Source organism: Motacilla alba, chromosome 2 (genome assembly GCF_015832195.1).
Source record: "Motacilla alba alba isolate MOTALB_02 chromosome 2, Motacilla_alba_V1.0_pri, whole genome shotgun sequence".
Classification (NCBI taxonomy): domain Eukaryota; kingdom Metazoa; phylum Chordata; class Aves; order Passeriformes; family Motacillidae; genus Motacilla; species Motacilla alba.
Window position 1 is genome coordinate 4045019 of NC_052017.1, and position 126584 is coordinate 4171602.

The 126584-nt window shown below is 43.6% G+C and overlaps 1 protein-coding gene and 1 long non-coding RNA gene across 6 annotated transcripts; one reads left to right on the top strand and one right to left on the bottom strand.

Moving 5' to 3' along the window:
- Positions 1-18551: 18551 nt before the first annotated feature.
- Positions 18552-23731, bottom strand: LOC119698273. Its single transcript, XR_005256100.1, has 4 exons — positions 23408-23731; positions 20410-20515; positions 19947-20118; positions 18552-19295 (listed from the first exon to the last, which is right to left on the bottom strand). It is a non-coding gene; the product is annotated as an uncharacterized LOC119698273 (long non-coding RNA).
- Positions 23732-23935: 204 nt separating this feature from the next.
- CTDSPL (CTD small phosphatase like) lies at positions 23936-105376 on the top strand. 5 transcript variants are annotated; one of them, XM_038130002.1, is made up of 9 exons: positions 23936-24338; positions 69745-69899; positions 76997-77029; positions 80597-80650; positions 83759-83860; positions 88733-88789; positions 97093-97185; positions 97323-97348; positions 98815-98964. In XM_038130002.1, the coding sequence occupies exons 1-9, from the start codon at positions 24263-24265 to the stop codon at positions 98828-98830; spliced, it is 612 nt and encodes a 203-aa protein (XP_037985930.1). In that variant the 5' UTR covers positions 23936-24262; the 3' UTR covers positions 98831-98964. The 5 variants fall into 5 exon arrangements, with proteins under 5 accessions (XP_037985930.1, XP_037985927.1, XP_037985931.1 ...); XM_038129999.1 differs by lacking the exon at positions 97323-97348 and adding an exon at positions 101287-105376 and having other exon boundaries at positions 23941-24338; positions 98815-99000; XM_038130003.1 differs by lacking the exon at positions 80597-80650 and having other exon boundaries at positions 23941-24338.
- The last annotated feature ends 21208 nt before the right edge of the window (positions 105377-126584 follow it).

Sequence of the window (126584 nt, forward strand, 5' to 3'; positions counted from 1 at the left end):
GAGTGACCTTGAAGAAGTCAATTAATTTCTGTGTCATTTTCCAGACAGGTAAAAATGAGGAAATAATTCTTCCCTAGTTCACTGGGGGATTTTGAGTGTTAATTGTTTGCAGGGCACTTTTTTCTCCCCAGATGAGATGCAGGAAGGCTGAAGGTTGGCAGGTAGACCATGAACACTTCAGGACCACAGTGCGGTGCTCAGAGGGCACATCTGTCTTTGCTGCAAGGAGGGGCAGCTGCTTGACCCTACATCCCATGCCCTGTGCACCTGGATAGAAACCTTCCAGCACTGCACCTGGGGTCCAGCTCTCCCCACAGCTGCCCTGCCACAGCCTCTCAGCAGCTCTGGAGGCTGATGTCTCCTTGCAGTCATTTTAAGGAGGCAGAGGCAGTGAGAAGGAACCAGCTGTCTCCATCCAGAGCCTCTCACACATGTCCATCTCTCATCCCCCCAGGCTCCCAGCCTTGGCACGTTTGCTGATCCTCACCAATAACATGCTGATACCTCACCAACGGGGATGCATCACCAGCTGGCAGGCTCTCAGCAACCAACCACAGTTATGAATTCCCATCTGGGCTATCAGCTGCTTTGTAGACCCTACCAAAAAATCCTTTGAGGACTTGGCTTTGTTCTAAAATTGAATATTTTCACATCTAGAATGAGGTGATCCTTTTTTCTGGGGTGCACTGTTGAGGCCAGAGGAGCTGTGTCAGGCCACACCAGCCTGCCCTGGGGTGGAATGACTCCTGTAGGGGAGGATCTCTGAGTTCATAAATGTGGAAGTTTATTTTTGCCTTGAAGGGAGGCTTGTCACTGCCCTGTCTGCAGAGCTGATCACTGCACAGGTTTCCCCAGGCAGGAGAGAGGACAGGGAGCTGCCACCCGGGAACCCCATCCAAATTAACCTACTTACCAGGCTGCTCTGCTGGCTGCTCCAGGAGAGGGCTGTTTGTTTGCTTTAGGCCATTTCTGTGCAAGCAGTAACCAGAGATGAGCGAAATTCAGAAAATTTCCACTCCCATGGGAAATTTCAGCCTTTCAGAGGTGGTTTGCATCCCAAATCAGGCCACTTCAGCAAAATGAAATTCTGGTTCAACTCACTTGGAGCAGTCAGATTCTCCCTGGTGAAAAAGTGCAATCTGGAGAAAGAAGGGAGGGCAGAAATGGGGGAGATTTTCTTTTACTTACAGGAAACTTCCCTTTATGAAAGATTGTATTTTTTCACTTCCAGTCCCAAACTGCTCCAGAACTAATGCCAGGAATTCCCTCATCTATTTATACTGTTTTGCTGTCTGGGTCTTATTGTACCTGGCATTTGCTGTGACATATGACTGTGCTGCAAATAATACCAGGAACATTTACCTTGTGGAAGCATCATGGAGGGAAGGCATCCAAGGGCCCTTTGTCAGCCTGCTGTCAAAATCCTGCAGGGATCACCCCAGGCCCCCCAGCCCTGCCAGCAAGGGTCCAAAGCCCTGTGGATTTTAGAGCACTGCAGCAGCAACTGTGTGGGCGTGTTTTGGGTGGGATAAATGCTTTTTCTGGTGAAAGAAAGCAGCAACACTGTGAATTTCTGTCAGTTTTGCCAAGTGAATTCATTTAGAGTTAAAAAACATAAGTTGCTTGAGATGGATTTCACTATGAAATGTGTCTTTGTTCAGAGATTCCTTTCGCTCTGTTTTTCTTCTTAACGTGAAAAATCCTTAAAGAGTGAACTGAAATGTTTTCTCTGGGATGGAGTGAACTGAAATGTTTTCCCTGGGATGGAGTGAAACTTTTTTATTAGATCAGGAACAATATAGACATGTGCAATTATCTTTCAGCATCGCCAGCAAACCAAAACATCTCTTACTCACCTCCTTGTAATTGAAAGCATCGTGGGACACCCTGTTAAAGCTGAAGCCGCTCGCAATTGGCTTGAATCCAAACAAATAACTCTTAACTGAAACTCTTGCTTTTACAAAAGGAGCCATGCAAACATTACCATAATGAAGATCTGCCAGAGCTTACTTTGGGGGACAACTGCCAAGTGGCAGTTCTGTACCTAATCTCATCAACACTGCTGTAATTACAAGCAAAATCAGGCCCGTGGATTGCTGTTTTCTTGGTATTAAGTTAATGTCAGTGTGAGAACAGACCAGATCTGGGATGGAGTTTGGCTGATTGCATGTAAATGTCTAAATTTGAGTTCCCTTCACAGTCACAGAAGTCTAGTTATGACAGCCTGTGGTGTTTAGGGAACAACTCACTGAAGTAGGTGTCTAAAACAGTTTGGCTAAACCCCACCTTGAAAGAACGTATGTCGCTGCTGCAAAAGCAGCCCAGCTCTGATGGAGACAGAGGGTGAAGATGTGCAGGAAGGAAGACAGGTGCCTAAACACAGGCATTTCAAACCCTTTGGGATGCCCTGGTGTATCTCACCTGGCTTCTGGTTGCTTCTAGAAGGACACAGGTGTCACACAGGCGACACGGCCTCGTGTCCCTGCTAACATGAGGCATCCAAAGCAGCACTTGGTCACTGATTTAATTCCCCTCAAGCTGCATGAGGTGAAAATCATTCCCAAAGTGCCCGGGTCAGCAGGACCTGGAAATACCCCGTTTGGAAGCTCTCCTGATGGGCCTCTATTTCCAAAGATGGATCATGTAGCAGCAGCCTGCAGCCCAGAATTTCGGGAGGCTGCCCTGCTGAGCAAGTCAGTCTCTTGTTACCTTACATAAGACACACGGCCAGAGGAGGAATTGCTGTGGAGACTGCTTGGGGCTTTCTTGGAAAGTTCTGCATTCACTTCCAACCTTTTGTCACCTCCTGCAGAATCGCTTCCATGATTTTCCTGCTGACAAGTCACACCTCTTGCTTTGTGGGGGGCAGGGCCATGCCAAACTGCCCCCAGTCTTTGCAGAGGCAGAGTTTGTTTGCATCAGCTAGGAAGCAGGAGATTTACACCAGTGGGATTGCACAATCACCCCAGATAAGGGGAATGTAACATGTCAGCAGTGTCCATGTCTTTATCTCTGTAGGAAAGACATACAGGAACACTCAGATCTCTGTGGCATTGATGGAAAAAATATCCTTCCCCTGCATTTCATCTGAACACGAGCACTGAAGAGTGAGCAGCACTGTTTGACCAACAGCCCCAGTGCTGCTTATCTGCTGCTAAACCAGAGCTGGCACTGCTTTAAATCATGTGTTTCCCTTTCCCTGTCATTTTTAATCAATGGAGATAGTTTATGTTTGTGCAGTTTCTTTCATCCCAAGGATCCCTCAGTGTGTTATGGGGCACGATCCAGATGCTGCCCTCCTATTCTGCAAGTACATTCACTCATGAGGACATCCCAGAATCATGAAAAGATTTGACATGGAAGGGACCTTAAAGATGATCTCATTCCAACCCCCTGCCTCATGTAGGGACACTTCCACAATCTCAGGTTGCTCAGAGCCCCATCCAACCTGGCTTTGGACACTTCCAGGGATGGGACACCCACAGCTTTCTCTGGGCACGCTGTGCCAGGACCTCCCCACACTCACAGGGAAGAATTTCTTCCTGATACCTCATCTAAACTTGACCTCTGCCCATTTAGGCTTATCCCCTCTTGTCCTAACACTACATGCCCTGGTCAAAAGTCCCTCTCACAGGGTACCTTTAGGGACTGTGGGAGGTTTGGGCTTTCTGCCCTGGTGGCTTCTTTGTTCATGGATGTACTGGTCAGTGGTGGTGTCCCAAGCAATGATGGAAAGAAGGACAACCATCCCATTTATATTCTGCTGTTAAAATACAACCTAGAGGATGGTTGGAAAGACAGGTATGCCCCAGTGCAAGAAACCTGTGGAAGCATGACTTCTGTAAAGAGCCATATGTGTAGATTTTAGGGACTGAGTTCACATCACATCTTCAAAAGAGGGCAAATCCATCTCCAAAGGTGACTTACTGAAGGGAAAAAAGACTGAACAAAGGTTTGTTTTAAAATCTGAGACCCACTAAAAAGTAGGCTCTGAACCTGAGGCTCTCCAATCAAATGTGAGTATCTCAGCTAAAGATGTCTGTCCCTGAGCTTATTTGATAGACCCCACTAGAGTCCAGGGAGACAACCAGGGGTTTTTAGTGCATAACCCAATAGTGCAAGTGTTGAAAATGTCTGCTTCAGGATGAGGTACATTGCTGGACTGCAAAGGGAGTCCAGGATGACTATTCAGAAGTAAATGTCCATGCTGTAGATGTCTGAAGTTAGGAGACATGAATCTTACCACGTAGCAGCACCTGTGAGCCCAAAACTAAACAAGGGATCTAACCAGAAAACAAGAGTCCTTCTTCCATCTTGGCCAACACCTCTGTGTTCTCTGCCTTACACCTTTCAGAGAAATGGAGAAGAGGTGGCAAACAGCACTGGGCTCTTTGTTGTTTTGGGTCCAGGTGAAAAGGCAGTGAAACAGGCCTTACCAGAAAATCCTCTAAAAGTAGCCAAAAGCTTGCTTGGTTTCATTACCAAGGCCAGAAGAGGGTAAAGAAATCAGCGAGGGCAGAACCAGGATTTCACACCCAGAAATAACAACCTTGATATTTAGTCCACTGAAATAAACAGAGTGTGCTGGAGAGGGGATGAGAAACAACAATCTTTGAAACACAACCCATTTTACTGTTTCTTTGGAGATCATAATGAGAACTGTGGAATTACAGGAGGAGATGAAAGTTTCCTATTTAGCAAATTAAAGAGAGGTTTTGAGGCTTTCCAAGAGCTTCACCCAGCTTCAAAACAGAGTGGACCTAAACTAAGCATCACCCAGACTAACCACAGCTCTGGTCAGAAGAACAGATCCAAGAATATTCTCTCTGAGCACCTGAGTCACTGCTGATTGGAGTATTCCCACTGACTTCCCTGGGTTTTGGACACATGTGGAGTTTTTTCCCCTCAGACAGATGATCTTAGGCCCCTGCCTAAAGCTGCTAACAGAGGCAGTGTTTGCCTGTCTGCATTCCAGAGCTAATGCACATTCCAGCCCCTGCAGAGGACTTTGCCTCACCTCGGACGCACAAGGTCACCTCACCTTTGATCCTCTGCCTTGGTGTCAGGCTACCCGAGGAGGGCTGGGGAATGACTCAGCAGCTCACAGCCCGCTCTGCTTCTCCCTTTAACCGGATTTTTTGCTCCAGTGGAGCTGTTCCCAGCCTGGCTGGAGCTCACATGCCCGATCTTGAAGCGAGCGAGAGCGCAATTACGCAGCAGGTGCACAGGCAGCGCAGCACCATGAGCTGGCAAATCCTGCCACGGGGAGAAGAGCATCAGGTAACAACAAACTGTCACATGTCACCTTCACCTGCCCCACCGCAGCAGGAGGAAGGGACAGTGAGCTGGGAATGCTGGGGATCTTTGGGACAAGTTGGATGAGTCCTATTTGTGTTGCTGAATGCCAGCAGTGACTGGTTGTCCTGAGCTCACGGAACATGTAGCAGAAATTTAAGATGAGACACAAGATAAGTGACCAATGGAATGACAGATTGAAGGTAGGGCTTGAGAAGTAGCACATAGACCAGGTTTGTCAACTGCTTCCCCTTGTGGGAAGGGGTCTAGACATCTGTTTTAGAATCAGAGAATGATTTGGGCTAGAAGGGATCTTAAAGACCATCTAATTCCAACATCCCTGCCATGTGCAGGGACAGCTTCCATTAAGCCAGATTGCTCAAAGCCCCGTCCAACCTGGCCTAAAACACTTCCTGGGATGGGGAATTCACAACTTCTCCATGCCAGTACCTCACCACCCTCACAGTGAAGAATTTCTTCCTAACATCTTACTTAAATCTCTCCTGTTCCAATTTAAAACAGGTATGGGCCAACACACAACGTGACAGCCCTAGGTGGTCCATGATAGCGACTTCAGTAGGAATCTTGCCTGGACTCCTGCCTAGTTTTGCTCCACTCCATATCACTGGCCTCCCATAACCATGACTCATGAAGTCCCACAGGTCACTGGCCCACATCCCACCACACCACACAGCTCAATTTAAAGCCCTTCAGGACCTGGCTCTGAAGACACCACAAGTACCCCCAACACACCTGCTGCTGAAATTCTCCCTGAATTTCAGCCATCATTTATGTACACTAATTAGTACTGGTTGGAGCCCTTGAGAAAAGCATGGATAAATACTAAGAAACTACTTAATGCCCCAAAGCCTGAAACATCTCAGGTTTAGCTAGTTTATGCTGTATCATAGTATCCAACTTGCAGCACAGGGCACAAAAATAGCTTCCAATGATATTATCACTTTGTTCTAATGGGCTAAATTCAGCCCTGAGGGGCTGTAAAAATTAACAGGGTTTGGCCCAACATGTAGTTAATGAGGATGGTCTATTTCAAACCCATAAGGTACCACATTCTGCCACTACAGATTGGCTGGGAATAACTCACCTCTTTAGAGACACTGTATTCACTTGCAGCCCTGGCTATGTTTGCTCTAAATAGAGGCAGCAAAAATAGACATCAAAAACAAAAACATTTCTTTCAGCCTCCAAATGCCTCTGGCTCTGATTTTGATCTCGCATGCAGTAGAAGCTCAAGTGAGTGGAGAGGTTTATTTCTCATTTGTGTCAGTAAAAATGAAATGGGCCCACTATGTTTAACACTGCTTTAGGATGCAGAACATTTAAGACAGTATCTAACAACTGAGAAATTGTTCATCTTGGTTCAACAAGGCTAACCTGTACTTCTTCCAATCTCTTCCTATGCATAATCTTTTGGCATCTTTTGATTTCTGTACCCACTTAGTTTCCAGCTTCCCCTGCCCATACAGTCAGATTCTCCTTGGCCAGAAGTCTCTTCTCAGGAGCTTCAGAACCAACTCATCCAGCATCAGATTTCTAGTTCTGCACAACCCTCTCTTCATCTCTACAGAGCTTGTTCATCTAGCCAGACAGCTAGACGTGTTTAGCTGTTAGAAAAGGTGTATAAGCATGTTTTCTTGGAGTCTGCCCTGCTGTCTGCCTTCCCTCCTTTTGCATCTCAGTCTTAGCCCCAGCTTGAAGTTGACCTTTAAGCCTTTGCTGCTGTTTGTTTGTTTTGAAACAGGGCACAACCACAGAGGCTCAAAATTCACCCTCAATTCCTGTATCCCAACTCCCCATCATGCCTTGTATTTTCCACAAACACTCTTAAAAAAAGCAGAATGCTCCAGAAAGTACTAAATTTCAAATCAAGTGGTGTCAGGTCTTTCAAAAAGTTTTGTCATTTTTAATGTGGATGATTTGTGTAAAAAATCTCTCACCTTCCCTCTCCCTCTTACATCTTATCCCAGCTGTTCTTAGCTGGAGAGGAAGCTGAGGAAGGATCTCCCCTGAATGTCTGTTTTGGCTTCTTGGAATGGATTAAATTTGACCAGGGGACATTTTATGGTCCAACTGCCACAGTCCAGCTGTGTCAGAGTCCTCCAGCCTCCAGAAAAGGGTGGCTGCATCCAGACTGCCTATGGGGAAATATCCCTCAACCATGTGAACTTCCAAACACCGGCTGGAGACTGTTTGGGACAGGTCTAGGTGGTCTGGGCCAAAAATTGTGCCAGGGATAATTCTAACAATAGAAAGCAAATTCTAGGGATCAAAACTATTTCACTATTGTAGATGTATACTTTAAAATCTTCCCATCAGTATATAATGGAAAACCATGCTAGATCTCTTTTCCTGGATTACTTACTTTTATCTTAAGTGTTTTCTCCTTTTCCCAGAAAGAAAGAGAAGTGTTTACTGCCAATGCAGGCTGTACTGAAGAGGAGCACATCCACCTCTTTCCTTTGGGATAAGCTTCTGATTTCATTCTTGTTGCTCATAAACTGAACTCCCCAAACTTGCTGACTTTCAGCAAGACAGATGAGGGTGGGACTTGAGACTGTGAGTGTGGGCTCACAGAGACTACAGCCTTGGAGATGAGGGCTTTCCAAGCAGGAGAAAGAGCTCAGTGCCCACCTCCCTCCCAACTCAAAGGTTCTTCCCTGATACAGACAGCACCTCCCAACACCACTCCACGTTCCAGCAAAGATGAATGGGCTGATAACCAGTTTATTATATTTGATCTTTTACCACATCCAAACACAGTCCATAAATTACTTGGATCACAGAAAATAAAGAGCTGATTTGAGATTCTCTTCTGCTTAGTCATTTGTTAACTTCTGATAAAACTGAGCTTTGTCTTCTTATCTCTCTTTGCCAAACAAAGAGGCCAAGGCCAGCAAGTGAACCTCATCTTTCACACTACCCTCCTGATTCAATCAGTCACATATTGTAGTTGATCATTAAATTTTTTAGATAACTACTTGCCCTCTATTCTAGGATGTGAGAAACGTTTGGTGCACTAGCCAGCTAATAGGAAGGAGAAGGAAATGCAAAGCTCCACTGATATCACATCTTTGTTATCAATTTATTTGGTGTAAAACTGGCAGTAATTTCACAATTTATTTGGTCCCTAACCAGATGGAATAGCTTATCTGTCTGGAATGAAAAGAGTCTTTATCCTCAATATACATCCATCATACCTCATTCCCCAGGGATCATTCTAATACAAGTTTCTCAGCAAACAAATGTCACCATCTTATCTTTTATCATTATAAAAAAACCTAGTCTTTCTTCAGGGAGTTGTGACACCACTTACTACATCTCACAGCCCTGTGAATATCCAAACTTTCTCTCAAATAGAAGCATCATCAGGTCCATTCTTCTGGCTAATGCATCTGTTCACATCTTTCAGGCCTCTCATTTGAAGGATATTGAGACTTTCTTGGGAACAAGATGACATCTCTAGCCTACACTCTTTGAAGCCACATTCCTAATTTGTCACCACATCTAAGGGAAAATGAAAACCTTGAAAATTTTGAAAATCAACTTTAGAAACTTCACCATCAATTCTGAAAATCTCAGTGTTGGGCTGATGCCCTAATGGTGTAAAGACCTAACTTCATTTGGTGGCAGTTGATAAAATTTTGCTCTCATTTTGAACAGCATATTTTTGCAGCAGATTTAATTATTCCCTGCAAACGGTTCCTTTGGCTAAGGATAGATTTGCATGTGTGTAACAGATCATGACCTTTCTCCCACCCACCCCAAAGCTCTGGCACCACGTGTGTTTATGGCAGTGGCATCGTGCACACATCACCCTGCAAGACGGGAAGGCAACTCTGGAGAGTTGTTGCCAGCAGCAAAGAAGTGGTTGGTTAAAAGGGTGGTTAATGTTCTGACATACTGAGTGGTTAACAACACATCAAGTGGCTGTGGAGAGAACGCTCATATTTACTCAGAGGTCAATTATTCACTCATAAATTTATTGGTTTAATTTCCTTGTAGTCTATTTCCTCTATTACATATTCATAATCATCTTCTCATAAGTTCTCCTCCTACAGCTACTAATTATTCTCTATGTTCACCACACACCCTTTTGTGCCATATAGATGGGGAATATTAATTTCTGTAGAGCAGAGATTTTTTTCTTAATTAAAGCAACGTTCTTTGGAAATAAATGCAACAACCATCAATTAAATTCAACAAATAAGGAAAAGTCATTACACAAAAATGCCAATCAAGATGCTGAGCTGAAATTCAAATGACATCAATCACACTTCTGTCGTTCCAAAACGCTGATTTAATCGATGCAAAGTCCACAGGGCTTCAGTAAGGGAACCATTCTCACACATTACTTTTTATTTCTCTGGAAGATGCAGTTACAGCTCTGTACCTGGAGCAATCAAACATCATCTCAGCTACTCTGGGAAAAGGTGTGCAGAAGGTCTGCTCTATGCTCTGGGTGTCTGAAATCAACACAGGACACAGACTCTGCATGGTATCGTCACTTCTCCACATGAACAAGAGCAAATAAGTGAAATATTTGAAATTGTTCACTGAAAATAAGGGCTCACATCCTCTAGGGACTCAGAACTATTTACTTCTATGGCAGACAATTAGGTGTCACTCCTTTTTCAATGAGGATCTTCCAACATGCTTGAGGCTTCTAAGGTCTGCAAGGGAGTCTTTCTGCATCAACATTTCTCTGTTGTATTTAACCAAACCAGTAAAGAGGGAAGAACATGATCACCAAGAAACTAGGACTAGATTAAGAAAAGTAGTCTGGTGGGTCTTAAAAAATAGGGGAACAGGGTAAGAAACTTGCCACTCTGTAACTGGTGATCACTGAGTATTTATTTCATACAGCCACGTTACATAGGATGGAGCAGTTTCACACAGTCATTCATGCTGTAGTTACACAGAACAACAAAAAAAACCCCATAATATGCATCTTGCCAATTGTATTTGGCCCTGAGCTAGAAAAACTTCTGCAACAGAGGAGCCTCTTGGTCCAGAGGCTGGATTGTGTCCTGGAGCTATCCCATAGATCTGTTTTCCAGAGTGGCGGCCAGACGCACACAACTCCCATTAAAGAAATTGATTGCTCTGTGAGCTTAATACTTCAATATCCCGGGATCCATAGATTACAGCACGACGCGCTGTGTCGTGATATATGGCAAATTGCACTGGAGTCAGCTGGCACTGGCTAAGCAAAGACCAAAGAGAAGATGGATATCAGAGTCCAGGAAGAGGCACGAGGGATATGTTAGAAGCCAGTAGCCAGCTGTGCAGAGTTTAACCTGTCTACAATATTTCTGTGAGGGCTGCACGCCGAAAATCCCATCCCATTATCTCCAGAGAGGGAAGAGGGATCATGAAGAGAGAAGGGTGAATTATTAAAGGATAGGCCGAGTATGACTGAGAGCTTATTAAAAAGGGAGGAGGATGGGTAAGTGGAGAAACAGCTTGCTTGGCTGGTTCTATTAAAATCTAAGGCCAGATCCTCTGTGTAAATTAGCATAGCCCCATTGACTCGGGTCGACTGGTTGACTTCTCTGGCTTTATGGCAGTTTACCAGCTGACATTTTAGCCATTAAGTTGAAGCATTGCATGTTTTCCTGGGAGCTAGGTCTTTGTTCTGTCCCCCACTCTTTTTTTTTTTTTTTTTCTGCCAGAACTGACAAAATTCTTCAGCTGAAACATCTGAGGAACGACATCTCATCAAAGATGGACGTTTCCATGGAAATATGTTTCGGATGAAAATTTTTGAGTCTTTCACAGATAAAATATAAATAACTGGTTGGACAAGTTTTCAATAAATCAAAATAGAAACTTTGCTGGAGAAACTGAAATGTTGTTTGGGTTGCATTTTTCCTCTGTTTTCTTAAATAAAGAACATACAATGCCTGAAGAAAAGAAATGGCCAAAATGAAAATTTGCTGAAAAACTTCCAAGAGGAGAGGAAACCCTGTATTGGTTATTCCCCCACAGATGCCTACATTTATACCCCTGAGGGCAGAAAGAGGTGATGAAGAGCTGATGGCAGTGAATGCAAGGAGGAGGAGGGAGAGGGAGAGATAAGCACTCCTGGTTTTTCTCTGGATTAGAGCCTTTTCTTTTTTCTCCCTCTTCTCCCTGCTCCTTCTCTTCCCACTCCTTGCAGCTAGTGCATCAAAATGTGATCTGGTGGAAAAAAAAAAACAAACCCAGAGCAAGCTCTGCCTTCCCTGAACCAGACATTGCTGATAGAGAGATCCCCTGACATGGATCCAGAGGGTTTTTTCTTTCTCATTTTGAACCCTGATTCACCCACACAAAGGGACAACATTTAATCATATGGGGAAATACATTCCAGGGGTGAAACTGCTGGGGCTGTTTCCCAAAATATGATCCTCAGGAAGAACTGGTTATGGAAGATTATGCCCTGAAAACTATTTCAAAAATGAATATGTAAAATAAAATAAAGAGCTCTGTTCAAACACATAGAGGAGTCTGACCACAATGGAAGTTGGTAACTACAACCTGAGGGTCTCATGGGGACTTTCATCCCAAGAATATTAGAAGAGTAGGAATGCATTGAGGATCCTGAACATATTATTACACCTCCACATGTGCTGGTAGTCCCATACCCTAAAACAGCACTGGGGAACCACTCCTGGGGGCCTTAACCTGATAAGTTTAGTGACAGCCAAGGCTGTGATTTGCAATGCTAAGAGATTATCAGAGATACGAGACTCAGTTAAATATTTCCATGGCTTTGCCTTACATCAGCTGCCCAGAAAGATCTCCATTAATGAAATCATAGAGTTATGGAACCATAGAATGGTTTGGGTGGGAAGGGATCTTAAAGATCATCTCATTCCAATCTCCTGCCTTGGGTAGGGACACTTTCCACAAGACCAGTCCAACCTGGACTCAAATGCTTCCTGTGATGGGAATCCACAGCTTCTCTGGGGTATCTGTGCCAAGGCCTCACCATCCTCACAGGGACGAATTTCTTCCTAATATTTTATCTAAACTTGCTCTCCTTGAGTTTAAAATCACTTCCCCTTGCCCCATCACTATCTGCCCATATAAATAATATTCCAGCTTAATCAATCCCTGGTTCTGGAAATGAAGTACCAGCTTCCTTGACACAGCTCAGAATACCAAAAAAATTAAGATGCCTCCTACGACTGGGGAAGAGAGTTTGAGCTACCAGCTGCTTTGAACATTTGTAGAGGAATACTTGGGGATTGGGTTGCAAATACACTGCTATATTCCACTTTCCAGCAGCCTGAAGTGTGTTTGGCAATATACAAGAGAGAGCTGCTGTTAATGTGAAACACCAACCAGAACAGGGCCTAATCCTACACATGGGTGAATATGGCCATGCCATTTTACTGCTGTGCATGAGGTCCCATAAAGAATATGTCGCTCGACTTACTTTCCCCACATAAAGAATAAAAGATATGTTTAAGTCAGTGCTTAGCTTTAGGCAGCGCTTAGCTGCTGACCAGCACGGAAATCCCATCTGGAAAAGACATGCAGATTCATCATCACTGCCAAAGTGGTTTTCTACAGCAAGTGCTAATGCAAAATGAGACAAGAACCACTTACTTTGGTGCAGGCAAACTTCAGCTTTTTCTGTGAGCCTGTTGGGTGAGGTCAACCACATTAAAAAAAAAAAAAAAAAGTTTGCTAAACTATAAATACAATTAAATCCAAAGAGGGTAAGAGGGTGCATATTCAGAGTGTTTGAGGGGGTGCCAGATTCTGGCTCTGAATAGTTTTGATTAACAAACCTAGGTCTGAATTGCTGGAGAACTGTTCATTTCGTTAAGCCATTATTCATGGCCTGTGACTGGTCATAAGTAATGTTCTGCATCCTGATGAGAGGATTGAAGCTTACGCTGGCATGATGAATGCCTGACAGCAGATAATGAATAGTGTACTTCCCTCACAATTCACAAGTGCTCCGGGGTTTCTGAATTGTAAACTACCAGGCCAACTCACTGAACAAGTACATTGAAATAACATTCCCAAAAGCAGCAGGATTTCAGCTCTTTCTCTATGGGGCAGAGTTTAATTTCCTAAAATCAAAGCAGTACTGGTCAAGCAGGTGTCCTAAGAGCTGCTTGTTGGTTTTGTCTCAGGCCCAGGCACCCTGCAAATAAAACCCAAGCCCTGAGCCACAAATCCCTCCTCAGGGAGAGAGCTCGAGGTCCCCACCAGGTCAAAACCCAACTCTCCCAAAAAGTACCACCCCTCCATGACTCTACCAGACCCACTTGTAGCTGGAACTGTTTAAATACTTGCAAACCACACAGTCACATAAAGAGCAGCCAACGGAAGCCCAAGTAATTAATTTATCAGTATATTGGCCAGCGGACTGTCTTAATTATTTAACTATTCTGGTAAAAGCTAATGCATAAAGAACCTAAACAGTGTGTGGATCTTGCACAGGGCCTTCAGCCAAGGGGAAAATTCAGGCTGTTCAAAGCCTCCCCTGCATGCAAATGGGTTGGAGAATGTTCCTGCTGCGTGGAGCTGTGGGATGGCTGGCCAGGGGCAAAGCCTTGCAAGGGATGCTTGGACCAACACACTGCCATGCTGTTTTCCAGCTTTATCAGTCTCTAAATCCAGTTTGACTTGTCCCCAAATATATCCCCAACTGAACATAACACAAGTATGCAAGGAAAATATTTCATTTGCTGACCCAAGGGGAAGTGAAATGTAGGACAGCTGTCCTGTGAAGCCTGGAGAGAATCACCTGTGAACATCAAAATGCAGTTACTGCAGCTGAACACTTGACAGACATCCATGGGTAGAACACTTTACCCACAGCAGACAAGGAAAAAATTGTTTGGCTTGAGATATTTGTACTTCACAGGCTGATCTCTCAACCACGCTGAAGAAGCAATTAATTGAATTAACAGGGCATATCAGTCTCTGGAGCACTCAGCACTCTGTGGCTGTGACAGGCCTGCCCACACATCTTCATCAGAGAGTGCTGCACCTCTTTGCTTCCACTCCAGCCACGTCTTTGCTGTGCATCACAGCCCTGGCACTCATTAAGTAGGTGGCTTGGGACAGGCTTTAGGTTGGGAATGGCTTCTGTGAGAATCCCAGTTCAGCGGGATCCTGCTGGCATGGCAAATCCAAAAATAAACAAGTGGAGGCTTCCCACTGACCCACTGACCCAGCATGGGTTACGTTTTCACACTTGGCACCTTCCTAACAAACGATTGCTCTGGGGCTGCATGAGGCCATCGTGCACGCTCCGTGAGCCCTTTGTGTCTGCTCACAGCGCCGAGCTCCCGCATCCCGCTGATCCACACCGGGCTTCTCTTCCTCATGGCTGGGGGACAGCACCAGGAATTATGGACACTGCCTGTCTTCCAGGAGGGGTGCACACCTTATCACACCACAGCCCTTCCTGTGCCTTTACCAGGTTGGTTTTCAAGCTCTTCAGGGGTAGCTTGAGCCTCAGACAGGAGAGGGAGCAGACTGGTTAGTCCCAACCCTGCCAGAAATTCCCAGTGTAATTGCAGTCCAATTACTCTTTCTATGCTTCAGTTTTCCACAGGAAATTATATTTCCTTTGACACTTAAAACTGTAGATCTTTATGCTATGGGTCACTTCCTACTACTTTTTGTGCAGAACCAAGCACAATGAGACTAGTTTTGACAGGATTACTGAACTATCTTGATCTCACAATCAAATATTTTTATTAAGCTCAATTTCATCCTGGTCGTCCTACATAAGTGCTTCTTCCTGAGGCTTAGACACTTCTGTTATTTGTAGATATTTATCAGGGAACATTTTTCATGGCCTTTTTACTGGAACACAGATTTTACAGTAAAAAGTGGAGGATATTGCTCCAAACTATTGGTGGGTGGCCAATGCCTCTGGCTTGGGGAATCTCCAGAAACCAGTCAAGCAGCAGCACCCGTGTTGCTTTACATATTCAGGAAAGCAAAGTTATATGGAGCCCTTGGTGCCTTCAGAACTGGATTCCTTTCTTCTACACAGGCAGCAAAAGAAACAATTGGAGAAGACAAAAATACTATTTCCAAGGACATCCACAGAACTCCTTTAAATCATGTCTGCTTTTCCAATATCTAAAGTGCCTTTTCCCAACAAAGGTCACCAGGTTCCTCTGCAGCTCTCCAGTAACTGGGTGCTGAAGACCACTCTACATTTGAAGTTCTGAGGGGAAAGATACTAGGATTGAAATGTCAAGATTCCTTAGGAGTTTTTATTCAAGGATTTCCTATTTCCTCCTCTTTCAGTAGTCCATTTTCCTTTCCTCTGCCTTACCATTTCCTCCATCTACACTTTCCCCTCATAGCTCGTGTACAGAATTCACAGACGCCTTTCATAAATCTGTCCTCTTTCCTTCACTCAAACCTCCCCACTTTCACTCTGATTTCTCTACTTCCAGCCACACAGACCACACCACAGCATGAAAAATGCTCTTTCACATTCCTGACACTCTCAGGTTCCACTAGCAGCCACGTGAATGAAATCTCAATTAGACGAATGGTGCGAGTGGAAGCGTCACAGCTCCAAAGGCTTCAAAGAGTGCCTGTGGTTTCCATGCCAGCATTTTTTGTGGTAGTCACTCACGGCTAGTAGGGTCTAGTATCAGCCTTAACCAACCAAGCCACTTCACTTTCCACAGCCAGCCCATAATTTTAAAAGGCCAATGGACTCTCGATGATGGTGCAATGATGTGTTCTCAGATGCTTCTCTAGGCATGAGGCCAAAAACTAAGTTACCATTTATGCAATTTGAAATGAAAGGCACAGAATTAGGCAGTGACTAGAATTTCTCATTGCAATTCTTAATCGTTTTGACTTTATTTTTCCAACAGTCAGCAGGTTTTTCCTGTGAGGAGTCCTTTAAGAAATAAATTAGATGGCTACTTACCATGACTATCAGTTGACTCAGATGACAGGACATTGCACTTACAAGACTTTTCGTGTTCCTCACTCCTCCTTTTCTGTTTCTCAATTAGGCCAGATTCTACTGCCTTTATTCATACTATTGCTTTATTCCATAGCTCACACTAATGATTTCAGCAGCGACTCCTGGAATAAATTACTGCTCCCATGTTCCAAGATGACCTGAAGTCCTTGCCGAGGGCTGTTTCGGGCCCTTGTCATGACTTTCTTATCCCATTTCATCCTCCACAAAGCCAGGACTTTCTCACAGCTCATCAGCTGGTTCCCCTAGAATTGGTACACAAATACCTTCCCATGTTTGCTGTGCCTCATGGGAAACCACAACTGTGTCACTAACGTGGCATGTATCAACCATTGCTCTCATTAACTCAGCAACCCCACCATGGACCTATCAGTAAGAAGGCGTTTGTTGTCCTGTTTTATAAGTGACAATGGTCAATGCCTCACTGAATCAGGTATTATATGAAAATTTCCCACATTTGGGGGACAAAACACACGCTTTTAAAAATGGGTACCAGCAGCTGGAATGAGAATGCTGAACATTTAGAAGCATTTAAAAATATTAACCTCTAAGACTTACCAAAGCATCATGGACCCACCCTATTTCCCTCCAGTGAAAGTCTAGTCAATCCCTTTTAAGTGCTGTGAAATCCTCACTGGAGCTGGTGCACAAGGTACAGCCTAATTATGGAGCCTCCTTTAAATCATTTGGAATCTTTGTAAGCATAAATCATAGAGCAAAATCAATTGTTTCTGAATCATGTCTCAGAAAGAATTACCAAGAGCATGCATGAAGTCAAATCCCCAAAAGATAGGGAATGCCAGAGTTAAGATGATCATGACCTAGTCTGGAAAGGACAAGCTGCTACACTTGATGCTACATAGCCTCAGGGGAATGTGCAGTAACTGGTTACCCCAGTGCCTTATAAAATCCACTCTCAGGCTTTCCACAGTTGCTATTAATAGGAGTTATAAACAGCCACGGAACCATAACATGAGATTAGCTGTTGTTATATCTGTTTCACAGATAAACTCTCTGACAAGCAGTGAAACTGAAATGGAAACCAAGTCTCTACAGCAGTATTGGCAGGAATGCTGCAGCAGGATACTGGAGAACAGAGTGCTCACAATGGGTAACCAGATAAGGGCAAAGCCACCTTTCATCCTGACCCACTCTTGTGCTCAAGTGAAACAGCAGAACCATCAAAAGTGAAGCCCTGCTACTGTTGACATGTTCCAACTCTCATCTCTCACCAACATCAAACATTTGTAGAATCATGGAATGGTTTGGGCTGGAAAAGACCTTTAAAAGTCACCTATTCCAACTCCCCTGCCATAGGCAGGGGCATCTTCCACCAGATCAGGTTGCTCAGAGCCCCATCCAACCTGACCTTGAATGATTCCAGGGATGGGGCAGCCACCACCTCTCTGTAGCATTAATATGGTCTAAGGCTGCAGATAAAATAAGTAGTTGCACTGCTCAAAGTTGCTGTTGCCTCCTAAATTGCTGGGTTTTGGCCCTGTGCTACTGCTTCCGGAGTTTGAAAGATTCAGAGTCATCTCTGATCTGGTCTAGCACAAATTATTTGGGCTAAAGAACTCAGCCTTCAGTCACCTGGGTTTGACTGAGAGAGAGCTTTGTTACTAATGTTTCTGCCAGCTGAATCCTGGCAGCAGCTCCCCTCCAGCTCCAAAAGGTTGAGGAGCACCTTAGGGCAGCAGGAGACAGTTTAAGCTTGACCAGATGAACTAGTAGATGCAATGAGCACATGAATGGGACTTTTCACCAGCCTTTGACAAGGCTGGAAGATGATTTGGTTGCTTGCCAAAAAAAAGAAAAAAAAAAAAAAAAAAAGAGCAGGCTGCCTTGCAAAGGTGCATTTGCAGTTGGTAGAACTGGATATGTCACTTGTAGGTCACCTGGTGATGAGACCTCAGAGCCTTCCAGCTGTGGGTCACCAGCTGAATTCAACCCACAACCAAAATTACAGCCAGGCATTTTAATTATATGTTTGCTTCCCTCTGGGTAGAACACTTTTCAGGCATCGTTTCTCCTGGGGGTGTCTGACATCTGGCACAATCAGGCTTTATTTTAGTTGGATTCCTTAATCAAAGCTTGTGGATTAGGAGTCTACAGAAATTTGGGATTAAACATAAATTGTTAATGTTAGTAAAAAAACCGTTCACCTTGCCTTCAGCATTAATTTAGCCCAAGGTAAGGAACTACTTTTTCTATCATGTGCACAGTAAAAATCCCAGGAGAATAAAAAAGTCACAAGAACTCATAATTTCCAATGTTATTTTTTTCCTTAAAAACCTTTATTAGGGAGAAAGAAGAGAGAGAATTTCTGTTACAGTGTTTGAAAGCCAGTTTCCTGACTCTTTCTCAGATTGACAGTAATACTGATTCCACCCAAACAACTCAGCCTGAAACAGACAACTCATAATGTTAAAGTTCAGGACAGTTACAGTTGACTGCAAAAGGGACTCAGAATGGAAATTGTTGTACAACTGCTACGTTATGACTTGCTGCCAGATCTGGAGATAAAACTAAAAGCAGCCATTTCTTCTGATTGATTTGGTTCTCTCTTATCCTTCTGTGGAATGACAATAGTAACATCTAAATGACAGCGCTGCTTGGAGTTTTCTCATTTTTTTCCACAGGAATAAATGCATTGTATTCAAAGGCACAAAATCCTCAGAATTCATAGCACTCAGTGAAACCAAAAGTGATCAAACAAGCACTAGTTTAATAAATTCTGATATGCACATATATTCCAACAGGGAATATGCTATGTTTTACTTGGGTAAAAGCAGAGTCCCAGCACACTTAAAACTCAACTGTTTTCTCATCAGAATCTCTTCTGTCATAGCAAATAGGTCACTGTGTGGAAATCACAGCCACATTTTGAGTAGATTGAGTTAACTTTATGAATGCATCATAAAATGGGAACTTCATAACTTCCTATTGACACTGTTTTACTGTTGCAATTTACCATTCTAATGGCACTGTTTAGGAAACAATGGCTGAGCTGCAATGAGATAATTAAGGAATAATGTCCATTACTTCAAAGTATACAAAGCAGTAAACAGCTGCCAAAAGTGATTAATAGCTGAGGTGAAGTTAAGACATTTAATCAATCTAATAAACCATTTATTGCAAGAATATAGCCGCTTACACTAAGTATGAGACATTTATCTTATTGATACAAACGGCAGTATTTTCCTTTCTTTAGGATGTAATATCACGAGACCTTGATTGTTCTCCCATTAAAGTCAAGGATAAAACTCCCATTGTGGGTCCAGGGTCAAGACTTCACAGAACTGATACCAATGAAAATAAATGCTTCCTTTTAATGTAGAACAGTTCTGCTAAAAACATCCCCCCTCCCCCCCCCATTATAAAACATCCTGTGGCATTGAGAGAGGGACACATTTTAGTAGCAAGGACAAATGTCAGAAGTCATGATGAAAACCTGGATCTCCTATTAGCTGGTGCTGCAATTCCCTGCTAAGTATTGCTTTGTCTGTACCTCCACCTCTGATCTGTGACAGGGAGATGAAACCATTCCCTCGTTCGATGGGATTATTTAGGATTTAGCTCATGTAGCACACAAAGAAACATAGATAGAAGACACTGTACACACTTCAGAGTGTTCCTAAAGTAAAACCAGAAAGGATACAACGTGGATTGCTCTTGATTCTGTAACATCTATCTCATAAGTGGCACAGGAATGGGAGTGCTGGGGGTGGGAGAGGCTGCTCCCACTGCCAGGGGAAGGGACCTGTTTCCGAGGTTACAGCCGGGGCAAGAACAGCTGCGTTTCCTCAGCTTCCATTCTGCTTCTCGCTGCCCTGCAAGAGGATGGACTTTCTACAGCTCCTTGTGTGCTGCCAGTATCCTGCTTTTTTTGCTTTCCACCTTAGGCTGGAGGGGTGGGGAGTTTCATGGCATCAGCAAAGGGACAAGCATGGGAGAGACAGCCCCTCCTGGCACATCCTCTCACCCTACTTCCCCCTTTTATATCACCACAAACAGCAGTTCCCCCTCTAAATTGAAGCAAAGACCAAATTCCTGACAAAGATGAACACACAGGGAGCTATTGGACTGGAGTTTTAGCACATGAGTTGCAGAAACAATCTTACCAGCATTAAAATCACGCAGACCACATTGGCTTGAGGTGAACAGTGTATTTGTCAAACCTTGCAAAACGTGCTTTTCATCAGACAAGATGTTTCTGTCTCCTCTTCCCTGCATAGAAAAGAGGCATTGGAACGCTTGTTTTCCCACCACACATTACAATTTTCCTTTCCCTGCACAGAAGTGGAAGGTGTTCTTAGTGCTGGCTGACTCCTGAACTTGCTCTGAAGCAATTCTTTTGTCTTAATGGTAGCAGGAAGCTTCTTTGGTTTTTACCCAAATATAAATATTGATACAGAAACTCATACCAGATAATAACAGAGGTATGAATTTATTGTTTCAGCAAAAGTTCCTATGCAAATTAACTCTCAGCTAATTAAAAATGCCTGCAGTGCCTGGGCGGGTAAAAGATCAAGCACTTGCAGGGTTACAACATAACCAGAGCTGTGATAAAGCTGCATAATAGCTCAGGAGCAGCAGCTCCCAGCCTTCACAGGGCTAATTCCACCAGCCAACATGTACCAACTCCTGCTCCTCTGTGCCCAATCCAGCCTGTGAGGGACTGTTTGCAACTGCAAGACTCTTGTCTGGAGAAGCCAAAGCCAAGGAGCAGGTTGGAACTTGCACAGCTGGATGCAATGCAAGCAGTGGCATCACGCTCGCTCCCCGTGCAAGTGTTTGTCATAAGAGTAGGACAGGAAAACCTAAAAGACGAGTCCCAGAAACCTGCAATACAGGTATCTCTGCCTGTACTGCTCTGTAGGGAGTGTTAGTTTTGGAGACAGAAAGCACAGGTAGATTTGGAATGACTTTTTCTACATTGAAAAAAAAAACCGCAGTGATTTGAAGGCTCGCAGCAAAATGCTTAAATCTGTTGACTGCAGGAATGAAACAAGGCCCCCGAGCTGTTAAGTCATTTTCTCCAGAAACTGGATGTGGCACTGCTGCAGAGCAGAAATTCCTCAAGGCTGGGCCCATAGCCTTCTTTCACAGCGAGGAAGAGCTGCAACAAAAACAGCCGCTTAAATTGCTGGAATTAAACAAAATGGTCATTTCTGCAACCCAGCTTGGCAGCTGAAAGGAATCACAGAATCCCAGGATGGCTGGGGCTGGAAGGGTCCTTAAAGATCACCCAGTTCCAACCCCCTGCCATGGGCAGGGATACCTTCCACTATCCCAGGTTACTCCAACCTGGCCTTGGACACTTCCAGGGATGGGGAGTCAATGCCGTGGTTTTGTTACTGTTAGGTAAAACTGTTCATAGATAAATTTATAAATATTTTGTTAATGCAAATTGTCACTGGTTTCCTCTTTAGTGCAAAAAGAAGATAATTGTAACCAATATTACTAAAATTTATGTTGCCTGAGTCTATGCTGGCTACAGAAGGATTTTCCCCATTTATTTAATTGATTATAAAATTATACCTATCTTTAGTGTAGCAAGGTTACAATAGAGGCTTGAATATACATTAGGGTTCTTTTTCTAGGAGGTAAAGGACATTACAATTCTTTAATTATGTAAAATACACCACCATGCTTTTTTAAAGGTTTTCTCTTGGTTTTACCCTACAAAAGAGCCATTATTTGGGGTGGTTTCCTCATGTACTTTCCCCAGTAATGGGCCCAAGGCCCTGGGTAATGGCAGGTGCCGAGGAGGGTGGGAGCAGGACAGGTACACCATAATTTATATCCTCATGCACCAGCAAACAGCAGCTCTGGGAATTCCTGGAGAGCCAGACATGCCTTTTAGGAAAAACACGGAGGGTATTTGCTGTGAGAGAAGCAGCCAAGGCTGCCATCGGTACCTCTGCAGTACAGGAGGGACATGGAGCTCCTGGGGTGGGTCCAGCAGAGGCTATAAGGAAGATTAATGGACTCTTTTATGAGGAAAAGCTGAAGAAAAGCTGTTCAGCCTTGAGAGGATGCACTGAGGGGACCTCACCAATGTCTGTCGGCATCTGCAGGGAGGGCTCGGAGCAGGGACCAGGCCCGGCTCTGTGGGGCCCAGCAACGGCTCCAGAGGAATGGGCTGGAATGATCCCTGGAAGTTCCCCCTGGACATGAGGCAGAACTTCTTCTTGTGCAGTGACCAAGCCCTGAACACATTGTCCGGAGAGGGTGTGGGGTCTCCCTCGCTGGGGATATTCCAGAACCATCCAGACACAATCCTGTGCTGTGGGCTCTGCTGGAGTCCTCTCTGCTGGAGCAGGGACATGGGACCAGGTGACCCACTGTGGCCACTTCCAAATGGTGTGATTCTGTGGTTTTAGCTACACACTCACTTCTGAAAAAGACACCTGACAGTCACCTGTAAAAATACTTCACACCTCTTCTAATCAGATGGTTTATACCTGTTCATGAACCCATTAGCATCCAAGTCCAGAGAACAAAACAGAGGTGAGGAAGGCTCTGGAGCACCAGCAAGGGCTGAGGGAGCTGGGAAGGCACTCAGCCTGGAGAAAAGGAGGCTCAGGGGGGACCTTGTGGCTCTGCACAACTCCTGCCAGGAGGGGACAGCCAGGGGAGTTAGACTCTGCTCCCAGGGAACAGGGACAGGATGAGAGGGAACAGCCTCGCATTGTGCCAGGGGAGCTTTATGTTGGACATTAGGAACAATTCCTTCACAGAAAAGTTGATTAGACATTAGAGATAGTACGTGCCAGCGAGGTGGTGGAACCACCGTCCCGGGAGGCGTTTGAGGAAAGCCCGCACGTTGCACTCAGCGCCTGACAGAGCAGCGCTGACCCCCCAGATCGAACCCGCCGATCTAACAGCCCTTTTCCCACTTAAACAATTCCGACGCCGTGATTTATTTTTTCCCGCGCAGCCCGAGGCGGGAAATGGCGGCCGGGCCGGGCCCGCCCCGCGCCCTCACGGCTCCCCGGCCCCGCCCGCGCTGTAAGCCCGGCCCCGGCCCCACCCCCGCTGTGTTGTGCGCGCTGCCCGCCCCGCTCCGCCCCGCCCCGCCCGGCCCAGCCCGGCCCGCCCCGCCCCGTTGTTTACCGCGCACGGCCGGGCGCTGCCGCTCCCGCTCCCGCCCCTCGCTCCGGACCCGGCGCGGGGCGGGCCGGGCGCGCTCACGGGCTCGGGGCACGGCGGCGGCGGCAGCAGCGGCGGCGGCGGGCGGGTTGTGGCGCAGCGCGGGGAGCGGATCGGCCCCTTTCCCCTCCCTTCCTCCCCTCGCGCCGCGCTTCCCTCCTCGCCCGCGACCCGGGAACGGGGGGAGGAGGAGGAGGAGGAGGAGGAGGAGGTGGAGGGGGCGGCCCGGCGTCGCTCCGCCGAGCGCTGCCTGCGGGAGGAAGGGGGCGCGGGGATGAGATAAGCGCGGGGGCGGGCGGCGGGGGGGGGGTATGTAGGGGCGGCTCAGGTGGATGCGGGGGGCGGCGTGAGGCCGCGGGGGGAGGCGCGGAGCGGAGGGACGGGGGCTTTTCCCCCGCCTCGGGAGGCGGCGGGGGCTCGGGGTGAAGCGCTCGGCGGGCTTCCCGGAAGGGTGAATTGGATTAATTCTCTTTTTTTTTTTTTTTTTTTTTTTTTAAGGGGGGGGGAGGTTTGCGCTCCTTTCCCCCCCCTTCGCCGTGCAGAATTGGCGCCGGCAAGAGGCCGCGGTGGCATCGCGTTTGGCGTCCTTCCCACCCCCTTCCCCTCGGTTTCGCTCCTCGAGGAGTTGCTTGTTGAGGTTTTGGTTGTTTTGGGGTTTTTTTTCCAATAGGTTTTTTTTTTTTTTTCAAATACAAACCTGCGTCTTGATTTTTTTTTTAAACAAACAAACAAACCCACTCCCCCCCCCCACCCCCCCCCCCCCGCACACAAGCCTGCCTCTGAGAGGGAAATAGCCAGGTGGAATCTCACTCTGTTTCCATGGACAACCCGTCCATTATCACCCAGGTGACTAACCCCAAAGAGGAGGAGATCCTGTCCTGCACTCAGGATAAAGGTGAGCTGCTTTCTGTCTTTCTCCGTGATTTTTTTCCCCTCTGTTTAAAAATGCACGTAGTAACAACTCGCATTCTTCAGTGGCCGTATGATCCTCTCTAGGCTGCTGGGAATAGAGGAGGGCTTGTTGGGTTTGGGCTGGTTGTTGGGGTTTTTTTTTTCCGTGGGATGAAATTATTTGCGTGAAGGGTCTCTGAAGCTGCTTGTTGGATACAGCTGAGTACTTGTTGAAAGTGTTTAAATACCTAATTTTATCAGTCATTTAAAAAAAATACTCTTGTTCGCTGAGGTTTGGGGAGGTAACTTTGTAAGGTGGTCACTGTGCAGTTAGTGCCCTGCTTCAGGGAAGGGATACCTGTGTTGGGTGTGTTGGAAGGTTTTGAAATATCCGCTGGAAAGATTTTAAATTCTTTTCCCCTCTCCTTATTTTTTTTAAAATCAGATTTCTTTCATGTGTTCCTCCCAGCCTCCCATTTCAGGATCTGCGCAGCTTTCGCGTTTGTTGGAGGTTACTTGTGCCTCTCAGAAAGAGACACAGGCTACTTGTTAAAGCAGGCTCTGTTTAACTCCTTAGATAAATAGTTGTTGCTTGCGTAAGGCATCACACTTGGACTGGGTTTTAGTCCCAAATGAGATGAATCCAGCCTGGCCGAAGGAGCTGCTTCCCTCAAAAGTCTGGATGTTGACGAGTGCCTTTAACCTTGTTTGCTTTTGGAAGCTTGGAGCGGTCTTGAGGCTGTAAGTGGTTGTGTTCTTGTGTCTGGTGGGTGAGCAGGAGGGTTCAGGTTTTGGGGGTTTGTTCACGGCTTTGGGGAGTTACTTGGATGTCACTCTTATGTTTTGTCACAGGCAGTGCTGGTAAATAGGGGAGAAAGGGCAGAAATTAGAAATAAAGAGTTATGTCTCCATGTTCCTTGGTAGGTACGGTCAGGTCTCTGAGCAGCCGTCTAAAATGGTAGATTGATAGCTCTCCCCCTGAAATTGATGGATTTGGTGCCCAAAAACCTTGCATTTTTGTGTGGCTCATCTTGGATCTAGTGAGGGCTCCTATATTGTTGGAGAAGTTGCTCCCAGTTACTTTTGACTGTAAGGCCATAGGTGAAATCTGTGTCTTCTTGCTTCACTAGTGCTGACTGCAAAAGTATGGAGGTAGATTTAAAAAAAAATCCCAAACCATCAGGTTTGGGGGGTGTTTGAACAAAAAATTATTTATTTTTGGCATAGGGGTGTTTATGTAACTCTCTAATTCCTTTTGCTTGTGAGATGGTACTTCCACCACGAGGCCTGGTTTGGCTCAAGAGATTTTTGATGCTTTCCTCTGTTTTGGCAATGTGGAACATGGGGTATCTGCAGTAAATAAGGTGCTGTGCTCTGCCTACCACGTCTCTTAAGACCTGGTTTGGGGTAGACATGTGTGATACTGTGCTCAGATGTTGTGGTTTTAATGGCCTAGATTATTGTGTGTAATGGAAGGGCTTTGTTAATATCCCTAGCAACTGCTTGAAATTTTAGTGTAAAAAAGCCAGTTGAGACAAGCAGAGGAAGATTTGACAGCTCGGAATAAGAGTAGGCATCCACATCAAACAAGTGGCTTCGGAGTCCTCGGCAGAGCGAGTGAAAATATGCATCTAACTTGCATAACTCTGCAGTAACTTGCATAATGTGCATTGTGTTCTTGCTATTGGTTTGTCTTTGGCAGAAAATCGTGATGGTCTTCCTTGCAGAGAAGGAGCTTTTCAGGCTTCGTGTTAGCAGGGCTGGGCTGGGGGAGAGGGGAAGGAGGGGACCTGGAGTTGGAGATGAGGAAACTCCAGCGTCATCTTCAAGCAGGAGGTGAATTACCATTTTTTTCGGCTTTTGGGGTGTGTTGTTTTTTTTTTTTAACGTGGTTGGATTGACGATGAGCTCTGTGGTAAGACTTTCACATCACTCCAGAGAACTTTTGCGGCAGGAGAACCACGGCTCTGTCCGTCCTGGGCTCTGGAAGGAGAGCGCTGCTTGCTCCAACCTCTTCCACTACAGTTTTTCCCAGTGCTGGAGGTAGGGAGCTTGTGGGAACCCGTGTCTCTGCCTGCCTCCCTGGCATGGCTGCGCATCCTCACCCAAATTTCTGTCAGATTTCAGAGCCTTTAGGTCCAGTGAGCTTCGAGAGAGAGAGAGCCCAGAGTGCAGAGAGGGAGTCCAGATAAAGCTCCTAGCAGGAGGCTGTGCTGAGTCTTTGCTGCTGGTTCAGGGTATTGGTACAAAATGGCTTACAAATGTGTTAAGGCATAATGAATTAACTCTCTGTTTCATGAAATCCAGAATCAGCTGAGGCTGAATTCTGGAGTTTTGTGATAAGGTGAGATACAGCAGCCCTGTGCTGTGTGAGGCAAGGCTGTTCAGTTTAATGAAAAGCTGTTTTTTTCCTCTGAGTTTAGCATTTGGCTGCAGAAGGAAATTCCAGGGTACTAAGTGGCATGTGTTGGCTTTGGGAATCAGGGTTTTCTTAGGGTTGTTGAGACCTTGTGTTGGTGTTTCTTGTGGAAGAAAAACAATTTATTTTCTTGCTGTTCAGCTGGAGAGAGGCAGTTCCAGAGTAACTGAGCAGCTGCTAAATAATGCATGTGTATACCTTCAAGGTTTTGATTTTTTCCCAAGATTTTTTTAAGCTTTTAATCAGATGTGAGACCAGCATTTAGCTTGATTTATTTATTTAAAATGTATTTATGTTTTAAAAGGAATTCGATGTGCAGTATAGGCTTTTGCCAGATTTCTCCTGTGCAAGGGAGCGAGGCTGGCAAGAAGCACAGCTGGTTCTCTGGTCCTGGGGCAGTTGTGTTTTTAGGTGAATACTGTTTTTTATAAATAAAAATGCTCAAGCAATTTTTTTGCTAGTCCAGGTGTATTAAAAAATAGCCTTTGAGATGAGTGATGCTGTGGGAACTTGTTAAGGGGGATCTTCTAAACACTAAGAAGGATTTGTTAACATTTATTTTTTAAGAAATAGCAAAAAATTTTGAAGGTGGAAAAAAACAGGTCTTGGTATGTGAACCATTCCCTAATATGTTGCCACATGGTGGTGCACTGGATTTAGTTGTCTGTCAAGATGAAAGCTGAGCATGGAAGGTTTGCTACAATCATATTTTGCTATTATTAATATTATTATTGTAATGTTCTCAAATGCCTGTGATGTTGGTGCTGCTGGAGGATTTTGGTCCCTGTTTGTGTCGTTAAATTAGTTCTGGGAAATAGGAACTTAAGTTCTCCCAGCTGGAGGTGATACTTAGGTGCCTGGAAATACTTTGGACACTAAATTTACAGAGAATTCAATTCTCTGTTAGTTTTTTAAGTAACAGAAATAGTAGTTCTCTGCAGAAATATTTTATGTTGTGGTCTTCTGGCACTTCTGGAAATTGGGAACATTAACAAACTTGAAGCTAAAATGGAGACCTAAGTATGTGAAAATGAGGTTATTTATTGGGGTAAATGTGAGCAACTAAGAAAAATATAAATAAAAAGTATGAAGAAAAAGTGAAAGTCTGGATGTCTACAAATCAATACAGATAACATCAACCGGTTATTTTATTTTACAATTTTTTATTAATTCGTATTATTCATAGACCTCAAATGTAAAATCTGTATGGTTAAATGTATAGAAAACTGAGCAGTGCTGACAGAGCTGCTCTGAGTGTCATGTTGAGAGTGTGGTCATGGATGGGCAGCAGGCATTCAGTCCAAAGAAATGGATTTCTGGTTTTTTTACCTGCCTGCATTAATTTGATCCTCATAAATGATGCAAATTCTTGGCTGTTTCCAAGTGCCAAGTTCAATAGTAGTAAAAAAACAGTCCAGTGCATCAGGTACCTCCTTCAGGCTGTGGTGTTTTGTTTTCTGTCTTCAGCTACATGTTTCCTGACTTCTCTAAAATTTTCCTGTCAGCTGAGTGTCTATTTTCAGTTATTTAGAGTAACAGAACGTTTTAGTGTCCCTACAGATGTGAACTGTCTTCTGCAATACATTATATGAAAAAGGTTCCCAATGGAACCTGAACCATTGGAGTTTTTTTTTAAATCACAGTGTTAGTGAGTCTCTGGGCATGTTTTCACAAACTTTTTTTACCTTCCTCTCTTTCAAATAGAGTTGGAAAAAAAACAACAACGAGAGCAATACTCATTATAATTTTAAATAAGGAGTTCTGAAGATCTCTACTTAAAAGCCAAAATAAATGTCTTTAATTGTGTCTTCAGTAAAAAAAAAATCATTTTGAATATAGCTGAAAATATTTTGAATGTACTTTTTTGCCATTACATCACCAGGATTCAGAGTACTCAAACACTTGAACATATGTTAATGATCCTGAGACATTGTCTCAACAGATTTTTATAATATTGACTTCAGAATTTTAACGCTAAAGTAGCATTTGAAGGGGAGAGGGAAAAAAAAAAAAAAAGAAGTGGAAACCACTCCAGCAGTCCACTGGAATGTGAATTGCTTGCAGAGGGTAAAATTTTAAATCATTAACTAATGACATAGTTGTTATATGAAACCAAAGTAGCCATACAGTAGGTTTTATGTTCCAGGGAGACTGTAGTAACCTGTAGTAACCCAAGATTTGATTTAGGGTCACAGTTAACAGGCAGAAGTGCAGATGGGAATGATAATTTGCCTGAATATCAAATATATTCAGTCAGTCTGTAACCTGCAGTGTGATCATTTCCTCTCAGTGCCTTTTGTCACCTGAAATTCATACTGCTTTCACTGTGGTGATTTAACTGAAGTGTTCAGAAGTTTAACATGCCTTTAAAAAAAAAAGAAAGAAAGAAAACCCAACAAAGTTGACCTACATTTTGTTAATTCAGTATTCAGAAATGCAAATAGCATTTTCTGACATAATCAGTAAAATGCAGTGTGATCGATGCCACGCTTCAGCTCTCAGAGTTTAAGCTGAACATTCCAAATAAGCCTCTGGATAACGGCTCCGTTTGTCTTTCTTTAAAGGGATAAAAACTGAAATGCTGAGAAGGCAAAAGGCCAAGAGAAATGAAACTCCCTGACTTGGGCATTGTTGTGAAGGACTTTCCTGTTGCCCTCATAGATAGGTTTGACTGTGGGAAGCTTGTTTTCCCATCGTGAAATGCTTAATTTATGAGATTGACAGTCCTGTAAAAGTCACCATTCTGACATGAAAATGGTTGCAAATTAGATTTGTCCCTCAATTTTTATGTATATGTCAAATCTTAGCTCTTCCCTCTGCAAACAAGTGCACTTTTGATACCTTTTGAATTTTGAGTTGTTGGCAATGACCACCATGGTTGGGGCTCAGTATTACATTTTCAATTAAAAATCCAGTTTTGGGCAATCCTGGCCATGGACATGGTAACTTAGGGGTTCAATTTGTCCATTTCTCATGCCCAGCCAACAGAGAATTAGACAGTTTGAAGTTTTTCTGTCAACAAGAGCTAACATTTTCTTTAAAACAACAACAAAACAAAAAAGTAGGAAAAGCAAAGACAGGTCTAATTATCTACATTCTTGCTTAGGTTTTGCCCGCTGTGTGAATCAGTAAGGGAAAATGTGGCTCATCCCTCTTTCTCCTCCCTGCCTGGGGGATATATCTTGCTGGGAGGGCAGAGGAATGTGGATGTGTGTAGGACCAGGAAGGAGCAGAGAGCTGCAGAGTGCTCCAGCCTGTTTAGGGGATGGAGCAGGGGATGAAATCCTGCCTCTGGAGGCTGTGGAGCCCAGGCAGAGGCTGGTGGCGGGACAGGGAATAGTTTTGGTGTTTGGGATGGGCTCCCAGCCTGCCCTGACCACTCCTGGGCAGTGGGGGCTCCCCTGATAGAGTCTGAGGGTCTCTGCCCACATGTTTGAGTGGTTTTATGTGTCCTCTTATCCCAGCTCAGAATTATTTCCAGAAAGGGATGGAATCTTCCAAGCTGAAACAAGAGAAGGGCTGATCCAACTACAATGGGCCAAGCCTGTTTAGATGTTTATAAAGATCACATCTGGATTGCTGGTGAGGATTGTAAACCATCCCATGCCTTTCAGCAGTGGAAACCTGGCTGGAAAAATCTCCCAGAAACATTCAGCAACATCTCCTCGGTCTCCGTGAGTTGGTTCTAGTGGATGTTCCTGATCTAAGCTCTATTTCCAGTGCTCAGCTCAAACATCTCACTGGGTTTAGATGATGTGCTGAACTCCCAGAGCTGCAGGCAGGCACAGAGGAAAGAAGCCTTTTGTGCTTTAATGTCATCACAGACAATTTCTAGAGTCTCACACTGGAAATGTTAATCTTCTGTAAATTCTGCTTTTGCTGGAGTTGGAGGGGAGCTTGCTTTATTTTTACTTGCAGAGGTTGAGGCATGAAATGGACATGGATGGGATGAATATGGAAAGCATAAGTAGCATCTAAATAGATATGACTGAAAATATGTTCCACGTGCTCTGCTGTGGTATAATTTTGGCCTTTTTTTGTATTTCTGGAATGTTTGCTGTAAGACAATAAAAAAACTAAGAGTCTTGTACAGTTCAGTCCTTTCAGTGCCAGCTGCTACTGTGTAACACAGATACAAGCAGTAAAAATATCAACTTTAACCAAATGAGCAGAGAAAGTCCTGTTCTAAAGCTTGTAAGCTTTATTCAGCCTGTTATCAAAATGATCACTTGCAAAGTGCCACTTATTGTTTTCTTTGTACAAGATAATAAAGTATGATTTGTAAAAAGAAGAACCCAATTATTAGAAGTGATTGGCTGCACTAGAAATGAGAATTCTATTATCTAGAAAATTTATGGCGAGTTAAAGCTGAATAAATACATGATAGACTTGGATTCTAAGGGTGTCGGGGGTTGAAATGAGGTTTTTTCTTTATTTATGTTTTCAAGAAACTGTTAGTCTCTTCTGAATATTTATTAATATATTTCAAGTCTGACAGATGGGAAAATAAGACTGTGCAGGACCTATTTTGTACAGAGGAGCAGCCCCAAATAATGGATGCCTGATCTGTTAAAATCCAATGCGTTTGTAACTTTTAAAATGTTTCTAAGATATCAGAACGGGTTCCTAGGAGGCAAATATTTCGTGAACCTCAGCCTGCAGTTACAGTTTGCATATTGATGATATTGTTTAAAGTCAAGTCCTCTCTGCTCAGTAACTGGCCAGTTGTTTGCTGCCACTGTTGCAAACCTTATTTTCCTGGTAGGAAGAGAAGTATTGATTTTTATTCGCTGCCATGCTCTCCCCACCCCCGCAGCTCTCTGCTTCCTGACTTGTCCTCCAGGATTCCCAGTGGAATTGGCAGTAAAACGAATCTTGCTGTTTCCTGGCCTGCTGTAATCAGCAGTAAAATTTGAAACTTTCTTGTTTATTTGATGATTTGCAAAGCTTGGCTGTTCCCTTGGTGTGTGGGACTCCTCCCCTGGCCTCCGGGAGCCAGAGGGAGGGATGTGCTTCCAGCTCTTGACGATGAATTCCTGCCTTTGGGAACACTTAGGGGTAGATAAATCAGTTTCCATCCTCGTAATCACCGTAAAGAAATTGTGCCACAGAGGTGCCATTACAGTGGACACGTGTAGAAAAATTCAGGTGTGTTTTTTTTTTTTTTTGAAGCAATGTTAGTAAAGTGTTTTTTTTAAAGACACAAATTTTATACAAAGTCATTCTGAGCATGCATTTAACAATTGGCAGACACTGCTGCTTTATTTCTGTCCACAAAAGCTGTCTTGTATTTTCATGCCTGAATATTTACATACTTGCATTCGTTACCCATGAGTGCACGTCCATGTGGTTACCAGGGATCTGATTACAGGAAAGCTTTCACAGGATCACAGAATGCTTTGGGTTGGAAGGAACCTTCAAACCCATCTAGTGCCACCCCCTGCCATGAGCAAGGACACCTTCCACTGTCCCAGGGTGCTCCAAGCCCCATCCAGCCTGGCCTTGGGCACTTCCAGGGATCCAGGGGCAGCCACAGTTTCTCTGGGCACCCTGTGCCAGCACCTCCCCACCCTCCCAGGGAAGAATTTCTTCCTAATATCCCACCTAACCCTGCCCTCTGGCAGTTCTAAGCCATTCTCCTTTATCCTGTCATTCTTGTCCCTTGTCCCAAGTCCCTCTCCAGCTCTCTTGGAGCCACTGGAAGGGGCTCTAAGGTCTTCCAGAGCCTTCTCACCTCCAACCCTCTGTTTGTCTCCATGCCAGAGGTTCTCCAGCTCTCAGGGCTTTTTTGGGGGCCTCCTGGTGTTTCTGCAGCAGGTCCACATCAGTGAAGCTCAGAATGGTGGATGTGGATTTTGAGGTTGGTTTGCAGTGTGAGGTTGGCCAGGTTTTCCCTAGTGATAGTCAGACAGAGACATTCTGCAGAGGAGAGGTCAATAGTGACACATTCCTAGAAAATATTTAATCATTTATATACTTGCTTCAGCCAAGCACAAAGAAAGGTCTAACATTTACCATCTGGAGAGAAGAGTACAATTGTAAAGTATCTCATTAGACCTTCACAAAACTCTTAAAAATTTTTACAAATGGGTTTATGGGACTTCTTTCAACTAAAATTGGTTAAAGATACACATTAACAATTTGATGAATGCAGTGAGTGAAGCATTTCAGGGAAAACACTTCAAGTATGTATTTCACAGGGATTTTTGGAATTAATCTTTGACCTTTTGGGTTTTTTTTTAAATTGTCTCCCTCGCCTTGTTTTGCTTTCTTGCCTTTTTATCTTCTCATCAGAAGATCTGGACTGCAGCAGCTGCCTCTGTGCTCTGATGCTGTTGAAGCTCCAGGGGCTGAGGTGTTTGGTGTCCAGGGATAATTCTGGGGTGTCAGTGCTGGGTTAAAGGTGGGACTCTACCTCAGCGATCTTTTCCAAGCTTTGTGATTCTGTGAGGAGCTGTAGTGGATGTTTGGGGCTGAGGTGGTACAGTGAGGAGGAACCCTGGACAATACTATAGGGACAGATTGTCTGCTTGGAAGTTGGTGATGTAGGAGCAGTCTTGTAAGGAGAGATGTTCTATGTGTTGAAATTTAGGAAGATAAAGGTCTTTTATCACCTCCACTGGATGTTGTGCTGTATTTAAAGGGAGGAGATGCATGAAAAATAACCAGAATAATAGAGTAAGTACTCCAGAGCTCTTCCCAGGGTACAGCATGGCTTCAGAGTGAAAGGCAGAATGTCCCATTTGGGTTAAAGGAAGTGTTTGCTCATGCCTCATACAGGTGACCTGCATAACCTGTGAAGAAATGGTTTCCAAAACTGTTTATCTGGGAGTTCCTAAACAGGATTAACTGGCAGCAATTAGCATTTGTTATAACTGATGCAACCATTTAAAGGTACTGAAAACAGTATTACAAAGGTACTGATTGGGTCTTAGCATATGCATTGTGTGTCATCAGTCATAGAATGGTTTGGATTGTAAAGGACATTAAACATCATCCACTTCCAGCCCCTGCCATGGGCAGGGACACCTTCCACTAGATCAGGTTGCTCCAAGCCCCATCCAGCCTGGCCTTGAACGTTTCCAGGGATGGGGCAGTAGAGGAAGGAAGGGTAAAACTTCATTATAACTGAACTCATCAAGTGTTTGTGCCTGTATTTATCCTGAACTCACTGACACTTTTCCTGTGCTGGGTGCTGGAAGGTGATTACCTTTGCCAAGTCATTTGTTGGCCAGCTGCCAGTTCTCATTACTTTTTATGATGTGAAGCTGATTTTGTTGAGAATCCACAAGTTGAAAGTGATTTTGAGAGTTTTGGAAGTGGAGAAAGGGGGGAAGGTTATGTTAGTTGGGGAATTAAGAAAAGAAAAGGAAAAGAATACTGAATGCAATCTGCAGAGCAATTCATTTGCTAATTACACATTGACATAAATTGGAAAGTCCCAGAAGGAGGGGGTTTACAGCATAACTGGAAAACAATTTGCATCTGTGTAGAGGTCTGTGCTTATCCACAAAGGAATGAGATTTTAACTGGATTTGTTTAATCGGGTTTATCATGAGTGCATAGTTATGGGCTTCCTTTTTCCTCACATTGCAGGAGCTCCTGTCTTTCTGGAAGATTCCCTCTTGTATTGAGATTTAATATGTCAATGAAGTTTATGGTGAAGTTTAATGGAGATTGAAAGTGAAACCTAAGAAAAACCAGGAAGTGTCCTTCTGAATTTTAGAGTGGATTGAATACATGAATGTTTCTGGCTCCAGATTACCATGATAAAACTGACAGCTTAATGCAAACTTGGCCCTGAAATTCAAATGCCTTTTTTTTTCCCCTGCCCTCTAAGAAATCTGAAACACTCCAGCAAATTCTTCCTCTCTCTGCTGGGAAAGTTGCTAATAACTAATTGTGTACACTCATTACATGCTAACTAGTATTGCTACAAAGAGCATTCAGTGTTACTCTTATGATAGTTTGGTGTTTTTTTCCCTATAAATCTTTCATTTTTGTTGGTGCTCAACATGTTACCCTACAGTTGCCTCCACTTTCCCTTCGGTAAACATGTCACGATGAAGAAAAAACAAAAATTTGAACAAAACTAGAAATGAAACTTGACAGTTTAGAAATAGGAATCTGTTCAGGTCTCATGCCTGTATTTACTTGTGCTGTTGCTGCTGCACATCATTATAAATTACCTGTTTAGCATCGTTCTGGCAGGCAGGGGAGCAGAATGTTTTTAAAAATGTCACTTGTGACAGTGATGGATTCTTTCCAGTACCTTTAAATCAATCAGTTGTTTATCCCAAACATAAGAGCTAAATGCTGTTACTAACTCATTATACAAAACTGTAATAATATTCAAAGGAGAAAAATGAACTTTCAGAGCAAACCTGGCCCAGATGCAGGGAACAGCCTCAGCAGATTCCTGAGGACCAGGTGTCCCTGGGTCCCTCAGCCAGCTGCCATTTCCATGGGATGCAGAGTAGCCTTTAGTAACTGAAAACAAGAGATCAGAAAGGAGGTTTTGCTTTATAATTTTTCTAACTGTCCTTTCAGGAAAAGTTCTAAATAGAATGAAACTCTACCATTTCATTTTGTGTGATATGCTGGATTAAGCCCTGAAGTACAGAACTTTTTGTTGACCATGTGCAGTCGTGGTTCTGTTCAAATACAGTTTCCACAGTGGTGAATTTCTGCTGCCCCAGATGGTTCTGTTTTTTTCGCTCATCACCCAAAATTATTTGTTTCACCAAACTCTCCTCAAATAACACCTGCAATCTTCTTAAATTGTAAATCTAAAAATATTGATTATGACTTTGCAACCTAAATCCCAAATCCAGCAAAACAAAAAACCAACACCAACCCCACCCAAGAATAAAATCAAGCAAACGAGAATAAAGCACAGAAAGAATTCCCAGTATTATTAGCAGGGGTGTAAGCTGTGAGCATGAAACTGCTCCTGGAAATGTGGAAGGTGACCTTGTGGTGGTGACCAGGAGGACACAGCAGAACAATTTTTAGCAAGGTGACCTGGCACTCAGCCTGAACAAACCACTCTGCAGCCCCTTGAGAAAGGGGGATGCTGGTGTACAAGGGTGTGCATTTGTCTGAGTGATGTTTATACTAAAACATAGAAGTAACTCCGGTTTTATTTTGGAAATGCCTTCAATGGGCACTAAAAGACAGATGAGAGTAAAATAAGTTTGGGCTGACTCATTGCAGAATGTGCTGAGATAATCCTGGGTTCCTGTTAAGGTTAATATCTGTTTAGTTTAGGCTTTGTTTATCCTTAGGCTGTGGATAGGGGGTGTCGGAATTCACTTGAAATAATTTTAGAAATTCATAGGTAAAAATCTATTTTTTTTTTAGCAAACAATGCACATAGTAATTAACAAAAAAAACCAAACACCTTGACTTTTTTTTTTTTTTTTTTTTGTATTGCTGATGGTGAAAGGCTGAAGTAAAATGTTTCCACTGGCCACTTAAAATACCAGGTGGCGTCAGATGGGAAAACAAAACTTTATGGTGCTGTTTTTAAACTGTTTTCCAGTAATTGTCAGCCCAATACATGCTGCTCTAACAAAAAAAAAAAAAAAAAAGCCTGCAATTTTTGTTATGAAGATGATTTCTGAAGTCCCACTGTAGGTGGTGCTTGTATGAAAGCTTTCAAGTAATAAATGGCTTTATCTTCTCTTCTGCTAATAAGGTCAGTAAAGGTTTCTCTTTTGGATAATAATAACAAGTTTCAAAGGCATAAGAATGCTGAGTGGAAAACACATTCTGACTTATCAGGTGATTGGCAGCTGCTGCTGCTAGGAAGTGTTGTACAGGAATAAACTTCTTTTCTTGCTTTAATTAGGACCATGTGTGTACAGCAACTGTGATTGTCTGGGAAGGTGCATCCTGTATTTTCAAATAGCTGCTAAAATATTGCAGTTGTGGAAATAACTACCAAGTCCAGTGGGCAGATGTCTTTGAAAACTCTTTTGGTTTTGCTTTCTATTTATTCATTCAAAGCAGTCAAACATTGATTGAGGTTTGATGGTCTTGTGCTGGAACAAAATAGATACAGAATATTTTCCTCAGGTGATAAAGCAGCTGTTTGGGCCCAGTATCTGAAAACACATTTAAAAAACCCACCAAATTCCAAGTTTACTAAGCAACTCAAACACTTGTAAATTGTTGTTTTCTTTGCAAAGTCTGCATGGATTAACCTCTCTGTAATCGGTTGTGTTGCATGGTAAATAACAGCAAAAAATAACAAGGAATTTACAAAAGAATTTAATATGAACAGGTTAAATTCTTGATTTGTATTCTAGTGAAAGGGACCACCAAGTATTTGCTAGAATTTTTAATTCTAGAATTAAAATTTCAATTCTTGGATTTTTAATTCTAGAAACAAAACCTGTCAACTGAAGGGAGGGCTTGGATGCTGGACCTAAAGATACTTCTTTGGCAATGTTTGGGTAAAAGTGACCACTAACACCCTTCCCTCTGGAAAACATCCCATCTATTTATAGCACTTCCCAGAGGATAAATGGCCCTTGGAACACTCACAGGAAATAATAGCAATGTGCCTCTAGACCATGAGCTGCCTTTTGGTCCAAGTGGCCAAATATGCCACTTTTCTTAATTACTGGAGTGACCACATCTCGTTATTCCTGCCTGTGTGGAGCCAGGAGATGTCCCTGGGCACTCCCTGCCCATCACTAACTCCTCTCTCTGCTGGGGAGAGTTTTTTGTTGGTTTGTTTTGGTTTTTTTTTCTGTGTTTATTCACAAACAGCACTGTGTTTTCACCATCCATTTCAGCCTTTTTCAGGAGAAGCTGAGCCAGATGTTCTGTTGTCTGTCAGCTATGGATGTGTGACTGAAAGAGGCAGTGTCCTGCTCATCTTTCATCATCCTAATTTGGCAATAATTGTTTTCCAGACAAGGCTTTCTGCCATCATTGGTGTTTTCAGTTCAGTTGTTTAGCTTGCTTGGAGGGGTCCTAAATAATGCAGCACTTAAAAATCTGGTAGGACTTTTTCAAGTATGATCAAGTATTCAATAATCAAATATTCAGACTGTTGCTGGAACCATTTCAATATCTGAAAAAAGGAAATATTGCTGTGCCTGTTCCTTATCAGGTGCTGAGGAACAGGAGAATTTTCCTTTTTTGGTTGATAAAGTTTGAAGTGAGGGCATCTTCCATTTTGTTCCATGTGTTTGAATAGTTTTTGGGTTTGGTGGGGTTTTTTGATAAAATTATACTTGATAATAAAAATTTTAAGTGTGACTTTGTCCTGTGTGCATGTAAGTAAAATGGATTTGTCTTTAAAGTTGGTGGAGGAATCACAGGTAGGATGCAGCTGATCCCAGTGGTCTGCTTTAGGATGACGTGAATCTTGGGGACTCCATTAACAGTGAAGAAGCCTGTATAGATTTTCACTGACTTCTGTGCAGAGATAAGTTAAATGGAGTTCAGAATCCTAATTTGACACCTTTGCCACCAGCTTTGTCACCCTGTGTGTCAGCCTTGGGGTTTGGCTCCATCACAGTGGCTGGGGATGCGGACCTGCAGAGTGCCACCAGTTAGCTCCACTTCACAGGAGAAGGAGAAGAAGAGGGGAAAAACTTGGCAGAAGAAATTCAGTGGTTGGTGGTGGCGTTCTGCTTCTCTAAGTTTAGCAGCCTTGGGGGTGGTTGTTAAAATGAACTTTCAGATTTTGAAAGCCAGTGTTGGGAGCAGCGTTAGGTAACGCGATGCTTCGGCGTGCTGGAAGCCCATCGGTGCTGCCAAACCCCCAACACCTGGGTGAATTTACAGTAATTCAGTAAAAATGGAAGAGATTTTAAAAGCTCTCCCTATTGCAGGCAAGAATTTTGTGGTTTGCTCACAGATGAGCTCGAGGCAGGGTGTTTAAATTGGGATTTGTGGAAGTTTCATGTCACAGCGAAGCCCTGTTGCTCTGCTCCATAGAAGCAAACCTGAACCCAGCATCAGCAGGGGCTTGTTGTTTTGCCACTGTAGAGAAACTTCTTGTGTCTGTTGCACAGCCAGGAGAACAATATAGAGGCTTATGGAAAGGCTGCATTATCCCAGGGGCCTTGTGGATGGATGTCACTGTTTCTATAGGATGGTAGCAAATCGCCCATGGCAAAAAGCTGCAAGTGAATTCGATAAAATATCACCTCTCCTAATTCTTTCTCTGATGGATTTTGTCAGCTGCCTTCCTGAGTGAGTACCACCAACTTTTTTTATGTTTATCCTTCAGTGTTGCCAAGAAATCTTGTCTTAATTGCCTGTTTCTGAATGAAAGTATTTTTGCAAGATCGGGATGCTTTGCATAATTATTCAGGAAAAGTCTTTGTAAGAAATTTTTCATTTCCTGCTTTTTTGAAGGAAGAGCATTTCCTGCTCTTTTTTCCCATGCATCTAAGGGAAATCAATACTCAGTTCTGAATAGGGAGGGGGATTCATCTGAGATAAGGACTTAGCACTGGCTGTAGAGGGAAATGGGATGCTGTTGTGAAGTGAGGGAAGAGATCACATGAACACTGGATTCTGACTGGTTTTATCTTCCATAAATTTTGATAGTCCAGGGAATTGCTAATGAAAAAAAAAAGTACAAAGCCTGCATCCCACCAGAAGAATTCTATACTGTCCTGTTCTGTGCTGTATTTCTCTTTTCATGTTTTCAGGAAGCATAAATTTGCTGCACTCACAGTGAAATGAAATTTTCAGGGCTGTTTAGAACTAAGACTTTACATTGTTTTTAATGAATTTCGTTGGATTTTCAGTGATTTTGGTCTTCAAGGTGCTCTTGTCAGTGGAGAGAAAGATGCAGCAATGGGGAATCCTTTGTAGAGCTGTTTCCTTGGCTTCTGTCTCCCTCATACCCACCCTTCTCCTCTTGTGAACTTAGAGCTGGGATATTTTGGAATCTTGTCTCATCCTGCAGGTATTTGTGCCTTGGCCCCTGTACAGGACTTTGTGTGAGCTTACTCTGGTTCAAGGGGAGGCATTAACGCAGGTATTTGTCTTTTGGGTTGGGAGGGAGTTGAATTTACAGCCAACTTTAAACTCCTGCCCTGAAATTCTCCCTTAGGACCAGATTAAATTATTCTGCAGACTCAGCTGTGAGCTCAGTGGTGTGATTTTAGTGGGGCTGATGTGTGGCACTAAGGATAAAATTCAGCTTGCTGCTGGAGCTTGGCAGGGTGAGATTCATGATCAAAGTTTGCAGTTTAGGAAATATTTACGGGGCATTTAGCAGATAGTGAAACTCTAACACTGTTCACCCTTTTTCTGTGATCACTGATCAGCAAGGTGGTATTTTATTTCCACTGGCAGACTGGGAGATTGCTTGCTCTACCTCTACTGTTAATGTCCCAGGAAGTAATTTAAGAGAATGAGGATGCCTGAAAAGTCAGGATCTAGAAAAAGAAGATAGGGCAGTATTCCTACAGTAAATAGAAAACCGAGAAAAAGGAGAGCAAGGTAACTAAGAGAAAACTGGAGGAAAGCTTTTAAGGAATTCAGTGTGATGTAAATGTCAGTTTAAAAAAAAAAGTCACCTTTCAGGTGTCACACGAGCCCTTTTAAGGTTTTCTTCCTTGGCAGTATAGGTTTTCAAGACAAAAATACTAAGCTTTAATTTTCTGCTGCAGAAAAGAATTTAAAAGAGAAGCCTTATTGTTCATACAAGACTGGCAGACTAATGGTAGAGAGGGATTCTTTTTTTTAAAGCAGTGGGGTTTTTAACCCATGAATGTCATTTCAACCATTGTAAATAATTCTTTGAGTAGCTGAGGGTTAGTTTGTGCTCCTGTAGTCACATGGAACAACTGTAGGTAAATACCTGTTGCCTACTTTTGGGTTAGTTACTGTGAGAGGAGGTTCCAGGCTCATGGCACTGCCCAGGAATTCAGGTTGGAAGGGACTTCTGGAGGTCCTTGTTCAAAGGAGGCTTGAGGATGCTCTGAGCATTCTCCTGTCAAATTTGGAGCATCTCCAAGGATGGAGATTTCACAACCTGCCTGGAGCCCTACTTGAGTGTTTGACCACAGTAATTATTAATATTTAGGGGAAATTTATCCTGCTGCAGGTAGGATCTGCTGCTTCTTGTACTGCTCCTGTGTCTGTAGCTCTACAAACCTCAGTCCATGTTCTCCATGACCTCCTCAGAATCTGTATCTGCCTAAAATGTTAACGTAGATATGCAAAGAACTAATAAAATGCTTGTTTGTCCAGTGTTTCCCTCTTACTCAGGAAGTTCTGTGGTTACTTAAATATAATTAATTTGCAAAGATCCTTCTCTTCCACAGTGTTTGTGGTGATTTTTAGTTTAAAGCCAGTGCTTCATTCTGTCCTCACACTTGCCTTGGCTGTATGTATTTCCTGAAGATACTAGGAAATATCATAGATATTTCCTAGTATCTTCAGGAATAGATATATTCCTGAAGATTCCTCCATAAAAAGTAATAACAATTTCGTTATGCTCTTATCTAAGCCATTTTTTGGTATTGTATAATTATCTGGAAGTAGCTGCCCTATTGTGCATGCACAGCTTTTCAGGTTTTCTAGAGTAAATAAAAATCCCACTTTCAGCTAAGTCATACTACATGTCAAAACCCCCTCAGAACTGTTAAGTCATTTCATTTAAAGGGGATGTTCCTTTTTTTGATAAAGATTTAACATGCTGGTTCTTGAGACACTCTACCCAAGTTACTGAGTGTTCCAGAAAAATACAAACTGTTCAACTGTCAGGCTTTTTTAATTTGCCCCATGACATATCCAGAAAAAGTATTTGAGGATGAATAGTGTATATTTATCCTCCTTCTTGAATTCAGCTGAAGTTTGGATTCAGAATTTAGGTTACATTCTTTACCTCTGAAAATCTACATTCTCTGCATTAAAATTCAGCAGTTCTTAATATCCCACAGCAATTTTGTGTGGCACTTTGATAGATTTTCTGTAAAGCACACAGAATCTGGGTCTTTATTATTTCAGTAAATATGAGAATGGCTCTTACATAGTGTAGAGTGAATGTGAGGAGGCTTTGAGCAAAAGTGTTCTTGCTCTACAGGAAATTGGAGTGAGGACTTTAATGGCACAAGGTGATTATTGCCTCCTCCAGAGATGAGATGATGATCCATAAACAGCTCAGTGAAGAAGCTTAAATGATGGGTTACTTCTAAATTACTTTATATCTGACAACTTTTTCAATTTTTTTAAATGGTGGTTGTGGGTTTTTTCCCTAAATGTATAACGGTTTAAAATAGAATTTGAGGTTTTGCTGTAAGGTGGTGTCTCTGGGGGCTTCATGTAGAGAAGGTTGGGTTTTGAAGGAATGGCAGCAGAGAAGACCTTGGTGCTTTGTGTTTTGGACGTGTTTTCTACCCTTCTTCCCTTCTGCCTGTTCTTATTTGCTGAAGCTGCCAGTCTCACCTTCCTTCTGAGGTTACAGAAAATAACTGTTGAGACTAAGTAGGGAATTTTTTTGTGGCATTAGTTATGGGGCCTCTCTGCATTTGTTTTTTTTTCATTTTTTTCCTTTTTTTTTTTTTAAGTTTTTGTGTGTAGTATAATTTTCCTGCTGCTTGACTTTCCTAGGACATGTAGGACAACAATGTTCTAGGTACTACTTTTCACCTATAAGACTCTGTGGTCTTATTTTACCACAGAGGTAAAATATCATGCTTCATACAGCCTGCTGTTCTCACAGCCTCAAGAAGCATTTTAATAATTGTTATTATAATTTAATCAGAGTACCGTGAATGTTATTTTTCAATGCAGAAGATTCAGAAAAATCAGGGGCTAGATATCCCTGTAGAAAATCTGTACCTCATTTTACAAATCCCTGTGAATCCTGTCTTCAAAGAAAAAAAAATATAAAATTCCCTTTGTATCATCTCCCAATAAAATTCTGACATCACCTTTTTTTAGCTTCAGCTTTACATTTTGCAGTGCCCTTTGTTTTATTGCTGTAACACCAGCTAGTCCATAAGAAGCCAAGTCCAAACTGCATCATGATGGCAGGTTGCTTATATTCTGTTAATTCTCTCAAATAAAAGAATTTGTGCTAATTACTGCTTGGGTTTCTCACATTATTTGGGCAAACAGCTCTGTTACACTCAACAGCACATTTTCTGATTGTTTGTTTGTTTGGGGAGAGTATTAGTGTTTCCCTTCAGTGTTTTGCTTTAAGATTAACATATCATTAAGCTGCCTAATAAGACAGAGCCTTTATTCTCATGCAGTGAAATGGCAAGGGAAGGCAGGGCATAGTCTTGCAGTTTAGTCAGGAGAAGTGAAAATAAACCAAAAACCAAAAAAACCCAACAAACAACCAAAAAAAAAAAAGCTCTGAAAGTGGATTAGGAGCTCTGTGTTATGGGATAGCAAGGCCCAAAGTGAAGCATCTATAGTAAAATTCCTGTTTGTGGATGTGGATTATTTGTCCATTTTTGCCAAATGTTTCAAAACGTGGACTTCTAATACCAAATGAATCCATGCAGCCAGGTTTTGCACAATCTGGGGAAAAGTATTCTCTGATTTATCAGCACTATTTAGTATATTTTGTAATAGATTGTGCTGTGTCTCTGCTATGGATTAATTGAGTTCCCTCTAATAACGGCAGTTTGGGAGATTACCAGTTAAAGGAGTCTTTGCTTTTGGAGGCAAGAAGTTAATCTTTGACAGTGTATTTTTGACATGTGACTGGAAATCATTCTCTGCTGCTATTTCCAGCATTTATTGTGGGGCTCATTTCAGCAAAACTGCTGTCACTGGAGCCTCATGAAGCAAAAAAAGCCCAGCTAATCCACATGTGTTGTATCCAGGTGTTAAGCACTTCACCTAAATGGAACAGAGACTTGCATGTCAGAAAATCTCTTTTTAGTGGAATGCTGCACCTCAAATCCTGTGTTCAGTTTTGGGTCCCTTGATACAAGGAAGACTTTGAGGGGCTGGAGGGTGTCCAGAAAAGGGAGTGGCTTTGGAGCACCTGGGGGGGCTCAGCCTGGAGAAAAGGAGGTTCAGGGGGTGACCTTCTTCTCCTCTATGACTGTCTGAAAGGAGGTAGGGATCAACCTGTTCTCCCAGGGATCGAGTGACAGAATCAAAGGAAATGACCTCAAGCTGCACCAGGGAAATCGGATATTAGGAAAAAAATTCTTCACCAAAAGGGTTATCAGGCATTGGAACAGGCTGCTCAGGGCAGTGGTGGAGTCAGCACCCCTGGAGGGATTGAAAAGAGGTGTAGATGTGGCCCTTGGGGACAGGGTTTAGTGGTGGGCTTGGCAGTGCTGGGTTAGTGGTTAAACTCATTGACCTTGGAGGTCTTTTCCAACCTAAATGATTCTGTGATTCTGTGATGTGACAGCCTGCTGCAGCCTCATCTGTTCCTTCATGAGTTTGGCTCCCTTTATAACCTAAGTTTAAACAGGAGTATTAGGCAGAGGAAAGACAAACTTAAACCACACCACTTTTCTTTTATTCTTTATGCTCCATAGGGATTTGCCTTTAAAACGTGATTCCATGTGGAACAGATGATGGTTGTTCCTCTTCTGGCTTTTCTCTTCAGCTCCTTTATTGACTAGTACCAAAAAATGTAGGACACTGGGCTATCTACTAGCAGTGCTCCACTTAAAATTCAATGAGTAAAAGCTTTTGGCAGTCCTGTGCTCTGAAAAGCTGCTTCAGAAGTTCCTGAAACACGTGGGGTTCTTTTCTCAGCATGGAGCCTTGTGGTGCAGTCCAGGTAGTTGTCCATCCTTGTCTGCCACTGATAGTTGGTGGCTTCTCATTTCCTAAAGCAAATGGTGTGTTTGGGGTGAGTTTAATATTTATTTTTACACTTCCACCCACAAAAAAACCTGGGTTATTAATGTGCACTTACATCTTCTTAAAAGGGTTTACAGACGCAGAGCCCTATTGCTTAAAAAAGGGATCATCAGGCTGAAGGTTTCTCAAGTCTGACCTCTTACCATCACCTTCACAAATCCACTAGTTTTCCTTAGGAGTCATCCTTTTCTCTCCACTCTTTTTGACTTCATGACCCAGTTGTAGAGACAAATGTGCCAAACAGGCTGGTAATTGTTGTGGTTGCTTTAGCTGGGCTCTATAATAAGACATCTCATGATGGAAAGGTGGTTGCTTCTGTTGAAAACCTGATAGATGAACATGTCACCAGCGACACAGAACACGACAAATGTGCCTCCAGTCATTTCATTCATCACTACAAATGTGATTCTCTTCATCTGCTTGGCATGAATGTATATGCTGAACAGATTTGAGCATTCCTGTGTCAAGTGATAGTGTAGCTTGAGTGTGGTGGTAGAAACATTTGTAGTTACAAGAGCCTCTCTTAAGTTTGGGGACCTCCTGTGTCAGCTCTGCAGTGTGGTGACAGTGGTTGACACGTGATGGGGGAACTCATTGATGTCCCTCTGAGTTGTCATCATTGGCCTGGGACATTCTGTTTCTTCTTTTTTTTTGCACTCCTTGAACTCTTCAGGTCTTAATTTTTTAATGTTAAAAGCAGTTGAACGTACAAAGTGATGTTCAGAAATAGTGTGTTTGAAAAAAAAATCAGCCTGGGACAACCACAAAATAATTCTGATCTTTTCTTCTAAGGGTGTTTAATACTGACTAAAGTGTTGGTGACCAGTTTAAATCCTACCTGTAAGGAAATGCACAGGTGTTGTACAGACCTGTGTGTTTTACCAATGCACCATACTGTCCTCAAAAGTTCATTTAAAAACACTCTGAAATTGCACAAAGGTTGGTTGGTTGTTGTTTTTTGTTTTTTAATACTCTCTGAAAGGCATTTAAGTTAAGAATTAATTTTAAGAAAATGCTTAAACAAGCAAAAAAAAAAAAAAAGGCATTAAAAAACATCCACCAAACAAAAATGGTTGGATTTGGTGTGATGAAGGGGAACCTTGGTCCCAGTGACAGCTTCCTTAAAAGCAGCTGGGCAGAGCTAGTCCATGTTGGATCAAAGGGGGAAATGTAAATCAAGAGGTGCTTTTGTGGGGACCTGAGCTGAATTCCAGATCGCTTCTGTGTGCTGCTCTGTCTCTCTGGCAAATCTTAAACTCTAAAAAATACAACCTGAAATTGTCTTGGTAGGAAAGTAAGATTCATCCCTTAAGAATTAATAGGCCCCTCTCAAAATATGACTTTCATATTTCATCTGGACATGAAGATTTGTTACAGCACTTAGGTTTTTAAATATCTGAGTTGTGCACGGGTGAGAAGGGATCAGTGTGAGCCACATGATGTGGTTGGTAAAAGCTGTGGTTGTGAAAGGAATGGATCAGGAGAATGCAGGGTCTGTCACAGGAGGGGATTTTGGTGGGGATAATCCTTCACCTGTGACAGGGACTCCTCTTCAGTCACAGCCTCACAGAATGCTTTGGGTTGGAAAGGACCTTGAAGCCCATCCAGCTCTACCCTTGCCATGGGCAGAGACACCTTCCACTGTCCCAGGGTGCTCCAAGCCCCATCCAGCCTGGCCTTGGACACTTCCAGGGATCCAGGGCAGCCACAGCTTCTCTGGGCACCCTGTGCCAGGGCCTCACTACCCTCCCAGGGAAGAATTTCTCCTTAGTATCCCACCTAGCCCTGTCCTCTGGCAGTTCTAAGCCATTCCCCCTTACCCTGTCATTCCAGTCCCTTGTCCCCAGTCCCTCTCCAGCTCTCCTGGAGCTCCTTCAGGCACTGGAAGGGGCTCTGAGCTCTCCCTGGAGCCTTCCCTTCTCCAGGTAAGCATTCCCAGCTCTCCCAGCCTGGTTCCATCCCTTGGAGCATCTTTCTGCCTCCTCTGGACTCATTCCAGCAGCTCCTTGCCCATGTGCTGTGCTGTTGTTTAAGCCATGTGAGGGCTTTGGAGATGCTGGAAGAGACTGTCCATGGTCTGTGTTCAGACTCATGCAGGTGCTGAAGGGCACTGAGGTGTGCTTGATGTGGAGAGGAGCAGTGATGAGGATCCAGGGCACATCAGTGCCACCTGCATTTGCTGTTTGAAGGCTGCTGCCCCGTGCTGTGGGACATCATAGCAATGTACCCTCATTCTGTCCTTGCTCATCTTCAGGATCGTGCTCTTGTGGAGTGCTGGGGCACCCAGGAGCCCTGTGAAGGGTCTCTGTCACACAGTAATTAATATTTGAGTTTCATTTATGGGGCTATCAAGAAAGGAAGATTGAGATGAAATGTTAGGAATAACAAAATTGGCAAATAAATGGTAGCACCAGAAAGCTGCAGCAGTGGGCAAGTTTCATGAAAGCTCATATGTCCCAGCAGAACAGGCTGTAAAATGAGCACTGCTGGTGTCACTACAGCCACATTGCAGTGGAGAGCTTTTCTTGGAAAACTTTACTATCCTTCACTGGCCCTTCCTCAAGTACCTGCCCTTTGTGGGTGCCCTGTGGTGGCTGAGAGTTTACATTTTTTGGGGGGCAGGGCAACCTTACAGAAATACCACTACTATGGTAGAATTGTGCCTAAGGACAAAAAGGCCTCTGCTCTCTGCTGCAGCTTTTTAGATACTCAAGGCACTTAGTATAAGTTTCTACTAAAAGCTAAAAATCTGTATTCTAAATCTGTATTTCTATTTCACTTTGTGGCTTCATATATCTCAGTTTCTGCAGGGGTTTCAGTTCAATCCCTGTGCTCTGAGTGGCTTGCATTTTAACAGGTGAGTGCTGCAGAGATTCCAGCCACAGAGGGTGCTGGTAAAGTGATTTTTTTTGCAATAGACATTTGGGGAAGGAGTACAGCAGGGCATGATGTCCAGCACATCCTTCTCATATTCCAGCAGGCTTTGGTGCAGGAAGGGCAGCTGAGAGAAATGCCCAAAGGCATCACAGGTAAGGAGGCACCACAGGACAAGAGTGGGAGGTGGGTCAGGAAGGGTGGCTGAAATGGTGACATTTACCTGAGGTTCAGAGGGAGAAAGAGCAAAAACATGAAAATCGGTGAGCTGCAGGGTGGCAAACTTCAGTAAGCTCTGAGAAGCTGGAGACGTGACTCAGTTCCTTCAGATGCAAACCTGAAAGGAAAAGAGGATTTAAGATGATGCAGCAGTTTAACAGGTTTTTTTATTGTGGAGACGGGCACAGGCTGTGCCAGTTCAAATGAAGCCTAGGAAATAGAGTAGTTCACTAACTTGATAAGTTTTTCCAGTGCAAGAGGAAGGAAGGAAACCTGCAAAAAGTCTGCCCTAGTTTCCAATGGCATGGTTTGAGCAAGAATATTTTTGCTTCCCTGATATTTCTGGATGTTGCTTTTAATTTTTTCTTAATAACTTTTTTATGTTCTCTGTCTTGTGCTTGCCAGAACGTGCACCTGGCAGTGGCTGTGGAGAAGGCAAAGGATTGGCAAAGTATTTTAGTAACGTAAGGAAGACAAAGGATTGGCTTTGGTACTTAGCAGGAAAGGGAAGTCACCAACTTCTGACACTAAAATACTGTATTAAATTGGGGGGAGGGAAGCTTGTATCAGTCTTTGGCCATGACTTTAATTGGGAGCAGATGGTAAATTAAATCTCTGGTTGCCTAGTGGCTGGTGTGAAACTGTACAACTTCAGAACTGTGAGCTGTTACCTTTGACACCTTGGGAAGAGTAAATAAGTTTCTAAAAAAACCCTGTAAGAACTAAAATAGTGCTTAGGCTGCCTTATTCATAATTTCCAGTTTCAGTTTTCAGAAAGGAACACAGAAACTTGAGAAATACTGCAAGAAACCAAGGAAGCCAATAATACCCAGCAGATTTTTCTTCTCAAAAATAAACCATGCCACAGAGACTGAACTTAATTCTGTAACGTTCTAACATGAGGAGGAAAAAGGAGTAGATTGCCACGAGTTGAAAAGAAGCTTTTTGAGAATAAACTAGAAGAATGTTGGTCTGCATATAAGCTGCTATAAAATGGGTGCAGAAATGTTTGCTGATGTATCAAAGCTCACAGCCTTTAGGGGGATGTGGCAGGTGGGAGTGTCCAGGTCTGGTCACTCATTGGTGACCTGGCTGGTGCAGTGGAGCAGAGTCTGAATCTGCAGGTACTGAAATCTGAGCCATACTGGGTGTTTCCACTAAAAATAGAAAGGGACTGGAGGAGCAAAACATAAATCATGTGGTTTTCATATTACTCAATCGGATTATTTCAAGTTTTTGTGGAATAAATCACTGCAAAAACTGAGAACAGCAATACAACTGGTAGTGCTGGTAGACCTTAGAAAATCCTGAGGTATTTGTAGTAGTCAGATCTGACATGTAGCAATAAGAAAAAAAAGAGATATATGTCTGTATACACATTCCAGTGTGACAGCTGATTTGTAGGAATGGTGAAGTTGTCCTGCTATACCCTGTTTTGGAAAGACTTCTCCTTCTCTGAGCTGCTCTGTAAAGCTTTGTCCTCTGGATTTGGAGTTGAGAGCTTTCCAAGGAACTGGGAGAAAGCAGAGTAGAAAATTTGACCTGCAATAAAAGGCTGAACAAACTGAGAATTTCTTTTTTTTTTTTTTTTTTGTCCTGTGAATGGGTATCCTGATTTTTATTTATTTATTTACATATCTGCCCCTGGTTTCTGTGACTGCTGTGACCACAGCATTTCACCAGTGAGTTTGGCAGTAGAAATCACAGTAGTGTGATACTGGAACACAGGTTTTCATGTAGAGAAGGTGTGTTGGTGTGGTTAACTCTGCACATAGTTAATCTAGGTATAGTCACTTCTTTTCCTTTCTTCCCACCTCTTTTTGCTATTCCAATATTAACCATTACATCTGTACTTGAACACAAAATAAAGAGCGAGGGTTTAAAAGCATCAGGTTCATTCGTACCATGGGAAGGACCTTGAATCAGCACTTCAGACAACCTGGAATAAATCAGTTCAGCTGGTGCTTTAGCCAGTGCCTGTTCTTCCCTCCCTTTTTAGAAAGCACCTTTTCTCTTACTCATCATATTAAATGCTTTTTGCAGAATACCTCCATTGGAAGGAGGATGCTTTAAGGCACCCTTGACTTGTGGAGCCCTTTGCACATCCCCTGGTGTTTCCATGAATAGCTGCTGTTCCTCAGCCAACCACAGGCATCAAAGAGGCATCAGCTCCCTTGCATGAGGCTCTTAATACAAGAGTAAACAGCAGTTTGCTGCTGTACATCTTAAACGGTGTAAAATTGTTGAGTGTAAAAGTTGTGGTGGAGTTGTGCTGATCCCAGTTGAAGGAAGAGTGAGTCTGGGATCCAGGCAATCCTGCCCTTCCAAAGGGCCATGGATGCATGGAAGCAAATTGCAGATGTCTTGATGTGTGGTGTAGGAGTTTTACCCACAGTCAGTAATTGAGGAAGCACCAGAATAATTGGAAAGGATGACAGGAAGGCTTTTTTACTCTATTTTAGGCTGTGAGGTTCAGGAAGAAGGAATTGAGGAAGCTGCTGGGAGGGGACACACATACAAATAGCACTACAAAACACTGTTTCAGTATATGATGGCTTGCTTGTTTTTTTCCCCCCTGGAACATACTGGGGTGAGCCTGGTGTTGTTGTAATGGCCAAGAGACAGGAGAAGAAGGTTCACCCTTTTAGGCTGAGAAGGAAACTGTTCTGAGGGGCTGATGGTGCAATCCAGAGGCTGGCATGGAGCGAGCAGACAGAGAAACTCAGCAGCTTTCAGAGAAAAAGGAGATGAATTAGAGCTGTAGATGACTCCTTCCTCATTTTGCTTTCTTGATCTGATGTTTTGGGTTCCCAGACTGCTGTGGCAAACTCAATCTTCTTTCAACCACATCTTCTTCATCCTCCTCCCCATCTCCCAGAAGTGCTGTTGCAGCTGCTTCCCCAGCCCCACAGGAGTGAAAGTGCCTTCTGAGTAACACTGAAACCTGTGAATAAAGACCTTGGGATGTTCTAGATTTTCTGGCTGTAGTGGTGTTGCAAAGTTTGTTTGTACCTTTTAGATTTGGATTATCTGCTTTCTGTCTTGATGAAAAATGTTCAGTGTGTTTGTTCAGCTGCAGGAATTTGTTAATCTTTCCTTTAGTTTTCTCCCAGACAAAAAATAAAAAGAAAAAAAAAAAGAGAAATAATCTCACCGTGGAGAATTTTAGCAAAGATTGGATTGCAAGAGCTTTCTGTGCCTTTTTTTTTTCTTTTTTATTTTTTTTCAGGGAGAGTACATTTGTAGTGGTAGCTGGAAGAGCAGAGAACTGAATGTGCAGGATTAAGTTTGAGGCCCCAGCTTCCTGTATAAGGGGAGAGAAGCTCACGAAGCTGAGGCAGCAGCCAAGAGGAAAAGGGTAATGGACAAACATCAGCTGTGTGGATCAGGGCACTGCTTGCCAGCTGCTCCTGGGGGGACTTCCTGCTCTGGGACACCAGGGACCCTGGGGACAGCACTGTCAGTGCAAAGCTGAGCACAGGAGCTGGCTGAGGGAGCTCCTCGTGGGTTTAACACCTCAGAAGGCAATGGGAGTTTATTTCTGAGAGGTGCAAGAGCTCCTCATGGATTTTGTATTTAAGATTGTGGCTGAGAAGGAGGAAAACAAGTTTGTGGGGAAAAAAGTAACAGGAAATTCACAGGTCTTTAGTGGAAGAGGTACAGGTTTGTAGGAGCTTTTTCATGGATGCTGTAAAACCAAGCAACTTCACAGTGCATATTCAAAACCTTGCTTGGAATTCACTTCCCTTTAAAAGCTGGGTTAGAAATGTGTTTGTGACAGGTTTTACAGCTCAGTTCCACAATCTGTGATCTGGGAACAGATCAACAAACTGTGCTTGTAGATAATTCTCTGCAGGAGAGGCATGAGAGAGTCTCTGATTCCCATGTCTTGCACCTTAAATCTGCGTTTTTGTGGGAATGGGAGGAGCCTCCTGAAAGTCCAACCCAGAGTGAAATCTTTGAATGCCAATCACTAATTTTTTTTTAATTGTGACCAATTTTTAAAATTGTGACCAAAGTTTTCTTCTTCACCAATTAGGTGAAGAAGAAAACTTTGTTTCCTGCTGTTTTGCTGTAGTAATGAGCAGTGTCCCAACTCATGTGGAACACGATACCTTAAAGAGAAATTAGAAGTTACTTTGAAAGTGTGGTGGGGAGCGTGATGCTTGGCTGAAATCTGCAGTTGCAGCCACACAGTCAAGTTTGTAACATTTCTTCCAGTCACGTTAATAAAAATAACTCTTTCGCCATTTCTTCTCTCCTGTTTGACTCATCCTTCCACCCGGCAGTGCATGGAAATCCTAGAATCATTTAGGCTGGAACAAACCTTTAAAACCATTCAATCCAGCCATTAGTCCCGCTCTGTGCTGAGGCTGCCCTGGCGGCCCAGCCCTAAACAGTGAAAGCAAAGTTTCTGCTGCTTAAATTTGTCCTTTGTGCTGCAGATTGCAGCGTGTGTGCTCTTTCTCAGAGGACACCTTGTCCAGTTCCTCAGAGTGTCATGAACTTGCTGCTGGCTTCCTGGAGAAGATGCTTGAAGCCTCCAGGGAGCTGAGCCCCGGCGGCGCCGCCTCCCGATGCGCCAGACGCGAACGCTTAAAAATACTTCTCCCGTAGCAGCACGATTGGACTCCTGCTTTCTGATGCCTGAAACATCTGGGTTCGTGCTCCACAGCTTGTTTATTTTTGTTTATTTTTGTACAAGCCTGAGAAGGGCTGGGAGCCTGAGGCTGTGGCAGAGCCCTCAGCCTGCGGAGTCAGGGCTCGAACAAGTGGCACGGGATCGATGCGGTCGCTGTTCTTAGAAGGACTCTCCTCTTCCTAGAAGTTTTCATCCTTTCACCAGACACTTGTTTCACTCCCTCTCCTCCCTAACATCAATTTTGCAGCTGTTTTTTCTTGTGGGTTTGGGTTTTATTTATGTCTGCTGTTGGTAATGTGGACTGTAGATGCCTCCTTGAAATCAGGATTCTCCTCCATGTAAAAAAAACTGGGTTTTGTGAATGGCTGAAAAAAATCTGTTCCACTTCAGATTGTAACGCTGAGTTATGGAACAAAATGTCTTACACTCCTTATTGTGGATATGGTAAGGAATTATTTTTTTTAATGACAGTTACAAAGCTTTACAAAATTGTTTCAGAATTGGGCTGATAAATGGTGAAATATTTTGTTGCAGCTTAATTATGGAGAGCAGGAGCTTATGGTTTACCTTTATTTAAATACGTACATGAATCTTTTCAAAGTAATAGGGCAAATATAGTACTGTTTCTGGAGGCTTAAAAAGAAGATTTGTGCTCTAATATTAAATTTTTAATGTATTATTCATGAGGAGAGCCAAGCTGAAAGCTTTTTTCCTTCCCCTCAGTGGAAATGAGCTTGAAGAATACATTATCTGTATAGAAAAAAAGAAAAAATGTAAAGGATTCTAGCTCTTGCTGATATTGGTGTGGTGCATGCAATTTCCAATGCTGGAATTTCCTCAGGGAAACAGAATTTGGTTGAAAATAAGCTGATACAATCATTGAATAATTCATACAACGTTACTGGAATTCAATTTGTAAAATAAGTCAGGGTAATTCCAGTTAGAATGTGCTTTTTAGAATGATGGAGTGATTGTTTATTGAAGCTGCTTTAAACTCCATGTCTAAGAATTACTGCCTCTGGTTTGGATACAGGGCTGGGCTGCATATTTTTGTTACTTGTGCCACTTTCAAGCTGGCTTTTGCAGATGTGTGTATGTGCACACCATGTATTCCTGCAGATCTGTGTGTACTTTTGGGTTGTTAAGGCAGGAAGAACGTGTGTGAGCTTTGGAATTTGGAGAAAATACATAGTATTATGTAATACATTGCATCTTTTCAATATGGAATATTTTATACCCGGTGCAGAATGATGTTTGTAATTATATTTCCTGCTGTGGTATAACTATAAACAAGAATTATAAGCCAAGTGACATCATTTTTGGTGTTCTTTTTCCTTTGTACTTTCTCATTCCTAGATCATCTTGGTTTAGTTGCCCGAGATGACTCCAGGAAAAAAAAACCAAAACAAGTTGCATGTTTAAGCAGCTCTAGAGATATTTTTTTCCATTGCCTTGCTAGAATCTTACACAACAATTAGTTTATGAATAAGAAAAATATCAGTAATTAGTAATATCCAAACACCACAATTACATCTTATGGGAGGCCTAACTTGAAATGTTACTTAAATGCTAAGACTCATCTAGCAGGATTTCCTAGATATGGTTAATGTCATTTCTAGCCATTGGATAAAGCAGTAATATTTGCTCTGTGTGATAAGGGAATAAAGTTAGGATGTTACAAGCTAAATGCTCCTCTAGAACCTACTATTAGATTATATGAGCACCTCTCAATTTTTAATATATATTCAGCCCCAAGGTCCTACTCAAAGGCTGTGTGTGTGCCTTACCTAAGAATAAAAGTGAAGCAGAAAATGTTCTGCGGTTGGTTTTTACACTGGGTTTAAAAAATTATGAACAAGGAACTGTTGCACAAAGACTTAGAAGCTGCTTGTCCAAAAAATGGAAATTTGGAGTGGAGCAGAAAAGTGGATCAAGGTTCTCTTTGGACTTGAACTGGTTTTCATGGGTGGGGCTGACCTTATTCCCTGTGCTTTGCAGGACATACATGCTATTAAGAAGTACAGTGCAGTGTTGTCTTTTTGTCACTTGATCCAGAGTTTAGGAAGCCTCAATTCCACGTGCCCAGCTGTCATTTGGAACAGTTAATACCTTCTGGCATTACTTGGAACTCTTGAATTGTTTTTCCTTTTAATGGCAGTGTCCAAAACTTGGGGTTGCAAGAGAAAATACCTGTTTGATACATAGTTGGAGCCACATTCCTTCAATATTTGCAGTGAAACTTTCAGCGATGTAAATTACAAACTGATACAGGAGTAGCACAAGCAAAAGAACAGGAGGAATGTCTCAGATTTATAGAAATTGCCATTTTTTAATGTTAACCCTGAATACAATAATCTTTGGGATTGAAGGGAAGATGCAGTGTAGTGGTGAGGAACTTAAAACCTGTGCCCAGAGAGCAGGTACAAACATTCCAGGAGTGTTGTAATCATCTCATGGTGTTCTCAGGTGATGCTGGAAGCATGTTTTGACATGTGGCTTGTCACCGGTGTTTGGAAATTGTGCTCATCCTTCACTGAAGGCTGGGCTGAAACAACCTCCTCAGTGCTTGGGCTCAGCTGTAGGTGTGTACCAGCTGATTAAATAAGGCCTTTGAACAATTGAATTTCCTAAAATGAGAGAGGAAAAATCCCCCAAGTTTTGTGGATAATGTGTTTGCTTAAGTGCTCAGTGGCCAAGGCATCCTCTGCCTGAGAAAACTTTCCACTTTCACCTCTGGGCGAAAGGAGGAAGGAAGAGTGTTCAAAAAAAAACCCAAAAAAACTGCTGTGAAATCCTATCCAGAAGCTTTGCCCTGTTTGTGTAAGCTCTCTCCCTTGGGAATTGTGTTGTGGTCTTTCAGCTGGTACAAAAAAATACTTGGAGCAAACAATCCTCCACTACATGTTCTGCCATCAGAGTTTTCTGTATGGTGGCATTTTTCTCACAGCACCTCATGGAGAACTCCCAGGGTTCCTCAGGAATCCTGGAAGCAGCACCTGAGAGGTGCAGGGAACTCTGCTGAGAGTCCAGAGCTCCAGGTCAGCCTTGCTGAGGAACCTCATGTTAAGCCCTAGTCCTGTGTTTTGTTTTCCTTATGAACAGCGTTTTCCATTTGTGTGTTGAATGTGCAGATCAGTCGTGTGGAGTGGTCAGGAAATAGTAGCACTGGGCACAGAAGCAGGAGGATTAAATGAAGGGGTTCTTTTGCAGCATTTTTAGGATAAGCAAGTTTTGCTGGACCGTTCTTGGTCTTGGCCAACTCCAGTGACTTACAAGAAGGACTGAAGCAGTGATGTGGGGGATGGTGATCTTTCCCTTAGCTGTAAATGTTTGCAATATAAACAGCTGAGCTGTTCATCGGGGCTTCCCAGGGGAGAGAAGAAAAACAATATTGGCATTTTTAGGGTGGGTTCTGGTGTAGACAAATCAGATACATTGTGCCTTACAAGTGCTTATCAGCTTGCCTTTGTGAGCTCTGCTGTGGTCAGCTGGGTTGGTGGCCGAGCTGCCTGGAGGGTGAGGAGAAAATTCACAGAAACTACTTGGGAGCTATAATGATGTAGTTAAAACAAGAAAATAAACCTTTTTTTTTTTTTCAGTGTTAAGACCCATTACTACCCAGAGACTTCCTCCACCAGCTGGCTGGGTCTTGGCAGGAGGTTTTTGGCAGTGAGTGTCTCAAACACACTGGACCTTACTTTGTTGGTTTTTTGTAGGGCTGGAATTCCTTGAGTGTGTGGGGACCCGTGGGAGGGGACTCAGGCCTTGTTTTCTGCTCCCGTGTCACTGGAGTACAGTTCTTCAGCAGAAAGGAGAATGTCCCTGCGGCACTGCAGGAGTTCTATCAAGAGTACAAATCTGGATGTTTGTTAGATTTTGGTCTGGAAAAATCCTGTTGGGTCATGGATTTCACAGAATCCCAGAATGGTTTGGGTTGGAAGGGACAGTAAAGATCATCCACCTCCCATGCCATGCAGGGACACCTTCCCCTAAACCAGGTTGCTCCAGCCCCCATCCAACACTCCAGGGCCTTGGGCTCTTCCAGGGATGGGGCATTCACTGCTTCCTTGGGCAACCTTTTCCAGTGTCTCCCTTGTCATGTTTTTCTATGTCACCAGGAGAAATAAGATCTAAGACAGGCCCTAATGAAGCCAATAATGCAGCTGTTTGTCCTCCTTCTGGTTATGTAGGAGCGGGAGAGGTGCCAGATATTTATCTTGCTTTGCAGCAGGCATGCCAGAGCATACAGAGCTTTCCTGCTGCAGCTCTGTAGAGCTTTGAGAGAGCAATTCTAAACCAGAATCTGTTTAGATTTGAGAAATTCAATGAATGTGCTGGGGCTGGGCAGAAGGAGCCAAGTGGGCTCTGCCCAAACTGATAGCGCTCCGCCAGTAGCCAGAAAAAAGCCTTTCAAATTGCTTGTGCCATGGTATGGTACAGAACATAATACTTACTGTTTGTGCCAAAAGGGATTTTTAAAGCCATCAGGATAAACAACACACCCAGCTGTGCAGGTGTGACTGTTGTAGGCACTGCTTTTGTCAGTGCAGCTTTGCTGCACACAGCTGGGGGGGTCCTGGAGGCACCCGGAGGGTTTTCAGTTAGAAATGGTTTGTTTTGTACCCCTGTTTCCCTCAGTCTGAGTTACAGCCCACGTGGCAGGGGGGTGTTGTGTGAACACCTGTGTGTGGGGTCAGTGCAGTCACCTGAACTGCAGAGGGGCACGGGCTGGGGTGGTGAGAGCAGCACGGGGAGCTGGAAGTAGCTGAAGAGGAGCGATGCTGGTGGCAGTGCTGGCTGGGCTCCCTCGGCTTGGAGCTTGTTACCTGCTGGGAGAGGAGGAGCAGCAAGAACTCAGCATGGCTCTCTGAGTGCTTGGGAAGTTCTGTAGGTATAGACTTCATGTGATCCAGCATTTATGGGTCCTCATGCCTGGGGTTTCCCATCTGAGCTAAGTGCAGGAAATGTGCTTGATCCATCATCTGCTCAGGGCTCCTGCCTGAGCTCATTGGCCCTGAGCCAGAGTGGGATCTCTGCTACTGAAAGTACTGGAGGTAAGGCAAGACTACTGCCTCCCTAGGAGATGAAATGGTCTTCCTTCACCTCTAGCAACAGCAGGGCTGTAAGATGTCTCACCCCATCCCTGGAAGTGTCCAAGGCCAGTCTGGACAGGGCTTGGAGCAGCCGGGGATAGTGGAAGGTGTCCCTTCTGTGATCTCTTTAATGTAAGTGGTGAAAATCTGTCTCCTTCATGCCAAGAAAGAAGGATGCAAAGCAGTGGGGATAGTATTGCATCATTATGTGCTAAATACACAGCTCACCCTTGCCTCTGCATCAGTGCTGGAGGAAAGCAGCAGGGGTTTTTTGCCAGATTGGGCAGAGACCAGCTGATCTGTAGTGTTCTGCATAAACAGCTCGGGCAGGAATGTAGGCTAAGAGAGGCTGCTTGGACAAGAAGCAGAATTAGAATAATTTCTCTTGCCTCATGCCTGGATTCTCTCTTAAAATTAGCACAAAGGCACATGCTGAAGAAGTAAGCAAGGGAAGAGTTTCTGCCTTGTTAATGGGGTCAGGTGCGATTTTTTTTTTTAGTTCCTTTTAGTCTACCTTTGGTAAGGTCAATATGTGGCCTTTGTTTGGGGATAACAGGAGTGGGGTTTGTAGAATGAATCAACATAGTTAAAATTATCATTATTTTTGCTCCAGTAAGCAGCAAAAAATCACTGTACTGCTTTTGTTGGGTTTTTTTCCCTCTAATATAATTAAGGAAACAGTTTATTTTTAAAGTTTCTAAACTTGTCATCCTGAAGACAGTGGTTATTTAATATCCTCCGTTACCCAGCGCTCAGTTGTTCATACTTTCTCATGACTCCTCTGTGAAATAGCAAGTGGGCTGCTCTCAGTGCTACAGAATTGTCAGGAGATGAAGCATGGGCATTAAATCTTGTGCATTCCTTTAGTACGAAGTTTAAGATATTTCAAATAGGTCAGAAGAGAGGCAGTTAAACGTGTCTGCAGCTGTTCCAACCTGCAGCTCAGTTGTCAGCGTGGTGGAGGCATCTGAGTGCTTCTTTAAGGCACCAAAAAGCTTTTTAAAAAATCGCCTCCTCTTAAAACTTTTTAAAATAATTTTTCTTATTAGCAGAATTTCTCAACAGGCAGTAAACTGTGGCTTTGTTCTAGAAAGGAATTGCTGGAAGTTCATCAAGTTTCACTGCTTTTATTTTTTGTCAAAACTGTAGTCACTTTATCACACAGAGCTTGCAGTTTCCTGTATCTTTTGTTTCATTCTTAATCTAGTTTTAGCTTTCTAAATATCATATTTCCAGGTGGGAATGTGCTGCTTTTAATGGTCTGGGAATGCTGAATAGATAAAATACTCATGACTCCTAAGTACAAGGTCAGAAGAGCTAGGGTTGAATATTTTCCAGCTTATTTCTTGGAATCAGTTGAAAACACAATTAATATTTAAAAAAAAAAGGATTTTGAAAAGTGAAAGAGAGAGGGCAATGTGAGATATTTTAGCAAATTATTAATGAGACTTTGGAATGTGCTTCTGTGGGGGATTTTTCTTACTTCTTTACTTAGTGTGTAACAATAGATGCTCTGTTACAGCTTCAATTTTTTGTCAGAGATACCTGGCAGAGCTGCTGTTCTGCAGGTGACACTTCAATTGAACTGAAAACCCACAGTGGTTGATATTGTAATTACTTCAGATCTAAAATAGTTACAGAAGATGTGTAGGTTTTGCTGAAAACGTAAATTGATCAAAATCCTTTCCAGCTTAACTGGTGAGGGTGGATTCAACAGCTTGAAGAAGAAGGCAGCAAATAAAATAACATTTTTCTCTTTGTAATAGGCATTTGTATTACATATCTATAAATATTGTCATTGTCTTTAAAAAAGGAGTTATGAAGAGTAATCCAAGATAGGGTAAAATCTGCTTCATGAAAGCTAAAGCTGGAGAAGAAATTACCTTGGCAACAATTTCCCCAAGTGAGATTCAGTCCCAGCAGATACACTCCAGTGTAACCCAGACCTCTTCTTGAGAAATCCCTGCAACAAATAAGTTTATAATCAAAACCTGATGGTTTTATTTTGCTCCCAGAAGGGCTGGATTCAAGTAACCTGCTGAGTTATACTTGCTGTATGATGCCTGTAAATTGATTTTAAGAGTATTTTAGTTGTTAGAAACAGCTGTTACTTTCAGATTCTATTAATGACTGAAGCACACATAATACAGTGATTCAGAGAAAGTTTCCTCTTCCAAGTGAGTGGGATTCCTCTTTATTCCTTTGTATCTGGGTTTCATAATACAGAGAAGTTTGAGGAGGGGCATGGAGGAATGGGGAAAAACAGTAATGACACCAAATAAATCAGCATCTCTGTTTAAGTCAGTGTCTTTTTGAAGCTAAGCCACCTCTATTTTTCTTCAAAAGAAACAAGATAAATATTTCATATGTGGTCACACATTGTTCCCTGCTCCATTAAGAATCTTTTCAGAATTTACTGAAATTGGTTCTGTAGACCATGTCACCAGAAGCAGCATCACAGGGTGAATGTTTTATGAGACCTGCACTCAATATCCACAAAATACCAGTGGGTTGGGAGAAATAAATGGGGCTTAGAAAGAGAAGTCAAAGGATCTGCAGAAAAGATGTCCCAGTTTGATTTTTTGCTATTAGGGATGTGTCTTTTGGGGAGCAAACTTTGGATGAGTGAATTTCCCTGGCAGGAATTAGACTTGTAGCCTGGCCTGAAAATATCCCCAGGAGAGAATGAAAAATTCATAAGGCAAAATGGAGAAACAAAACTTTTCTTTGCAGAGGAGCACCCTTTAACATACTTTTGCAAGATGAATTTGTTAGAGAAGAGCTGTTCCTAGGAAAGAGAGGAGAAAGCTTGCAAAAATAGACTAATGCTTTGGATTTGATGTCTTGCTGAAGTATTTGCTGCAAAAAGTACCATATAGAATGTTGCTGTCTCTATGGGAACATCTTTGGGCTATATTTAGGAAAATTAAATTAAGCTTATTCTCCTCAGATGAGCAAGGTTTTGATAAAGCTTTGGTTGGAGGTGTAATGGTATTTTTTGGGGTAGAGAGTTGAGGAATTTCTTCGACCTTTGTGTTTGGTGAACCACTTGTCTTAAACTTTTCAACTCAAATAGAATAACTAAAACTGTCACTTAAATTTGAGTCAACCTGCGTGTGGCAGGAGGTAGGAAGAAGCTCTGCTTAATTTCACAACCCCAGGCTCTGAATTTTGGCCACTGGGGGGAAAGAAAACCCTATTAAAACCCTTATAAAGGGCAGTTTATTAAACTGAACAGATCTGATGAGGAAACAAACTGATTTTAGGTACCATGTCCAGCAATATTCTTTAGGTTTGGATCTCTCTTTGTCTTGAAAAACCAATGATTGGGTAAAAGCTTTGTGGCTAGGTGGGGAGCACAGAAAAAGAGGTTTTTGCAGCTCTTTAGTAACTTCACACTAATTCCATGGCATAAATTCTTCAGGAAAATGTGGCCTGGGGCTGCAGAGGCTGTGTGTGTGTCCGTCCTTCTGTCTGTTCATAGCCGGTGCAATTAGAAAATACCCTTCCTCTTCTATCAGCATTGGTTCCAAGACTTTTTTTAAAGATGATGATGATGATGATGCCAGCTGTGAGTTAAATTAATGTGTGGGGTAGCAGTTACTGCCTGGGCTGTGTGACGGCTCCAGGTGCCACCCGTTGCTCGCCTGTTCCTGCTTTTCCCCTGGGTTTGAGCTGCTGGGGATGGAGCAAATTGTTCTTCCCTGCCTTTCCCAGCGTGTCCCACGTCAGCAGAGGCTGGAGCAGAGCGGATGCTGGACATATTTCTGCTCTATAAACACGTGCTTGTTTACATTCACTTCCCTGCGTTCCCACTTGGATCCTCTCCTCATGTCAGAGGGGATCAGCCCTGACTGACAAGCGCCGAGATCCGGCCATTTTGACCCCGTGTGCTGCTCCTGTTCCCATTTGTTTGTTTCTCCTTTGTCTTCCTGACCAAGTATTTAACAAATCATTATTAAATATTTTCCAGAATTTTTTTGTTTTCGAACAGGCCAACCTTGGAGTGATTCGAAATCGAGTTGAGATACGCAAACATCTGATCTGGTTGCTGTGTGTGGTTGATGGTGGAAAACAAACTTAAATGCTGAGTAAAATGGAAATAGAACAATCCTTTTTATTGTAAGCTGTTGTAATATTTGGCAAACCCTCCCCGAGAGAAAGCCTCTGCCGTGGGTGCAGCAGCTCAGGGAACCTCAGCAGTGCGGATTTTGCAGCTCTAAACTGCCAGGTCTTTGCTGACCCAGCTCCACCAAACCGTGACGTTACACCAACACTGCAAATACATCAAATTCTTTTTATCAGCAGAAAAGGCTGGGTTGGATTCACAGGCCACATCTGCTGGTGAACTTTGTGCAGTGTATTTTTTTTTTCTCTCTCTCTCTTTTACTAGAAGAAAGGTTTGTTTGTTGGCGGCTGCTCGGGGCGGGACAGGAATGTAATGCATGCACAGACTGTGCAGTATTTCCTGTTCAACTGCCGCTCCAAACCTCGGCGCTGGGAAAATATCCAGATCCAGCAGCTCCAACCTTGCTCAAACAGCAGAGAAACACCACAGAGGCCCAAATGCTTCATTTTTCAGAAAAAAATACCATTTTTAAAGGGAACTGTTAGGGTGTGCTGGTGCTGTAAATGTATCAGTGTGTGGCTGTTGCTCTGTAATATTTATAAATTATTGGGGTGAGGCAAAACACTTGAAGTGCTGCAGGGACAGGGAAATGGCTCCATAATGCCCCTGCAGAAAGTTCTGTTTATTTTGTATCATAATACATCTCCATAGCATTGCTTGCATACTTCAGTTAGCTTGGTTTACCACCCAGTTACAAACCGTGGCAATCTTGTGGCACTGCAGCTACTTTCTCATTATTTGCTGTGTTTTACTTGGCCCTTAAACTGGTTTGAAGCATTGCTTTTACACTACATGAATTTCACTCCAGGAGTGAAAGATTTCAAGGCAAAAAGCTTGGAGCTGAGCGACTTCTGCCAGCTAGCACTGAAGTGCAGTGCTGCAAACCTGGCCTTGAGTGTAGTGTGAAATGAGAGTAGTGTAGTGTCAGATGAATGCGTTACTTCTTTTAATTTTTCATCTTTTTTTTTTTGTTCTTAAGTGTTTCTGGTCCTTTGTACATATTTCAGACTATCAGCTGATGGAAGGGTGATTGTGGGGCGTGGCTACTTACTTATTTACTTATTTAATAATTTACTTTCTTTAAGCATATGTGTATTTTGAGCATGTGTGTTCACAGGCTGCTCTGGAAGCTATGAGCTGCTATCACTCTTCTCAAAAAAAAGCAAATACTAGGAAAAGATTTTACTGTGAACTGTGTGCGTGTGCATTAAAAATTGATGTATATCCTTGTAGCACCTTTCTTAGTGTGTTCAGTAGTTTTTCAGCCCTGTATGAAAAGGAGGTGGGCGCAAGTAAACCTTGAAGGATGGGGCACATCCATCCTGGCTGCTCCAAGGAGAGCACAGGCAAGGCTGGATGGGCACATTCAGCTCCTCTCTAAGAACTGCCCGGGTATTTATGCCAAAGGCAAAGGTACAGCAGCTCCCTGGCTCCTCTTGCTGGGGGAGTTACTGGAGCTGAGCATCTCCTAACTTCTCCTTTGTATCCTCATCCATCTTCTGTCCCAGTGGCTGTTTCGGTGGCAAGCAATACAGGCACAAGAATGAAAGTGCTGCTTGTTAATTAGTTCCTTCCTGGATTACAGGAGCCCTACTTTTCAGTCCTTTGGAGATACAGATCTACATGTGCTCCTTCTCAGAATTGGAAGTGGTCTCGGTGTAGCCCTGTCAGCTTGTCAGGCACTGGAGCAGGGGAGGAGGCAGCCAAAATCTGCCCTGTTTAATTTGAAATTGAAGGTATTTTGCTCAGAACATGGTTCAGCAGGTTAATTGGGTTCTTAAAGCAGTATTTAACTTCTGAGCTTTGCTCTGAAATGTGGATGCCCCTGAAGCCATGGATCTGCTTTTGGTCTTAGGGCTGCATAAATGCCAGAGTTGGGCTCTGACAGATGAATTTATTTTTACATGATCTTGCCTAGTAGCAGCTCTCCTCACTTGTGGAATACTGCAAAAGATGTTTAAATGGAATACTGCAAAAGATGTTTAAATCATGGCTTATATGAGAAGCTGACACATGCATGAAGGTTATACCATCATACATATGTGTCCAGCCAAACCACAGTGAGAAGGCTAAAGTGCACCAACAGCTTTGAAAGGTTTTGGAATTTGTCTTGAGATCCATCAGGTTCTTGTGCTGTTTTGAGCCTTTTCATGGTTTCTTATCCCTCCTTGTCATTTAACAGGCTTCTGTGTGCAGTTGGTGTTTTTAACATTTACTGGCTACACTTCATGAAGCATCACAGCCCTTAGAGAGACAGCAGTGCTGAGTTCTCAGTCGTGTTTTTTAAAAGTGACTTTAGAATTTCACGACCTTTGATCCTTAAAATATGAGCATCCAATAACCAACAGCAGATATTTAATCTACCCAGATTTGAGGACTGTAATGAATAATTTATGTAGGGTAAAATAAGGGGGTGTTTTTAGCTTTAAGGCTGCTGCAACAGAAACATTTCCAAAGCTTTGTTTGGTTAGGTAGAGCTCTTTTTTCTTCATTCGGCAGTAGCTGAATTGATGGATGAATTAACATCCATCCTGATGATTTTTGTCCTAGGTATTACGTGAAATTGTATTTTAGAGGACTTTGGAAGGTCTGGAAGTGAAACTGTAGTTTCTGATATCCACTGGATAGTTTCTGTTAGAGTAAGTAGATAGAAGAATAAGTTGTAGGAAAAGCAGTTCTTGTGTAGCTATTTCATCCTAGCATACAGGTACAACTCATAAGCTTGTTTTCCAAGGCATCATGGAATCATTTACTAAGAGTAATGTTCAGTTTTTTCCTAGAATTCCCTAAAAGCTCCTAAATCACATTTGTTTTCAGATCCAAGGGCACTGACCTAAAGAAATTCTCTCAAAAATAAAAATAAGTTACTTGGTTATTTTTCCCTCACCTGCCTTATGTATTCAAGCTTTTTTCCTTGCCCATCAACTCCATCCAGAGCAAACTACTAACGGAATGCCTGGGAAAAAGGCTGGTGGAGAGGGAGAGTCAAATGTTTTGGAAAGATTTTTTGTTTCTCTAAACTAGTCTGGGATCTCTCCCTTCAAAGTAATAATTTCAGTGAAAAACTCAAAACCTTACTTTTACTTAATTGTGCTGCTGGGGGGAGAAAGATTGCCAGTTTCAGTTGAAATTAATGTAATTCTTGGTCTTCACATGCTGAATTTAAGCAGAGCAATTTGCTTGGGCTTTACATTCTTGAAGGTTAAACCAGTTGTGGGTGGTTATTTCAGATATGTGACAGTGCTTTTATTGCTATATTTGCTGCAAAGTTTACACAGGAGATGAAACCTGTCAATGATAAACTGCAAGTGGCATTTCAAAACCAAAGTTGTGAGAGCATGCCATGCAGATTTGGCACCAGGTGTTGTAAAACAATTTCTGTCCTGGTCACATCACAAAAAGAGGAGCTGTGTCAGCAACTTGATGATTTTCTATTTAACTGTTTCTGTCTTGAGGCATGCGGGATATAAAATTTCTTTTTTCTGAGAAGATCAGGTAGAGCCTCTTAAGAAGTTGGAGAAATTAGGCATTTCTAATCTTGTATAGATTTTAAAACTGCTTCCTTTGAAGAAAGGCTTTGTTTAATATCACTTCATTCTGACTCGCCTCTTTCCATCCTGTGTTATAAACAAACTCATGGTGAGAGCTCGCCATACCCAGATGTTCATTTATTGCATTTAGGGAGTTCATCTGTAGGCAGGGAAGTCTCCTCATTACCCAGTTTATATTATTTGGAAGAGCTGGATATTGCATTCGTTTAATTAGGACAAATTCAGCAGTAATGAGCTGACTCCTGGCTGCAGAGGGGTGGGCTTGGAGCCTTCCAGTCATCCTGAGGTGGCTTCCTGCAGCAGCAAGGGCTTTGTGGTGCTGCGGCTGCACAAGAATCTGCTTTTGTAATTTCACACCACCACAGCAAAATCTGATGGGGGAAGCCCTCAACTAAACTTATGTAGAGTACAGTGCATGAGAGGAAAATCTTTTTCTTGGCTTTGTAACTTGTGCTTCTGCTGGAAATGTCCTGGTGGGAGAGCAGCACAGCCCTTCTGCCTCCTCTTTCCTGTGTGTGAAAGGAGCTTGGAGAAGATGCTGTAAATTGCTTCTATTAGCACCTCTTGTATTAATTTCTGTTCTAACATTTGAGTTATTCTCCCTGTATGTGTTAATACTAGGGGTTTGTTATGGCCTTTTTCTCCCTGTTCTCTTGGAAACCACCCAGTATGGCTCCATACCTTCCATTTAAGTTTATGTGATTGCAGAAATTTATTTTAAAAATTATCTTTCCTTGGGCTCCTCCCCAGCCTTAGCAGTGCTGTGGGTTTGTTAAGACTTACCAGAAGACTTCCATAAGCACAGTTCTGGGACTGTCTTTGGATTCCAGACAATTCAGGGATTAACATGCCCTCAAACCGTGGGTGGCATGGGGGTCCTGGGCAGTGAGGCTTGTCCTTAGAAATGGCATCTGGAAATTACAGGTGAGACCCTAAATTGGGGGCAGTCTGCACCAGAGTTATTTCCCTTCTAGACTGTGCTGTTTCTGACCCTGGCTGCAAATCGTGTTTTACAAATTCAGGTAATTTGGCCAAGTACTTCACTCTTGCAGACCCCCAGGAGTGAAGCAGTGCTGCATCTGTGCACTCTGCTCTTCAATGTGGCCTTGAAGCACATGGAAAAGGAAATAAAGTGCTCAGAATTAGTGAGGGGAAAGGTCAGGTGTTTGTTAGTGCATGTAAATAGATGTGTGTGTTTATATGTGCATCTGTATATAGATTTCAAATTTAACTGTGAAAAGTTGTAGGAAGGCAGCATGACTTTGAATGACTGGCCTTTAAAATAGCAGATGGAATTAAATGTAGATACATGTGACATTTTCTGCATGGAAAGATATAAGAATTCTTGATTTATATTTGCAGTGATGCCTGAAATCCCTTCTAATGAAGAGATCTTGGTGTTATAATCAGATCTGAAAAATCACATTAGCCCAATGCTCACTTGTTGTAAACCTCAAGTAAGATATTAGGAATTATTAGGAAAGCAAGAGAACAAAGCATTGTGTGGGTGTATAAATTCAAGGTGGAATTTCTTCCTTTCATCCTGGGTATTGTGTGTGCTTCCAGTCCTTCTCTTCCTGCATCAAAAATACCGACTGGGGCCTGCAGAAAGGTAAAAAACAAGGATGCTTGGAGTTCTGAAGCAGCTGAACTCTTGGCTGAGCTGTGGACTTCCCTGCCATGTGATACTGCGGGCTCTAAAAGTTGGTGTAGGTTCACAAAGTGATGGGCCAAGGCCATGAAAGGGGAATTTGCTGCGGATTGTTGCACACACACATTTGGTGTGTTCAGGTGAGGAGGTCCTTAAGCTGCACTTGGAGTGAACCCGGGGTGGTGGGAGGAGAGAGCAGCTCTCCAGCTCACCCTGATCCTTCTGCAACCCTCCTGCAGATTCCTGCTGCTCTCAGTCTTCTCTGCTTTCACAGATAACAGATTTTCATGTTGTGGGGTTGCTCTGCCTGGGCTTTTTTGGGCCATGGTGTTGACGTGTTCCGTGTGCAGGGTTTGAGAGGGAAAACGTCACTGAAGTGTCCTCGGTGTTCAGTGTGCTGGGGTAATGATGGTTCAGTGTCTGGGGAGAAAATCAGCTCCAGAAACTGAGGTTGTAGCTTCTAACAGATGGAGGGGGGAGAAAAGAAAATCTTAATTTTTTTTTTTTTAACTCCATATGCTGGATGCTGCTCAGACCTGCATTTTGGATAACTCAGTTTACCCTTCCATTATTGTTAGTATCTGCTCTCACCTGTGAACTTTTTAAGGAATGCCAGCTTTTGTCCTCAGCAGTTTTTTCTCTTTAAAATTTGCTGCCATCCAGAATGCCTAAATTTATGTTGGTAATTCAACATCAATGCTTCTTTGTACCTTTATAGTTGTTATATTTGTGCTGTCACTGCTTCAAGGAGAAGAAATCCAGTAAACAGCACACAGATTGCAGGTGGCTCAGGGTAGCTGAGGAAGGAGGAACTGTTTTCCATGATGCACAACATTGTCAGAGTTGCTAAAAATGAGATATGGGTGCAAACATTTTCTGTGTGTGCAGTACTTGTATTTTAATGTAACACAGCACATAAAGCCACCTGAAAACGTCTGTTCCTTACTGCATCCAAAATTCTCATTTATTAAGTAAAGTCTCTATAATACCTTATTAAAGAAAATCCTGTTAAAATAACATTTCAGTGAGTGCAAAGACCTATTTGAAACAGCACTGTGTTAGGAATGGCAGAATTTTCAAGACTAAAAACCAACATGAAGGATTTTTTTTCTAGTAAAATGTTTCACTAAGTGAAGGGAGTGGCCAGATTTCAAATGTATGATTCGATCCAAGTATTCTTAGAAGATTTGGACCAATCAGCATTTTTTGTCCAGAGATTTTTAAATGTTTATTTAGACAATTTATTGTCTCTTTCTACAGTAAGTAGAGATGATACAAGTACCAGTTGTGGAGTGGTTTTGGTGTTCCCATTGATCTGTTGTGCAGCTGAGGTGATGAGTTAGGAATTTAAGCACCCTGCTGTAATTGATACTTGCATTCAAATGAGATAATTTGCCCTCATATTTTTAAGTAGAGGCTGAAAACAAGCCAGAAGTTATTAGCAAGGTTTCCGTGGCAGTAGCTGTAGGCAGCAGGACATGCAGCATTGTTCCTCCTGTTCTAATTTCAGTGTATTTCAATTTTTAATGTCGGAAAGAAGTTCTCCTTGCCAGGATTATATTGCAACTCGCTTGTGCTGCAATACCATTTTTTCTGAGTGCTTTGAAAATGTCCTTCCCAACAAAATCCCCAGGTATCCTTTGGGGATTTCTAAAACTGTTGTTGCCAACAGTATATGACATTTTGAGAATTAGTCTTCTACTAGAACTTGTAGCACTGGTGGCCAGAGTTCTTCTGTGTTTTCTGTTTGCCTGGAATATTGATAAATGATGCTGGGTTGGTTTCAGTTTACAGCTGTTTTTAAAGTAATGAAACACTTCCTTAAGCACGCAAATCTCTGCACAGTTGTGACTTCATCCTGTTACGGGAGCACTTTTTGAAATGGTGAAAGTCTATAAAACCCATTTAGGTTTTGATATTGGTACACTTTGCTCTTCATAGCAATTAATAGCTGAACCTGGGCACTGCTCACTGCCTTAAAGTGGAAAAGTATTTTGGCAAATATGGAAATGATGGAACTTACTAAGAATTTCACTTACCCTTTAACTATGGGATGGGTATAGTTATATAGTTATATGGGGGGGGGGGGTTTGATTTCCTACCCAAATAGGAAAGAAATACTTCTAAATGAACATTGTTTACAAGCATGATAATAGATCTTTAAAATATTTGGTGAACAAATCAAGTATTACTTAAAACATTCTAAAACTTTTCTCCAACTCTTTTATTCTTTTTTATTTTAATGCGTATTCAGGAGTTGTTTTGTTTGTTTTTTTTTCCTTAGGGGAATCCCTAGATGTCTTAGGTGCATTTCTTTTCTCTAAATTATTGCTTTCAACTACAGTTCTCATTCTTCAAAAATGCTACACTTGCTTCCATTCAGCTGTACGTAATTTTTTACCACTTTAGAGTTATTTTTATCCTGGTAAACCAATAAACGAGTTGAAAGTCAAGGCCAGGGCTCCTGTTTTAGTACCACCCTTGTTCTTGTAGCCTCTGTGTTGTGTCTTCTGTCCTCAAGCAATTCTGTCATACAGTAACAGAGGAAACTCAGAAACATCTCAGAAATTTTCCTGACCCTTGGAGGATTTGTAAATGTTCCACACGTGATTGTGTAGTTGTGTAGAAACACTCCAGTAGGCATTTAGTGCATCTCTGGTTTCTAGATCTCTTTGCTTCCTCAGTCCAGAGATAAATTCTAGCAGTGAGTTGTTTTGTGTAATTACAGTATCCACCTTGGATGTTACTGGGAAAACTCTGCGTGTTGTCTCAGTGTGATTATGCAGAGTTCCAGGATGTCACTATACGAGTCTGGCAAGGGGAAAAATGTGTTTAAAAAGAACAAGAGCAGTCTCAATATGCTGGAAAATCTCAGTAATCCTAAGACTTGACAAAAATTTCTGGGTATAGAAACCCTTACATCTTCAATTCAGGTGTCATAATCTGGAAAACCAGGTCTGTACCACATGAATTTATTTTTCTGCTGTGTGTTTTTTTTTCCCCCAGTGTCCCAATGTAATATCAGCTTGAAGAAGCAGAGGAGTCGAAGTATCTTTAGCACCTTATTCTGCTGCTTTCGTGACTACAATGTCGAGCCACCATCCACCAACAGCACCAGTGCTCTGCCTCCTTTGGTGGAGGAGAATGGAGGACTTCAGAAGGTCAGGATTTTGTCTTATTTTGCTGTCATGTGGGTGTTTTGTAAGCAAGGATTAATTCTGCTTCCAAAGCTTTGTCCTAACAGATTTCCCTCGTGGGGAACAGCTGTGAGGTACAGGAAAAAAATTACTGATTTGATGGTGGATTGCTAATTCTGTCTATTCATCTTTAATATTAAACTAATATTTCTGCTGTGGGTGTTGGCACTTTACATTCTGTAAACAGCCAACATTTAAAACCTAAGACACTAAAAAAATGGAGACTTCTCATAAAATTTCAGCTGCTGAGTTGTCCCCAGTTTTGGTTCCCTTTCTTGATTACAGGAAGGTTAAAATGTGTTCCACTGGAGCATAGTGGAACCTTCTGAACATCATTTTAAAGGGTTTTCAGCGACATAAAAACAAATCAAGAGAACCATTATTATTTAGACCTTTTTTTTCTAAGCAGTCCATTTATATTATTTAGACTTTTTTTAACTGAGCAGTCCACTTATATTCAATGCGTGCTGAGTCCAGGGATAGCAGCTTTTGGCCATTTTTCCAGGTTATTAAGTTTTGTTTAATGAGTCAAATGAATGGATGGAGATTTCAGATGCAAATACAAGTAGAATACAAACAGTGCAACACAAATTTCTTCTTTATAAATCTGATAACACTGAGAGCATTTGTCTTATGAACTGAAGAATTTTAGTTCAATATGGCAGATCATGCCAAGTTTTCCATACAGTTTCCAGGACTCTGAGATTGCAAATAACAGGTGAATCCGTGGTGGAGAATAATGGCAGAAATGGAGCTGTCTCTATGGATTCTTTACCTTTCTGCTTTTCACACAGTTTTTCATGTCTGATGCAGCTGCTTCCTTCCTTCCCTTGCCCAGTCCATTTTATTCTGGTTTGAATTCTGCTGGTTGTGTTTGAATTCTGAAAAGCTCAGGAGAAAGAGCAGGGAGCTGTTTGGTGGGAGAGAGGGAAGGAGAGCAGATCAAAGTGATGGAGATTTCTGTGTGGAGGTAAAGCCTGAACTGTAACAGTTCCTGCTGAAACTGCTCTCACAGAGGTAAAATGCCCTGAAAATTCTGCCAAGAGGTGGGACTGTGCATGTATTTTTAGACTTCTCCTGCTAGCCAAGGTACATTTTGAGTGAAAGGAGGGAAATCTAGCCTGGATATGCTGAAGGGAAAGTTGAGTGTGTAACATGTATGCACACATTCCTCTGAGGGAAAAAAAGGGATGGGAAGCTACTAAAATTTTCTTTTCCACTATGCTGGGGAATGGAAAGCAAAAAGAAGTGAGGCTACTGGCAAAACTGCAGCTGAGAAAAAATGGGACTTCAGTAGAAACAAAAACATAAAACCAACCTTGTTTTTTCTGTAGAAAGACGTGAGTCAGAACGGTCTGGAGTCAGCGGTGTCCAGATTGCATTTTGCAAAACAATTATTTTCAAAATATGTCTAATGCCTTGAGAGATTGCATGGGTGTCCACACAAGTTTTCATCCTCCCTCTGTGCTGCCTCAGTGAGCAGTTCTGGAGTTGTGCAATACTTGTACACAAGACCAGGACACAAATCACAGCATTCCTAAAATGGCCAGATCAAAACATACAAGATTAAAAAAAAATAATTCAAAGAATATATTGAAGAGAATTTAATTAATGAGTGTTTTTTTCAACTGAATGAAAGGCACTCAGATATTCATATCTTTTTAGAAGAAATCAATATAGCTGAACTTTCAGGTGCTTCTTGAGGTAAAATAAGTCTGTGGCATTGCTATTTTAAATGCAGTGTTAAAGATTACTAAGCTCTATATGTGTTTATACTGTTTTATTTTGAGTGCTAACACAGTGTAAGTAGGAAACTCTTCTAAGGAAATCAAAAGAGGATTGAAGGCTTTTGAATATGTTTTAATAACATTACACTGTTGGACTGGTGATTTTTACCAGGAGAGCTGTTTCAGAGCTGTGCAGGCTGCTTGAATTTGGTGGAGTTACACTGAGCATCTTGTCTAGATTCAGAAATAAGTAAGTGGGGGAAGCACCAGTGGGCCTTGGATTCTAAATTGGTGAAATGAAATGTCCAGGAGTGACAAAATTGCCTCTCAGGAAAGAAAATGAAACCTGACAACCCACTGTTTGAATTCCTCTGCTGTTTCATTAAAGCTCTTTTTTTGCATTAGTTTCACTGCCAGGTAGGAATTGTTTAAATTCTCTTAAGCTGCTGCTCAGATGGTCACTTGGTTAAATCTGCTCTCTCTTCTGTGTTTTATTAATTATTTATCACATCACTGTTCACTTCTGGCTGGGCCCAGTCAGTTCATGTGTTGTGACCCTTTCCTTAAAAAATGGACAAGGAAAATTGTACGATAATGTCAAGCAGTTACCACTAGAAATGAGTATAAAATGGCTTGGAGGTACTTCCCTTATGTCTTTGCTGTTCAGTGGAGTTGGTACATGAAAACTGATGATAAAGACTTCAGAGGAAAGGAAGGAATGGGGGAATCTTTTGCTGGTTTCACTGGATTTCAGTGTTCTGTGTTGCTTCTGGCACCTTCTGAAGCTGATGTGATAAGCCAACTTCCTTCTAATTAGGAATCTTGATTTTTGTAAATGCTGCCCTGTTCAGAAGGAGGGAGAGTGGGGGAGGGGTATTTTATGAAGTAGTTGAACACACAGCACTGAAATTTTGTTCAGAGTAATTGTGATGTGTGAGACAATTCTTATTGTTGTTATTACTTGGCTCTAGTAGAAAAAATGAAATCAGTGCTTCAGATTAATCAGTGCTTCATGATGTGACTGGATGGTGCTTGACGTGTCAAGTGTTCTGTCACTTCTTCAGGGGGTTGGAAGAAACACCAAACTGAGCATGGTATTGATTAAACAGTTACTTTCAGTGCTGGATTCTGTTCTGTAAGTGGGGAAAAAAAAAAGCCCAAAAACTTCTTTAAAGTATTGAGTTCTCTTTTAAACCTTCTACTCACAGAGCAGCTGCTCGTCCAAGTGTGACTCTAATACTGGTAATGAATGGTCCATTCTGTCTCTAAAGTTTCAATACAACATTTTTTTCAATAATAATTTGTATTTACTGAAACTGTGGCATATTTGTTTTCCTCCAAATGCAGCAGCTATTCAGCACAGCAGAAGATGCATTGTAAGATGTGATATCTGTGGGTATATCAGCCTGCTTGCAGCTCGGATGCTGAGCCAGATGTGTCACTGGGAGCACAAAATATTCAGCCTCATGAACTCCTTTATAATTTTTTTCCTGCCTCCTCTACAGCAGGCAGCTCCCCAACACCTCCAGCCGCTTTTGGTTTTGGGTTTTTTTTTTCCTTTAGAGTGTTGGGAGAGAGAATTGTGTTTCGTTTTCTTTGGGATAAATTCAAATGTCAGTGTCCATTCTTCAGTTAGCAACGTGACTCAATTTTTGTGTTTTCTGCATGTAAGTTTTTTCTTCTGGGTAAGTTTGTTACCTGACTTTTGAGGTGTTTGTGGATACACATTTCATTCATTCAGACTTGAAGGGTGAGTCCACATAGACAAAGGTGAGAAAAGCAGGATACAAACTCTTTTTTCCCTTTGCTTTCAGTCGTGGTGGGTGAGGGAGCCCTGACAAGTCTGTGGGCACTTTGCCATTTCACTCCCAACCCACTTCCACTGGAGTCATCCTTGCTTTTGTTTCACAGCAAGATGCAGATCAGGCAGATGGCTCCAGTTAATGAGATGAAGCTTGAATGAGGAAAGGGATTTTTATACTTGCTGGGTTAGAGGAGAAGCTCTTGATCCACACGCAACAGGGAAGAAGACAGAATTAAGAGGAGGATTTTTCTGGGGGCTGCAGCTACTTTCTCTGCTTTTCCTGTCACTGAATTTCCACCTCACTCCAGAAGTCGTGGCTCCTTCTGCCCACTGCATGATGCCATCATCTGCCAGGTGGATTCCTGTCAATGAATTTCCACCTCACTCCAGAAGTTGTGGTTCCTTCTGCCCACTGCATGATGCCATCATCTCCCAGGTGATGTTGGGAAGCTGTGTAGAATCCCTGTGGTCGTGTCTCCAGCACTCTCCTCTGCTTTAGGGATGTCTATTTATAGCACAGTACAGGGAAAAGGAACTTCTTCTGTCCCTCATGAATATGGCCCAGCAAAATGAGGAAAACAGCTTGGAGGGAGCACGTTCTTGAGGTCAAAGTAGCATCTGCTTCGTGCTGGAGACCTCAAGGAGCAGCAGGAGTGTGGGCTCTGATGAGGACATCATTAATGACAGGCTTGCTGAGCAGAGGTGGAAATCCCTCTCCATGTGGAAGCAGATGGTTGAGATTGATGTAAATCTTTGTACTGTCTCCTGCTTCACCTTTGCTGATCAGAGCAGGAAAATTCCAGTGTTTGGTTCTGTTGGTCACTATTGAGATGTGGTGTGGAAGGTGTGTTTAGAAAATGAGATCTCCTCCCCATACCTATTCCCAGAATCACAGAATGACCAGGTTGGAAGAGACCTTCAAGATCAACCCAGCCCCAACAGCTCAACTCAACCCTGGCGCCCAGTGCCACATCCAGGCTTTGTTAAACACACCCAGGGATGGTGACTCCACCACCTCCCCGGGCAGCCGTTCCAGAACTTTATCACTCTTTCTGGGAAAAGCTTTTTCCTGCTCTCCAGCCTGTATTTGCCTTGGTGCAGCTCGAGGCTGTGTGCTCTGGTTGTGTCAGCGCTGCCTGGAGAAAGAGCCCAGCCCCAGCTGAGCACAGGCACCTTTCAGGAGCTGCAGAGAGTGATAAGATTCCTCTCTTTGCCCACTCGTTCTGACCTCCTTCACCTCCCAAAAAGTCTCCTTTATTAAGAGACAGCTTAGGAGTTCATCAGATCACTTAAGTGTCAAATAATAACTGTACCACTGTTTTTAAAGAACCTGTCATGGTCTAGAGCAAGCCTTGTGCTAAAGAAACTAATAGGATAAATCTGTTATTTTGGTCAGCTTCTTCTCTAAAGAGAAAAAGCTCCTTATCTTTCTGCTACAGACTGCTCTGAAATAATACAGACTGCTCTGAAAAAAGTAAAATATTGTGGCCTGTCTGTTGGTGCTCATTGAGGCCACACATGACCATAGGCAGTGTTGGTGAGGAACACAGTGCTGGAAATTGTTGTTTCAAACTAAAAAATTACGCAGCTAAAGGAAAAGGTAGGATTTATCATTCCATCTGTATATAGCATGGAAAAAATAAAACCCATTAAAAAAACCCCCTGATTTCAATGGCTGGGGACAAATCAGTTCCTGGGTTGTCTTAGGGATACAATAGGGAAATTTTGGCATTCTAGGAACAGCTTTGTTCTGTTACAAACATCAGGAGCTCGTGGAAAGCCTTCAACAAATGCAGTCATCTGTCATCTCTTTCAAACTCTGCTGTTGTGACCCATTTCCCTTCCTGTCCCAAGGCATTAGGAAATGAGGCAGGACCTTGTAAGAAGTTTCCCAGAGCAGGCTTGTTTTTAAGAAGCATTTGCCTGTTCATGAACACTTTTGCTTTCCCAGAAGACTCTTGCACTTCTTTCTGCTTGTTTTTCCTGTTCTCATCTCTCTTACTACTGTTTTTTATTTTTGCATAGGTATTTCCAGGGTTCCTCTTAAGAAATTTGGGTTTTTTTTCCTTTTTTTTTTAAATTTAATTGAAGAAATTCTGTGAGAGAAATTAGGCAAACAGTAATGCAGGTCCTTTAGCAACTTTAGTTTTGGGTTCCCATGAAAGTCACTTCCACTAACAGGACATTAATATACTGAATTCTAGATATTTTTTCTATTCTTATTGGTATTACCCTGAGGGAAACTTGTATTCTTACCAACTTCTGTGTGTGTATTTTTCTAGAAATCAGGTACTTTTTACTAGTGCCAAGTTTTTGATAGTTCATGGTAGTTGCTGCTCTCTAATTTCTCCTTCAGCTTCCCAGGATTTTGGGCAAACTTCAGGAAAAAATTTCTGCTGAGCAGCACTAAAAAGAGCACTTTAAAAATAATACAGAGTTATTTTTGTTTGTCAGTAATGTGTCAACACTGGTAGACTTGAAAACAAATAAGCAGGAGGCTTCTTCAGCTGGAAGAGGCTGTTCTAGTGTTGAAAACAGCCCTTTCAATAGTTTCTCTGCTGGAGACCAGAGCCTGTGTTGTCCAAGTATTAAAGAATAAAATCATCTACCCATCTATGCTAGAAGGATCAGCTTCCTTTCTTTTCTTTTTTTTTTTTATGTGCTGTGCCCACCAGAAAATAAAGTTGGTTTTGAAGGGTTAGATCAGAAAACAGAATTCTAGCTTCAAAAATCTCTTACATATTTGAGCGAGTTTGAGAAAACAGAATTCTAGCTTCAAAAATCTCTTACACATTTGAGTGAGAGTTTGAGAAAATAGAGTTCCAGCTTCAAAAAGCTGTTACATATTTGAGTGAGAGTTTCAGTTGAATGAGAGTTGCCCATTTGAGCCAGGCTTTGTCCATTTTGGAGCTGTCCTTGTTTCTGGATGTCCAAGGATGAGAAGGAAGGATCAGGTTGGCCAAGAATTTCCTTCCTTCTCCCAAGTGTAGTGTAAAAGTGAGACCATGAGAGCAGCACTGACACTGCTGGATGGAGCAAGTGGAATTCCTTGGATTAGTTTAACATCATCGTGTCCTTCTCAGACATTTTGCTCTTGCCTAACTAAGTGAAAATGCTGTTTTTTCAAGCCAGTTGTCTCAAATGAAGTTGGGTTCAAGGAGTGGGGTTCTGCCAGGCTCTGGCTCAGCCTCTTGCTGCTGCAGTGCAAATTGACAAAATATACCCATTAGTAGATCTTAAAGCTGAAAAAGTTCCAGTAAATACAGGTACTTTCTTTATTGTCATCTCTTATTAATCATAGCATGGGTTTTATCAGTCCAGTCTCCTAAAAATCATAAATGCCAGTATACTAACAGATCATTTCAGCAACTAAAATGCAAAATCCTATTTTTATTTTTTTTACCCTGGTTTCTTGAATACTTTGAACTTTTGTTTTAAAATGTTTGAGTGCTACATTTACTGCTCCAGACCTTTGTTCTACCCTTTAAAAGCCATTACCCTTACAGTGATTTTTTTTTCTTTTTCCCCAGGGTGACCAGATGCAGGTCATGCCTATACCAAGTGTATGTATTTTTATCCCTTTTTCTTTTAATAATTTTCATGACTTTTGCTTTGATTCATTTTATGTTGCAGTCTAACAGGTCTGTTTTGTGTTGCATGTTAACAAAAGGGTTTTATGTTCTGTCTGTAATGTTGTATCCCCAGAGGTGAATTGAACTGCATGTCTTCTACAGGGACTGAAAGAAGAGTTTGGGTTTTATCTGGGTTTCTTCTGAATTTTTAGCATTCTGAAAACACATCAGGTAGTCTGAAAATTATTTATTTTAATAGAGGCAAAAGGTGACTCATCATCATTGTGTGAGATACAATTACAAAAACCTTTTCCTCTCATTTTCCCCTATATTCCAACTGAAAAGAAGAGTTGGAAACTGCATAATTTATTTGAAATAAGTCACATTAAGGAAACAGAGCACACTGACTGTTGCTCATCCCTGCACTTGTTTGAGATGATGCTCTTGGTATCAGCTGCTGCTTTATGAGCCTCAATATTTCTGTTTATCTTCCCTGGATTAAACTTGGAATGCTGTTTGGCATCTGAATTATTTTTCAAAGCTAAATAAAAGGAAGAAAAGAACCAAGTCCTTCAAACTGAAGCTTTTCATTTAATTAGTTTTAACCTTTTTTGGTCAAAAAAGCTGCTCTTTTTTTTTACAAGGATGAAGGCTTAGGCTTTGTAAAGCTGAAAATATCTTTTTTGTGGGGTTTTTGTTGGGTTTTTTTTGAGCTCCTTTGCTCTTTACAGTACTTCATCATTGCAGAGTTTCCCAGAAAACAGCAGTGCTGATGTGTGGAGATAATGACCCAGCCCTCTTGTTTGAGATATTGTAGCTGTTAAAGACCTGGATATTCCCCAAGATGCCACTCTTTTTCTTCTTTCTCTTCCTTCTCACGTAGCCCAGCATTCCAAATCCTGCTGTAAGAATCCCCCTGTCTGTGCTGCAGTGCAACAGTGCCAGGAGATCCCTGGGACTGTGCACATCTTCCCTCTTCCAACAGCTTTTCTTGGGTTTGAGAACTGTTGGAAATTCCTCTTTATTGCTTACCTGTTATTTCTGGTATGGCTCATGCATGGTGTGTATGCAGACAGGCATGGACATGCATGTGATTTGTATTTCTGCAAGTCTAGGAATAGAAAAACCTCAAATGTAAATCAGAAAATAACTGATTTCCAAACTACTTTTCTTTTTTACATACCTGCCAAATTCTGTTAGGTGACTGTAGTTGCTCCACTAGGAATTATTTGAACATGAAATATGTTCTGGCTGTGCTCTGACCTGGAATATAAAAACCTTTCCCAAGAGTGACTGTAGGTACTAACAGAATAAGAATTCAAACAGAACAAAATTTGGGAAGGATAAATGAGTAGAGCTTTGACAGGTACAGAAATTAAATCAGATGCTTTGTTAGAACACTGTCTTTGCAATATTAAAGCAGTGCTCTGTTAGATTTGGGCAGTGGTAGGAAAATGAATGATTCAAGAAGGGATATCTTTTTTTTCCCCTCCTTTTATTTTATTTTTTTTTTAAGCTCAGCTGTAATTTTGCAGACATATATTCCCAGCACTAACAAGGCAGTAAAATCAACTTATCCCTGCAGTCATGATGTAGAGTTCTGAGCAAGCAGGTGACTTTAAACACTCCTTCCCCTTCTCCAGTGCCATCTGATGCTTCTTCTTGCAGCAGGACACGGGAGTGTTGTCAGGCAACCATGGCCCTTGGGCACTGGTGTGACATTTACTCGCAGGATCAAAGGGCTGCTGGCTCTCAGGAACCAGCCAGCAGCACTGTGTCATCATCTAAATAAAGGCACAAGGGAGCTGCACATGCAGGGAGTGCTAGGAAGGAAAATGCAGGGTTGTGTCAGGAAAAACACCTAAAATTGAAGTGTTACTCTGCTGGTCTTAGGAGGGGTGTTGGTCCAAGACAACTCTAATTTTGTGTTTCAGACCCATTAAGGCAGAAATTCTTGATTCTCTGCTGCCTAGGGATGAGGACTGGGGATGTGTGAAGTGCAGTGTCTCGTACAAACCAGGAGAAAAATCTTCTAAACAGACCCAGAGCTCGGTCACAATTCAGTGGACATTCACTTTTTATAGGGCTGCTTGCAGATGTCATCAGTTCAGGTGCTCAGAGATTTCCTGAGTGGCTCTAAAAAGAGCTCTGCCCACTCCCCACTTTCAAATTGAAGCCTCCAGTCAAAATATGAGGATTTCTGGAGCTTTATTGTGCTTTTTATTGTGTATTAAACCTGGCAGTGTGCTGAGGTCACCTGTTTGAAAGCTTCCATTGCTTTATGTGCATTTTGCATTGCTTTTATTTGCATTTATGTGTGCAGTTCAGTGAAGTGGATCTTCTGCTCAATCAGATTTGTCCTGTATTAATTGCACTGAATTGAAAAGTTTGACTTAATGTGAATTTTTGCTTGGTTATTGATGAAGATGACTGCTAAACAAGAAATATTCCACCTTCAAGTTAGGTGCTTCAGAAAATAGAAAGAGCATTACTTCGGAGTTCTTTTTAATAGGAACTTTACTGTGTTTGTAACTCATATTTTGAGACTGTTTCCAGATAAGGCATAGGTTAAACAGCAGCATAATTGATTATTTTCCTAATACTGCAAAATTAATTACTTTAAGGGCTGAAATAAACACAAAGTTTTTAAAAAGGCAAACCCAAAACATCCCCAGCTGACACATTATGATAGACATGATTAAAAATGTAAATGTAGCTCAGGATGCCTGTGTTTTCATGGATTTTATTCAGCTTTGTTTGGAAAGGATATGGTAGAGAAATCATAAAATCATACAGTGGTTTGGGTTGGAAGGAACTTTAAAAGATTATCTCCTTCCAACCCCCAAATCAAAGTAGATCCATAGCAGCTTCACTATTTTATATTCTTTTGAATGAAGAGATAGATGGAAATACTGAACCACACTTATGCAACATCTTAAATGAGATGTTGTCAGACTTATCTTAAAAAACTCTTAAATTTAAGAGTTGGAGTGTCCACTTTTGTTCAGCTTAAAATTCCACTGTTAAGAGGTGGTATCAAAATTATCCCTCAGAATCCCTGCAGGAGTTAAATCTTAGCACAGGGATATTGGGGATTTTTCCACTTGTCCTCACCTACATTAGCTAAATCCTTATTATAACATTTTCTAGAAGAAATTTTGGGGAGCTGCCTGCTCCACAAGAGGAGCTGGCATCTTCTGGCAGCTGTGTTTTAATTAGGAGTAATTTATCTCCTGTGAGAGTATTTCTGCACGTAGCTGCTGGGAGAAGCTGTTAGCCCTGCTAGTGCAGCCCAAAGTGTGAGCAGAGGAGGACACAAACAGTAAATTAATGTGCTGCACTTGAGCTTAACAACCCTGCCAGTACAGAGAGAGAAAAAGAAAGGGCTTATTAATTCTGATACCTGTGGGAAATACGAGCCTGCAGGGAGGAAAGCTGATGGTTGTTCTGTACAGTGAATTTCTGCAAGATTTGTGTTGACCAGCTGTTGATGCTTCAACCAAAAGTCCTGTTCTCTTGCCACCACCATCCCCTTTTTTTTTTTGTTTTTTTTCTTAGGGAATTTACTATTTCCACGGGACTGAAGCAGTGCAGCAGTCGTTTCACTACAAGGTCTGTTGAGCTGATCAGCCCTGAGACCTGGCTGGAATGCATAAATCCCAAAGAGTGACTAGTTTAACTTGTGTACAGTTTGTGTCTTGTTGGAATTGAAGAGCAAACCAGTGGGATACCACGTGTCATTTTTCTGCTGAGTTCTGTGGAAGGCTGCAGCCTTTGGGGGATTGTTGCATAGTAAATATGAGTTGCTGTTAGCCACAATTAAATATTCTTAATCATCTCAGATGTCTTTAAAGTGATGTGTGTAAAAAAAAAAAATGACATTTGTCAAACTTCCATAACTGTTCACTGGTAACTGTGATGGAAATCTGATATTTAGAACTCTCCTTGGGTATGTCTCCATTAGTGAGAAAATTAAAACACAGTGTTGAGTAATGCTTGTTTCTGACTAAAAGCTTTGCTGCCCTTGACAGGTGGAAATTGCTTTAGATCAGAAAGCTTGAACAGCAAAACAAATGGGCTGATACTTTGCATACCAATCCTTTAAAGTTCCTAAAAGCCTCAAAAATGCCACCCTTGCTCCGAAGTCCTTCACCAGCTATTTAGCAGCCTCACAACTTGTAGTGGCTCCAGCTTCAGAATAATTTCCTCATCCCTGTTATCAGAAGGTGAATGTTTTCACAGTTGAGGGCAACAGAATTGCAATTTGTGAAATGGAAAATTCATTTATTCTGATCTTCAAAGGTGTGAACTTAAGGAAACAAGATCAGATTGAACTCAAGATGCCAAAGCTTGTGGGAGAGTTGGTTGTGCCCTTGTTAGATCAAGTTAAGTCAGTAACTGCACATGATCTCCTAAAGCAGTGCTGAAGGGGGACAGGAGCTCCAGCAGTGACCAGAAACTCTGTGTGGGTACCACGGGTGAATTGTGCCTCTCCCAGACACTGCTTTTGGGAAAGCAGAGGTGCAGGTGGGTGAAAAAAAGAGTTGCAGGTCACCTCGCTGTGCATTCAGGGGATTTGGGCTCTCAGAGATGAAAGTTCTTGCATTTTGTAGTCCTTGGTGTGTGTCCATCCTTTTCTTGATGACAAATGCAACAGTTTACAGCTAAAAAAATAAAGATATCTGTGGGAAGACAGTGCTTGTATTTTTCATATATGCCTTTTTTTGTGGAAGAATATATAGTTCCATATATTTTCCATAGATACAGATATTTTCAGTTTGATAAGGAATTCACATAGCAGAAGGAATTTCTGGCTTTGAACTGCCTGTGCAGATTATTGTAGTCAAAAACTCAAAGGAGATAAGAGTTTTGAGTACAACAATAAACTGAACTATTATTTTTTTTAAATAAGTATGTTTAAGGTTTCTTCGGATGTTCCTACCTTTTTTTTTCAATTTTAAAGACAAGAAGTATTGGAACATGGGTTTTGAAGATTACTGGTTTTAAATGGGTTGGATTTTTTCTCTCAATAAGCTTTTACTTGATTAAGGTTGCAAGTTTGGATCCTTCTTAATATGAAGAACTGAGGTGGAGTGCTAAATACCTTTTAGGCTTTGAATAGGAGGGAAAAACCAAAATTCTTTAGGTCTGGTCCTCGCTGCCAACAAGCAGAGGTGGAACTGAAGCAGCTGTGGGGCTGTCCATAACCTAGCCAGGGTGTTGTATAAATTCCAGCCTGGTTGGGTGGCTTTGCAGGCATTAGGCAGAAGCTGTTTTAGTTTGAAGGTCCTTGTAGATGTGTGCTGAGAGGAAATGCACTGAGACGAGTGGTGTGTAGGCAGGGCAGCTTCCAGTTTGGTGGCTGAGGGAACTGTTGTCAATGTTAACTGTAAAAAACTTAATCAATTTCAGTAAATGCTCCTAAAAACCCCCCAAGAACTCCTGCTTTAGCTAAAGACAATTAAAGTCCAGAATCTGATTTGTTAGGTGCTTCATTTAAGAGTTTATTAGGCATCATTGGCCAGTATCTATCAAGGTGACACTTGAATTCAGCCAGTGGTTGATGATCTGTCCTGGCTGCTGGAGGGTGTCCCTGCCTCACCTCTGTCACCCCTGCTTGCACAGGGGTGGCCTCAGATCTCTGCCAGCACCTCTGCAAAGGGCCACTGAAAAGAGCAAAACCCATAAATAAATATAAATGATAAATGATGAATCCTTACCAGAACGACAGTGAACAGATAAAAAAATAGGAGAAGAATGGAGTTAGAGTTGTGTATCCATGTCTATATTAATTTAATTTCCTCTCTGTCTTAAGCTTCTCCCTACTGATGCTTTTCTATAAAGCTAATCCTTTTCTTTCATCAAAAAACCCTGAGTGGCAGCAGTGTTTCAGCTCCAAATGGAAGCATTCTCTCCCATTTCTGTGGTTTCAGAAAGTATCCAGTACCAAAATCTAAAGCAACACATTTCTATTGCAAACTGGGGTGTTGAAGCGGGAAATGATCCAAAGAATATGAGACTGTCTGCATTGCTTTCAGGAAAATTGTCAATTCATGAGATTGGTGCCATTTTTAGTAAGGGCAGTGTGCTGTAGAAGAGCCCAGTTCAGGTTCTTCACTGCAGTTTTAATACCTTGACTGGGAGCATAATTCACATGGAAGTTGATCATCACCCTCCAAAGTGGTAAAAACAAGAGTGAAGACATGTCCTGCAAGATAAAATTAGTAATGCTGTCTTCCATCAGGATGGATTCCTCAGTTTCAGCACTTTTCATGGCAAACAGAAAAAATGATTTGTGTAAACGTCCATCAGCCTGAAATGGCTGCAAATGGCATTGACTGGAAATAGAATAACAACAGCAACCAAACCAGGCATTGGGAAAAGAGCCACTGGAAAAAGATGTTGTAGCAAATATCCTGGTCTTATCTTTATTTTTTTTTAGGTAGTTGGTGGCGTTTTACCATTTTCATTTCCAGTGCTTTGGAGGTCATTCTTAACAAGTCTCTAATTTAAAAAAGAAAAGTCTGTATGGGTATTGCAGTTGCATGAGCCATTAATATCCATACATGAACTTGGGATGAGCCCAGAAAATAATTTGATTTCAAGTCATGTATTCCAGCTGCCAGTAATTACTAGAATAGTAACGTTGACAGAAGGGTGCCCCTTCCATAGAGGTTTTACTTTTTTTTTTGTTGTCTTCCTCTTTTCTTTTATTTATAGCCACCAGCTAAATACCTCCTGCCAGAACTGACAGCATCAGACTATGGGAAGAAGTGTGTGGTCATTGATTTAGATGAAACTTTAGTGCACAGTTCATTTAAGGTAAGTAAATTCAAAAGGGATCTCTTGCAGCTTGAAACTGTCAGTGAATGCTGCAGGAACTGTTAAGCCTCTTAACACTTGAACTCCTCTTCCATCCTCTGCCTGGGAGTCCTCATTGCCTCTCCTGTGATTATTCATCCTAATTTAGCTCTCAGGGGAGTAACAACTGAGATTGCTTTTTAAATTTTTTATTTTTTTGAGAAAATCACACTGACTGCAACAAGGCCTGGGATAGATATTGACTTCAGGGCTTTAAGTGTTCCACCAAAGACCTGTGTTTTGGACAGGTGCAAAATTTGTTGCTTTGAAAATAGGTGTTTGTTTTTGCAGTTTAAATGATGCCATAATTAGTGTAGGAGAATGGAGAGTCAGCTTTGTGCTGGGTTGGATGTACCTTACACCAGGAGATTTTGGGCACCAGTGCTGGCTCTTCTCTCTTGCTGGAGGATGTTGTTTTCTAGGTCAGGCTTCTGTCCTGATCACAGCAATTGTTTTTAGGTATTTAGTTTTCAGAGCAGGAAAGCAAATACCATTTAGTTGGTGGTGAGTCAGTCATCCTCAAGAAGCAGCCTCTGTAACCCTTCAGAGTTCAGCACGTGCTGAAGGTACTGGTATTTTTCCTGTTGCTTAAGTAGGCCTGAAATGAGGAGACTTCAGAAATACAGAGTCTAAATTGGCTTAGGGTACTGATAGCATTTCTGATTAGTACAGCTAATACTGATAAAGCATCTGCTGCTTTTGTACATTGATTGGAGAATTTATAAGAATTAATAATGCTATTTTACTACTCCCAAACCAGATTAACCACCCTTACAGTCTTCTAGCTGCTTGCACTCCATTTTTCACTGGAAACATCAACTCCACTTTTTAATCCTTGACTTGTTTGTTGCCAGTATTTAAAATGCAAACTTGTAATTCATGTTGTGGTTAGAATTTGGCAGCAGCTTGTCTTTATTGACTTAAAGAGAACCTTATATGGAAATAATAGAACAAATATTCCTGTGCCTCAGACTGAAATGAAGATTTTTTTTTTTTTCTCTGTCTTTGTTGTGCCTGATGCTACAGAATAATTTCTGGTGTACAGGAACCTCCAAGCCTCAGTGCCATATTTGCCTTCTGTAGCCAGACTGAGCCTACTTTAGAGAACTTTTCAGGGAGATAAAAACCACAGCTGGATTGAGAAGGGCGGAGCCATGCCTTCCTTTTTAAACAGGAGTCAAAAACAAGAAGGGAAAGTGGAATTTAAAAGTCTAATTGTGTATAATAAAATTGAAGCGTGAGGCTTATTGTTACCTGAAAGGTAAAAATACAATTTTGCTTTCTGAGTGCTGTGGGTAATTTTGTACTGTGAATTTTTTTTCTGGTTTTGAAACAAAATGAGATTCAGTTTAGGTGGTTATTAGTTATTTTTTAAACCATTTTAAAGAAATGCATGTTTAATGGTTGACACAGTTGCAAATCTCTCTTGTCGAGCTGAGATTTGCAGAGTGTTTCTTAGAGGGCTTCTTTTAATCCTCCCACATTCAAATGATATTTAATGGGTATTTAAATTATGTTGAGTAGATATTTAAGAAAAAAAATCAAAAGATTTTTCTGCTTGATGATGAGCACTGAATAATGTTTTGAGTGAGGGAAAGAAAACTGGTCCTTTTTTGTGTGAGGTCAGTAGAGTTGGGCAGATGTTGGAGTTTTAGGGTGACAGTGGTGTTATTTCAGTATGAAACCCTCTGGTTGGGGTGTGTAAGAGAAAACCAAGTGCTGGAGGAAATTAGTTTAGTTGTTCAGTGGCTGGCATTGTCCAGTGATGCTGTCTGGGTTTTGTTTCATGAAGGGAAATTCTTCAGCTGAATTAAGACCATTAATTGTCATCAAAAATAATGATACATTCCAGCAGAGCAGGGGTTTGAACACCTGGGTGCACCCTGCTCTGCCAGGAGAGAGTCAAGTTACTTTTGTAGTTTTTTTTAGTTTGTAGGGGTTTTGGGGGTATTTGGGGGGTTTTTCTTCCATTAAAACATATCTGCTCTAACCAGGTAGGTCCCCACTTAAAAGCTGGAAAAGCATACATAAATTTGAGAGCTTTATTACAAAAGGCTTTATTTAAAACACCTGATCCTTTAGAATTTGTAATTCTGTTATGAAATAGGCTTCATATTTCAAATGCAGATTGCCTGTTTTTTTTGACACAACCAGAGAGGCAGAATATTTAAAGTGCTCTTTATGAAAGCAGCAACATCTGAGGGAGGGTAATTCTCATCTTCTTATGCCCCTGCATATTTGTGAAGCTTTAAGGAGGTACTGGTCTTTCATGTTAGGTGCATATTAAAAGAATAAAGTTTGGGGTTCTTTGGCAAGAGTAAAGAAGGAATAGATAGACAGGGTAGTTATCATTCCCATCATAAAACAATAATAGAAGCAAAAAATAATAAATTATTAAATCAAGGAGATGTAAACACGGTTTTGTATAAAATGTATTAAACCACATGCAAGCCTGGAATGTAGTCCTATTCAAAACTGGCAGTGAAACACCTTTAGAACATCTAAAATGCTGAAAGTTTGGGGGTTTTTTAATACAAAAGTTCTGACTGAGCTGAAGATTTTCAGTGGAATTCCATTCCTTTCTTCCAGGCTTTGTCTCTGTGCTTCCCACTGGAGGCATGGATGTGCTTCATGTGCCCAAAAACCTTTACCCAGCAAATTGCTGAAGACTTTTCTCCTCTTTTCCCTCCCTGAGGAGCACAGAACTCCAGTCTGTGCTCCTTTCCTTATCACCAGTGGCAACAAGAAAGCAACATAATACCTGAAGTAGAAGTGGGGGAAGCAAATTGGGACTAGTTTGGTGACAAAGTCTGAGACTGAGTTTTATTTGTTAGAAAAAACCAAAGTTGCTCACACTGAATGTGGTTTTCTCTGGCATCTGGTTGATGTTGCTCCTGTTAAAATTAAATTCTGTACAAACTGTAGTTTTGTCAGTGGATTTCAAAACCTCTGCAGCTTGCAGTGACCTATTCTTTTGCTGCTGCAGAGTGTTTCTCTTGCTGAAGGGAGTCATGCATATATAAACCCTTCAAGTGTGTGCAAGCCTCTTCAAAGTCTGCAGGGAGCTGGCACCCACTGGAAAACTGGTGGCTGAGGCTTCTTGACAACTCATTTGAGGTTTTTTTTAAGGTGAAGCACCAGAACTTTTGTGTAGCTGTTCTGTGGCTGTTAGAGCTGCACAGTTTCTTCTCCATCTGAGGGGCTTCATGCAGGGAACAGATGGGAGCCTCCCCTCTGTCTTCTTCCACAGCAGAAAGGGGAAATTGGTCAGTGTTAGATAAGAAAAATATAGATTGATCTGTGTATATTTGAGGAATTATTCAGATCACATCAGCACAGGGGTCAGCAAGAGGTCTGTTGCCAATCCTGGCTGGTCAGGATGAGAGGATTTCATGTAGCCTCTCCTGTGTCCTCAGACCCAACTCCTGCAGGTGTCAGATCAAACCATCTTCTTTATTTCCTTTCTCCTGAGAAAGGGTGTTTCCCTCCACAGAAATTCTTTGTGGTCACTTTGCTCTCCTGGCAGGGAGGTTGTCTGACAGGGGAATTAGAATCTGGTTTATCCAGGGAGTGGGATCAAAGTGCTGCTGGCAGGTTAATACTGCAGGATCCTCTTTTCCCACCATTTTTTCACAGAGCACCTGTTTAGACTCCCCAGTTTGTGATCTGCTTCTTAAGTCCCTTTACCTCAGCTGCTTCTCTGCTTTCTTGGCACACCTTTGCCACCCTGAAAGAGTTTAAAGTCTGTTTCCAGTCCCACAAATACTTCAGGGGCATCTTATTGGTGGTTCCTGAGATCAGACTGATCCAGAAGAGCAGGTGGGACCATCTGTACAGATCTCACAGAGCTGAGTGAAAATGTTCTCCAGCCTTAGCTTGCTGATACCAGTTCCAGCCTGGGCAGCATCCGTGCAAGATACTGGCTGTTCATCAGTCATGTTAAAACTCTTTGGCAGCTTTGTTTCAGCCATGTCCAGGCTGCAGGTGATGGAATGAGCTCCAGGCATGTTTACATGACTGTTTTTTTAGCATGGACACAGTGCATGATCTGTACCAAAGTGTGGTGTCCACTTGAACCAGTAAACATTGACAGCAGCCTGTTCCAAATAACCCCTGCTGTCTAGCCAAGATTAGATTATGAACTCCTGAACTGTCTACAAGGCCACTTTTCTGCTTTCCAAGGCAATTTTACTTGACCAGCAGTTTTTCACAGTAAGTCTTGAGAATTAAGTTGTGTTCAACAGGCTGGAAAAACAGATTCAGGGACTTGGGTAGAGCGTGCCTGCTCTTCCTTTTGGAATTAAAATGCAGTTTTGCATGATTAGTTTGATTGAATTGGCATGTTTAGAATCCTTTAGCTATACAGCTTAAGTCTTGCTGCAGCTGCTGATTCAAATATGACCATTAAGTATTACTTTTACCAATGTCTTTATTTTTAATTTAGTCACCAGTTGATACCCTCGAGTAGAATGTGTGCAGTACACAGTTGATTTTCTTGATGGTCATTTATCCATAAAGACTGGATGGAAGAGTTTATCCAAAGAGATGTTTTCCTGATGAACACACTCCATGGTAGTGGGGGTTGTTCAAGCAGTGAAGCATGCTAGATTTTATGAGGCTTAAAAAAAGGAGAGAAAAGGCAAGTGCAGCATCTGAAATTACAACTGTGAGCTTCTGGCTCGTGTAAGAGCACACACAGAGTGGATATGTGTGGTCAATAATGATTATTAACTTGTTCCTCGGAAGTTGGTACTCTTCCCTTTCATGCCCCTGAAATTTTCCCTCGAACCATTTTATTTTTAATGCTGATTATTTCCTTGTCATTCTTTCTAGCCAATTAGCAATGCTGATTTCATCGTTCCTGTTGAAATTGATGGAACCATACATCAGGTAAGTGCTGGTTTTTCCTTCAGCATTGTGTCCTGAGTCCCAGAACATTCTCCTCCTCCATTTGCTGCTTTATTTCCAATAATTTCTCTTGCAAAGCATGGAAGCTGTGTGTTCTGGAATGCAGACAGGCATCCCTGTGTGCTCAGGTGGAGTCTCAGGACTTCAATACTCAACTCTTTGTCAATTTTAAAACATTTTCCAACAGGAAATGATGTAAGGATGGGGTTTCAAACATTGCTGGGCCCAGAAAAAGCTGCTGGAACACTGCATTTTTCATTCCCTCCAACACAAATAGGACATAGGTTAGCTTTAATATTTGTTGGTAGCTCATATGCTAAAGGTTATTTATATTTTATAAAAGTATAATGGAAGAATAGGCATTTATTCAGTTTTTGTGGCAATCTGTGTTCAATTTCTGTCCCCTTTTATTCCTGTAAGTAATTCAAGTTCCTCTGATAGGAGTTATTATATACTTCAGCATATTTGAAAGGTCTGGACAAAACCATGAGGAGACTGATTTCTGAGTCTGTTCTTTAAGAACTTCACTTAAGGCTCTAAGAAATGGTTTTGAGTAAATGCAAAACACCCATAATTTGAAAATCAGTCCCCTCCATGTATCTTGGATTGGTGTCTTTAATCAGTGATCATTTCTGAAGGGTTGAATAAAATAAATTACAGTGCTGTTACTCTCCCTCTTCAGGCAGACATTGAAGTTCTTGCTGGAGATGAATTAAACAGGTTAATGTCAAGTTGATCCTTTCTGATACATGAACTCTGTAAATTGTTTGAAACATCTTCTGTTGGGTGTTACAGTTAGCAAACCTTCCCTTCATGTGATGCAACAGAAATTTAAAGTATTTTAAATTCTGAAATGTTGTTTATATATTATCTTTATGGATTATTTCTACTTGGTCAAAGAGATTTTTATATTTTAAGAGGTTTTATATTTTATTTCTATATTATATCTTGTACTAATTGGTGGGTCATAAAGGTAGTTCATAATTTTGTCTGATTTCCTGTGATTGAAGCTCTCCATGTATTTGTCACTCTTAAAATGATTACTGAATATCAATCAGTAGACTGAAACATGTTTTAAAGTAATAGTTGTTTTGACAGTTTTTACACTGTGCCTGTTCTGTGTAGAAAAATCAATACCTGGGGTACTTCCACCTGGAATGTTCACCAGAGCTGATGCTTACAGCATTTAAGTGATGCTTTGGAGATTTGTGATTTTGAATCCTGATTTGATGTGGGCTTTAGCAGTGTTTGGTGCTGTGGAACAGACAAATTCTCTCTCCTAAAACTTCTCAGAATGCTTTTGAAAGTGAATTTTTGAATGGCTTAGAATTGTGATCACTTTGCTTGTCAGGATGTCATATTTACATTTGGAAACAAATCCCAATAAAAGGCTTGGGCTTTATAGTCAGACATGTCAAATACCTGTTGCTTTTCCATTCCCTACTGCAAACTCTGAGATTCTTCACTAAAAATGATGCAGTTTGGCACTTGGAGATGACTCCATGTGGAGAAAAGAGAAAATAGCCACAAAAAAACCCCTACAAACAAACAAAAACCCACAACTGGGCCCAAAGGGAGTGGATTTGTGCATCTCCTCTGACAGAGGTGGTCAGGTGAAGTTTGTCTCTGTGCTTTGCTGGAAAGTCCCTGCATGATTTTCAAGGAAATTGCTTCACTCTTTGAATTTCAAGTTCTTAACCTCTGAAATAGGTAAATACCTCAGGCACATTTGGATGGTAAGAGTGAAGGTAATTGTAAGGAATTTATGATTCTTGAAATAAAGGTAATTTGTGTGGCACACGGGATAGGCAAAGCCTGGGTGTGTAATACCTCTTGTAATGCTGCTGACATTCAGGAATCTTTTCTTTTTTGTTTTGCACCGTGATAAAGGGCAAAAGTGGATATTCTGGCTGAGTGTGATGTGCATTAACACAGCCTGTAGAGCTCTGACAACCTGTTCCCACTTCAAACCTGTAATTCTGTAGTCACTTAGAGCATAAATGAACTGATCTGAGCAATTTCTGTCATTTATCAGGATTTGTCATCTGTGTAATGCGTGTCCATTTTCTTAAGCAGTTTATAAACTCCAGGATTAATCACTGACATTGAAAAATATTTCCACCTGTGCAAAATACCCCAGGATATGGGAAATACTGTGGAAGCACACTGTCCATAGTGCATATCCCTCTTTTACCAGTGAGCCTGGTACCTTATCAGGCAGGAGGTGGACAGATTTTTATTGTCCCTGACCTCTGCCTTGGCAGAACCCCAGTGGAAAGGAAGTTTCCTTGCTGAGAAACACCATTTCAGAGATGCCCATTCATACAGAAACTTGGAATTATATGAGATTGTTCAGCTCTCGTATACCAAAAATACAAGTTGTGGCAAATGGAATTGCTGTACTCCTGAGAGAGTTTTGAGATTGACTTATCTAGCAAGTTTTTTCATGGTAAATGCTGGTTGGGTTTGGATGCTTTGTTGGGTTTTTTTTTTTTTTGCAGTTCAACAGAGGTCTTAAAAAAAATAATGTCTTTAGTTTGGGGAATTTGCTTTCCCTTATATAATTTATAATCCAAAGGTCAGAAACACTCTTGGGGTTTTTTTATAGGGAGGACAATTCATCATCTTAAAGGGTGCTTAAGTAAACGAGCTTCCCTAGATTAAAAAACAGCTTTTCTTGACATCCCTTCTCCCTTTCCCATCTTTTCTTCTCCAGCCTAAATTACCTCATCTTTTGAAAGGATTTGTCATTTTATTTTAAGAAGGAAATAAATCAAGTGTGAAGGAACCTCTCTTTCTTTCTACTCTGGGTCTCTGGATGCCTGCAGAGCTGCCCATCCTGGGGCAGCTGAAGTTCCAGGGGAGAATCCCACATTTTCACAGAATGACCAGGTTTGAAGAGACCTTCAAGATCATTGAGTCCAACCCAGCCCCAACAGCTCAACTCAACCCTGGCACCCAGTGCCACATCCAGGCTTTGTTAAACACACCCAGGGATGGGGACTCCACCACCTCCCCGGGCAGCCATTCCAGAACTTTATCACTCTTTCTGGGAAAAACTTTTCCCTAATATCCAGCCTGTGGTGGTTCCAGTTGTTGGTTTCTCTGGGTTTGGATTGAAGGCACTTGAGACAGTAGTTCATGTTTTACTCAGGTGTTTATTATTTCTTATCAGTAAAACAGTCTCACTACTGTGAGTTTGGCAGCTTTTCATTAGAAGGCACAAAATGGCCAACAATCTCTTGTTCCAAGGTCTCCTAAGACTAAACTATCCAATTAAGAACTGACACCTGGATTATTTTCCCTTTTAACCCAAGAACTGATCCCACAGAGCAATGTGGGCTTTTCTGCCCAATTACAAAATGCCACCCAAACCCATGGAGAGGAAGGAAGAAGAATCATGAAGAAGAAACCCAGGAGGACACCCTGTGCCCTCCATCTTGCTTTCATCCAAAACATACTAAAAATCCCAAAACTTCCATTTCTACCTAAGTGATACACCTACACTACTGTCTATAATCTATTTCACACTTTGGTGGATTCCAGTCTATCTTGAAGTGCAGGAAACTTTCTCCATGACTGAGGGTCAGAGTCAGTGCTCCCCTGGGGGTCAGGGCACCCCAGAGCAGACAGAGAAATATTCCCAGTGCCCTGGGTTTCCACACCAACCCTTGGTGCAGCTCGAGGCTGTGTGCTCTGGTTGTGTCAGCGCTGCCTGGAGAAAGAGCCCAGCCCCAGCTGAGCACAGGCACCTTTCAGGAGCTGCAGAGAGGGATGAGGGCAGCCCTGAGTCTCCTTTTCTCCAGGCTGAGCACCCCCAGCTCCCTCCGTGGTTGCTCTCAGGGTTTGTGTTCCCAGCCCCTCTCCAGCCTCGGTGCCTCCTCTGGCCGCGCTCGAGCGTCTCAGCGTCCTTCCCAAGCTGAGGGGCCAGAGCTGGGCACAGCACTCGAGGTGTGACCCCACAGTGCCCAGGGCAGGGGCAGAGTGACCTCCCTGCTGCTGCTGGCCACGCCATTCCTGATCCAGGCCAGGAGCCTTTGGCCTTCTTGGCCGCCAGGGCACTCTGCTTTGTGCTGGGAGTGATGGCCCAGGTACGGGAGGGCGGTTCTGGTGAAAGCTGACCCTTCTGGCTGCTCCTCTCATTCCACTCTGGTTCTCTGGGGGAAAGGAGATCAGAACTGGTCCTGCTCTCCCAAATGACAAGTGGGAAATCCAGTGGAGTGTGTTGGAGCTGAGCAGAGACTCACTGGGGATGGAAGTGGTGGCTGGAGAGGTTCCTCCTGTTGGGTACCTTGATTTAACTGTGCAGGAACACTTCCTCTCCTTTGGAGCCACTGACCAAGAGCAGAGTGACCACAGCCCCCAGACCAGAAACTATATCAAATACAGCTTTACTCCCCAACAGGTGAAGGTTTTTAGGGAATGCTTGTCCTTCATCTTTCATCCAAATTGAATTCCAGTGCCTTTGTGCCTTGCTTTTGGTGTCCAAGAGTAAAGAGGGCAGCCAGGAAGGGTTTGATTTGGTGGTTTTTTTGAATTTTATTTTTAAATATAGTTTATTTATTGAGTAAAACTAATTTTAAGTGTTTGTTTGGAGTGAAGGAAGAGTTAATTCGATTAATTGCTTGTTTTTAATTGTTGAAAGCTGAGGGAATTTGGCAGGTATACTTTGAACATAATATGCAACTTTTTTTTAACGATGTGGGGGGAAAGGCTGTCTGAATAATAGATTTCCTTCCTGTAAAGCACAGAATTCATGGATTTTCTTGCAGGAGGCTGTGGCCTGGTTCAAGTAATCCAGGATAGGCTGTATCCATTCTAACTGGCCTATTCTTGGTTACTTGCACTGGGACAGGGCCACAACTGTGTGACCCAGGACCACGAGGGACACGTGGGATTTTCTGCTCACTGCTCAGAAGAGACATGAAACAGGAGATTAAAGGACTTGGAGTTGTCACGGGCAGATTTTTTGGTCATTACTTGCAGATTGCCTCATTGTAAAGCTGGTTTTGAAAGGCAATTCTATGTGTCCTGTTAAATTGGTTGAAAATGAGCTGGGTTTGTCTTTGGGTTTCACAAATACTGAGTCTCTGTAGGCTGAGGCTGCTTTGAGGTATAGAAAATTCATGGGGAAGTACGAAATGCTTGAAAACAATTAAAGATAATTGCTTGTGTTCTGCCATTAGCAGCTGTAAGAATCCTGTGGAAACATGCCTAGTGCCTGATTTGTACTTAAAATGTTGAGTAGGGTTCATTTTAAATAACAACAAAAAAAAAATCCTGTATTCCTCTTAAATTCTTGCTGTGATAAGGAAAAAAATTAGTGAGCATACAAAAAAAAAAAAAAAAGGATTTTTTTAATGCCCTGAAGACAGTATATAAATCTCACAAAAAATGCCAGGAGCCAGTTAGTCTAGAGATTTCAACTGAAGACATCAGGCAATGGAGGAAAAAGCCAAGCCACAAATAACCATGCAGCATTGAGATGCAAGTCCAGCCACTAACAAAGTAAAGGGGAAAAAATTCCAAATGAGAAGGAAGAGGAGAAAAGAGCTGCACTGTCAGCTGAAGAAAGCTTTCTATGTGGAGTAAACCAAAGAGATTTTGTAGCCCAGGATACTAGTACATTTTGGAGTTGCTTCCAGGCTCTAAGTAGGACTTCTCAAAAAAAACCTTCAACTCTGGAGAATAACTATCCAGAGTATTAAGATATGTTGTTCTGCCAAAAAGAAAAAAAAAAAGAAAAAAAAAGAAAAAAGTGAAGGAACTGGGGCTTTGTACAGAGGGAAATAATTAAGGGAAAAATTTGGTGAGACTTCATCTTAAGAGATGACATTTATTATTAATTAGGCATTTAACATGAGAAGCAAATCTGTTGGCCAGATCCCAGTAGGGAAAGATTTGAGGCAAAGCAGCAGGAGAAACTCAAGTAGAGGAGGCTGTGAGTGCTCTGTGGTGGATCAGGAGCCCTAAACTGCAGAAAGGAGACCAGCTAAAAACGCTGTGTATTCACAGCTAATCCTGAATTAGGGGCAGAATTAGGAGCCCTAAAAACAGGCAGAGGAGTGTTTATTGTCAGGATTGGCCCATGCAGCCCAGGCTGTGGCTCAGGGCTCTGGGGCTGCAGCTCTGGGGTTGATTTACTGAGTGCTCCTGATGGAGGAGGTGGCTTGTGTTGCAAGCAGCAAAGTTCAGATCCTTGGCAGGGAGTTTGTAATTACATTCCAAGTGGAAATACTTCACTGACAGGGGCAGAGATAGGGATGGAGAGCAAAGAGGAGACTTCTTGTGCTGAGGCTGGAAGCACTGGGCTTTAAAAGGGAAATTAATATTAAAATCCAGCACTAACTCTCCAAGAATGATAAGACTCTGGGGTGCCCCTTTTGTGCCCTCAAAAATAAGTGTAGGAATAAAATTATGGCTAAAGAATCAAGAACTTAATTATTAACTTGGATCCTGCTGTCTTTCCTCTCACATCTGGGAAGTTGGAAATTCTCTGGATACCCAAAAGCAGAGGGACTGCAGCTGTGTTTCTGTCTTAAAAAAAAAAAAAAAATCAAAGGTAGAATCTGGAGAGGAAATACTACAGCCCAACTTTGTGTAGAAAGAATTAAATGAAAAATTAATTGCCTTGTTATAGGAGAGGAAATTACTTGGTTTATGCCTGGTGAAATACAGGAAACATTGCTGTAATTATCTGGAAAGAGAGTGGTGGTGAAGTACATCTGTTAACTCTCTTTAATCCATAAAATGTCACCATTATTTGATGTGTTAGGTGCTGCTGTGGTTGTTTAAAAAAAAATCTGGGTTATAAATTGTTATCTGTATCAGAGTTTGAATGTAATGTTTATGGGGTCAGAAATAGTTAAGATAAATTTCATAGAAATAACTTAAAAGAGATAAAGACTTCATGGTATGATCTGTATGCTGCATAAAGGGGAAAATTAACATTTCTGCTTTAGTCATTAAGGTACAGCTCCATCATATGTGTTTTTAAAAAAAGCCTTACTTTCAAATTTAGGTTTTCAATTTCAATTACACAGTTTCTTTTTTTCTTCTTTTGCTGTAGGCTTTTAATTGTTACACTTGAGTTCAAGCTGCTGTTTCCATATTTTTGTCCTTCAGGCTTTTTCTCCGAGTACCTTGATTTTTTTTATTTTTTTTTCCTCTTATTAATAGGAATCTAGTAAAATCCATACAATTAATCTAGTTTTACATATCAAAGAATTAAATTCCTAAAATAGCATCAGTCTTGCAATTCTTCCTGAATTCAGCTCCATGCCAGACTTCTCCACTTGAAATTTCCAGCATTAGGGATTATTTGCCAAACAAAAGAAGATAAAATGCTGCCAATATTTTCTCTCAAACTTTTAATCTAACTGCAAACAAGACAGATAAATATTTCTCAAGCAGACTCCCCTCTTCAGCTTCCCAGTATATTGTGAGCTGTTTCCAAGCTTTCTGAGCAGCACTTCCCTTGTTTTGGTATCTTCTCTGAGCACAAAATCATCTTGTGTCCTCTGCAGGGAGAGTCAGGGAGGTTTTAATAATCTGCTAATCAGGTTGTTGACAGCAGGCAACCAAGGCAGTGCTAAAAGGCAGCAGAGCAGTGCTGAAGGCAGGATGCTGAAGAGGACAGAAATCCTGGGAATTTGCCATCTTTTGGCAAGGTCCTCTTTGAAAGATGCTGTAGACTTTGTCAGGTTTCAAACCCAGCATTTTTAGACATTCTGCATGGTGCTGGGGAGATTTTTGGTGGAAAAAAGTTCTCTGCAGAGCTGGAGGATCACTCTCCATAGTGAGCTATGGTACTTAGCACCTGGAATTTCAGAAATGAGAGAATCAGCCACAGAAGGAAAACAGGTCCCTTTTGAGCAATTCCTGCTGTCAGAGAGGCTTCCTCAGATTTATTCCTTCTGTGGAGCTCCTCAGCTTTCCAGCACCAGAAAGGGTTTGGTGGAGACATCCAGATCCTCACTTCCTGAGAAGCCCTCCTGTCTCCCTTTGCCTTTAATGAGATTTTTTGAGGAGCACCCTCCTGATGATGCTCAGTGTTTGCAGTTCCATAACCAGCAGGGGCTTGGCAGCCCGTGCGTGCCAACTCTCATTATTGGAGCTCTACTTTTATCTTGCATACTTTCCTTTTCCTCTAGCATTTCATTTGAACTGCTTCTCTGTTAACTTTTGTTTCAAGTGCTGGCATTGCAGGAGTGGTTTTTGTTTTTTGGGTTTCTTTTTTTCCTTTCCTTGAGCACCATCTGACCTAAATGCTGTTATCATTCCAGGTTTATGTCTTGAAACGACCACATGTGGACGAGTTTCTTCAGAGGATGGGAGAGCTCTTTGAATGTGTACTCTTCACAGCCAGTCTAGCCAAGGTTTGTTCCTCCCTTCATCTCTTTAACCCTTACGGTGCTGGTCAGTGGACTTTTGGTTGGGTTTTCTATGGATAATTGTTTCCACAGTTGGTACTATCTTAATTTTTCCCCTTCTTTTCTGCTTCTTTGTCTGACAGTGTGTACTTTGTCTGCTAGTGTGTGGGTAAGTGTTTCCATGGTAACACCATCACATATGGGCTTGTCTCATAATGTAGCCTCCATGCATTGCTCATGATGCCAATATGAAAGGCTCCCAAGTTACCATGGTTATAGTGAGAAATTAGAACAAATAGCGTGCCAGTGAAGCAACACATGAAAGCTGGGCATGAAATAAAACACCGAATTGAACCCTGTCTACACCACCAACCAGTGACTCAGAAACTCACTGGAAATGGGGAGCCAAGCTTCTTGCTCTCTTGAGGTGCAATTTCAACCTGGAGTTAGAAAATGAGGCCTTTTTTGCAGAGCTTGAAAGGTCCCCAGGAATATTTTGTGCCCTCTGGTCCTGCAGTAGCAGTAGTGGCTCGTAGGTAGTTTTTGTGGTAGATGTTACAGTAGTTGAGTGATCTGGAATTCTTCACTTCCCTCAGTGTATTGTATTTGTGGTGTCTTGTTTGTAAAATGATATTGGCTATTTCTAAATAGTGCTCTAGCATGGCAAGCTTTTGCTCCAGCCTAGTGTAGAGGTGGTGGCAGGGGACAGGACCCTGATCTTCTGTAAAGCCTTTTTCCCTGCATTCTCTTTACCACATACTGTTCAGTCATGTTGAAAAAATCCTAAATACTGCCCCAGTTTCATACTGAAATTATGTGCCTTATTTCATAATCAGATGATGATTGATTTCAACATCAGGTTTTTTTCTTGGTTTAAAATATAGGAAAATGGTAACTCCTGTTGTGCAATAATAAGATGTAACTGTCATTTTTCAACTATGTGGTTATTCATGTTTGAGTTTATTTGGATACTTCTTCTTGGTCAGTTTATAGAAATTGTTGGATTCTAAGGTGTGCCTCTGATTAAACTATCATCTTATGTATAAAATCTGAATTTCCCTGGTATTGTACACGAGCAGTTTTATTAATAACATCTTTGGCTGATCCTTTTTGGCCTAATTATGCAATTTGGTAATCTTAAGAGTCTTGCTGACCTAGTTGCTCCAAGGGCATCATTTGGCAGAGCCACATCAGGCTCAGATTTGTTCACTGCAGTTTATCTTCAGAGGCACGTGGAAACAAATCAGCTGGGGAAAAGCTTCATATTGATTTTCTATTAGCATTGGCTGGTTTTATGGTAATGGCAGGTGAGATCTCTGGATCCATCAACCTCTAGAAAACTCTCAGGTTAACTCTAAGTTGTCCCTGAGAATAAAACCTAATTAATAAATCACAGAAAAAATTTAGAGTGCAAGTTAGCCTTCTCTAGAAAGAGAATTGTCCTACTTTTGCTTTATCTCTTTATTAATCACTTCAGGTTTGCGGGCAATTGAGTTAATTAACAAGGAGCAGGGAAGAAAATGGAGAAAAAGGACATTTTATCTGAAATTATTTTGTGTCCCTTCTTTGTCTGGCTCTGTGAATCAGCCTTCTCTGCATGTTGCTAACTTGATGTTTCTGACTTGTATTTTTAAGTATGCAGACCCAGTAGCTGACTTACTGGATCGCTGGGGTGTGTTCAGGGCAAGGCTCTTTAGAGAATCCTGTGTTTTCCACCGAGGGAATTATGTGAAGGATCTGAGTCGACTGGGCCGTGAGCTGAGTAAAGTTATTATAGTAGATAATTCTCCTGCATCTTACATCTTCCATCCTGAAAATGCAGTAAGTATTCAGAGTACTCCAGCCTAACTTCATCTCTCTGGCCCCTGCCCAGGTGTTGTGATTCAGAAAATAGACTTTTCAGAGCACTGCCTTGTGTCAGATTTTGTGCTTTCTTAGGCTGCAGTGGGTTCTGGGGTTCACTGCCAAGTGGTGAAGGACATGGGCAAAGTGATCTTGACAGAGTGTCACAGCCATGACTGCTCCTGTGCTCTGAGCTTTGGCTTCTGGCTTGAGGTGCAGCAGTTTTCAGAAATACCAAGTGGTGTGGAACCTGAAAAACCAACCTAGCTCTAAGAAACAAAGCTGCCCTGCAGCACAGATTTTGTTCTTTGGAGTAGTGATTGCAGAAAGAATGGTTTGCTTGTATTGTATTTTCAGGCACCCCCAATGAAGGCAGGAATGATGAGTCTGACTCCATGTTCTCGGAAGGCTAATTTATTATTTTATAATACTATATTATATTAAAGAATACTAAACTATACTAAAGAATACAGAAAGGATACTTAAAGAATGCTAAAAAGATAATAATGAAAACTTGTGACTCTCTCCAGAGTCCTGACACAGCTTGGCCCTGATTGGCCAAAGAGTGAAAACAACTCACAGCAGAATCCAATGGAACATTCACCTGTGAGTGAACAATCTCCAAACACATTCCACACAGGAGAAGCAAATGAGATAAAAATTATTTTCTTTTTCTCTGAGGCTTCTCAGCTTCCCAGGAGAAAAATCCTGGGCAAAGGGATTTTTCAGAGAATGTGAATGCCACATGCTTGAATTTTTAGGTACTCTCATCTTTTTTTGTTGTGTGAATAATATTTTATTAGGCAAGATAATTAATTATTTACTGGTTGCTATTGAGATCTGCATTTGTGGGTAAGGGAAAGAAAAAAAAAAACAAACAACCAAGATCCTGTTGTGTTGTTATGCTCCTCCCTCAATTATTTTTGTCATAGCTCCATAATTAGAACTGTTAGTCAACAAGTTAATCAAGGTTTAGGAATAAGGATAAAGGGCAGGCAGCAGTTCTGTAGGGGAGAACAGTGAGGAGCAATGTACATTTTCCCTGTGTGTTTGCAGTGGCTCCAGGAGCTCTGATGGAGAGGTCTGGGGTGCTCCATCCATTGCTGCAGCCAGTACAGCTGCTCACATCTGCTCTGTCTGCCAGGGGAGAAGCTGGAACTCTTAGATCTGCTGACTTTTAGACAACCAGGCTGTGCACTGTTTGCTTTGATGTTTTTAGGCTGCTTTCTTTGTGAACTGTTAAAAATCAGTGTAGGAAGTCTTTTATTAAGAACACTGCTTTGCACAGTCCTCCCTCTGCAGAGTAGCTTTTTATTTTTTGGTGGTTTTTTTTTTTTTTTTTGGTAACAAGAGCTATTTATCTTCCAGCAGTCAGCTTTCAAGTTCAGATCCTAATATTGTGATGCCCTAAGTGATGGGGTGAAAACATTTTTCTGGTTGGTGCCACACATGGTTTAAAGCTGCCATTTATAATAACCAGGACCTGTAGCTCTAATTTACGTTCATGGTTAAAATTAAAAACCTGATCCAAGATCATTGTTTGGGATCTCGGAAATCAGTGCCAAGGAAATAATGAGCTGTAGAAATTTGGGAGATGAAATTGAGGGCCTTGTCGGAGTGGTTTAATCATGTATAGAGAAGTGCTGCTGGCTGATACTGGAGTCTCTGCAGAAACCAGAGCTTGTAACAAGATCCAGGATAGTCTTGGAAAGACCTCAGTGTGCTGAAGATACACAGAACACCTTCCCCAAATCCAGCCTGCATATTTAAGAAGGGCTATTATCTGTGTTGTTCTCTGAACCCACTCACTAGATCTACCATTTTTACCTGAACAATGTTCTGCCCTTGCAGTTAAACATTTCCTCCAAACCCCATGCTGGAAGGGGTTGCTGCTGCCTGCCTGTGCCTGGTGACTCACTCTGATAATTCTTAGAGGGGAAAAAACAAAATTGCCTGTAAATAAAGTGTCGGTGCAGCTTCATAATCTGTGTCTGCCTCCCAGTCTGTTCTGGATAGCAAGGAGGCAAAGCAAGGAGAGCTGCCCAGCGTGGGGTCATGTGGGTCACCTGGACATGCAGGTGAAGCTCAGCTGTCCTGGTTGGACTTGGGGTTGAACCTGCTGCTCCACCTGCATGCTAATGAGTAGCTAATTGCCATGATTATTTTAGCATGATGATGATGGTTACAGAACACCTACACAGACAAAACTCACGTGTCTTTTACATCATGAAACCCTCTCAGTGTTTGTTGGTTGCTTTGTTTCAGGTGCCTGTGCAGTCCTGGTTTGATGACATGACAGACACAGAGCTGCTAGATCTTATTCCTTTCTTTGAAGGACTAAGCAAAGAGGAAGAAGTTTACAGTATGCTTCATAAACTCTGCAACAGGTAGCCCTTAACTCTGACTGACTCCTGCTCCTAGATTGCAGTTGCTAGAGGCTGTCTCCATCTCTTTCAGCTCTTTCAAATGTAAGCTTGGGGAGGTCACCCCAGTCAGAAGTGCTACTCTTGATCTTCCTGTTACATTGGACACGAAGGACAATCATGAGTGATGCTATTAAGCCTTCAGAAGCCTGACTCCTAAGGTCATGTGTTCAGACTACTTTTTTAAAGGAAAAAAAAAAAAAGCTATTTTAAATGGGACTCTTTTAATTAATTTCATAAATGGACATCTTTTACTGGATCAGCTTTTCTTAAAACATGCCAAAAAAAAAAGAAGCTTGTATTTCAGCAGTTGAATTTCTCTCCCTTTCTTCCCCTCCCACTATGCAGACAATTTTACCCCCCTGCTTAGAGCAGTTGACCTGACTCTGAATTTTTCTTACAGAATGAAGTGCCTTTTTGAATGTTATTTTAAGATAAAAATTCATTTTTGTATAAGACGTATTTCCAGACATCTTTTAGTCTTGTATTGTCTAAATGCTTTAAAAGGAAAAAGGAAAAAAAAAAATTTATAGAGCACTGTAATATATAACAAAAGGAAAAAGTTGAAACCAAGATGCTGGGTTCCTGTCTCCACGATGACAACGAGTTGTGTTACACTTTGTCATGCTCAGAAGGTTCAGGCGGTCGTGGGAGGGGTGAACTGGGGTCATTAACACGGTTGTTTCACTGATGAGGATTTTGGGCACAGTTTTTAAAACATATCTGCAGTTGTTTGAATATTTAGGGAGTGATGGAGTTGAGGAAATGAGGTGGCTGATAGACCTAAAGCACCTTTAATTCCAGACAGATGAAGTTCTGCTGTCTCTGCTTACGCACAACTGCCATGCCTCTTCTTTTTTGGAAAACCATTATCTTGGGAGAACAGCAAGGAGATCTATTTATTAGCTTAAGATTCTTTTCTCAAAACAACCCATCTGGGGAAGCTGGATCTACATTGAGCTGTTTGGAGTACTTTTTTCTTTTCATTGCTGCTACTGTATACTCACCAAATGGAGTTGACCATCGGCTGTTATACTGTTTTTGCCACTGTGCCTGTGCTATGAGACATTTTCTGTAAGCTGCAAACTTGGGCAATAAATAAAATGCAGGCTTCATAACCCACCCCCATGGATTAATCCATTGGTAACTGATATACCAGTTAAAGGTGACCTGTAAAGGATTTTTTTTTTCAATTTTTTCAATTAAGATGAAGCCCTCTCCTTCCTTTGATACATGAAAATGCAGGAAGTTTGTTGCTGCCCACACCTTTGATTTATATTTCTTTTTCCCCAAGGTGTAAGGTGCAGATTATGAGCTGTATCAAGTCTTGCTGGAATGGCAGAAGTTACTAGCCTAGACTAAAATTGGTCCTCTGGCTTTGGAGTTGGGTTAGACTCATCTCTGAATCTGAGAGCCTGCTTAGCATCTTCTGCAGTGCCATAGCTATTTCAGATGAACGATTTTTAAATATTTTATGCCTTTGAAGAACAAGGCACACCTTTTTTTCCCTCCCCCTTTCCAGTGTCACCTTTCAGTTATTGTCCACAGCAGAAATCTGCAAACATAAAAGGTGCAGCTGCATTTGGCTGTCATCAGAGAAGACTAAATGGATTATTTGGTGCTTCTAATTAGCCTCGTGCTAAATTCTGAATTGTAGACCCCCTTTGCCTTTTCTCTTTTCCTCGAGAAGTCCCGATGACTTGGGAAGAAAACAAATTCCTTTGTGATGGACCTGGGGCTTGTGATCCTTGTCTCAAAAACATCGGTGAAGCAGCTTAACAAATCCATCTGAGAGGGGCAGGCCAGTCTGCACAGGCAGCGAGTGGGTGGTGGTGGGTGCAGTATCAAACTGAGCCCCCCTTGCAGTGCAGCTGTGCTCCAGCTGTGCTCCAGCTGTGGCTGGGCCCAGGGGTGCTGGAGGCAGTCCCGTCACACCCGTGAGTCTGTAGGGCATCACCCTTTTGTTTCTTAACCAGCTGGCATCACCTTAGTACTGTATAAATCTGTGCCACAACAAAAACACAAAGTGTCGAGTTTAAAAATGAAAAATCTAAAAAGAAAAAAAAAAAAAAAGCCTACTTTGTTTAAAAGATAACGAAAAAAATTTAAACAAGAAAAAGGACGTATGGATTCTGGTTAGTCCATTAACGTTTACTTTCAGTTTAAGATGGTTTAATTTTGTATTTGACTCCAGAGTAATGAAACTGTAAGCTGCCAAAAAAAAAAAAAAAAAAAAAAAAAGGTGTTCTCTGAGCAGTATTTTCAACTGTGCCTGTGGCTCCTGGGCCCCAGTGCAGTTTGCAGGGAAGTATTCAGGTTGTAGTTAGTCGTGCAGGTATGAGAGGAATGGCTGAAGAAATTCAAAGACTTTTTCTCCTTAGCGTTAGACCAAACAATCAGACAAAGAGTAAATAACCCACGAGACAGGGCCATGTGACAGTTGTGACCTGTTGGACGTGAGACAAACCATGTCACCCATTTGCATCTCTGGAAGCAGCGATTTCATGAACCAGTTGCCTTAAGTCTGCGAATGAATGTTGATTATATTATTAAAGTGTCTTGTATTGTTTTCAAATCCACATAGAATGGGCAACTGAACTTCTGCACCAGCCTCTGGAGGAATGGTTCTGATGATGTTCTGTACAACCATGCTTGTACTGTATTATTTTGGCTCTTAAAACCCGCCAAATTTTAAAAAACCCAACTTACTGTAACTTAATACAGCATTAAAATGACACTTGGTGACAATACATAGACAAAAAACGTAGCACAGCTTTGATCTCTGTTAGCATTAAGAGTATTTTCTATAAGTTCTGATCAGTTCTATTTTTTTTAACTCACTCAACTCATATGGGAATAAAACTCAGAGTGCTCTGCAATCAGGTTTGGACTCCCCTGGGTATTCAGATTTGGCCAACAACTGTCGCAGTTGTTTATTTAGACACTATCATCATACTTGAAATTTCAAGTGTTGAGTTTGCGTGGATATACATACGCTATATATATTTAGAGTTTCTAGATTCTAAAAAAGCAATAGAGTTCTGTCCATAAAGTCAGAGAACGAGTGGAATGTTTGTAAAATTTGCAATACGGGTATTTGATTGTATTTTAAATGCAAGATTTAAAAAAAAAAAAAAATTCAAATAGGAAAAAAAAAAAACAAACCCTTGTTTCCTAAATCTCTTGCATATTTTGAAGTGCAGTTACTGCATGCAGGTCACCAGGGCTGTTCTAAACCCTGGGTTTCAATTCTATTTCTGGATATCATAGAAATATTAAAAAGTCTTTTCCCAGTTGGTCATTCTAAAGACATGCTGCCTGGCCTGAAGTTCTGTTGTCCTTTTTATGTTGGGTTAAAAAGCGGTTTTTTGCCTGTATGGGTATTTTTAAATGAAGCTGTAAGGCAGAATGCCTTAGACCCTTGAAACCCAACAGAAGTGTTAACGATGAAATTGCCATTTGTAACCTTAGGGCTGTGCGCAGAATCCTTGTTCACACCACGGGGCGTGGCAGGCTGGGCACGGGGAGATGGTGGCAAATGTACAATATTGCTGTCTTCATTTAGGTAGCTTTGGAAGAAGAGTTTTGTCTCTTTGTTTCGCCCTTTTGATCTTTATTAAAACAGCAAAAGTTATGCGTGGAAGAAACTCAACACCTGGAGACGTTTTTTGGTTGTCAGTGTACGCAATCACTTTTCTTACAGCATGACTTTGATTAGACTGGTTGGGGACAATAAAGTATCTAAATGACACTGGTGTGTGCTGATGTTGCAGCTTTTGAAATTTCAATGTAAAAAAAAAAAGAAAAGAAAAAAAAAAAGAAAAAGAATCTGTAGCTCTGTGACTTCCGAAGGCGTAACCCTCTGTTGGACAGATTGTTTTTAACCTAATAAACCACGGTTCCGCACAGCCCTATTTGTAAAACAAAAACAAGTTTGTGCCTCTGATTCCAAGGTGCTGTGATGTTTTTTTGCCTTTGTGGGGCGAGGAGGGGCAGGTGAGACTGGCGTGGGGCAATTGCTTCAAAATCTCTGGGCTAACTATGCAAAACCAGCTGTCAGTTTTCTGTTTCACATGATGTTGTAAAATCCCAGCTGACTCTCTCTTATTTCTTGTTAAAGATCTATCGGGAGCTCCTCAACAGAGGAGTAAGCAATGGAAATGTTTCTTTCTTTCTTTCTTTCTTTTTTCCTTTTTTTTTTCCTTATGATGGAGCTGTTTACACTTTGATGCAATGAACAATCCAGCAATACTTGAGAAACACTACAGATAACCATATGAGTGTTTGCAGGAGAGAGAAGTGTTGTCAATCAGGTATTGAATGGTTTCTTTACTGTCACAAATAAAAAATTTTAACAATATAGTTACTTGTGCATGTAATACTTCTCTGGGAAAAAGCACTTCTGCACTTCTCCTTCAGTACCAGGCACTGATTCAGCAGGGACTTCACTCCTGCTAATGCACATCCGTGCTAGAGGGTAAAATCACCCATCCCTGTCCCACCCTGCTGCCCCTCTCCTCTCCCAGTCACGTGCAGGGCTCCTCAGTGGCTGCCCTCGCACCTGCTCGTGCAAACAGAGCTGATGAACTACTGATGAACTCTGCTAAATAAATTGGTGGCGACTCTTGCAGATGTTCCAGCTATTTAGATCTCTTGGATGAGATCATACAATAATTTGTTCAAGTCTCAAAGCTGTGTGACTTCTTTTGAAGGGCTTACTTCAGCTACTTGAATAGCTGTTCTTAACATCACTGCCATATCCACATGAATATCTGAATAAAACACTTTATTTGGTTAGAAAAATCTATTTTGGGATTTTTTATCTGACACAGTAAGACTTAGGCAGAGCCTTCCTTTCTAGGAAAGGCACATTTTATTGATGCTTTATGAGCAGAAAACCTCAGGCCTGTTGGAATTAGCAGCTGGCTCAAGATAGCACATTCGTTGCAATTAAAAATATTTTTTAGTTAGTCCTATGATTGGTTGGAATGACCTGGCCTGCCTTTCCTTTGTACCGGTTGGTCAGGTTTTTGATTTTTTTAGGTTTGGTTTGGTTTTGCTTTGTTTTTGTTTTTAATTTTATCAATCTCCTTAGCTGCTACTTAGGATAAAGATGCCTTTCTCTTTTATTTTTTTTTCCCCCCACTTGGTAAAACAAGTGTTACAAAATTCATAAAACAGCTCATTTATAGTGGTGAGAAAGATCCTGTTGTTCTGTGCTGACAGAAACCAAGTGTCTGCAGAACTGAATACACAACAGTCCATACACCTATAGGCTTTCCAATGGGTTTCCCCCTCCTTTTTGTTGTCTTTTGACTCAGGAGGAAATCCAACTGCTCTGCAGTTCCCTGCAGGGTGGGGTAGGGCTGTTCCAGGTGGGATGCAGCCTCCAGCAGTTTTCCTGGCAAGCAACATTTGCTATCCAGACTTCCCACCAGCCCAGCCACGCTGGCAGGAGCCCAGGAACCTTCTGGACTCCTCTGGTTCTGCTGGAGCTGCTGGAGAAGGAGTGCTCAGTGGGTAACCCGCTGGTTTGGGCAGGTTGGCAGCCTTGGAGAGCTGCAGGAGTTCTGTTGGGAAGGAGCTGTGCTGGGAGCAGGGTGTCTGTGGGTGAAGCTGTGTTCAGGGCATTTCTGAGGCACAGGGGGTCAGTGTGGCTCCACAGGGCAGGGTTCCCTTTGCAGTGCATCCCAATGTCAAAAGGTGAGGTTTGGCCGTGGCTAAAAGGGGGTCACAAGGACTTTGGGAGGTGGTGGCTGTGGCTGTGTCCCCCCATGGAGCCTCCCCCTGCTCTCCCCAAACCAGCGTCGCTGGGTTTTGCACCCACATTCTGATTTCAGGACTTGGACACACCTGGTGGGGATGGAGAGGCAGGAAAAGCTGGACACAAGCACAGCTGGCACCCATCACCCTCCTTACCTCGGGCTGCACCCCAGCAAGGACAAGGCTGCTGCTGCTCGGAGGGAACAGAGGAGTCACCGCTCAGCCAGACTCGTGTCACCCCCTTGGAGAGCCTCTGTCCCTCCAGATAATGAGGGGTGATCCTTTTGTCCCTACAAATGTGATGTCACCGCCTCTGAATTCCCAGCCTTGCAATAAATGTTGCACTCAGAAGCTCGGGGGGGTTGTCGGGGAGTTGCTGGCTTGACAATGGGTTGTTTTCTTTGATTTTAATGAGCTTTTGTGATGAAAACCAAATTTCTTTACAGTGTAACCTTGTAATTTTTTTTTTTTCATGCTTTGATTCAGTTTGACAATAAACTATCTGTGTTATTTTTTTTCATTCTCTTCATGCCTGATAATGCAAATAGTTCAGGTCTGTTCCCAGAAATCTCCCTTTCTCTGTCCACAGGCCATTCTCTGTGGGGAAGGCATTGGGAGGGGGAAGCAAAGACTTCAGAGAATCAGGCCAGAAAGTTCTCATTCCATTCTTCTCAACTCTTGGGAGCTGCTGGGCTTTAGTAAAGATGAAAGCCTTGACTGCTGAGCACCAAGGCCTTCTTCCCCTGCCAGCAGATTTGGCAGAAAGGTTCAGCTCCTGTTCCTTTTGGTTAACCTGCTGAGGTTTGGATAATTCCATCTGGCTGCTTTCCAAAGCCACTGAAGCCTGTAAGATGGAGCTGAGAAGAGGAGCAAGATCCTGGATTGTGGGAGAGGCTAAGGGGGCAGGAGGAAACCTGATGGTGGCTGGTGGGGGTTCTGTACAAACCCCTTCCAGTCCCTGCATGCAGCACCCCTTGCATGATGACATTCCCAGCATCCCTGGAGCAGTTTGGCTCCTCACCTGCCTGTCCTGGGGTTTTAGGGATAAATGGGGCTGAGCAGATCAGGATCGCTGCCGTTCTCCCAGGCTGTGGTGTCACCTCTGAGTGACTGGTGACAGTGACAGTGCCTGTTGTGGGTGCTGATGTTGGGCAGCTGGCCTGGCACAGGTCTTGGGTCACGCAGTCTGCAGCCAAGCACTGATTCCCTGAGGGAAAGGAGAAGCTGGGGGAGCTGCCTTCTTCTGGAGCTGGATGGGGGCAAGGTGCCCAGGTGAAGCAGGTTCTGTTCTCACCTGGCACATGGCTCGAGTTAGGTCTGCATGGCAGGATCAGGCTGAAGAAGTTGCAAGTAAAGCATTTGCTGCAAGACAAACCCACAGAAGGGTGAAAGTCTGGCATTTTCATGTGTGGTTTTAATAGGAAAATGATTCTATAAATGCTGTTAGGTTTCTTTCTTTCTAATCTCCACCTAATCCCCTGGTTAATACCTGCTGTACCCTCAGGGACTGAGAACCAGAGATTGGTGTAAAATTTATCTGTGAGGTTTTTAGTGCATCTTTTTCCTTCACAAGCAAATTCATCTGGAAGACGAGGGGAAGATTTTTGTCCAGACCTAAAGAACCCATTTAACGACAGAATTACAGAATCATTTTGGTTGGGAAGGAGTCACAGCTGAGAGGGACCAGGTGCTGTGTAGGAGTAGGGCTGGGGCTGAGCACGTTCAGGTCCTGCCCTTGGCTCTCCATCACAGGGCTGCAGCTCTGTGACTCTTTAACTTTCCATCTGATCTTTCCTCTCAGTAGTGACTGGAGCATCTCACTGGAATCCTCTGTACCAGATCTTAGTCACCCTGAGCAGGTTCAGATGAGTAACCACCCACTGGTCTGAGCCCTGACCTGCTGGATAGATCCTGGAATAACAACCAGAGGGATCAGGCAAAGACTCGGGGTGATGATGCTTGGAAAACAATTGGATTGTTGCATCCCAAAGAGGAGCATGAGGGAGGAAGCACGGAGGGCTTTTGTGGCTGGGGATTGTGGTGTTCCAAGCCCTGCCGTGGCCTGCGTTTGGCTTTGATGTGTCAGTGATGGAAATCTTGGAAAAAAACCAGGGTTTGAAAGGCTCTGGCCGTGCAGGGCCCGGTCACACCACGAGATGGTGCAGCCGGGCAGCGCTGCCCTTGAAAGGCGCCCCAGAGGAAATTTAAATGACATTATTATCTCATGGAAGAGCATCACCACCGTTTAGGATGTCTGAGTGCCCTGCCAGGACTGTGCTCCACAGGTCCATGGATAACCCCTTCCTTCAGGTAAAAAAATCTCTTTTGGTACTTCACAAGCAATTTCTTCATTGCCCACTTATTCCTGAGTGTCCTTTGACAAAGGAACTGGTGGCTCCACACCTGAGCACAGGATAACTATTCATGATCATTCTTGTCACTGAGTATTTTTTCTTCCATGAAAATGCAGAAATGTGTGATCAGAGCAGGAAAATAAAAGAGGGAAGTCAGTTTCTCAAATAGTTGAGCTCTAAATCATGTCCTTACACCTCCCCTAGTGTGCTAAACCATTTTTTCCTCCAAAAGCTTTGCTGCTCACCTTTTTTTTTTTTTTTTTCCAAGCAACATCATTTTGAATTCAGCTTTGGCTGAAGTACACGAGGAGAACTGTGGACAAATGTTGAATCTCCAGGAGGGGGAGGGAAAAAAAAAGAAGAAACAGAAGGGGTGCCAAGCTGGCAGGTGTGTGACAAGGCACATTCCCTGTGCCAGTTCCGCTCCCTGCCCATGCCCGGCGTGAGGAGACAGGGCAGCCAGGGGCACAGGGACAGGGGGCCAGGCTGCACCAAAAGGGTTGGACCTTTCCAGGGAATGGGGATGGAATCCTTGTTAGTGACTGCAGGGTTGGACCTTTCCAGGGAATGGGGATGGAATCCTTGTCAGTGACTGCAGGGTTGGACCTTTCCAGGGAATGGGGATGGAATCCTTGTTAGTGACTGCAGCATCTGCTTTCCCATTCCCAGCACACTCCTGGGGTTTTGGGGAGAAGGGGGGTGTTCCAGGCCATTAGCCACCCTTTCTGCTCTCCTGGCAGGCTCCTTCCCACCTGGAAGCACCTGCCCTGTGAGGAAAGACTGGAGGAGTTGGGTCCCTGCTGCCTGGGGATGGGAAGGCTCAGTGCCCCTCATCAGAGCAGCCCAGGGCTGAAAGGTGCCACAAAGAGGATGGAGGCTCTCTCCTCCCCTCTCTCTTCCCACAGAGCCATGGAGAAGACAACAAGGAATGGCTCCAGGTTGCCCCAGAAAATGTTTTATCTTGACACAAGAAATCTTTACAGTGAGAATCATGGAAACAACTTCCCCAGGGACGAGGTGGAGTCCCCGAGGCTGGAGGATTTCCAGGTGGGACTAGACAATGATGGAAAGCCTCACCTAGGCTCCCTTTCCATGACAGGCTGGAGCAGATGGTCAGGACCTCTTTCAGCCTGGGCTGTTCTTGATTCTGTGATTCCCATTTATCACCCTCCCCCTCCTGGCAGGCTGTGCCCAGGAATGGGGTGACCATGGTGAAGCAGGGGGGCTCTGCAGCCCCAGCAGCTGAGGAGGGGCCACCCAACCTTGGCTGTTTCCTTCTGGCTTGGATGGCCCCCCTCTTTTGCCTCTCCTTTCATTCATGAGGGCAAGATTGCACTAAAATTTAAATCCCATCTGGGATCCCTGCCTGGGCCCAGCTCCTGGAGACAGCTTTGCCCATCCCAGCTTTACCCATCCCAGGCAGCTCCAGCCACACAGGACCCTGGGGCTGTTGGAGCTGAGGGGAAGCTGCTGCAGGGAACTCCTGCATCTCTGCTAGCAAAACAAAGACATTCTTGGCTGCAAAAATCAGATTATCTGCAAATCCATGTTCCCCGTGGGATGCAGGATGAAGGTGTGGCTTGATGAATGTAACCCAGCCAATATGGAAAATTTAAATTAAAAGGAGAAAAATTCCTTGACAGGCATTTCTTAACCTTTGCAGTGTGCCAGGGAAAAGGTCAGGCTCCAGTTAATGACTTGATGTTCAATCTGGGTCTCTCCAAGATCCAGTTTCTCCTCAAATTCTCTCAGTTCCTTGGATGCTGTTGGGGCACAGGCACTTCTCACCTTCCCTGGTATGAAAGGGAAGGAAATTATCTATACCTCATTGTCCAAGGGGTAAAACCATTCCACAAATCATGCATTTTCTTTTCTACTCTGTAAAGGTTGTGGCCTCATGTCATTAGATTCCACATCCCTCTTGTTCTCCTGAAAGTCTTTGGGTGCTGGGGGATAAATGTTTTTTATCTGCCTGCAATGAGTCAGCCACAAGGCAGCAAAGGGAGCCAGATTTTCTAAATTTCAACTTTACAGAAAAAAAAATCAAGTTCTTCTTTTAACTTTTTCATAACCAGGTTGTCAGCTGTGACACTTTGTTGTGATGTTTTTTAAAATAATGAATTTGATGTGCTTGCTGACAGGCTGGATCACACAGGCACTGGGTTTGTATGCTGTCACCCGTTTTTAGGGATCTCACTACCAAAATAGGTATCAGCTCCATCCTGGAGACAGTCAGAGATGTTGAAGCAGAGCCACTAATTAGTCATAATGGTGGGTTCTTTTCCCTGATATCATTTTGAGCTTTAGAGCAGATCCCTCCTGAGAACCGATGTGTGATTATCAGCGAAGCAGGAATTGGATCATCAGGAACCAGGGCAAATGAAGAGAGCAGCAGCTCATCCTCCAGCAAGTGGAGCACATCCTGGGCTGCATCACAAGAATTGGCACCAGCAGGTGGAGGGAGGTGATTCCCCCTCTGCTCTGCCCTTGTGAGACCCCTCCTGCAGTGCTGGGAGCAGCTCTGGGGCTCCCAACACAACAAAAACCTGGAGCTGCTGGAGCAACTCCAGAGGAGGCCATGGGGATGTTCCAAGGGCTGGAGCCAGGCTGGGAGAGCTGGGAATGTTCACCTGGAGAAGGGAAGGCTCCAGGGAGAGCTCAGAGCCCCTTCCAGGGCATGAAGGGGCTCCAGGAGAGCTGGAGAGGGACTGGGGACAACGGATGGAGGGACAGGACAAGGGGCAATGGCTTTATACAGAAAGAGAGAATATTTGGATTCGATATTAGGAATAAATTCTTCCCTGTGAGGGTGGAGAGGCCCTGGCACAGGGTGCCCAGAGCAGCTGTGGCTGCCCCTGGATCCCTGGAAATGTCCAAGGCCGGGTTGGATGGGGCTTGGAGCAGCCTGGAATGGGGGAAGGTGGAACTGGATGAGGTTTAATGTCCCTTCCAACCCAAGCCACTCTGGGGCTCTAAGAGATCCCACCTGCCATGGCCCTGCTGAGAATGACAGCAATCAGAGATGGGTCAAAGTGCTCGGAGTTGCCTTTCTAAATGCCAATATTTTATCAAAACAAACCTCAATGTTGTTGATTCCTACAAACTTTCTCCTCCCCTCTTCTATTCTTAGGCCGCCCTGGAACAATGCAAGAAGAAGTCATTTTTTCAACAGCATTTTCAAAGTTCATAACAATTCTGTGATTATTATTTTATTTCCTTTTTTTTTTCTTTAAATGAGCAGCAACTAAAGCTTTACTGATTTTATCAACCAACAGCCTTGAGGCTGCTATAAAAAAGCTGCACTGCTGTAATGAAAGAAACACAGAGATGGGAAAATTAAGGCTGCTGCTGTACCAGTGAGCTGTATGTGGTCTCTGAACATTCAATTTTAGCTTGCAGGTAGCCTAAACCACTATTCAAGGAAGGGAAGGGGAGAGAGAGGCTGAATTCTAAATGGTCCCAGTCCAGCTCTGCAAATTGTGTGAAAGCACAGCCCTGTTTTCCTAAATGTTCAGAGCTTATCCTGATGCTCTATTTAAAATTGCACAGTGCAGGGTGGGAGGGGAGCATGACTGTGTCAGGCTGAGGCAGGAGGGAGGATGGGAAGCACAAGCTGTCAGGTACTGGAGCTGCCCTCAGATCTCCAGCAGCAGCTTCAAAGCACTGCATCAAACCTCAGCTGTCTGAGCTGCAAAACATGCAGGAGTGGGAAAAATAACATCAGGTGCCTGTTTCACAGAATTCCCAGAATGATCAGGTTGGAAGAGACCTTCAAGATCATCGAGTCCAACCCAGCCCCAACAGCTCAACTCAACCCTGGCACCCAGTGCCACATCCAGGCTTTGTTAAACACACCCAGGGATGATGACTCCACCACCTCCCCGGGCAGCCATTCCAGAACTTTATCACTCTTTCTGAGAAAAGCTTTTTCCTGCTCTCCAGCCTGTATTTGCCTTGGTGCAGCTCGAGGCTGTGTGCTCTGTTTGTGTCAGTGCTGCCTGGAGAAAGAGCCCAGCCCCAGCTGAGCACAGGCACCTTTCAGGAGCTGCAGAGAGTGATGAGGGCAGCCCTGAGTCTCCTTTTCTCCAGGCTGAGCACCCCCAGCTCCCTCAGTGGTTGCTCTCAGGGTTTGTGTTCCCAGCCCCTCTCCAGCCTCGTTGCCTCCTCTGGATGGACTCAAGGGTCTCAACGTCCTTCCCAAGCTGAGGGGCCAGAGCTGGGCACAGCACTCGAGGAGTGACCCCACAGTGCCCAGGGCAGGGGCAGAGTGACCTCCCTGGGACAAACCGTGGTGGGCGAAGCCTCTCTCACCTCAGGTCAGCCCAAGGTGGGAATGGCCAAAAAGTCATTCACAGAATCAGGGAATGGTTTGGGCTGGAAGGGACCTTAAAGCTCATCCAGCCCCAAGGCCCTGGCATGGGCAGGGACACCTCCCACCAGGCAGGCTGAGGTCAGTGTTTCCCTTGTGTCCTAGATTGCAAGGCAATATGAATTGTATTCCCCATCTGTCAGAGCTGGGGCAGTTATCTCTGTTCATGGGGCAGTTTCTTCACCTCTCCCACAGCCAATCCTCCCTCCAGGAGATCTCTGCTGTCCATGGCCACTGAGTGTCCCTGCATGGCTGATCAAATTCCATCATCCCATGGGGAGATGCTGCACCCAGGGCAGGAGCCAAGCATTCCTACCTGGATCCAATCTGAGCCTGCAACAGCACAGCAGCCTTTGCCCCCTGCATTCCCAGAGGAGCAGCTTTCTGCTGCCCTGCATTCCCAGAGGAGCAGCTGCCTCTTCCACTGGATCTTCAGAGGAAAACTCCACCCTTGTCTAGGATCCCTGCTCCAGCAGAACCACACCTGACACTCCAGGAGGACTGCAGCCACAATTCCAACTGGACTGCTCCCAACACCCTGACCCACAGGGTGTCAGGTTGTATTCTGACTCTGTCAGTGTTGTTTTGATTTACTGCATTGCTTATTTTATCCTTTTATTTTCTCCTCTAATAAAGAACTGTTCTTCCTGCTCCCACATCTTTGCCTGAGAGCCCCCCTTAATTTCAAATTTATAACAATTCAGAGGGAGGGGGTTTACATTTTCCATTTCAGGGGTGGCTCCTGCCTTCCTTAGCAGACACCTGTCTTTCCAAACTGAGACACTTTGCTGTTACCTGCCCCAGCTGATATCTGCCTCCACCAGAGGTCTGTAACTCAGCTTTGCTCATCCTTCAGCTCCCCCAGCCTGACCAGAAGAGCTGCTGCTTACAGAAAATCTGGGGGGAAAATTGCTTTAGTCATGCCCAAAGCCCCCTGGAAAGAGCTAAGCTCATCTACCTAAGCTGGGTGGGCTTGGAGGGGTTTTCCAAGCATCTTTTCTCGCAGCAGTTTCCCCAGGGAGAGCCCTTTCCTGTGAGGATTTGGGGGCTGCCTGGTGTGAACTGAGCTGTGGAGCAGGAGGGAGATGAAAGCAAGGCAGTGTGTGAGACGCTGCTGCTATTTTGGGGAAGCTCCCTGCAAAATCACTTCCTCTGTCAGTGGATCTGTGGGTACGGCCACACCTGAGTGATGCTCCCCCAGCCAAACCAGGGATGGGTCTCTGAAGCCATGGAGGAACAATCTGCAAAAATCCAGGAGGAGCAGAAGAGAGTTTTCCCTGGGAACGGCTGAAATCAGAGATGTGAGCAGGGAGATCTCTTTGAGTGACACATCCAAGCAGATCAAATACATGAATAGAGAGCAGGGAGATAAAAGGAGGTGGTAATGAAGTGGGAGTCAGTCTCTTCTCCCACGTAACAAGCCACAGGACAAGAGGAAATGTCCCCAAGTTGTGCCAGGGGAGGTTTAGTTTGGATATTAAGGAAAATTTCTTCACTACAAGGGTGGTCAGGCATTGGAACAGGCTGCCCAGGGCAGTGGTGGAGTCACCATCCCTGGAATGTCCAAAAAAAAGTGTAGACGTGGCACTTGGGGACAGGGTTTAGTGGTGGCTTTGGCCATGCTGGGTTAAAGATTGGACTCATGGATCAGTGAGGTCTTTTCCAAATTTAAAGACTGAATGATCCTGTGCAATGAATGACAAGGTCTGGCTGGATTGCCTGTGCTGTGCTTCAAAAAGCAACCACGAGTTTAAACCAACAAACCACTGCCCAAAAAATCCCCACCTCATTCGAGGAATGGGGGTTTTCAAAAGAGGAGTTATAGAAAAACTGGGAAGTAAGTGCTGCTGCTCTGCTGGATGCCAGGGAGGCTTCCATCAGAGCTGTGGTCAGTGCCAATGGGCCCTCGGGCAGAAATCAGAGATAAAGTGGGCTAGGAGTGCCACAGAGTGGAGTGTGGAAAGCACAGGGGGAGAAAAACATCACAAAGAGAGGTTCTTCTCTCCTCTGGTGACCCTGCCCATGGCAGGGGGTTGGAACTAGACAATCTTTAAGGTCCCTTCCAACCCAAACTACCCCAGGATTCTAGAGGAGGGAGAAAGTTGTTACCAGGATAAATGCCTGGCTTTCAGCAGGATGTCTGATTTGTGTCACATCAAAAAGGAGGATTCATTCTCAACACAAAAATGAGATTTCAGCAATGTGCTAGAACAACAATACAGCTCCATCCTTCCTGCAAGAGCACGTGCTGCAGTTGGAGTGGGTGATTTCTGTAGATCCTTTCCAACTGAAAACTCCTCTTCTCTTCTCTTCTCTTCTCTTCTCTTCTCTTCTCTTCTCTTCTCTTCTCTTCTCCTCTCCTCTCCTCTCCTCTCCTCTCCTCTCCTCTCCTCTCCTCTCCTCTCCTCTCCTCTCCTCTCCTCTCCTCTCCTCTCCTCTCCTCTCCTCTCCTCTCCTCTCCTCTCCTCTCCTCTCCTCTCCTCTCCTCTCCTCTCCTCTCCTCTCCTCTCCTCTTTCTTTTCACTTCACTTCCACCTCTTCCCCACCTCTATTCCCTTCTCTCTCCAATATAAATGCCAAAGCAAGATACCTGTAGCACCCGTGAGCTCCTTTTAGTGAAGATATTGAAGCAGCACACAGCTCTGCAGACTCCAAACACAGCAGGGCAGGAGCTGTGTCCTCTTCAGCTTCCTTCACACTTCCCATTTCCCTTGTCCAAGTGGGGACACCCCTGATGTGGACCAGCACACACCCTGCCACTGTCGCCGTGCTGCAGGTGAGGCTTCTGGCCACCCCTGCATCCCTGGGGCCACAAGAACATCTGCAGCTGGGATTTTCTGGCACAAACGCAGCTGGACTCATCCTCAATAGCAAATGTGGGAGCTCCCAGCAGCCAGGAAGGAGTTACCTGCTCTGCTCTGCTCTCAGGGAGGGTGAGGTGCAAAGCAGCCCAGTGAGAGGGTTGGAGACTTTGGGAAGTGCAATCCAGCTGGGAAGGCTGACTGGGGAGAGAAGAAAGGGGATGGAAGGAAATACCTTCAAGCCTGCGTCACTGGAGCTGTGAAGTGCTTTGGATTTTGGCTGAAATGGCTGAGAGCTGGGGCGTGGGCTTTTATTGAATAATCGCCATTTTCTGTGTAAAGTGAAAAAATGTTCCTGAGAAAACCTCCAGTGTTTCAGTTGTTCAGACCACACGTTTCCTGTGCGTAAAGTGGGGTCCTTCAGAAACATCAGGTCCTTTTCTCCTCAGGCAGTTTATCTGAGCAGCAATCCCTGTGTCCCTGCAGTTCCCTAATCCCTGAATTCCCCAAACCCTGTGTCCCTGCAGTTCCTTAATCCCTGAGTTCCCTGCAGTTCCTCAATCCCTGTCCCTGCTGTTCTCCAATCCCTGTGTCCCTGCAGTTCCCATATCCCTGAATTCCCCAATCCCTGTGTTCCCTGCAGTTCCCCAGTCCCTGTGTTCCCTGCAGTTCCCCAGTCCCTTTGTCCCCTGAGTTCCTCAATCCCTGTGTCCCTGATTTCCCCAATCCCTTTGTCCCCAGCAGTTCCCAGTCCCTGTGTCCCTGAGTTCCCCAATCCCTTTGTCCCTGCAGTTCCCCAATCCCTTTGTCCCCAGCAGTTCCCAGTCCCTGTGTCCCTGAGTTCCCCAATCCCTGTATCCCTGCAGTTCTCCAATCCCTGAGTTCCCTGCAGCTCCCCATTCCCTGTGTCCCCTGCAGTTCCTCAATCCCTGTGTCCCTGATTTCCCCAATCCCTGTGTTCCCTGCAGTTCCCCAGTCCCTGTGTTCCCAATCCCTGTGTTCCCTGCAGTTCCCCAGTCCCTTTGTCCCCAATCCCTGTGTTCCCAATCCCTGTGTCCCTGCAGTTCCTGAGAGGGAGCAGAGGCTGCAGCTCCAGGACTGCAGGGCTGCAGGAACACACTCTGCTCGGTGCTCACTGCTCTCCTTCCCTCCACTCAGCTGCCCGAAGTTTGCAAACCAGTCCAGCCTGTTCCAGCCCCTTCCCTCCCTGCTTCCTGGCCTTCAGTGCATCAGAGCCGGGCTCTTTCCTTGTGGGACTGGAAAATGATTCATGCACCAGCCCAGGAATGCAGCCCTGCAGGCATCGTTCGGGGCCTCTCCCAAAATCCTCTTCTGGAGCTGGATTTCTGTGCAGAAGGAATGCGCTCTGGAGAAGTCCTCCCCAGTGAATCTGTGAGCAAAGAGGACTCGAGTCCCTCTCTCATTCTGATCCTCAGCCTCATGCAGATCCTTGCTGAGGAGAGAAAACCTCCCCACCCCAAGAGTGGGTGCAGCAGATCTGCCTCAAGGGCCAGGGCTGCTGCTCAGGTGTGAGCGCCCTGCCCTTCCCTCCTCCCCAGCTGAGCCTCGGTGCCACCCTCCTCTTCCTCCTCCTCCTCCCTGTTTGCAAAGGGAGTGATGTCTCTGTCAGCAGGGCAGGCAGAACCCGAGCAGACACGCGTGCCAGTGCACATTGATGCCACCAGGTGCGTGGTGATGTCACCGGTGCCATCACTGCCTGTCCCCAGGCGGTTCTGGGGAGCAGGGACATTGCCTGGCATGTTGGGCTGTGTGCTGGTGCCCCTCTGCTCCACTGGGCAATGTGTTTAATCCAAATCGGCCAAGCCCTGGGCGTAAGGAGAGGCGAGTTCTGCAATTCTCATGCTTTCCCCTGGTGCCAAAAATAGGTGAGATAACCCTGCCCTTTGCAGGGAGAGCTCTTTGAGTGAGTGCTGCTCTTCAGAAGAGCCTGGAAAAGTCAGAAGGAGACACAAGAATCCAGCCAGTTCCTGCTGGGGTGTGGCACAGGGATGCCCCAAGAACAACCTCTCACTTGTGTTAGGAGTCCTGTCCCACAGGGAAGTAACGTGAGCTTCTTGTTTGGCGTTCAAACACAGTAACCAGAACTTCCTGGGAAAAGGCTCTGGGCTCAGCTCAGCTCTGAGCTGGCTGTGTGAATATTCCAGTTATTCTCACGGAATAACCCCAAAAGGTTCCTGGGAAGCACTGGGTGTATCAGCCTTGTGGCAATGAAAATTAGAGGGTTTCAGGCAGCAGCCTGCTCCTCACCATCCTGTCGTGCACAGGTTGGGGGTGGCTGGGGGACACCAATCCCTGGTGGCACCCAAGACTGAGGCTGGCCTTTTAACTCTACATGCAGCACAGCAGGAGGTGTGGCCCAGAGGGGACAGGGGACACAGGAGCCGGGGGTTCAGCTCTAGCTTGGACTCCATGGAGATCACTTCTGACAAGGCAGCTGAAGTCTACAGACTGTGACGTTGTCCAAATAATGGCTGCTTGAATTCTTCACTCGTTGAAAGGCTGTAATAACAAAATCAGACTTGCACTTTATCTTGGGGGTATAGTTTGGTGGCAAACGTGGCAGTGCTGCCTGGACTCAATGACCTTGGAAGTAATTTCCAGCCTCAACTATTCTATCTTCCATTTCTGAGAAGTTCTGTGGGTCCCAATTTATCCAGCTTGCTCCAGCCCACCCAGATTGTGGTCCTTGAGCTGATCCACAAGAAGGAGGTGGGGATGGTGTGCAGAAGCGCACAGGCCACGCAGGGAGGTGGCTACAGCACCTGGTGGGGTGCCTGCTGTCCCTCAGGCTGTGGTGGGGATCATCCCCCCTCTGGTGCTGGCAGCAGGGGTGGCAGAGCCCCTCCTGACGTGACCAACATCTGAGTGGGGGTAATGGGCCAAGGAAGGACATCAGGCACAGACAGTGACTGCACCCTTGGGGACTGCTCAAAGCAGGGAGGGGTGACAGGAGGGTGGCATTTTCCCAGCCTTTAGGGCTGGTGGATTTTTGTTTCTCCTTCCTGGTTGGCACAGGCAGGGCTGCATTCCTGCAGACAATAGCTCCACCCGGGCAGCCCCAGCCCTGGCCACCCGCTGTCCCCCTGGCCATGCAGGCACAACCTCGGCTCTGCCTGCAGGTTCCAGGAGCTTGCAGGGTTTGTCCTCACACTCCTGCACCTCCTCAGAGCTGGATTCATGAGCTCTGTTAGCAGATGTCAACAAGAGCACTGATGAACTCGACTCAGCTGCCAGACTGCCTGTCCTGGAGAAATCTTTGCTCTGTTTTGGGGAACAAACTCAAAAGTCCCTAAGAAAAATCTGGATTCTCTCCCAGGGCACAATTCCCACCTGACACAGGAAAAGGACATCCCCTGTGCTCTCCAGACTGGCAGCTGCTGTGCTTCTAACAATTTCCTGGGAGAGGCTGGTGGGCCCTGGCAAAGGCAGGGATTCAGGATTTCCCCCCCATCCCATCCCGAGCACACGGTGACTTTCTGTACTCACACGTGCAGCCTGGGCACTGAAATGAGACGGGTTAAAAATTAAGTTTGCAAGGGAGGGTGGGGTTATTTTGTGGGCACTCGGGTATGGTCACCAACAGGAGCAACCAGGTTTCCCACAGTTGTGAAAAACTTCTGGTCTGCCTGAGGAAAAAAGGAAATAAGGAGAAAAGGAAATAAACAATGAGGGTGAGAGCCCCAGCTGCCTTCAGCAGGAAAGCCAACATGTTCCACAGCTACCTCAGCATCCAGTGATCCTGACCCAAAGTAAAACCATTGGGATTAAGACCCACTTGGATTACTGAGTGCTAAAGGAGCAGCCTTGTACTCTGCAGGGGAGAAACCCAGGCTACCTCTCCTGCAGGATGGGTGTGAGCTGTAGGGAAACTGAGCCAACTTTCTGGTTCCTGCATGGACATTCCAGGTAATCCTGTCCAAAGGGTATAAATAACCTCTGTTTGCCTCAGCTCCCATGTTAGAACAAGGTATTAATCCCTCATCTTGCTTGCTCGTGGTGTGATTCCCATGAAAGGACAATTCCAAGGAACCTGGACCTCGAGGGTTGTCCCTGCCACAGCACAAGTGATTTCCTCCTCCACAGGATGCCATGGGATGACCTTTGCCAGGCTCACACACCCATTAACCAGCGCTGGGGCTGAGCCTCCCCTGCCTGTGAAATGTCTCCTTTCTGCTGGACCCAGCTGACGCTGGAAATGGCAGAGGCTCTGCTTGATGACCCTGACCAAAGTGTGCTGGAATTTGCTGGGCTTCATAAGGTTTTCATTAGGGCTGCAAGGGAGCCCCTGAGGTTTTGTGAAACTCCTAAACTATCCATACAACAGTTTGCAAAACTGTTCTCTTTGCAGGGGTGTTGGTTTTTACTGATCCTCTCTGCTTTTTTTATTCTTCTCCTCCACTGTCTCCCTGTTCAAGGAGTACACGTTGCTCTAAGGGAAATATCTGATCCACACTACGGCTGAAAGGGTGGTCAGGCATTGGCACAGGCTGCCCAGGGAAGTGGTGCAGTCACCATCCCTGGAAGTGTTCAAAACCACCTGGATGTGGCACTTGGGGACAAGGTTTAGTGGAGGGACCTGGCAGTGCTGGACTCGATGATCTGAGAGGTCTTTTCCAACCTCAATGATTCTGTGGCTGAGGGACAGGGCAGTGACAGGATGATCAGGAGGAGGTTGGGTACCATTACCAAGTTGCTAGGCTCGTGTTTGGGTGATCTGGGTTTGGTTTTGCCTTTATTACCCAGCTCCTGCCAGTGGTCCTGTGTGCATCTGTGCTCCCTCCCTGCTATCATCCCTGTCAGGGATGATAATGCCAAGCAATAATCCCTGCTGCCTCCTCAAGACAGGCATGGGGCAGGAAAACAGCTCAGTGCAAGGCTCCCACAATGCCTCACCTGGGATTAAATCCTGAATCAGGATTTAAAATCTCTAGGAGATTGCAATTCAATATCAAGAATCAGCAGGTGATAGTCCAAATGGCTCAGCCAGCTGTGGCTGGAGTACAGCTGAGAAAAGCCCTCAGGAGCAGGAGCAGGAACAGCCCAGCTTTGTCTTCCTGCACGTTGCTCCCCCATGGTTACTCTGTGAAGCTGCCACTAAACTCACCCTGTCAGACTCCATCTCTTTCCCTAAAGGATCAGCTCCTGCTGAGTCTTCACTGCCACCAACACTTCCCTAAAGCTTCTTGGCATTCTGGAAAAGCTGGCTCATTTTCTGCAGCAGCAAAACCAAGTTTTTCCTAGCACAAACCTCATCCACCTTTGCAGACAGTGAGGTAACCCAAAGAACATCTTGTGCCCATCAGCACTAGGAGCAGGGCTTAACAGCAGCAAGGGGGTGATGGCTCTTGGGGATCTGTGTGCTTCTGGGAGTTTCCCAGATAAAACAAGGGTCTGAACACATCCAGATCTGGCCTGGGGCCCAGTTCCTGCATTCCTAGAAGGCAGCCAGGGCTGCCATGTCAGGTCCCACCTGGGCTGTGCTGTTCTCTCCCTGCCCTGCTGATTCCTGGCTGTGGCACACAAGGTTCAATGGGCAGAGGTGCAGAGGAGCCCAACACCACAGTGCACACAGGCAGGGGCAGCTGCCCCTCCTCTGCCACCTCCCCTGCACCCTGCCAGCTGCAGACTGACCTCCTGGGAGGGCAGGGCAGCTCTTTTGCTCCAAAAGAGCAAAAGAGGTTTATTCCAGCAGTCTGGAATAAACCTCCTCCCCAGAATGTAATTCTCCCAAATGTAATTTTGGAAAACAGGCTGCTGTACATCCCTCTGCAAAACTTCCAGCCAGGGAAGACCAAGGGACATGATACAGCCATTCCATCAGTATTGCTGTCACTGAGGTATTTCTGCTGGCTAGCAGAGACTTAGAGTGGTGCATCCCAGCTCCAAGGATGGGTTGTAGACATTTTAGGATGCTCAAAAGGGTTCAAGACCAACCAGAAGCCCTGTCAGACCTTGCTGGCAATATGCTACAAGAAGTCACCACCTCCGTCTCTCTCTCAGGGGGTGCTTTTGCTCACAAGTCTAGGGACACATGAGCCCCATCTCTCCAGTCCACAGCCCATCACGGATGGCTTATAAAGGATTTTGCACTAACACAGCCAAGTAATAAACTGGAGCAACACCTACAGGTTTGCCCCGTGTCAGAAACTGCTCCTGTCTTAACCTGTTGTGAGCTGCTGGCCCTGGAAGGGTGAACTGCATCTCCAGAGCTCCTGCCAAAGCTACTCCTACCCCGAATCAGCATTTACCCTGCTACCCTTGGCTTGCCAGGACCACACCTTTCTCCAGAACGGGGCCCATCCTGCCCCTGCCTCCACAGACTCTGCAGTACCCAGGGCTCAGAGCATCCTGAGGAGGACTGAGGGCTCTCTGCGTGCAATCAGAGCAAGCAGTGCCCCAGAGCTGTGCTGGGAGGGCTCCTGAGGAGGATTGAGGGCTCTCTTTGTGTAATCAGAGCACAGCAATGCCCAGAGCTGTGCTGGGAGGGCTCCTGAAGAGGATTGAGGGCTCTCTGTGTGCAGGGAGTCACTGACTGACAGGAGGTGACCAGAGGAGGATGCAACCACTCCCTGTGGTTGGAGAGGTGTGTGACAGCCCAGCTGTGCACTGCTCCTCACCTGAATGCCCAGGCACCTTCTCCTGTCCCCAGATACTCCCATCTGCAGCTGTTAGCCATAAACCAGCACCCTGATGTCTGTCAGGGGCTGCTCTGGGCTGCCCTGTCAGTTGCTGCCCGCAGAGCTCCAGAACAGGGTCATTTAAATTGGAAAAGACCCACAAGATCAAGTCCAGCTGTAAACCCAGCACTGCCAAGGCCACCACTAAACCCTGTCCCCAAGTGCCACATCTCTATCTTTTAAATCCCTTCAAGGACGGTGACTCCCCCACTCCCCTGCTCAGCCTGTTCCAATGCCTGACAACCCTCGTGGTGAAGAAACTTTTTTCCTAATATCCAAGCTAAACCTCCTTGGGCACAACTTGGAGCCACTTCCTCTTTTCTTTTGTTACGTGGGAGAAGAGACCAACCCCCAGCTCCTGCCAGGGAGCTGCAGAGAGTGATAAGGTCTCATCTGAGAGATGATCTTGCAGTCAGCACACAAGGATTTGCATTGCCTTATCAACTTCTCCCCCACACCCAGGGGCACAGGAGGTGAGGGAGCAGAAGGTTATAACCCAATCCTCCTCTATCAGATCAGCAGCTACACCTGAAAGAGGCACTATGCAGATTTTCATGTGGACATTATGATTTTTTAGGGCAGAGAAGAGCCTGAGTGGGGCTCAGTGAGGGATTTGCAGTGAAATGTCACTTGCTTGGGTTGTGGGTCAAGGAAAGCTCTCCGGAGAGCTTCTCAGAAATTCATGCAGTGCTTTTGCTATTACAGGTCAGGGTCTTTAACCTCAGACTGATGGCTGAAGCACTGGTGTTTTGAGCAGCTTGTGGGTTTCTTTTAACTCCTTCCTTTGCTTTTCCAAGGCAGGAGGCCCCTGCTGTGTTATCTCATCTGCAGGGCTTGGCCCTTCCCTCTTCCTCCCAGAGCTCCAACCCAAAAGCAGGCTGGAAATACCTTTGGAACTTGTCACTTTGCAAACACATCCTTGGCAGAACCTGTTCCCCCATGCACAATGTCAACCTTGTCCACAGGAGCGTGGGATGGTCCAGGCCCAGGCAGATGTTGGGCCATTCTGCTGCCAGACCCTGAGCTTGCAGTTCTGCTCTCTTCCTCCCAGCAGCCTCTGATTTACCCCAGCCTGGACCTGTGACAATGCTTGCAGTGTCTTGTGCTCGCACTGGGACGCTGCCAACAGCCTCATCTGCCACCTGCATGCACGAAAAAAATACCAAACCACAAGGTCTGTGAGCTCTGGGAATACCAGGGCCAGGCTTAGGACCAGGACACGAGAGCAGCAAGTTGAGCACATGGGAAGCACAGCTGGACAGGGACATCTCACATCATGTTTCAGTTCTGAAAGTCAGGCTAGGCTGTTTTCCACCACTACTGAGTTAAACTGCTCGGAAATAATGTTTTCTGCTCTGTAAGCCCATGGCATGACCAGAATTAGCAGGAAGCAAAAGTGCCTCTAGCTCAGCACTAAACGAGCCCATGTTTTATGATGAAGATCTTCTTTTCCCTTGGCATTGACTGTTCCAAACTGCTTTGCCAATATTTCTGCAGAGTTGGGCTCCTTAAAAGCTCAACAGGATAATTTAGGGCTTTCTCACTGTGGCACTAATGGAGAGGAGGAGAGGGCAGGCAGCTCAGGCATCACCTGTGTGGGAGCCTGAAGTGCATTAGCAAAGCTGTGGGTACAGCAATGACGGGCTCCATTCCAGGGCTCAAACTTGTGTAGCCACAGCCATGGAAGTGCCTGGATTGACATCAGCACCAAAAAGCACCCAGACACACAACTATTAATTAAATCCTTGGTTCTGGGGACAACGAGTCCATGTGGCAAAAAGGGAATGGGAAAACACCATGATTTGGTGCTGACCCTCCAAGATTCCAGGTGTTTTCACCCCACCTCCCAATGCCTCCCACCAGATCTGCTGGTGTGTGACCCTCACTGCTGGGCCAGCACTGGGCTTAGGGTGGACTCCAAAGATAAAAGCAGAGCCTGTTGCAGGTCCCCATCCTCTGTGGACTGGAGGAAACACAAAACATTGTTCCTCTGTCCCCTGCAACAGACAAACACTCTCAGCATGGTGAAATGAAAAGAATGACATGAAAATAATGAAAAATGAAAGGTGAAGGCTATTACAGGTTTATGAGCTATAGCCTGCAGACATAAAGGGAGAAATCATTTGTGAGGAGTTGGTTTTGCATCTTAAACCGTGAAACTCAGACCTCTGCAGTGATCCTCTCAGAAACGGGCACACCCAGGCTGAATGAGCAGGTCCAGCCCACGCCCTGGTTTGCAGCTCTCCGTGGCCAGTGGCCCTGTAGGCAGTGTCACTGGTATTTTGGGCACTCCTCCCATTACAGGTCCCTGAGGTCTAACAGTGGTGAGTGGATGAGACCTGTGGGAACTGTGGTTTAAACCTATTCAGCCACCTGGTTTAGCTGGTGAGCTGATTCATATTTATTTTCAGATTGTGGGGGCTAATCTAGAAAATTAAGGAAGTGACAAGGGAAAAATGTATCTGAAGGGAAGGCCCTGGATAGTTGCCAGTCCTGAGAGGTTGTGTGTAGTTTCCATCCTCAGAGATGTGCAGAACACAGCTGGACACAGCGCTGGGTCCCCCAAAAGTCTCCATCCTCTGAGATGTGCAGAACACAGCTGGACACAGCCCTGGGTCCCCCAAAAGTCTCCATCCTCTGAGATGTGCAGAACACAGCTGGGCACAGCCCTGGGTCCCCCAAAAGTCTCCATCCTCTGAGATGTGCAGAGCACAGCTGGGCACAGCCCTGGGTCCCCCAAAAGTCTCCATCCTCAGAGATGTGCAGAACACAGCTGGACACAGCGCTGGGTCCCCCAAAAGTCTCCATCCTCTGAGATGTGCAGAACACAGCTGGACACAGCGCTGGGTCCCCCAAAAGTCTCCATCCTCAGAGATGTGCAGAACACAGCTGGACACAGCCCTGGGTCCCCCAAAAATCTCCATTCTCAGAGATGTGCAGAGCACAGCTGGACACAGCCCTGGGTCCCCCAAAAGTCTCCATCCTCTGAGATGTGCAGAGCACAGCTGGGCACAGCCCTGGGTCCCCCAAAAGCAGAGCTGGTGGCTGATGACAAGGTACCACGTGGTGCCTCCTCCAGACAGGGATGTTCCCTCCATCAGCAGCACCACGCACATGGCAGGCAGGATCAGCTGGGAATGCCAGGAGATGTTTTT

Coding starts and splice junctions, on each gene's coding strand:
- CTDSPL (XM_038129999.1), top strand. CDS start 24,263: ATGGACAACCCGTCCATTATCACCCAGGTGACTAACCCCAAAGAGGAG. Junction 77,030..80,596: donor AGGTCATGCCTATACCAAGT/GTATGTATTTTT, acceptor TTTTTTTCTTAG/GGAATTTACTATTTCCACGG. Junction 83,861..88,732: donor TAGTGCACAGTTCATTTAAG/GTAAGTAAATTC, acceptor CATTCTTTCTAG/CCAATTAGCAATGCTGATTT.